The sequence below is a fragment of the Schistocerca serialis genome, chromosome 11, assembly GCF_023864345.2.
Source record: "Schistocerca serialis cubense isolate TAMUIC-IGC-003099 chromosome 11, iqSchSeri2.2, whole genome shotgun sequence".
Lineage (NCBI taxonomy): Eukaryota > Metazoa > Arthropoda > Insecta > Orthoptera > Acrididae > Schistocerca > Schistocerca serialis.
The window spans coordinates 32,005,878-32,150,056 of record NC_064648.1 but is presented as its reverse complement, the minus strand read 5'-3'; the positions used below and the strand labels follow the sequence as shown (position 1 = coordinate 32,150,056).

The window sequence follows — 144,179 nt, the reverse complement described above, 5'->3', positions numbered from 1 at the left end:
AATCTCTGTCATTGAGACTACAAACCATCAACAGTACTTTATTCTGTTAGCAGCCATCCCCTGCCATAGAACATGACCACATGTTGTTATCATACCTGGAGTGACAGGCAATGCGCCCCTAAGGAGGATATAAGATGAACATCAACAAAAGTAAAACGAGAATAATGGAATGTAGTCGAATTAAGTTGTGTGATGCTGAGGGAATTAGATTAGGAAATGAGACACTTAAAGTAGTAAAGGAGTTTTGCTATTTGGGGAGCAAAATAACTGATGATGGTCGAAGTAGAGAGGATATAAAATGTAGACTGGCAATGGGAAGGAAAGCGTTTCTGACGAAGAGAAATTTGTTAACATCGAGTATAGATTTAAATGTCAGGAAGTCGTTTCTGAAAGTATTTGTATGGAGTGTAGCCATGTATGGAAGTGAAACATGGACGATAAATAGTTTGGACAAGAAGAGAATAGAAGCTTTTGAAATGTGGTGTTACAGAAGAATGCTGAAAATTAGATGGGTAGATCACATGTAGGTATTGAATAGGATTGGGGAGAAGAGGAGTTTGTGGCACAACTTGACTAGAAGAAGGGATCGGTTGGTAGGACATGTTCTGAGGCATCAAGGGATCACCAATTTAGTATTGGAGGGCAGCGTGGAGGATAAAAATCGTAGAGGGAGACCAAGAGATGAATACACTAAACAGATTCAGAAGGATGTAGTTTGTAGTAGTTACTTGGAGATGAAGCAGCTTGCACAGGATAGAGTAGCATGGAGAGCTGCATCAAACCAGTCTCAGGACTGAAGACCACAACAACAACAACAACATCGTGAACATTGATTTGTAGCAGAAACTTACAACATATTCTGAACCCACATATAAGAGCTGTTGAAAAGAATAACCTCCTCCATGTTAATTAGAATGAATTTAGAAAACATAATCATGTGAAAATCAGCACATGCTTTTCTCATGCAACGTTCTAAAAGCCATCAAGGGTACAGTATTTCTTGATTTCCAAAAAGCATTTGATTCAATATCACACCTACATTTCTCGACAAAAGTACTATCGTGTGGTGTACCGGGCAAAATTTGTGACTGGATTGAAGATTTCTTAGTAAGAAGGATGTAGCATGTTATCTTGGATAGAGAACTATTGACAAATATAGAACTGAAGTAACTTTGGATGTACCCCAGAGAAGTGTGTTGGGTCCCTTGCTGTCCGTGTTGCATATTTATGACCTTGCAGACAATATTAATTGAAACTCAACTTTTTTCAATGATGCAGTTATCTACAATGAAATACAGTTTGAAGGAAACTGCAAAAATATTCACAGAGGCCATGATAAGATTTCAAAGTGGTGCAATGATTGACAACTTTCTTCAAATGTTCGGAAATGTAAAATTGTGCACTTCACAAAATAAAAAATAAAAAAGTAACATAGTATAAGATGAACATAATATCAGTGAATCATAGTTGAAATTGGTAAACTCACACAAATACCCGAGTGTAACACTTCATAGGACATGAAAGGGAAAATGACATAAGGTCGGTCATAGGTAAAGCAGGTAGCAAACTTCAGTTTTTTGGTAGAATAGTAGGAAAATGCAATTAGTTTACAAAGGAGATAGATTAAAAATCAATCGTGTGACCCATCTTAGAATATTGCTTGTGTGGGACCCTTACCAATTAGGACTAGTAGGGGATACTGAATGCATACAGAGAAGGGCAGTATGAACGGTCACAGGCTTGTTTTATGAATGGTCACAGGTTTGTTTGATCCATAGAAGAGAGTAATGGATTTTGAAAGAACTGAACTGGCAGCCTTAGAGTCCTGAGAAAGTCTTCTAACAAAGTTTCTAGAACTGCTATCAATTTTGACTCTTTCAAATATACTACAAACTCCTACAGATTGCTCCCATAGGTATTTTCATGACAAGATTAAATTTATTGCAGCACACACAGAGTCTTGTGAACAATCATTCTTCCTGTGCTCCATGTGGGAATGAAATAGGAAAAAGCTTATATAGTACAGTGTTCTTCACAGTGGTCCGCAGAGTGTAGCTGTAGAATATCCCACCCCAACAGTCATATGCTACCCTATCAGTGACAGGGTCATCTGTGAAAGTAGTCATATTGTATACCAACTCAGCTGTGACTTTGGTACAGATTTTTATGTAAACATGACACTTGAATAATAACCAATCTAAAACTATAACAAACAGCAAAATTGACTATCCAGTAGTAGAACATGTTGCTGAGCGCAACAGGCTTGACTTCTTGTTTATTGCACAACCTGTGGCGTCTGCTCATGGGTGGGTCTTCTGTTTCTGCATACCTATCTCTTTCCATTGTTGCCTTTTCCTCCTACTGCCTTTCACCCTCACTACTCCTCCCACCCTCTCCATCCAACAGAACTCCTCACACCATTGGGCTGCTGCCTTAGGGCTGTGTAATCAATTGGGTCAACGTAGCTGTGCATGTTTGAGTTAATGGGTCTGTGTTTTTCATCAGCTTAGAAGGAGAACATTGAAAGCTAAGAAGATCATTGTCCAAAAACACAACAACATTTCCAGTCTCATTGTATGTGCATGTTGTCTATTCAGTACCTTACCTGTATGGTTAGTGGTTATCTTTATGTAGATTCTGAGAAAGCTTTCTTTCTTTTTCTGCCAGATTTTGTGTTAGTTCATTTTAAACTCATTTAACTGACTTAGTTACCAGTTAAGAGTTTTAGTTTCACAGATTTGCTTGTTTATCATTTAATTCTTGTACATAAACATTTATATCACATTGTAAATGATATGATAATTCCACTTATTAATTATTTTATTTCTTTTTGATTGTTTTACATTCATACCTTAAGTTGACTACTTCATTATAATCACTTCAGTTTTAATCTTTTTTTTTTTCTGTCTGATAATCAGGAGAACCACAAGATTTTCAGTGGAAGGGAAATGACAATGCAGCTATTTTAGACAGCTGTTCCTCCTCCCAAAAGCCCCTGGACAATCATCACAAGAAAGTAGTTGTGAGGAATTCAGAAGCAAAACTCAAAAGAGGAATTCTGCATTTTCACCCTTACCTGCCAACAATAAGTTCACAGATACAGTTCATGGACTTGGTTCTAATAATGCTATAAATGAAAAATGTGATACTAAAAGTACTGGAAATCAGCCATGTTTAGAAGAAGAAAGAACTAATTGTGTAATCCCAAAAGAAATAAACCAGAATGTAGCAACACAGCTACAACTACAAAGAATCATTTTCTGGCAGCTGAAAGAAGTTTCGATGTTATTAGTGATAGTGAAGACTCAAGTGATGAAGATAATGGCATTGTTGACTTGGACACAAATTGACAAAAGGCAAAAATCAATGATAATCAGTATGGAAATAAGAAGCAATCAGTTGTCGTGAGAAGAACTAATACGCCTCAGACATTGGTGGTAAGTTTAATCGGTGGTGGTGGTGGTGGTGGAGGAGGAGGAGGAGGAGGAGGAGGAAGAGGAGGAGGGGGAGGAGGATTGATATTGATATTACATCTGAAAAATTTTATTTTTTAGCATATAATCTTCTTAAAATATTAACCTGGTTTTCAAAATGATTCTGCACACACATTTCAGGTTAGTCTTCTCATCTCTGGGATATCTTGAGTTTAATGTACGTCATTTAGTAGTTCACTAAAAAACCTTTGTTTTCTTCAGCAAATATTTCACAGTGCCATGTAAAAGTAACTATGCTGGATTCCAATGCAAAGAATTTTCACCAAAGGGCCTATCAGTGAAGTTTTCTATGAGGCACAATTGCAAAATATTAATGGAAATTGTATACTACTCACGAAAGGTACAAATCCTCTGCATCGGAGTTCTGTAACATATTTTTTTAAGCCTTCAATCGGAATGAGATATGTAAAACTTTTATCCTTGTTTCTCACATTTTAATAGGCCTACATTCCATATGTATAAATTTGTAAATAAATTTGACTGTGCTCCTTCAGTGTAAAACATTAAGACACTTAATCACACTAAAAAATTTAAAGAAATAACAAGGATATGTGATTAACTTCTGTTTTTGCCTTCAAATATTGCTGCATTAATACTGCATATATCGCATGACATGTTTATGGAATTATGTGAGTTAATGATGGTGATGACACTGCAGCAGAAAATTTAAGATCAGCATAGCTCCAGGCAGTAGCTAGAAATCTGTGTTGCTAAAAGACTCTTCTAAGCACTTCTTGATTTTCTCATTATGCTGTAATGTCTCTATATGCATGGTGTGACATGTTACAAAGCATTAAAATGTTTTGTCATCCATTCTTAAATAGTTGGACCAGTCATCTTTTTCCAATTTAGCTTCTTCAAAAGATTAACATATGAGTGTGACACATGGTTTAGAAGCCAGTGCTTTGTCCACTTTTTACACTGTGACCTCTGTCTTTTTCAATTTCCAAAATAATAGCTATAGACAGCAAAATTGCTTTATAAGCAGATTTACTCAATTTGGCCATAACCTCTGCACTGTTGCCCAATAAATTCAACACTGAGCACAACTGTACCGACAGTCGGAATGTGTAAATGCATTGTAAAAGGCGCAGACAGTGATTGAGAATCTAGTCTGCACAGACAAATCAGAAGGTGCAAAAGTCCTTTTAGAACTTAGAATAGCTTGATGCCTTTTGCTGAAAGCACACTAGAATTTGACGAAAAGAGCAACGAACAGACTTTACAATCCACCAATATGCATCACTTCCCATGTTTTGCAGTCGGAAAACTCATTTATTCGTACACAAGACTGGTCTAGCCTTGTTGTTGTTGTTGTGGTCTTCAGTCCTGAGACTGGTTTGATGCAGCTCTCCATGCTACTCTATCCTGTGCAAGCTTCTTCATCTCCCAGTACCTACTGCAACCTACATCCTTCTGAATCTGCTTAGTGTATTCATCTCTTGGTCTCCCCCTATGATTTTTACCCTCCACGCTGCCCTCCAATACTAAATTGGTGATCCCTTGATGCCTCAGAACATGTCCTACCAACCGATCCCTTCTTCTGGTCAAGTTGTGCCACAAATTTCTCTTCTCCCCAATCCTATTCAATACTTCCTCATTAGTTATGTGATCTACCCATCCAATCTTCAGCATTCTTCTGTAGCACCACATTTCAAAAGCTTCTATTCTCTTCTTGTCCAAACTATTTACCGTCCATGTTTCACTTCCATACATGGCTACACTCCATACAAATACTTTCAGAAATAACTTCCTGACACTTAAATCTATACTCGATGTTAACAAATTTCTCTTCTTCAGAAACGCTTTCCTTGCCATTGCCAGTCTACATTTTATATCCTCTCTACTTCGTCCATCATCAGTTATTTTGCTCCCCAAATAGCAAAACTCCTTTACTACTTTAAGTGTCTCATTTCCTAATCTAATACCCTCAGCATCACCCGACTTAACTCGACTACATTCCATTATCCTCGTTTTGCTTTTGTTGATGTTCATCTTATATCCTCCCTTCAAGACACCATCCATTCCATTCAACTGCTCTTCCAAGTCCTTTGCTGTCTCTGACAGAATTACAATGTCATCGGCGAACCTCAAAGTTTTTATTTCTTCTCCATGGATTTTAATACCTACTCCAAATTTTTCTTTTGTTTCCTTTACTGCTTGCTCAATATACAGATTGAATAACATCGGGGAGAGGCTACAACCCTGTCTTACTCCCTTCCCAACCACTGCTTCCCGTTCATGTCCCTTAACTCTTATAACTGCCATCTGGTTTCTGTGCAAGTTGTAAATAGCCTTTCGCTCCCTGTATTTTACCCCTGCCACCTTTAGAATTTGAAAGAGAGTATTCCAGTCAACATTGTCAAAAGCTTTCTCTAAGTCTACAAATGCTAGAAACGTAGGTTTGCCTTTCCTTAATCTTTCTTCTAAGATAAGTCGTAAGGTCAGTATTGCCTCACGTGTTCCAGTGTTTCTACGGAATCCAAACTGATCTTCCCCGAGGTCTGCTTCTACCAGTTTTTCCATTCGTCTGTAAAGAATTCGTGTTAGTACTTTGCAGCTGTGGCTTATTAAACTGATTGTTCGGTAATTTTCACATCTATCAACACCTGCTTTCTTTGGGATTGGAATTATTATATTCTTCTTGAAGTCTGAGGTTATTTCGCCTGTTTCATACATCTTGCTCACCAGATGGTAGAGTTTTGTCAGGACTGGTTCTCCCAAGGCCGTCAGTAGTTCCAATGGAATGTTGTCTACTCCAGGGGCCTTGTTTCGACTCAGGTCCTTCAGTGCTCTGTCAAACTCTTCACGCAGTATCGTATCTCCCATTTCATCTTCATCTACATCCTCTTCCATTTCCATAATATTGTCCTCAAGTGCGTCGCCCTTTTATAGACCCTCTATATACTCCTTCCACCTTTCTGCTTTCCCTTCTTTGCTTAGAACTGGGTTTCCATCTGAGCTCTTGATGTTCATACAAGTGGTTCTCTTATCTCCAAAGGTCTCTTTAATTTTCCTGTAGGCAGTATCTATCTTACCCCTAGTGAGATAAGCCTCTACATCCTTACATTTGTCCTCTAGCCATCCCTGCTTAGCCGTTTTGCACTTCCTGTCGATCTCATTTTTGAGACGTTTGTATTCCTTTTTGCCTGCTTCATCTACTGCATTTTTATATTTTCTCCTGTCATCAATTAAATTCAATATTTCTTCTGTTACCCAAGGATTTCTACTAACCCTCTTCTTTTTACGTACTTGATCGTCTGCTGCCTTCACTACTTCATCCCTCAGAGCTACCCATTCTTCTTCTACTGTATTTCTTTCCCCCATTCCTTTCAGTTGTTCCCTTATGCTCTCCCTGAAACTCTGTACAACCTCTGGTTCTTTCAGTTTATCCAGGTCCCATCTCCTTAAATTCCCACCTTTTTGCAGTTTCTTCAGTTTTAATCTACAGGTCATAACCAATAGATTGTGGTCCGAGTCCACATCTGCCCCTGGAAATGTCTTACAATTTAAAACCTGGTTCCTAAATCTCTGTCTTACCATTATATAATCTATCTGATACCTTTTAGTATCTCCAGGATTCTTCCATGTATACAACCTTCTATCATGATTCTTAAACCAAGTGTTAGCTATGATTAAGTTGTGCTCCGTGCAAAATTCTACAAGGCGGCTTCCTCTTTCATTTATTAGCCCCAATCCATATTCACCTACTACGTTTCCTTCTCTCCCTTTTCCTACACTCGAATTCCAGTCACCCATGACTATTAAATTTTCGTCTCCCTTCACTACCTGAATAATTTCTTTTATTTCATCATACATTTCTTCAATTTCTTCGTCATCTGCAGAGCTAGTTGGCATATAAACTTGTACTACTGTAGTAGGTGTGGGCTTCGTATCTATCTTGGCCACAATAATGCGTTCACTATGCTGTTTGTAGTAGCTTACCCGCATTCCTATTTTCCTATTCATTATTAAACCTACTCCTGCATTACCCCTATTTGACTTTGTGTTTATAACCCTGTAGTCACCTGACCAGAAGTCTTGTTCCTCCTGCCACCGAACTTCACTAATTCCCACAATATCTAACTTTAACCTATCCATTTCCCTTTTTAAATTTTCTAACCTACCTGCCCGATTAAGTGATCTGACATTCCATGCTCCGATCTGTAGAACGCCAGTTTTCTTTCTCCTGATAACGACATCCTCTTGAGTAGTCCCCGCCCGGAGATCCGAATGGGGGACTATTTTACCTCCTGAATATTTTACCCAAGTGGACGCCATCATCTTTTAATCATACAGTAAAGCTGCATGCCCTCGGGAAAAATTACGGCCGTAATTTCCCCTTGCTTTCAGCTGTTCGCAGTACCAGCATAGCAAGGCCGTTTTGGTTATTGTTACAAGGCCAGATCAGTCAATCATCCAGACTGTTGCCCTTGCAACTACTGAAAAGGCTGCTGCCCCTCTTCAGGAACCACACGTTTGTCTGGCCTCTCAACAGATACCCCTCCGTTGTGGTTGTACCTACGGTACGGCTATCTGTATCGCTGAGGCACGCAAGCCTCCCCACCAACGGCAAGGTCCATGGTTCATGGGGGGGTCTAGCCTTACTGGAAATTATTATTATTCATGTATAGGCCCAGTAGGACCACGTGAGGTACAATCCAGCAATGTCACATTTGATGGTTGGCCTTTCTTTGTTCCCAAATTTGTTTCATCCTTTCAGAATGAAGTCTCTTTCTTTCATCAGACAATGGTGTTCCAGTCCGTTTCCTAATTTCCCTCTGACCAACTTTCCAATCAAACATCTTTTGTCTGAATGTTTTCCTATCTGCAAGGTCTGCCTGAGTTTTACCGGCTGCTTTACGATCCTCCTTAATTGCAGCAGTCCATTTCATTGGCTCAGTTTTGGCCTTACTTCTGTTTCCGTAGAATTCTTCTATTTGCTTTTTCAGCCTAGTGGGTACCATTCTTTTAATGTGCCCATAAAATTGAAGTCCTCGTTTTCTCATGTCACCATGTATGTCGGTGTATTCTTCTATTTCCGTATTACTTCTCAGCCTATAAGTTTCTCCATCAGTAATTTTGAGTCCTAATATTTTCCTAATATCTTTCTTTCTTTCTTTTGAATTTCTTCAATATCCCTCTTCCTATTTAAAATAAAAGTTTCTGCTCCATAAATACATTGTTTTCATTACGGTGCTCTAATGACTAAGTTTACTGAATTTAGAAACTGATTTTTTATTATAAACGTTTTGTGTTAATCTGAATGCAGTTGCCATCTTTTGACAGTGAACTTCATTTGCAGCTTTTTCCACACCGTATTCTTGTATGATTTGCCCCAAGTATTTAAACTGAGATACCCTTTTTATTTTCCCATATTTCATGTTCAAAAACTTTGGTGCTTGTTTGTTGCATCTCATGTACGCCATTTTTTTTCGAATGATATTTTTAGTCCTACCTTTCCTGAGACTTCTTTAAGAATTTGAATTTGTTTTTGAGCTGTGGTAAAATCCCTAGTTAAAATTACCAGCTCATCTGCAAAGGTGAGGCAATTTACTCTAGTATCACTTCTACCTAACTTGACTGATTGGTTTGTGTTTTGAATCGACTTTTGCTCTCGCCATTCTGTAATCACCTGTTCCAAAACACAGTTAAACAGTAATTGTGAGAGTCCATCTCTCTGTCTAACACCAGTTTTTATTTCAAATGGTTCAGAAATCTCTCCCATGAGCTTAACATTAGATCTAGTATCAGTTATCGTTTCCTTAATCAGTGTTAGAGTTTTATTATCTATTCCATGTTCTTTTAAAATTTGGAAAAGAGATTCATATTCAACTGAGTTGTAAGCCATTTTAAAATCCACAAATGTACATACAGTATTGTTACTAGAAATCTTTGGTGTCTGAGGATTAGTTTTAAAACAAGAATTTGTTCCAGACAGGCTCTGTTTGGTCTAAAACCTGCTTGGTATTCACCAATTCTAGATTCTAGCTGTTCTTGGGCGCGATCAAGTAAACACTGTGAGATAATTTTGTATGTGACTGGAAGAAGAGAGATTTCTCACTAATTACTCATATTAACATCAGTTTTTTATGCAATGGATGAATTAGGGCAGTTTTCCAGTTCTCAGGTGGTTTCTCAGTTTGCCAGATATGTCGTATTAGTTGAGTGATCTCTTTTAAAGTGTAAGGGCCACCTGATTTTTGCAATTCTGTGATTATACCATCTTCTCCAGATGCTGTATTGTTTTTAAGTCTCTTAATTTGTTTAGTTATTTCGATTTTGTCAGGTGCTTTAGAGTTAGGGTTGATGTTATTAGTTTGCTGTGGTTGGAATTTATTCGCTTGTTCTGGACAGTTCAACAGTTTTTCAAAGTAATTAGAAGTACCTTACAATTTTCCTGGTTAATAACAGCCAAACTGACATTTTCATTTTTGAAGCAAAGACTTTGAAATTGGTAATTGGTTACTTTTTTTTTTTTAATGTTTCATGAAAATTTCTTGAATTGTTCTTTTGGAAATCTTTTCAGGTTTACAAAAGTTGCGCATTTTCATAGTTTCTTCTAGTCTGTTGGATTAATTTACATGTTTCTTTTCTCACAGGTAGAAAGGTGGTGTTTTTTTTCGGTTTTGTTACTATTAAAATTTTTGAATGCCTCATGCCTAGACTTAACTGCTGTTTCACAATCTGCATTCCACCAAGCGTGTTTTTGTTTCTTTCGAAGTGGAATTCAATTTTGTGCTGTTTTGATGAACTTTTCTTTTAGACTTTACCAATTGTTGGATCGTTTTTTGTCAAGTTCACTTGTTAGACTTGGGGTTATCTTAGCAGCTTCAAATTTTGTGATAACATTTTTCGTTTTGGAGAGTTTCTGAGGCTGCAGTTTTACTTTTATTCACGTTAAATGATGGTCAGAATCAATATTAGCCCCTTCCCTAACTTGGACATTTAATATTTCTTTGTAGTTAGGGTATGAAATTGCTACATGAGCTATTTGAAATTCCCCAATAAATGTATTGGGTGCCCACAAGGTTTTTGTTTAGAAGGGTTCTTTTTAATATGTGTTGACATGATTTTAAGGATAAAATCTTTGTATTTTTCAACAGGGCTTTGGCCATTTTAGTTTGTCCATTTATGCACAGGAAATCCACCCACCATCTTGTTATATTTTTTCTCTTCACCCAACTGAGCATTAAAATCACCCATTAAGTTTAACATGGTTTGAGGGAATTTTCGAGATGATGCTTTCTAATGTTTCCCAAGCTTCATTAACTCGATCAGTTTTTTTGCCGTTATCCTCACTGACTGGCATATGGGCATTAATTAAAGTGGTGCTTTATTTGCGCATGTAAGAGAACTTGTTGTTAGTGTATTATTAATGGGTTTTACCTCCGCTAATGAGTTTAAAATATTTTTGGAGACTGCAAAAGCAACTCCCAGTTGTGTTGCATTATTAAGTATTCTATTATCAGTTTTACTTTTAAAAAGATGATAACTGCCGAAATCAATGGTGTTATTGTACATCGTATTTCTTGAAGCGTCACAATTTGAACCATCTGTTCTTTTAATGTATCTCCCAACTTATCAAGTTTACCTGGTTATAAAAGTGTTTGTATGTTAAGTGTTTCAATAAATGTATTTGTTTTTGTTTTAAGTTGGCCAGAAGACTCAGACTTCCTCTGCTGAATCACACTGCATTTTAACCTGGCCGCCCCAGAATCCGAAAGATCATTTGCACCAGTAATACTGGCGGTGGATTGACACCTGGGCTAATACTGTGATTATCAATATGCCCCATGATGATAGTACCTGGAATCAGGTGGGGTTGATTAGACACATTGAGTGAACTAGAAGGGTTAGTTCCAGAATACGAATTTCAGCTGCACCACTGGTTAACAGACACAGAACATTTCACCGCTTGCTACAAGACAGATGCAAAGTGGATGTAGTTTTGTTTTGTTTTGCCTTGGTCTGGGACTGCTTATTTTGTATTCGCTGCTGTCCACCATATCTGATGGAACATTCACTTCCACCACCTGTGACCTGTCCAATACCCTAGGCAAGGATGGCTTCTTTGCCTTTTTGTTACAAATTCTTGAAGCCTGGAATATATATTTTGCCGATATCACACGAGACTTTGATTTCAGGTTGAGAGCAGTGGTATGGAGTGTAGAATAAATGGACATCAGTATAAAAATATGGAATCATGTAAACTTTACACAACCGCAAAAACGTTGTAAGTTTGTCATTTGTGTTTGAAGTGTAGTTTTGTTCTATTCCAATTTTGTGCTGCAAATGGTTAAAATTCCTGTGAAGCCGGAGCATCGCTTTGGTGATGACTAGTATTTATGAAGCTCTTCAAAGTGTGTAATGAAATGAAATATGTAATTTTTTCCCGTGGTTACTCAACATACCAAATACTTTTTCATGATTTATTTTCAGGTGTGAATTTTGATGGCCAAGCTGTACAGTTTCTCCTTGACTCTGAAGGTTTATCGAGCAATTTCACATGTGATGCCATTGTAACAAAAAGATGCATGCAGAGGCTGTTGCACTCATGGTTCAAAAGAGAATGCACAAATAATGACAAGCAAAGATTTGTAGAGATTCGTGTGACGGTGAAAACGTCCAGACATGAGGCAATATAACAGCTACCATCATCATACCCTAGAAAAGGATGTGTCAGAGAATCTGAGGAAATTCTGGTCATATGTAAAATCGCTAAGAAGGTATAAGGCCTCCATTTAGTCCCTTGGTGACCAGTCTGGTGTGGCTATTGAAGGTAGCAAAACAAGAGCCGAAGTTTTAAATGTCACATTCAAGAAATCATTCACACAGGAGAATCATATAAACATTCTGTCGTTTGACCAACAAACTGACTTCCGTATGGGCTAACATAATAATAAGCATCCCTGGTGTAGAGAAACAGCTGAAAGATTTGAAAGCAAATAAATCGCCAGGTCCTTATGGAATCCCAGTTCGGTTTTACAAAGACTACTCTACAGCATTGGTCCCTTACCAAGCTGGCGTTTATCATGAGTCTCTAACCCAGCACAAAGTTCCAGGCGACGGCAAAAACCACAGGTGACTCCCATGTATAAAAAGGGTAAACAAACAGACACACAAAATTACAGACCAATATCCCTAACTTTAGTTTGCTGCAGAATCCTTGAACATATTCTCAGTTTGAATATAATAAATTTTCTTGAGACTGAGAAGCTGATGTCAACATATCGGCAAGGTTTTAGAAAGCATAGCTCATGGGAAACTCATCTTCCCCTTTGCTCACATGATATACTGTGAACTATGGATGATTCCATACTTCTAGATTTCTGGAAAACATTTGACACAGTGCCCCGTTGCAGGCTGTTAATGAAGGTACAAGCAAATGGAGTAAGTTCACAAATATGTGAGGGGTTTGAAGACTTCTTAAGTAATAGAAACCAGTATGTTGTCCTTGATGGCGAGTGTTCATGGAGACAATGTTATCGTCAGGACTGCCCCAGGGAAGTGTGATAGGACTGCTGTTCCTCTCCACTCATAAATGATTTTTTGGACAGAGTGGGCAGCAATTTACAGCTGTTCTTTGCTGATGAGCTGTGGTGTACAGGAAGATGTCAAAGTTGAGTGACTGTAGGAAGATACAAGACGACCTAAACAAAATTTCTACTTGATGTAACAAATAGCAGATAGCTTTAAATGTGCAAAAATGTAAGTTAAAAAAAAATGGTTCAAATGCCTCTGAGCACTATGGGACTCAACTGCTGAGGTCATTAGTCCCCTAGAACTTAGAACTAGTTAAACCTAACTAACCTAAGGACATCACAAACATCCATGCCTGAGGCTGGATTCGAACCTGCGACTGTAGCGGTCTTGCGGTTCCAGACTGCAGTGCCTTTAACCGCACGGCCACTTCGGCCGGCAAATGTAAGTTAATGCAGATGGATAGGAAGAACAAACCTGTAATGTTCAGATAAAGTAATAATAGTGTCCTGCTTGACACAATGAAGTCATTTAAATGCCTGGGCATAATGTTGCAAAGCAATATGAAATGGAACAAACGCATGAGAACTGTGGAAGGGAAGGTGAATGGTGGAGTTCAGTTTATTGGGAGAATCTTAGGAAAGTGTGGCTTACATGTAAAGGAGACCACATACAGGACACTGATGTGGCCTGTTCTTGAGCACTGCTTGAGTATTTGGTATCAGTACCAGGTTGGATTGAGGGAGAACATCAAGGCAGTTCAGAGGCGGGCTGCTAGATTTGATACTGGTAGGTTCGAACAACACACAATTGTTACAGAGATGCTTCAGGAACTCAAATGGGAATCCCTGTAGGGAAAGTGACATTCTTTTCGAGGAACACTATTGAAAAAATTTCGAGGACCAGCATTTGAAGCTGACTGCCGAATGATTCTACTGCCACCAACATACATTGTGCCTAAGGGCTGCATAGATAAGATACGAGAAATTCGAGGTCATACAGACAGTCGGTTTTCCTCACTCTATTTGCGAGTGGAACATGGGAGGAATGACCAGTAGTGGTACATGATACTTTCCACCATACACCATATGGTGGCTTGCAGAATATCGATGTAGATGTAGAGAGAGGTGGCAGGTACGTGGGCTATGTGATGAGTGATTGGTGGAGCCTGTAGGGTGCAGCACTTACTGGAGGTGATGTGAGTTCATGTATTTGGATGGAGTGGCAAGATGGAGGAGTGGGAAACTGTTGGTTGGAGAGTGTGGGAGATTGAGGTCAGGACGATGATGGGAGCAAAGGATGTGTTACAGGGATAACTCCCACCTTCGGAGTTAAGAGATGCTGGTTGTGGAGGGAAGGATGCAAATGTCTGGATTCTGAAGTCACCATTGAAATTGAGTGTGTTGTGCTCAGACGCATGTTGCGCCACTAGCTGGTCTACTTTGCAATTGGTCAAAGTTTGGTGGACAACTGTTTGGCAATCATACCTACATAAAAAGATATGTAGCGTTATGACAGAGTCTATATATGACATGGCTGCTGTCTCCAGTGGCCTGGCCTCTGATATGGTAGGATAAGCCTCTCACAGGACGAGTAGGAAGTGATGGATGGATGGATTGGGCATGTCTTGCAGTTTGGTCTCCCACAAGGATATGATCCCTGTCACAAGTGATTGAGAGTGGGAGGGCATAGGGATGGACTAGGGTGTAGTGTACGTTGGGTGGGAAACGAACATTACTTTCAGAGGGGTGGCAAGAATCTTGAGTAGGAAATCCCTCGTTTCAGGCATGCTGGGAAACAATCAAAGCCCTGATGAATAATATGGTTCTGTCATTCCAGTACGGGGTGATACTGGGTGAGAAGCACTCCTTTGTAGCTGATTGTTGGGGGTGGTGGGAGGATTTCTTTTTTTTTGGGGGGGGGGGGTTCATTGTGGGGATACAGCACAGGAAATTAGTATGTGGACTATGTTTGGGGAGTGGTGCCTGTCTGTGAATGTGAAGGCTTCATGAGGCCTTCAGCAAATTGTGCAAGGGAGTTTGTGTCACTGCAGACATGTCATCCATGGGTGGTTAGGCTGTACAGGGGGAGTTTTTTGATGTGGAAGGGATGGTAACTATAAAAATGCAGGTACTGTTGGTGGCTGGTGATTTTATTGTGGATAGAGGTGTGGATGAAACCTTCAGAGGGGAGGAGGTCACCATCAAGGAAGGTACCACACTGGGTTGAGGTGGACCAGGTGAAGCAGATGAGAGAGAAGGTGTTGAGGTTGTGAAAGATGAGGATAGGGTGTCATAGGCTGGAGTCTAGAGCATGAATCTGGGGGAGATTAGGCATTGGGGCTTTTGGCAGGCTAGGAAGGTTTCCACTATATGGCCCATAACAGATTGGCACAGGAGGGTACCATGCAGGTGCCCATGGTTGTGCCATAGGTTTTCCCATCAAGGGACTAGTAGTAGTTGTGAGTCAGGATATAATTGGTAAGGTGTGTAAGAAATGAGGTGGTGGGTTGGGAGTCTAAAGGACAGTGGGATAAACGGGCGGTGTTCAATAGTGGCAAGGCCATGGGCATGAGATATATTGGTGTATCTGGAGGTAGCATCAACAGTGAGGAGTATGGATTCCAGAGGAAAGGGAGTGGGGATGGTGGGGAGTTGGTGAAGGAAGGTTATTATCTTTGATGTTGGAGGCTAGTTTTTATGCAGCCGGTTGGAGATGTTACTCAACAAGAGAGAAAATTCTTTCAATGGGAGCAAGATAGCCTGCTCAATGGGGTTTCCAGGAATGTTGGGCTTGTGGATTTAGGGGAGCATGTAGAAGATGGGTGTAGCTTAATTGCCAAATGTTGTTGTTGTTGTTGTTGTGGTCTTCAGTCCTGAGACTAGTTTGATGCAGCTCTCCATGCTACTCTATCCTGTGCAAGCTTCTTCATCTCCCAGTACCTACTGCAACCTATATCCTTCAGAATCTGCTTAATGTATTCATCTCTTGGTCTCCCTCTACGATTTTTACCCTCCACGCTGCCCTCCAATACTAAATTGGTGATCCCTTGATGCCTCAGAACATGTCCTACCAACCGATCCCTTCTTCTGGTCAAGTTGTGCCACAAACTTCTCTTCTCCCCAATCCTACTCAATACTTCCTCATAAGTTATGTGATCTACCCATCCAATCTTCAGCATTCTTCTGTAGCACCACATTTCGAAAGCTTCTATTCTCTTCTTGTCCAAGCTATTTATCGTCCATGTTTCACTTCCATACATGGCTACACTCCATACAAATACTTTCAGAAATGACTTCCTGACACTTAAATCTATACTCGATGTTAACAAATTTCTCTTCTTCAGAAACGCTTTCCTTCCCATTGCCAGTCTACATTTTATATCGTTTCTACTTCGACCATCATCAGTTACTTTGCTCACCAAATAGCAAAACTCCTTTACTACTTTAAGTGTTTCATTTCCTAATCTAATTCCCTCAGCATCACCCGACTTAATTCGACTACATTCCATTATCCTCGTTTTGCTTTTGTTGATGTTCATCTTGTATCCTCCTTTCAAGACGCTATCCATTCCATTCAACTGCTCTTCCAAGTCCTTTGTTGTCTCTGACAGTATTACAATGTCATCGGTGAACCTCAAAGTTTTTATTTCTTCTCCATGGATTTTAATACCTACTCCGAATTTTTCTTTTGTTTCCTTTACTGCTTGCTCAATATACAGATTGAATAACATCGGGGAGAGGCTACTCCCTTCCCAACAACTGCTTCCCTTTCATGTCCCTCTTTCTTATAACTGCCATCTGGTTTCTGTACAAATTGTAAATAGCCTTTCGCTCCCTGTATTTTACCCCTGCCACCTTCAGAATTTGAAAGAGAATATTCCATTCAACATTGTCAAAAGCTTTCTCTAAGTCTACAAATGCTAGAAACGTAGGTTTGCCTTTCCTTAATCTTTCTTCTAACATTAGTCGTAACATCAGTATTGCCTCACGTGTTCCAGTATTTCTACGGAATCCAAACTGATCTTCCCCGAGGTCGGCTTCTACTAGTTTTTCCATTCGTCTGTAAAGAATTCGTGTTAGTATTTTGCAGCTGTGGCTTATTAAACTGATTGTTTGGTAATTTTCACATCTGTCAACACCTGCTTTCTTTGGGATTGGAATTATTATATTCTTCTTGAAGTCTGAGGGTATTTCGCCTGTTTCATACATCTTGCTCACCAGATGGTAGAGTTTTGTCAGGACTGGCTCTCCCAAGGCCGTCAGTAGTTCCAATGGAATGTTGTCTACTCCGGGGGCCTTGTTTCGACTCAGGTCTTTCAGTGCTCTGTCAAATTCTTCACGCAGTATCGTATCTCCCATTTCATCTTCATCTACATCCTCTTCCATTTCCATAATATTGTCCTCAAGTACATCGCCCTCGTATAGACCCTCTATATACTCCTTCCACCTTTCTGCTTTCCCTTCTTTGCTTAGAACTGGGTTTCCATCTGAGCTCTTGATGTTCATACAAGTCGTTCTCTTATCTCCAAAGGTCTCTTTAATTTTCCTGTAGGCAGTATCTATCTTACCCCTAGTGAGATAAGCCTCTACATCCTTACATTTGTCCTCTAGCCATCCCTGCTTAGCCATTTTGCACTTCCTGTCGATCTCATTTTTGAGACGTTTGTATTCCTTTTTGCCTGCTTCATTTACTGCATTTTTATATTTTCTCCTTTCATCAATTACATTCAATATTTCTTCTGTTACCCAAGGATTTCTACTAGCCCTCGTCTTTTTACCTACTTGATCCTCTGCTGCCTTCACTACTTCATCCCTCAAAGCTAACCATTCTTCTTCCACTGTATTTCTTTCCCCCATTCCTGTCAATTGTTCCCTTAGGCTCTTCCTGAAACTCTGTCCAACCTCTGGTTCTTTCAGTTTATCCAGGTCCCATCTCCTTAAATTCCCACCTTTTTGCAGTTTCTTCAATTTTAATCTACAGTTCATAGCCAATAGATTGTGGTCCGAGTCCACATCTGCCCCTGGAAATGTCTTACAATTTAAAACCTGGTTCCTAAATCTCTGTCTTACCATTATATAATCTATCTGATACCTTTTAGTATCTCCAGGGTTCTTCCATGTATACAACCTTCTTTCATGATTCTTAAACCAAGTGTTAGCTATGATGATGTTGTGCTCTGTGCAAAATTCTACCAGGCGGCTTCCTCTTTCATTTCTTAGCCCCTATCCATATTCACCTACTACGTTTCCTTCTCTCCCTTTTCCTACTACCGAATTCCAGTCACCCATGACTATTAAATTTTCGTCTCCCTTCACTATCTGAATAATTTCTTTTATTTCATCATACATTTCTTCAATTTCTTTGTCATCTGCAGAGTTAGTTGGCATATAAACTTGTACTACTGTAGTAGGTGTGGGCTTTGTATCTATCTTGGCCACAATAATGCATTCACTATGCTGTTTGTAGTAGCTTACCCGCATTCCTATTTTCCTATTCATTATTAAACCTACTCCTGCATTACCCCTAATTGATTTTGTGTTTATAACCCTGTAGTCACCTGACCAGAAGTCTTGTTCCTCCTGCCACTGAACTTCACTAATTCCCACTATATCTAACTTTAACCTATCCATTTCCCTTTTTAAATTTTCTAACCTACCTGCCCAATTAAGTGATCTGACATTCCATGCTCCGATCCGTAGAATGCCAGTTTTCTTTCTCCTGATAACGACGTCCTCTTGAGTAGTCCCCACCCGGAGATCCAAATGGGGGACTATTTTACCTCTGGAGTATTTTACCCAAGAGGACGCCACCATCATTCAATCATACAGTAAAGCTGCATGCCCTCGGGAAAAATTACGGCCATAGTTTCCCCTTGTTTTCAGCCGTTCGCAGTACCAGCACAGCAAGGCTGTTTTGGTTATTGTTACAAGGCCAGATCAGTCAATCATCCAGACTGTTGCCCCTGCAACTATTGAAAAGGCTGCTGCCCCTCTTCAGGAACCACACGTTTGTCTGGCCTCTCAACAGACACCCCTCCGTTGTGGTTGCACCTACGGTACAGCTATCTGTATCGCTGAGGCATGCAAGCCTCGCCACCAACGGCAAGGTCCATGGTTCATGGAAACTGAATAAAATGGTAGAAATTTTGGGTGTGTAAATCAAACAGTTTTTGAGGTATGTTAATTTTAAGGTTTCAAAGTTTTAATAAAAATCACATAATTTTGGAAGTTTTAAAAATTAATAACTAAAAATAAAAGTCCAAAAAAAATTTAATCTGGGATTTTTCATGCAAATGACTATTACTATAAGTATACAAAAATTATAAAAGTCTGAGGTATCAAGAACCAGACCACTGGTTGATGTCATGTGGACTAACCCTTTCCTGATAATATGCCCTCGCATGCATTTCATGGGCAGTTATGTCAGAAAGTATCTCCAACGCAGTTTGTATTTGGTTCTTCTATTAATATGCTTTAGCATACATTCTGCAATACAGAATCTTATAAACTGTCTGATGACAATCTTTGGTGTCTTCCAGTTGTTTTCATTGTTTTCTGATGTTGGTAATTGACCATGTCAAAGAGTGGTGATACCTACCTGCATTTAAATATGAAAACTGTTCATAGATTGGAATTTTGCTTCACGACAATTACAATGATTTCTATTAGACATTTTGGCAATCGATAACTCGCTTAACTCACATATCGGCCGTTGTAGGCATTTCCCACTTGACCTTGGAGTGTAATATTTGGCAGGAGACGAGGATTAACCGCAATATTTATGACAAAATGCAAAAAGTGTTAGTTTGCAAGAGAATGATATGATAAAGTTACTCCTTTGTCATTTATATATGGACTATCGTAATGTTCGACCAGTACATAGCACATATTCTCTGAGGACTGGGTGGAGCTATTGAGTGGAAATTTGTCACATACTAAGGTGTCTGGTCCCTTTGATGTGTTCAAAATACAAGCTTCTAAGTCATTGCAATTTACAATTCCAGCGATTTCTATTAGACCTTTTGGCAACCGCTAACTCACTTAACTCATTTACTGGCCATTATAGGCGCTTCTCACTTGACCTAGGAGTGTAATTTTGGTAAGAGATGAGGATTACCAGAAATATTTGCAAGAAAGTGTTAATTTGTAGTAAAATGTTATGATACAGTTACTTCTTTGCCATTTGTAAATTGACTATTGTAATGTTCGTCTATTACATAGGGTGAATTCTCTGAGAACTGGGTAGAGCTATCAACTGGAAATTTGTGTCACATACTAAGGTGTGTGGTCCCTTCATTGTGTACAAAATAGAAGCTACTAAACCACTGCAATTGGTAATTACAGCGATTTCTATTAGATATTTTGGTATTCGATAACTCACTTATTGACCATTGGTCAATGTCATCGTCCCCTCTGTACTACAGGTGCTTGGCATGTAAAAATGTGCCACATGAAACAATTGTGTATCATGTACATGGAATGGAGCAGCACATTTAAGATGCAACAGAGGTTGCGTTTTGGAGGCTTTTTGTGGCACTACAAATATAGAAAGGTGTTTTATAATCTTGGATGAAATAAATTTTTTTTTCTTTTTTAGAGGGGGATATGGAAATCTACTCTCTTCAAAGTTAATTAGAATAGTTTGCACTGACAGATTTATATAAGAAGGGAAAACCAGGAAAGAAAATGTCAATTTGACTGTCACCACTGATGTTAGTTTTTTTCACTGAAAAGGGAATTAGAGAAATGTTGTTTTTCAAAGAAAGGACTTAGCACAATACAATTCATTCATGATGCAAAATTGATATCTGTAGCTGAAATTGTATTGGAACAGAGTTTTGTACTAAAAGTAGTGGAACATGTGTTAACTGTAGGTGAAGATATGCATATCATAGGGGGCATGCTAGATGACTAAATGTTGCATCCAGGAAAAAGAATCTTAATAGGCACACACAAGGCACAGAAGCAAAGACAAGACTGAAAGGTCTTTTGCAAGAATCACTAGCAGCTAATGCCCATGATATTTGATGACAGTGTAATACCCCTTTTTGTGCCACATCAAAGACTTTTGTCACAGATATATGACAAATATTTGATCAACTTTCTTTGTCAAAGATATTTGCTAATATAATATTGGCCTTAATGTGAACAATTATGTTGTGCCAGCTGTCTTACTGTTATGTTCAACAAATGCATTTCCTCCAACTTGGCTAATAACATTAAATTTGCAACCACGCTTCAGATCCATTCAGAAACGTCTTCCATTTTTTGTGCCGTGTTTGCCTCTTCTTACAATTTCTTAGGAATTCCTGTTCACTAGTGACCTTATAATAATATTATCTACTGTTATTTACCATGTGCTGTCACAAGCTGTATTCAATTCACTTTTGAGCTATTAGGAGTTTGAGAGTTTAATGCTTCCTCGTCTAGAGGCAGATGTGCTGTAAGTTCCTGGGCTTCCTTTCCTCTTTGCCACTACCCAAAATTCTGCTCCTATCTATTTTCTACCATCCTCCATATTACTGTCCTCCTCATTATCAACCTTATCTGTACATTCAGCCTTATTTTCTGTTTGTGTGGCTGTAGTGGTTATTGTTCTACCCTTCACATTGGATGATCTTTTGGCCTTTCCGCAACTAATTTTCCTTTTTATGGATGTTTTCATTTCTTACAAAGATAATGGGTATTTGTATTATCTGTCTGATCAAGGAGATTATGATTTACAATTTCATTCCCAAGTGGTGTTTCATCTTCAACTGTTGATCCAGTATTCATTCCAGTTATCATTATTCTCTGGTTCTGTATGAAATTTGGTAACTGATTACTCAGTGGTTTAGAATTCATGTTTTGTTCTTCGAATTTCCCCCTCCAAGAATATCTGATGTACCTTTCAGTCTTTACACTGTCAGCTGCACAGATTCTTTCTGTTTACACACAGTCTGTAGTGTCACTCACTTGCTGTTTTTGCAGTCCTCCTCCAAAAGGCCTGTTTCTCCACAGAGGGGCAAACAGCAAACTAGAATGTCTCTCTCATAAAATTTTGCATTGCACACACAGTTCTGACATTCTGTAACTGCAAATCACAGTGATTGATTGAAAACTAACATGCACCCTCTTTTTTGTAACTAACTGTTCTCTGAATTTATCATTTACACCAGCAGGTGATGCACTGTCTGTTTTCCTCTTGGACCTGTTTTAAATCTAGTTTTTCTTTCATCCAACCATTTATAATATATTGACTAATTCATTGCAATTTCTGACAGAATTAGTGTAAAGTCTTCTATTATCCCCACAGGCCTCTATTTTCTTGGGTTCTCATTGTTTTTTTTTCCCCTCCCATATGTTGTGACAGCTTGTTACTTTCCTCTCTTAATTCTGTTTCAATTAAGAACACATTGTTGGGAATCTTCATTTCCTTAGTTCATCCTTTTATTTCTTTCTATGGTTTAGCTCTGTGACATGAGTCTATTAGCCTTTGCATCCATCATATCCTTAATTAATACCTCACTATCGAGAGTTACATGTGCACTTTCAACTTTTAATTTAAGTGGTTACATTACTGGTGAATAGGTGTGCCATCTCCTTTCTGTTATCCTCCCTAACTCTTCCAAGCAGTATTACCCAGTGGATATATATGCATTTTAAGTCTAATGTTCCTGTCCTGGTAATCCTTGTGGTAACCTGCAGTTTGTCATCAAAGAATTTAATTAATGATTCAAGTTTTCTAGATGCATGATTAATTCCAAGAGCTCAGAAATTTCTTTTTATTTTTACTGAGAGGTTGCACCTCCTCTCTCTCTCTCTCTCTCTCTCTCTCTCTCTCTCTCTCTCTCTCTCTCTCTTGTCTCTGTCTCTGTCTCTGTCTCTATCTGAATAACTTGCTTTGTTAGTCATATTTCATATTGTATGAATGAAACAGAAAAGATATTAACTGGTTTTGTTTACCTGGTTGTGGAGTTACACTCAGTTTTCATACTTGCATGTATGCATATGCACCTTCACCACAACATGCTTGCTCAGAGAGGAGTTTGGTAGTTTGGTGTTTCTTTGAGTCATGGAGTTGTCTGTAATTAAGAGTCTATGGAAGGAGAAGATTAAAACAGAAAAAAAGAAGGAAATGCTGTGTGGGATAAGTAATGAGGGAGGGGCATAGTTTCTGTGACTTGGCTACACAGGAAAACTACTGTTCATATTGAAATGACAAATAAAAATTTGAAAAAACAAATGAGACCCATTATATCTTATAAAACTGCAGCCTGCCGTTGAATGGTTGCCTTTCTCATTCACATTATTCAATGCCACTGTAAAAATAAATAAATAAATAATAAATAATATGTGATATAAAGTTAATAGACACTACAGTGGATAAATAAAACAAAGGAGTAATTAGGACTTTAAATCTGTCAACATTCTGGGATGGGAATCATGGATCAATAAGACACCTACAGTTCAGTAAGAAGAGAGCATTTCATAGTTAATTTTTATTTAAAAAGTTATATTTATTATATGTAAAATACCATTATATTCCCCACAAATGGAAAAAAGCATTAGTAAAATTATTAATAATTATTATTTTATACCTTGGGGCACAGAGAGAAGAAACTAATCATACAAGCCATTACTGCATAGCACATAAAATACTATGGCCCATGTCTCTATGCTCATTAAATCATTCAAGATATTCAGCTGAACTATCATCACTACCAACATTCATTGCTTTCGATATTATATGTTTTGGGACTGGTTCTCCCTTTAGAAGTGCTGCATGTACATCATTTACAGCCTGATTTTCTGTCGAGGTATGAATAAACTTTGCATCTTTCTTTTTGACAGCTTTGTCATCTTTTGTCTTCTGTTGATGAACATATTGCAGAACTTCCCCACTGAAAAGTAAGAAAATGAGTATAACAGTAGCTATGTGCCACACAAAAACTTTTGTTACATAATAATGTATATCGCTTCATGTTTGTTTTAAGCAGTATTTCAAAGATAAAGCTTAAAAAAATTAAATAAAATTAAATTAAAGTTCCTAAAATACAATACTTTATGTGAACAATTTTTTTGTGATCCTTATTGACCATACCTCCCAAATAACAGAGAAAAGATTCAGTAGCACACAAAAATCACAAAACACATTGTAAATGTAAAGGAACCTGGAAAGCTATTTTATTAACAGTAAGTACTTGACAGGTTTGTACTTTTTCTCAATGGACTATTCTAAAATAACTATAGATTAAGAAACTCCACATTAGCTCGATTCATTTTTCAATACATCACCAGTCCTGTTCTGCTAAGTGCAGTCTTTCCTACAGTGTTAGAAATATATACAGCTGTTGATGTAAGGCTGAATCTCTACTGGAACATTGTTACTCTGCAGCATAGTAAAATATGATGAATATGACAGGTGTGAATGGAAAGTTTTAACAATGGGCTTATAATTGTACAATGGTGGTACTTACATGCTACTGTGATGCATCTCCCTCAAAGCCCCCTTTTGACTGCACAAACCGACTCCAATGGTGTTTCCACTTTTGGAAACATTCCTGTAAATTTCTTTCCTGAAGTCTGTTAAGGATGCCCTCCATATTTTCCTGGATGTCTTCAATTGAGTCAAATCCCTTCCCTTTTAGTGAAAATTTCAGTTTAGGAAACAGGTAGAAGTCCACAGTAGCCAAATCATGGTAATTTGGCAGTTTTGGAAGCACAGGAATTTTGAATTTGGTCAAAAATTCAATGATGGAGAAGGCACGATGAGCTGGAGCATTGTCATTGGTGTAGCACCCAACTCCTGGCTTTTCACAATGCAGGCCTTTTCTTCTGCACCTTCTCGTGCAAATGATCAAGGACACATTTGTAGTATTCCTGGTTAATTGTCTGTCCTCCAGGGGTGAATTCATGATGCATAATACCGGCAGAATTGGAAAACATCACCAACATTGTCTTCACCCTTGAAACTCTTTGCCTTTACATATGTCCGCTTGTGCCTGTATATGTGTGGATGGATGTGTGTGTGTGTGTGTGTGTGTGTGTGTGTGTGTGTGTGTGTGTGTGTCTGTCCCTTTTTTCCCCTAAGGTAAGTCTTTCCACTTCTGGGACTGGAATGACTCCGTACCCTCTCCCTTAAAACCCACATCCTTTCGTCTTTCCCTCTTTACTGATGAAGCAACTGTGGGTTGCGAAAGCTTAAAATTTGTGTGTGTGTTTGTGTGTTTTTTATTGTGTCTATCTACCAGTGCCTTCTCATTTGGTAAGTCACAGCATCTTTGTTTTTTACTGTAGATCTTTTTATGCATAACATAATTCAGTGAACAGTTGTGTATGTAGGAATTTGTAACACCACACTGTTTTTCTTTGCATCCATGAATGATATACACAAGTTGGACAAAAAATAGTAACAACTGTTTGATATTGTGAAGGACTACCTTTAGAATACAGTGCAGCCTGTCACCCTAAACTGCAATTTGTGTAAAACTTGTCATTGAGTTTCTTTTCATTCCCGCAAAGAAACTTTTCCAGATCACTGAGAGATGCTGAAGTATTGGAACACCATCTACTGTTTTGCAAATACAGATCACAGTGACTTTTCCAGCTGTATGAGTGAGTCAGGACATTATCAAACTGGAAGTTGCAGTCCTCTGCTGGGAACAATGGCAAGGAACATGGTCATCTAAACTGGTTTCATAGGGGGTGAATCCCAGTCACCATGCGAAACTGTGTCAAACATGGCTAATTACTGTGATATAAGGATGAGAGCTCCAGATCCAAAAGACGAATACTGTGATGTCAGTGGGGAAGATCCAGTGGCTGACTAGATGCTGTAATGTAACAGGTGAAACTGTGCACCTGAAACAGTCATCCACAAATACATGATGCTATTAGCCTCTGCTTGGGAAATTTGTACTGATATTTCTTTTTCTATGTTTATTTAATAATACATTTATGTATTAATAATTGCAGAAGTATCTGAATAACATAATGCAAAATGGGCAAGAAAGAATAAAGTAGATGTTTTGACAAGTGATTGCTGTTCCAGTTCATGGAATATATTAAAATAAAAATAACTGAACTGTAATGAGAAAAAATAATATGTGATAGAATAGGTGTGTACAGAACTGTGTAATGTATTTTGGTTAAATATTTGTATAGTGTGAGAAGTGTTTATAAACAAATTATGGTCAAGTATGTGGATGATATTGTCAAGTATGTGGATGATATTTTGACTAGAGCAGTGTACCATGTGAGAAAATGTAGGACAGGGACACAAGCCAGAGATTGAGATATTTGGTGCATTAGGAGCTGCACAGGTAATGTGGGCTACAATGGCCAGGGGCCACACACATTTTAATTCCGTAGTAGGATCATGCCTATATGATTGTTCAGAAGCTAATCTTCAGTTTATAAGTTTGTGAGCTGTCAACATAGTGCAATTTATGGTGACTGTGATGTAGTGAACTGTTCACTGCCCACAACTACTATGCTAAAACTATTTTAGACTTGACTGGACCATTGTGTGTAGGACCATCATTCATAGAAAAGAAATTTTCTTTGAATAAAGCAACAATATAATTCTAACATGTGCTAAATATGCATATCCCCAATTTCTGATTTCATTGCTCATTTTGCTCTTATATATTGGTATTTCACTGTCAAACCTCATAGGTCACATTAATAATGATTAATCACTTATGTAAGGACATAAAGCAACCATGTGCAATGAAACCCCTGTGCAGAAGAGTCATTTAACAGGTTGTACATTCACCCTCTACTGGACTCCTAGTACCAGTAGTTACTGCTAACCAAAGGAATCATTGCAATTAGGTAGGCTCATCAGGGAATGGACTGTTTCCTTTCCACTTGACAAATATTTTGGGATTGAGTGTCCCAGGAAGTGTATAGGCCTGAGAACAGATAGTGTGGGGGCCCAGACCTACACGCAGTGCACATCAGTAACAGTTTGGCACTGCAATCATTGAGCATATGTGAACATTAATACACCAGCATGCAGCACCATACGAGACTCTGCACTGTGTGCCTACTTTGTGCCACAACTTTTTATGGGACAGTCTGTTTCACCCTTTTGAGGTACTGCTGATCCATGTGAATTTCGCAGAGCTGCTGTGTTCGTGCTACCACCAGTCCACATGGCAGTTGTATCAAGACACCACTGACCATACCAGCACTGATAAGTGTTTCTGTTCTCACTTGCTGTGCCACACACAGATGTGCTTGACTGTCTCCACACCATTGCCCTGCCATCCCTACGACGCTTGCTTTCACATGTCACAGTAATAGTCAATGTTGTAGCAGCCACAATTTAAGTATAAGCATCAGTAGCATTATACATCTTGTGTTGCTAGTCGTCAGCTGTGACTGATGAGATGCAGAAACTTTCAAGTGATTGTGGATCAGAGGATATTAGGAGTGATAGTAGTAGCCTTAGTTTCCCAAAGGAGAGTGGTTGGGTTCGAGGAAAAGAACTCACTCAGTTACTGAATGCAGTGAGTGAGAAATTAGATGAAAGTTTAGATTCAGAGTTGGAAAATATAAAATCCGAACAAGATGCAAGTATAAAACCTGAAATTGGAGGTTTAAAAACTGAACTTGGAGATACCGTAAGTAATATACCAGCTGGGTAGGCAGTTATGATGATAGGGTGTCCCATGGAGGTTGGTAGTATTATAGAACTACTCAGGGGTGAAAACAGTACCACGTAATAGATTTCTTGCCTACGTGCAAAGATAGCTTTATAACAGTGATGAGTGAGGAGGTAAAAGTGAAGTTTGTAAAGGGACAGCTGGAGGGACCAGCTCAGACTTGAGCTAACCAACATGCTGAGGAATTTGTAGACTTTAAGGAATTTGAAGCAATGTTCTTGCATAAATGTTGGGGGTAGGCCAAGCAATTAAGGCTGAACAATTACTTCTTAAATGGCCCAAATCACAGAAATGGTAGAGATACTTTGAGAGAATTCTATGTGAAGGAACCAATGGTGGATACAGAAAAACCTAAGGAGGGGGTGCTTAAGGTATCTTGATCTGCCTTTACCGTAGTAAAAAAATAATCAAGTCACATGCAAAGTTTAAGAAAGTTTTATTTAAACTAATTATACACATATACAAGATGGTGCCATCTTATGCTATAAAAAAGTTACAATTGTGGTTCTCTTCCTTAAATGATGATGAAATCTATGCGCCTACTCTTCCTGGCAAACTGGTTAATTCCATTGCCAATAGGACAATCAAAGTCAGGGTGAATGTTCAACAGAGCTAAGCTATTAAGCTGATTGTCCTTCACTGTTAACTTCAGCCATGTCTTTGTACACCGCAATGTTGAAAACCTTCTTTCTACTGTAGCAACAGATGCAGGTAGCCAAGCAAATATTTTGCACAGCATGTGCAAAGTAGGATAGTCAGAGTTAGGACAGACAGACAATGCTTGTATAACAGAGGCATGACCATTAAGGGAATTTATGCACGTTTGCTTGTATTGAAGAACCTCTCTCATTATTCTCTTTTTAATCACAAAGAGTGACTCTTCTTCAAAGAATGGTAGTTCAGTTAAGCACTGATTCAGTTTACGTGCCAGATCATTACCATTATGTTTCAGTAGTAGTGAGGGCGAAGGTATACTGAATTTTAAATGATAATTATTTTCTTCAGCAAAACGTTCCCTCATATCAGACATAACATGGTTCAATGTTGGCATAAAAACAGCTCTCATAGCATCATTATGATCACAGTTTTCCCAGTGTCGTTGTCTGCCTGTAAGACGAGGAACACTCATCTCTACACCTAACTCTTCCGTAACTGCCTTCACCTCTTCAACAATTCAAGCAAAGTGGTTATTAGCATTAGCTCTCATGCTCCCCCCCCCCCCCCCCCCCTCACCCCACCCTACTCCCTCCGTGTATGTATCCATCACTGGAGGGAACTCTGCAAACTAGTAGATTTAGATAGAGTGTTAGGGGTACTAACAGAAACATCAACACTAAAAAGAAGGCTGCCAGAAAACTTGCAATGAGATCTAACACACAGCCCTACTGATTCAGTGCAATAGTTTTTGAATTTTGTGGAGAACATGGTCACGCCACTATGTTCTAAACCAAAACTGGCAGAACACAAGGAAGGTAGAAATCAGAATAAGGGTAACAATTATGGAAATAATTTCAATGGCAATGTGAACAGATGGTCAACTACTAGGAATGAGCATAGTGACAATGACAAGTAATGGAGAAACAGGCAGGAGGGAGAAGAAAGAACCTATTTGTTCTCTGGAATGTGAATGAGTTGAGGCTGTATGCTGACAGGTGATATAGTAGTGATAAATGGAGACACTAGTGTTCCAGTATATTAGTTGTATATGTGAAACTGGTTAAGTATATTGAAAATTGTGTATACTAACCTATTGTTGTGTGTATACTTGTAAGTGATTTTGTAGGATTTAAGGTCTATGTTGAGTAAGTGTAACAGTTGTTTTGGGGGTTAGTTAGTGAGCAATAATATTGGGATGTAGGATGAAAGCTCATGGGGACAATAGGTTGTGTCTGAATATGGCAAGAAAAGTTGCATCTGGAGCTTGCAGCAGGTGCATGGGGGGTGATACCAGTTGTGAGCTGGCAAAAAAAGGTCTCGGCAAGGGAAAATATCTGTAATTTGAAAAATACTAGTGATATAATTGTAATTATATTCATATGCAATGAACTGTTACTTTGTGTCTGCTGGGTGGAATAGTACATAACTTACCTGTTTAAGAAAAATGTTTATGAATTATAAAGTCTATGATTGTGATCAGGTTCTGAGATTGATCCATAAGGAATCTGCATTCATTTGATATTTGTATGTGCATCAAGTTCTTTCACTTGTGATCTGATACAGTAAAACATGGTAAACCAGGGAGGGTTTCAATAACATGAACACTGGGAAGCCATAGGGTTAAGTTACAGGCAACTTTTGATTTTGGTCATTTGTTTGATGCTTGTCAGCACAATGGCTTCACTGAAGAGGAGTACATTGCATTGGTGGCTGCACTTTGATGTGAGAGAAGTGGTCTGCTGATGCAAGATGGAGCTGGGACTCAAGGAGGAGGTCCTTGCTGTGGCAGCAACTGGAGACTGCAATGAGGGCATAACCAGTGAAGTAGTGTGTAATGACATGAAGAACTGAAGATAGACAATTCCATTTAAACTGATTTGATTGATATCCATAGAGACTAATTGAATGTGTTTCAAAAATAAAGATCACTTACAGTTTAGATGTATATTGCTTACACATCTCTTATTTCAATGCCAAATTTTTCACCACATGAAGTTCCTAGTCAGGCTTTGGATCAGTTTTATTTGTACTCACATTTGTTTCTTATTTATATACACAGTAGCAGTACAGGGTGAAAGTCTTGGTGCTACTTCATGTAGCCATCACTGAGGTAATGAATTTGTGAAGTGGGGGTATGTAACGTAACAGGTGAAACTGTGCACCTAAAGCAGTCATCCTCAAACACACAAAGTTATTAGGCTTTGCATAGGTAATTTGTACTGACATTTCATTTTCTATGTTTATTTAATACTATATTTATGTATTAATAATTGTAGAAGGATTTGAATAACATGATGCAAAATGGGCAAGAAAGAAAGAAGTAGTCATTTTGACAAATGACTGCCGTTCTGGTTAATGAAATATATTGAAATGAAAATAACTGCAATGAGAAAATATAACAGTATGTGATAGAATAAGTGTGAACAGAACTTTGTAATGTATTTCATTTAAGTATTTGCATAGTGTGAAAACTGTTTCTAAATGAATGATGGTAAAATATATGGATGTTAATTTGAATAGAGCAGTGGGCCATGTGACAAAATGCAGGACAGTTAATGTGGGCTAGAATGGCTAAAGGCCATACACATTTTAATTCCACAGTACGCATGCACAGAAGAGATATAAATCATTATTGGATCAGAGTGGTTCCTTATGGTCTCGTATCTCCAATACCTATGTGCCAACTATGCTGATAAAGCTTTAGAATTTGTGCACAGCTTTCCAGAAGAAAGTATTTTGTTGGACAAAACAGTGATGGAAAAATTCATTGTACTTTTGCAGTTCAACAAAATTAATAAAATGTAATTTTCTTTTACACAAGAATAAGGATTTTCGTCTGGCTCAGGCATCTGAAATGGAAGGCTAAATGGGAGACAATCAAGAAAAAATGCCTGTGTTTCAGTCAGTATCTACAGATTAAACATTCTGCCTTAATGTAGTTTAATGTAAGATCAATGTTATTTGTTAACCTGCATCATATACCTTATATGAAACATTAATATGGTAAAAGTGGTATTTGTGTTGACTGGCAATTACCCTGCAGATCCAAAGAAATTGGTACACCTGCCTAATATCGTTTAGGGCCCCTGTGAGCATGCAGAAGTGACACAAAATGACATGGCATGAACTCAACTATTATCTGAAGTAGTGCTGGAGGGTGCTGACACCATGAATCCTGCAGGGCTGTCCATAAATCTGTAAGAGTACGAGCAGGTGGAGATCTCTTCTGAACATCATGTTTCAAGGCATCCGAGATATGCTCAATTATATTCATATCTGGGGAGTTTGATGGCTAGCGGAAGTGTTTAAACTCAGAAGAGTGTTCCTGAATCCAATCTGTAGCAATTCTGGACATGTGGGGTGTCGTACTTTCCTGCTGAAATTGCCCAAGTCTGTTGGACTGCACAATGAACATGAATGGATGGAGATGATCAGACAGGATTCTTACATATGTGTCACCTGTCAGAGTTGTATTTAGACATATAAGTTGTCCCACATCACTCTTAACTGCACATGCCACACACCATTACAGAGCCACCAGCTTGAAGAGTCCCCTGTTGACATGCAGGGTCCATGGATTGATTCATGAGGTTATCTCCATATCTGTAAACATCCTTCCATTTGATACTATTTGAAAAGAGACTCGTGGGACCAGATAACATGTTTCCAGTCATCAACGGTCCAATGCCTGTGTTGACTGGCCCAGGTGAAGCATAAAGCTTTGTGTCGTGCAATCATCAAGGAGTACATGAGTGGGCATTTGGCTCCGAACACCCATATTGATGATGATTCATTGAAATGTTCACACGCTGACACTTACTGATGGCCCAGCATTGAAATCTGCAGCAATTTGCAGAATGGTTTCACTTCTGTCATGCTGAACAATTCTCTTCAGTCATCATTGGTCCTGTTCTTGCAGGATCTTTTTCCAGTCACAGTGATGTTGGAGATTTGATGTTTTACCAGATTCCTGACATTCACGGTACACTCATGAAATGGTCATGTGGGGAAAATCCCCATTTCATCACTACTTTGAAGATGCTGTGTCCCATCGTTTGTGTGCCAACTACAACACCATGCTCAAATTCACTTGAACCTTAATAACCTGCCATTGTAGCTGCAATAAATTATCTAACAACTGCCCCAGACACTTATATGTCTTGTATAGACATTGCCAACTGCAGTGCTGTATTCTGCCTGTTTACATCTCTCTATATTTGAATATGCATGTCTATACCAGTTTCTTTGGAGCTGCAGTGTATTTTAAATGGTAAAAATCCATAACTTATAGACAATAAAGTCAACTGTGCAACATTCTGCTAATCTGGCCTGTCTCATCCTGTCTGTAGCTCTATTGTTATACCTCACTTTTAGCTTGGCCAGTTCCAACAATGGTTGAGAGAAACACAGTATATGGCCAGAAAAAACACTATGGTTATTGCTTAGCAAACTCCAATCTATGGTACTGCTGTGACACCAGTGACATCAAGTGGCACTGACCAACAACAGCTTATTAGCCATGGCTGCTTGTTTGTTAAATGTCTAAGTATATTGGATTTCATATATCTTGTAGGCATCTTTCCATCCATGTGACAGCAGAATGTTTTGGAAAACATATGAACATTCAAATTATTACAGATGTTCTACAATGTTTCAATAATGGAAAGAAGTCTGGATTTTAAACTTCTGCGGCTTGAAATGTCAACAGGATCTACTGCAGGGAACAATGAAAATGTATACTTATGCAGCACATGTTTTCATTTCCTGGGAGCCCAGCACTGCTGAAGCTTCTTCTTTGGATTCATCTATTTTGGTAGAGCTATCGTGAAGGTACAGTTTATACAGTTGCTATCATACTGTTTTCATTCAAACTATTTTTCTAGATGACTGTTATGCTCAGGAGTCACTTTCACAGCAGTGATTGCCATATGAGAGGTGAAAAACCACTGCTTCAGTTAGGAAATTTAGTAAGTGTTCCACTACTAGGTCGCCTGCCTCGATAGCAGGGTGGTCAGCATGGTTGACTGTTGACAAACTGCCTATTGGCTTCTGTCTTGGGTTCTTCGGCCAATGTTCAACCTAATGATTTTACAGATGTTTTGTCAGCATGAGTGGCTGGCATTGTCAAAGCTTCACCCTCCATTGCTGGTGGAATTCACCACTGGCAATGGAGGGTGAAGCTTTGACAATGCCAGCCACTCATGATGGTGAGATGTCAGTAAAATCATTAGATGAACATTGGCCGAAGAGCCTGGGATAGAAGCCAATAGACAGTTTGTCAACAAGTGGCCACAAAAGGCTTAACAATTTTGTATGGCTGACTGTGATTCAGCAGAACCTCTGTTCAATTCCTTGTACTGCCAGGGATTTTCCTTGGTGGGAGGACTGGTATGGGGGTGCACTCAGCCACTTGAGACCAACTGAGGAGCTACTCAACTTATTAGTAGTGGTCCCAAGCTCAAGACACCCATCAATGACCAAGTTAGTAGTGTGCTGACCACATGTTTCTCTGTACCGCATCCAATGCCATGGCAGTTGGTTGGGCCCAGTTGTCTCATCAAGGCCAGGAGGAGGAACTTTACATTTACCACTGCCAGGTTCAGCAAGCAGAATTCTCTCATGAGCTGTGCATATAGACACAACATTTGATATAGTAGCTCTATATGTTTCTGTGATCTTTAGTCTGAAGTCCTGTTTGATGCCACTTTCCATGCTAGTCAATCCTGTGCAGGCCTTTTCTTCACTAACTTAACTGCAGCACCCTGAATCAACTTCAACCCCTAGTTTCCTTGTTCTATTGTTAACTCCACCCCCCCCCCCCCCCCCAAGAAGACCAAAATTGAAAAATTGATTATTCCTTGATTCACCAGGGTGTGTCCTATAAACCCATCCCTTCTGTTAGCCAAGTTGTAGCAAAAATGTTTCTCAGCATCCAGTTCAGAAGCTTTTCATTAGTTATCTGATCCATCTATCTAATCTTCAGCAGTCTTCTGTAGCAACTCATATCAAAAGCACTTATTTCCTTCTTACCTCAAATGTTTATTGTTAATGTTTCACTTCTGTACTAAGTTGCACTTGACACAAGTACTCCAGAAATGGCTTCTTAACACTTAAATGTAATTCAATAGTAACAAATTTGTCTTTTTTTTAAACAACTTTCATGTTACTACCAAAATGCATTTATTTTCTCTACTCTAGCTATTGTCAGTTATTTTGCTTCCCAAATTATTGTCTCACTTCCTAAACTAATACCATCACCATCATCTGATTTAATTTGTCTATGTAGCATTACCCTTGTTTTGCTTTTGATGGTATTCATCCTGGTAGTCCTTTCCAGGACACTGTTCATTCCCTTCCACAGCTCCTCAGAGCCCTTTGTTGTCTCTGGCTAAATTACAAAGTCATAAAGCGAACTTCAAAGTTTTTTTTTTCTTCTCGAGATTCTTTACTGCTTGTCACAGTACCAAATGAATAAAGTTAAGGATAGGTTACAACTCTGTCTCACTCATTCTCAACTACTGTTTGTAAGTGAACTCTGGTTTCTGTAAAGGCTATAAATAAGATTTCTCATCCCTGTATTTTGTCCCTGCTACTTGCAGAATTTCAAAGGTTTTATTCCAGTATAGACTGCCAAAAGCTGCTTTTAAATCTACAAATGCTGTAAATGTAGGTTTGCTTTTCTTTAGTGTGTCTTCAATGATAAGTTTTGGGTTCACCATTGTTCCTGCATTTCAAAACTCGAACTAATCTTTCCCGAATATGATTTCTATTACTCTTTCCATGTTTCTGTCAATAAATCATGACATATTAAACTAAATATTCACTTCTGTCAGCACCCACCTCGTTGGAAATGGTATATTCTTCTTGCATACTGATGGTTATTTCACCTGCCTCTTTATGTCTTGCATATCAGGCAAAATAGTTTTGTCATGGTATGGATTTGCCATTTTGAAGTCTCTGTCAATTTCATGTCCATATTCCAGGTTGCCTGATTCACTGGGTGTATTTCCATATTGCCACATCTTGCACATTAAATTCCATGCCCCATGTGTTTTCTAAGGGCCTTATCTTTTTGGATATTTGATACTCTGGTGCCTTCAGCATACCACCTCTCCATCACATTTGAAACTCTCAACAACTATTAGTTATTTCAATTTATCTTAGTCCTATCTCCTTGATTTCCTGTCTTTCTGTAGTTTTTTCAGTTTTAGTATACAGTTCATAGCCAATACAGTATGATCAGATTGTACATCTGTCCCCGGAAATGTTTTGCAAAATAAAATATATATATATTATATAATCAACCTGAAATCTTCCATTGTCTTTAGGTATCTCCATCAAGTGAAACCTCTTTCATCAATCTTAAACGAAGTGCTAGCAATGATTAAACTGTAGTCTGTGAAAAATTCTGCCAGGTGGCTTTCTATTTCATTCTTTTCCCCCAGTCCACATTCTCTTCCTTTCTTTCTCTGGTACCCTGGCTGCTAGATGGAAGTGCCTTAATCTATAATTGCTGCTGACACCACCACAGCACTGGCTGCAGAGACACACCCTTTCTGCCAGCCTATCAGCACCCGTGGCTGCCACTTGTGATTTCACTGCACTACTGGGCTGATCTCACTACACATCACTGTGGTGTTCTGGATTCACTACATCTTAGGCTTTCGATCTTAGTTTACTCGCTGCACTAATATTCCACTGTGCCTCCTCCATTGTTTGTCTTTTTGATGTTGTTGTCCACCACCTTACTCTCTGGTGGCTCACAGTCTCCACAGGTTCTCGAGTCATTCCAGGTCTTGTCTCATTCCAGTCACTATAATAGGCAATGAGGTCAAAGGTTAGTGGCGTCCCATGAATGCAAAGCTTATGCAGCTCGTAGAACAGCAATAGCTCTTCCCACTGCAGCAGTTACAACAGCAGTTTTAGCAACAAAAGCAAACTAATTTACTCCATCAGGGAATTTAGGATTACCTACAGATTCAGGGTTCCCACCCCATCCAGGCTGCTGTCACTTGTCAGACAGAGAGCCACCCACCTGCATTTCCACCATTCAACAAAGCCAAAGAGGACTGTGACATATACTTGCAGCAGCTGAGAGAAAACCTTTTCCACTTTTTGGGTTTTGCATGATGCTCTTCATGTCTTGGGATTCTCCAGAGACTTTTATCTTATTAAAGAATTTGGCTTCACTCTTGAAACCTGTCACACTCATGTTTGAGGAGATGTGGTTGTTGCCATTAAAGTATTATTCATAGTGATTCAACATGCTTGCATAATGTCCTGAGTTCCATCAATACCACAAACGAGCAGCTCAGTTGCACCGATCATGAGTGACGGATATGCAAGGACCGAGTTGACAATGTGATTTCAATTGTACAAACCTGGCTTGCAAAACTTCATATGAAGAGGCTTTTATTCAAGCTATAGTGGTCCTATTTGCTCTAAATCCTGAAGTATGCACTGCAGCCCTGTAACTAGACAAATCTTTCCTGGACAGTATTTTGAAAATCACACACTATTTCGAGAGCACACATGAAGAAAATGAATGCTTCATGGCTCAACCTCAGGTAGCAGTGGTCTAGTCACTGCCTCAGGGGTGGAATTCTCTTAAGTCTTTCTCCTGAAGGTGGTGTCATGATTCGTTGATATCAGACTCATCAAGGACCTCTGAACAGACTGTCATGTCTCACTGGTGTAAGCAGCAGGATTTCCCATCATGTTTGCTTCATAGAAAACCCATGAGTGGACTGTCTGGGTCTCTGGGTCATTGTAGGAAAGATGGGCATCTTCGAACTGTTTGCCCCCACATGCATCAAGGGATGGTGCCTGAACTTTGGACAGTTGTTTCTCAGGGCAATCCTCCTGCCACTAAGTTGTTTCTCAATCTCACAGCTGCAAACCAGGATGTCTGTTTCCAGGTTGACAAAGGAGTTACAATCACTTTGATTAACCTCCAAATGTATGATTCTACTGACTTTCTACCCTGTCCCCAAAGCTTACAGGAGCTACAGGCCTTTTTTGGAAGGTGTATTACAATTATTATTATTATTATTATTATTATTATTAAGTTCCTTCCACAAGTGGCCCACATTATGCATCCCTCCCTCCTAATGCAAAGGAGGGATGTCCAGTTCAGGTGAACAGCTGTTTATCGCACACTTTCACACAGCTAAAGCATATGCTGCATTCTGTGCCTTCCCTTATGTCCTATTCTCCCTCAAGTCCACTTGTTTTTGCTGTTGATGCTTCTCCCTATGTTATTAACAGATTGCTGGTGCATAGGAATGACAGTACTGAGCAACCACTTGCCTATGCAACCAATATGCTGACACCCACTCAAGAGAACTACTCCAAATCTAAAATGAAGCTTTGGCAATCATCTTTGCTATTGAGAAATGCCATGTTTACCAATTCAGAACCAAGTTTGCCCTTATCATGGATAAAAAAACTCTTTCAGCCCTGCTGTTGGCTCCTGGAAAGGACAGCACAACAGCTCCAGCATGGCACTACACACAAATGGAGGTGCTCTCTCTCATCTCCCCTTGTGGAGCTGTGAAGAAGCAAGCTGGGATATTTTAAATTCCGCTCTTGTTTTGCCATCTGCCACTTAAATTCCTTTTTTTTTCATTTTTGAACCAATTACCATTAACATACGTGAATATTATCTGCATTTCCATAGAAGAGAAAGGTTGGCCATCAGTTTTACAGTATATAACACCAGATCTAATTTTATGCTTAGTTTTATGTATGTAATTGACTTTCTAATTTATTTCAACTATTCCCAGTTAGTATCTTTCAATATAAGGCAAGATGAGTATTTGTTTCGTAACTTAAATTCTATTGTTGACATATAAACAAATATGAATTCTATACTAGTTATAAACATTTGGAAGATGAAATACTAGTAATCTTGAAGTATCTGTTTGGCTATGTTTGAAAACATGTTAGCAAAGCCAGCCCTTAATTAATTCCAAAGTAATTAACAGTTTTGTCCAAAGTATTGTTCACATAACTATATAGTATGTTAATTTCATGATTTAAACAAATAATTTGGCCTAACTCTTGCAGTAGAAGAAACTGTTAAAAAGATGGAATTTTTCAATGTATTCAGTTAATTTAATGAGTTAAGTTTTAATTATAATTTCTGTAAATGTAACTTAAAACAATGTGTAGTTTCAGCACTTATTATTGTGATGATATATAAGGGCCCAATTTTTGGTCACGAGACAGTCAGTCCACGGCTGAGTTTCAGATGAGGAATCTGTGTTGGTTAGAACAACAACAATGGCTCAACTAAAGAGTGAAATAAGTTTTACACCAATAGGGCGTGTGTTAAACCAATGACAGTTTCTGCTCTGTATGTACCTTTCTCCTCTTCAAAAACTATGAACTTTTTGGTTAGGTTTTTACTGCTCGTAGATGTTCAACAGTAAACTATTGTAGCAGTACGTGGAGGTTTTCCTGCTAACTGTTAATGAGGCTTACCAAAAGTTATAACTATAGTGCACTGGAAATATAACTGTGTGGTATTAGGGGATTGTGAAAAGTGAAATTAAAGTATTGTGAAATGAAACTGTGCACCTGTTGGCTACATTATTTACAGTAGTCAGTGTCCAGCTTACAAACCCTAGTTTTCAGCCAGTGTAGCAATGTAGTATGTTGACACCGAGGACAGCAAAGAAATAAATAAAAAACAGGTGGAACCGCTACAAAGTGTGAGGGGGCTAGGGCAGATGTGTCAGGTGTAACAGCTGTGGATGGTCTCCCCTACTGCTGAAAATTGTGGAGCTCCACTGAATCACCTACTGATGACCTCACCATCAATGCCCAGCAACTAATTGTACTTTCGTCAACAGCAGATGCTCTGTAGACTTTGCACAAGCATTTGGGAAAATTTCCCACAGTTTCTTTCTCTGCAGTGAGAAATTCAATGACGGTATGCTGCCTGTAGTGTACATTACCTACAGACTCTATTTTGAAACTGTCCTGCAGCTACACTATCTGTAAAAAGTGACGGAAACTTGGCACACTCACTTGGGAGACTCCAAATAATACATACATAATGTTTTGCATTTGTAGCATTGTTTTTGGCTGTGAAAAAAGAAAAAAAAATGTGCATTACTTTCTGGGCAACCACTGTAATTACTATGACATACACACTGACACATAGAATACCAAATTGGTTTTTTCTGGTGAAAACATCCTCCTAAGTACAGTATTTACCCCTCAGAGATCCAAATGGGAACTGCTTTATCTGTGGAGTACTTTACACTTGAAGATGCAATCATCATTAGAGCTGCCTCTCCTTAGGAAGTATAACAGTTATATTTTTACATTGTTCCAGCCATTAGCAGTACCATCATGGCAAGGTCATACACCAAAAAACTAAAAAATCCAGACTGTGGCCATTTTAATTACTGATAATGGTCTTTGTCAATGAAATGGTTTTCAGTGGATGGGAGCAAGGTTTTACATATTTTTAGGTATTTGCTAATATGGGAATACATGTTTCCTGCTGAATTTCCAGTATCATTAGGTGATGATTGTTTTAGTAAAATTATGCAATGCTTTAATGCTGTCTGGACTTATGGAAATTCTGGGATGGTACAGAGGCTGACATTTTTTTTATGATCACCATCTTTACGTCACGGAGTTGGCTTTACAACCTGTTCCAGAAATTATCCTGTCCTTGGGCACCTACATCCATGGCTGGTTCCTACCAGTTATGCATTTTTCCCCTGGCTTTGTTTCCAGTGCTGTGCAGGGACAGTTTAGTGATACCACTGCCACCTCAGTGCCTTGGAGTTCCCACGATTTTCATTCTAGGTTTACTCCCCAAGGCTCTTTCACTTTCTCCACAGTGGGGGCTATTACCTGCCACCATTCAGACCTTTTTTCATAGTATCTAATCCTTCAGGAAATTCTTCATTCCAAAAAACAAAAAACCCTTGAAACTTCAATGTCACTGATTCTGGATGTCTGAGCAATGACCACAATTTTTTTTATTATGCTAAATACTTCTGTTATAAATAAATATTGCACCTGCATGCTGCACAACTGTGATTCACATTCCCTCCTCATTTCTACTGGAAGTTATAGACCAAATACAGCCTTGCATTCATGCTCTCATGGAGGTGAACCTCCCAGTTTGTTCTACCAAAATTACAAGTCCCACTCTCACTGTAAACCACTACCCTTAACAGAATAATTAGATAGGTTTATTTTTAATCCACCTTTGCACATAATCAGCTGTACATCATACAGAAGTTGTGATCACATTATACCTGCTAGCATAACTATCAGTCTGCAGTAAAGAAATCTTACCTATTACATGGTGTTATCTGGAATATGGAGTGTGATGGGGAAGTCTCAGGTGTCTTGAAACAACTCCCAGGAAGTAACTTTGAATGTGGTGATTCTTCTCCAATGTTAAAACTTCCACCACCACTCGAATCTATAAAAACAGCTCACACCCGGAAATGAAAAAAACAATAATATTATAGTGATAGTTATACTAACTGGAAGCTAGTTATTTCATAAAATGTGTCTTTCACTCTAACAGTAAAAGGTACATGACTGAAAACAACAGATTGGAAAAATAGAGGTTTTTGACATGAACTTACATTTCTCAGACAGTAACACCTCAACAAAATTTTATTGTGTCGATCTTTTGAATAGAGGAAATCATTTTTGTAAACTGACACACTGTTTTAAATTAATTTTATGAGAATAAATTAAGCAAATATTGTAAGCAATGACATTAAAATGCACTGAAGAAGAAAAGTCTGAGAAATTTGAATGAGAATACTGTGAAAGGACTGTTGAACTGTGAGTATACCTAATGTATTTAATAAACTCTGTTTCGATTTAGAAATTGCCCAACACATTAAAACATGTGAATAAATTACTGCTGCTTTTATCTTCTGTGCTAGAATCTTCACAAATCCAATTGTTGCAATGCAATTATACAAAAGCTAAATGCGAAGCATTAATATACATAGCAAAGAGTTTGCCTTTACATATGTCTGCTTGTGTCTGTATATGTGCGGATGGATATGTGTGTGTGCATGTGTGTGTGCCAGCGTATACCTGTCTCTTTTTCCCCCTAAGGTAAGTCTTTCCGCTCCTGGGACTGGAATGACTCCTTACCCTCTTCCTTAAAATCCACATCCTTTCATCTTTCCGTCTCCTTCCCTCTTTCCTGATGAAGCAATCGTGGGTTGCGAAAGCTTGAAATTTGTGTGTGTGTGTGTGTGTTTGTGTTTGTTATTGTCTCTATCAATATACCAACACTTCCGTTCGGTAAGTTACAGCACCTTTGTTTTTAAATATATTTTTCCCATGTGGAATGTTTCCCTCTATAGTTTCCCTGTATATGTGTGGATGGATATGTGTGTGTGTGCGAGTGTATACCCGTCCTTTTTTCCCCCTAAGGCAAGTCTTTCCGCTCCCGGGACTGGAATGACTCCTTACCCTCTCCCTTAAAACCCACATCCTTTCGTCTTTCCCTCTCCTTCCCTCTTTCCTGATGAGGCAACAGTTTGTTGCGAAAGCTTGAATTTTGTGTGTATGTTTGTGTTCGTTTGTGTGTCTGTCGACCTGCCAGCACTTTCATTTGGTAAGTCACATCATCTTTGTTTTAGGTATATTTTTCCTACGTGGAATGTTTCCTTCTATTATAACTATATATATACTTACTTACTTATCGCGAATGGACCCAGAAGGATCACGCAAAACTTTCTGACGTCGTTTCTTCCATACTTCTTTCATTCGTTCTCCATGTTTTCTTTTTCTTTCTTCTGTCCATTTTGTTCCTGGTCTCTTTAGTGCTTCCTTCTCCGACAATACAATCCACTTTTCCACCTTATTTCTAAAAGTTTTTCTATCTTTGACATCTTTAAGTTCAATATTTGCTTTTTGTAAATCTAATTTTACTTGGCTAATCCATGGTGTTGTTGATTTGACTTTTTCTATGTAAGTGAGAATTCTGTTGGTGAGTCGTGTGGGGGGAAGTCTAGTGACATGTCCATAAAATTTTAATCTTCGCCTTCTTATGTCTGCTGCCAGGTTTGATATAGTTTCTGTGGTTCTTCTTGATTGTATCCAGTATCCTTCTTCTGTTAATTTTGGACCTAAAATCTTTCTCATAATTTTGCGTTCTTCTTTTAGTATTTTTTCTAAATCACATTTTGTGTGGAGTGTGAGCGTTTCACTAGCATATAGTGCTGCGGGCTTAATTACTGCGCAGTAGTGTCTGATTTTTGTGTTCAAGGAGATGCATTTTTTATTGTATATTTCATGTGTCATACCATATGCTCTCTTCATTTTCTGTTGTCTGATCTTCTGTGCAATTTTCTCTCCTCCGGTTGGCTCCAAAATTTCACCTAGGTATTTAAAATGTTTTACTCTATTTATTTTTCCATATTTTGTGTTCAAGCTGTGTATATGGAATTTCGTACAGAAAAATTCTGTCTTTTGAAACGAAATTTGTAAACCTACTTTATCCGCGCATTCCTTAAGGATCTCTATTTGTTTGGTGGCGATTTCTTCATCATCTGCAAGTATGGCCAAGTCGTCTGCGAATGCTAAACAAGATATCTCCACGTTGTCTTTGGTTCTACCAAGATGGATTGGTTTCCAGTAGGATTGATTTTTTAATTCTTTTTCCCATTCCTTAATGACTTTATCCAGGACTATATTAAACAGAAGTGGAGATAGCCCGTCACCTTGACGTACTCCAGTTTTTATGAGAAAAGGTTCAGAGATTTCTCCCCTGAATTTAACTTTAGATACAGTGTCTGTCAGTGATTCTTTGATAAGCCTTAGTGTTTTGGAGTCAAGTCCAAGTTCCTCTAAAATGTTAAACAAAGATTGCCGGTCAATTGAGTCATAGGCTTTCTTAAAATCTACAAATGTACAAATTATGGGGGCATTTCTAATTGCTTTGTGTTTTAATATTGTCTTTAAATTAAATATTTGTTCTATGCATGAGCGACCGGGGCGGAAGCCTGCTTGATAATCACCAATTTGGCGTTCCAGCTGCTCTTGTGTTCTTTTCAGCAGGCATGTTGAGAGAATTTTGTAGGTGACTTGTAAAAGTGAGATTCCCCTGTAGTTATTGACATTTGTTCTGTCTCCTTTTTTATGTAACGGGTGAATAAGGGCACATTTCCAATCCTCTGGTAATTTTTCTGTTTCCCATATTTTTGTTATTATTTTTGTGAGCTCTTGCAACGTCTTTGGTCCTAGGTTTTTTAATAGCTCTGCAACAATGCCATCTTCGCCAGATGTTCTATTATTTTTTAAGTTTTTAATGTGACATTTGATTTCTTCCTGTGTTGGTGGTAATGAATCCGGTTGAGCGTTGGCACAGATTTCTTTGGGAAACCTTAAACTAGGTTCTGGGCAATTTAGTAGGTTAGAAAAATATTGAGCCAATACTTGACAGTTTTCCTGGTTTGTTAGGGCTAATTTACCATCTGGTTTTCTGAAACATAAATTTTGAGGGATATATCCTCGTATTTTATCTGCGAAAGTTCTGTAGAAGTCTCTTGTATTATAGTTTTGGAAATTTTCTTCTATGGCATCCAGTTGTGCCTTTGTGTACTTCCTTTTTGCTTGCCTAATAGATTTTGAAACCTGTTTTCTAACCTCATCATATATATATATATACAGTCTGTATATGTGTGGATGGATATGTGTGTGTGTGCGAGTGTATACCCGTCCTCTTTTCCCCCTAAGGTAAGTCTTTCCGCTCCCGGGATTGGAATGACTCCTTACCCTCTCCCTTAAAATCCACATCCTTTCGTCTTTCCCTCTCCTTCCCTCTTTCCTGATGAGGCAACAGTTTGTTGCGAAAGCTTGAATTTTGTGTGTATGTTTGTGTTTGTTTGTGTGTCTGTCGACCTGCCAGCACTTTCATTTGGTAAGTCACATCATCTATATATATATATATAAAAACAAAGATGAGGTGACTTACCGAACAAAAGCGCTGGCAGGTCGATAGACACACAAACAAACACAAACACACACACAAAATTCAAGCTTTCGCAACAAACTGTTGCCTCATCAGGAAAGAGGGAAGGAGAGGGGAAGACGAAAGGAAGTGGGTTTTAAGGGAGAGGGTAAGGAGTCATTCCAATCCCGGGAGCGGAAAGACTTACCTTAGGGGGAAAAAAGGACAGGTATACACTCGCACACACGCACATATCCATCCACACATACAGACACAAGCAGACATATTTAAAGACAAAGAGTTTGGGCAGAGATGTCAGTCGAGGCAGAAGTGTAGAGGCAAAGAAGTTGTTGAAAGACAGGTGAGGTATGAGTGGCGGCAACTTGAAATTAGCGGAGATTGAGGCCTGGCGGATGACGAGAAGAGAGGATATACTGAAGGGCAAGTTCCCATCTCCGGAGTTCGGATAGGTTGGTGTTGGTGGGAAGTATCCAGATAACCCGGACGGTGTAACACTGTGCCAAGATGTGCTGGCTGTGCACCAAGGCATGTTTAGCCACAGGGTGATCCTCATTACCAACAAACACTGTCTGCCTGTGTCCATTCATGCGAATGGACAGTTTGTTGCTGGTCATTCCCACATAGAATGCATCACAGTGTAGGCAGGTCAGTTGGTAAATCACGTGGGTGCTTTCACACGTGGCTCTGCCTCTGATCGTGTACACATTCCGGGTTACAGGACTGGAGTAGGTGGTGGTGGGAGGGTGCATGGGACAGGTTTTGCATCGGGGGCGGTTACAAGGATAGGAGCCAGAGGGTAGGGAAGGTGGTTTGGGGATTTCATAGGGATGAACTAACAGGTTACGAAGGTTAGGTGGACGGCGGAAAGACACTCTTGGCGGAGTGGGGAGGATTTCATGAAGGATGGATCTCATTTCAGGGCAGGATTTGAGGAAGTCGTATCCCTGCTGGAGAGCCACATTCAGAGTCTGGTCCAGTCCCGAGTTCGAGTCTCGGTCGGGCACACAGTTTTAATCTGCCAGGAAGTTTCATATCAGCGCACACTCCGCTGCAGAGTGAAAATCTCATTCTGGAAACATCCCCCAGGCTGTGGCTAAGCCATGTCTCCGCTATATCCTTTCTTTCAGGAGTGCTAGTTCTGCAAGGTTCGCAGAAGAGCTTCTGTAAAGTTTGGAAGGTAGGAGACGAGATACTGGCAGAAGTAAAGCTGTGAGTACCGGGCGTGAGTCGTGCTTCGGTAGCTCAGATGGTAGAGCACTTGCCCGCGAAAGGCAAAGGTCCCGAGTTCGAGTCTCGGTCGGGCACACAGTTTTAATCTGCCAGGAAGTTTCATATCAGCGCACACTCCGCTGCAGAGTGAAAATCTCATTCTACAGCCGTATGTTTTCCTGAGGGCATGCAGCTTTACCGTATGATGGCGTCCTCTTGGGTAAAACATTCCGGAGGTAAAATAGTCCCCCATTTGGATCTCTGGGTGAGGACCACACAGGAGGACGTGGTTATCAGGAGAAAGGAAACTGGCGTTCTACGGATTGGAGCGTTGGGATGAAGTAGTGAAGGCAGCAGAGGATCAAGTAGGTAAAAAGACGAGGGCTAGTAGAAATCCTTGGGTAACAGAAGAAATATTGAATTTAATTGATGAAAGGAGAAAATATAAGAATGCAGTAAATGAAGCAGGCAAAAAGGAAAATTAAAGAGACCTTTGGAGAAAAGAGAACCACTTGTATGAATATCAAGAGCTCAGATGGAAACCCAGTTCTAAGCAAAGAAGGGAAAGCAGAATGGTGGAAGGAGTATATAGAGGGTCTATACAAGGGTGATGTACTTGAGGACAATATTATGGAAATGGAAGACAATGTAGATGAAGATGAAATGGGAGATATGATACTGTGTGAAGAGTTTGACAGAGCCCTGAAAGACCTGAGTCGAAACAAGGCCCCCGGAGTAGACAACATTTCATTAGACCTACTGAAGGCCTTGGGAGAGCAAGTCCTGACAAAACTCTACCATCTGGTGAGCAAGATGTATGAGGCACGTGAAATATCCTCAGACTTCAAGAAGAATATAATAATTCCAATCCCAAAGAAAGCAGGTGTTGACAGATGTGAAAATTACCAAACTATCAGTTTAATAAGTCATAGCTGTATATTGAGCAAGCAGTAAAGGAAACAAAAGAAAAATTTGGAGTAGGTATTAAAGTCCAAGGAGAAAAAATAAAAATGTTGAGGTTTGCCGATGACATTGTAATTCTGTCAGAGACAGCAAAGGACTTGGAAGAGCAGTTGAATGGAATTGACAGTGTCTTGAAAGGAGGATGTAAGATGAACATCAACAAAAGCAAAAGGAGGATAATGCAATGTAGTCGAATTAAGTCGGGTGATGCTGAGGGAATTAGACTAGGAGATGAGACACTTAAAGCAGTAAAGGAGTTTTGCTATTTGGGGAGCAAAGTAACTGATGATGGTCAAAGTAGAGAGAATATAAAATGTAGACTGGCAATGGCAAGGAAAGCGTTTCTGAAGAAGAGAAATTTGTTAATATCGAGTATAGATTTAAGTGTCAGGTAGTCGTTTCTGAAAGTATTTATATGGAGTGTAGCCATGTATGGTAGTGAAACATGGACGATAAATAGTTTGGACAAGAAGAGAATAGAAGTTTTTGAAATGTGGTGCTACAGAAGAATGCTGAAGATTAGATGGGTAGATCACATAACTAATGAGGAGGTATTGAATAGAATTGGGGAGAAGAGGAGTTTGTGGCACAACTTGACTAGAAGAAGGGATCGCTTAGTAGGACTTGTTCTGAGGCATCGAGGGACCACAAATTTAGCGTTGGAGGGCAGCGTGGAGGGTAAAAATCGTAGTGGGAGACCAAGAGAGTAATACACTAAGCAGATTCAGAAGGATGTAGGTTGCAGTAAGTACTGGGAGATGAAGAAGCTTGCACGGGACACAGTAGCATGGAGAGCTGCATCAAACCAGTCTCAGGACTGAAGACAACAACAACAACAACAACAACAACATAAACATACTAAGGCGCTACTATTGTGCTCTTACAGCCAAATCACAGTCCTCTCTCCTGAAGTCACACATGGTCGGCTCTGCCCTGGTCTTTGGGATACAGTTTTGGTTTCTATAAACTGTCAGCAAATCCGAGAAATGACAGAACGATTCACATTACACCATTGGTCCAAATCAGTTAGCTGCTGTCCTGTTTCTGTTCTTTCTATGGGCCATCACTGCAGAGTGTCTGGTAAACATCTTCTCTGCACCATCTGTGACTGTGTACAAAGCGATTGTGGCTGTTGGGCTACCTGGCAGAAACTACCTTTTTTCATAGGTGCCCTGACATCACCGTTGGCATGTTTGTCAGTTGATCGGAATGCCATCTTATATGCAGAACACGATCGTACGGACATCTGTTTGGCAGTTTGTATGATTATATTGAGAACTGGACACAGGTTGGGGAAATAACAGTTTGTTGCTTTAACTTTTGACACCAGTGTATGTCTTACATTCTTTAAGTTGGGATACTGAAACAATCATCTTACCTGTAAACTCATTGCTCATATCACTTGTTTTCATATTTTCAGTTTTCTTGGTGGTGCAATTACTATTTTCATCATTGGTGGATTCTTTACTAATTTTGCCTAGTACTGGGACTGCAGTATTTGGCTTTAATTTTCCATAACTTATTTTATTACTTGATTGGATACTACGAGGAACTTCATTCTTATCAACAACATCATTCTTGTTCTCATACATTATGTCATTAGAAGACAGTTATTGCCATCTGAAAAATCACTATTCACATCTTTGTCTGAGCCAGGTACAGATGGCTGTCATTCTTTTTTAGTTTTCTTTACATTTATGTCAACTAATTCTTTCTTTTGTTTTGAGTTGACTGCATTTCTTATCCTTTTTGGTGGTACTACCTCTGGATTGTTCAACATCTCACATTTTTTCTTGTGACCTGCACTTTGTAATCTGTTGCTTTTCATAGCCTGTAAAAATAATTAAATAATTAAAAAATGCAAATGAATTGAATTCAAACGTATATCAGTCGCCTACATTACATCACCACAAATAATGACACGTATAAAACATTTTAAAATAAATAAAAAATACAGATGAGAAAAGCTTTTAGTTCAATAATTTTTAATCACTATGGGTGATGACAATCTACTATCACACAGATGGGGTGTTCAGCAGCATACAGATACATAATAGCTACAGACATTACTAATGCTGGAGCAATCAAAAATGATGACCGACCATCACACACAGCCCCAATTTCTGTTAGAAAGGTTCTCTGCCTGCTTCTACCCTCTTGTTCCATTCACTTTTTGCTCATTTATCCTATCAGATCCCATTGATATTCTAGTTGGAAGATACATTCAGACCTTTTACATGTGTATAAATAGGAAATACATTTCTCCACACTGTGCATGTCCACACTCTTGCACCAAGCATGTAGCAGTCATGCATAAGATCATGTATTACCTGCCCTTTGCATGATTACAAATATTCACAGAGACCTGGAAGATCACTTTAAAAAACTGTAAGATCATTCAGTCATTTGATAAACTGATGCACTAGATAAATGAAACAAAATGTGAAGGCACAGTGATGTGGCAGGCTATTCATCCAGTAGAAATGTCATCGGTTATTTGAGAGATGAAAGAGGAATGAAGAGGTGGGAGAGTATCATGGTGAATTAATAACCACTACTCCACTACATCCAATACATCCATTTTGTCGCATTCATATCCTAACAAGTTGGTGCAGAGTGTAATTCTCATTTCAAGCTACTTTTATTATTTTAGGACTTCTTGTCATCAAACTCCATGTTATTTTGCTAATTAATGTACTATGCAACATGTATTCCATTACAAGAGTAAAAAATTTTGTGCATGTCCACATTTTGTTATGATTGTCAGCCAACGACATGCTTCTCCTTCCAGGGATCATTTTCTTGATTCAAAGCTTTATTTTATTCATAATATATAAAAACAATCTGTGAGTGTTCATGTTTCCCCCGACTGCCACATTGTTGTCGCTTCATTAGTTTACCTATAGTTTCCTGCTTCACCTGACATAATTTTAAGTTTCTTTGTGACTACATAATTTGAGTGTTTACTGGGTGGGACTGAATAATATTTTAACTGGGTGTTCTTTACGGTAGCTCCGAAATGCTGTATATTTACAATACAAGACTTCATGTCCACACTCTCTCTTTCTAGATCAAAAGTAGATAATACGTTAACAATTTGTGAAGTTTTGGGCTGACGCATGTTGCAGATACTTTCTGTTTAGTAAAACAGTAACCTTACAGTTAACATAATATGTGATTAATTAATTTGGATCAGAATAGAATTTATGTTTGTAGCATTCTTGAAACGTTCTTTTTGAACATGATAACATAGATAAACATAAGTGAGAACATAATTATCAACAGAATATTCAGCTACAACAGTCTGACAATATGGGTTATAGTTAAAGTAGTCATTTAGCCAAAGATGTTAAAGCATTTTCGTCCAGACAAAATTCTTACTACTGTTTTTTTCATAGGGAGGGAAAAATGTGTGCATCTGAGGTTCAACATCAACAGGGATGCAGGAAAATATGGAATACACATTCTTACAGGGTTAGGAATTCCCATCAGAGAGCCTCACTCCAGGCATATTCCAACTGGTAATTCCACCTGAGTGTACGAACAGTGTTTCCTCGGGAGAGAACTGGAAGGTACAGGAAAAGTTCAAAGCAGAGCCACTTGGAGCTGGTGATCAGCCAAGGCTACACATTGGAAATTATACCAAATGCAAAAACTGTCAACATACAGTGCACACCACTGGTCTGACAGATGTAACTAGCCTAATGACAGAAATGAGGAAGAGTGTCACACTCAGCATGGAGCCCTGAAGGACACTGTTCTCTTAAACCTGTGGGCTGCTGAGTGATATACGGACCCTGACAGGAACAAACCCACAAAAAGTCAATATGGAGCACCAAAACCCCCAGTTATGGACAGTAAGTAAAATGTGATGGTTTCAAGTGGTGTCATACAAATTACGTATGTAAAAAGAAGATTGCAATGAGGTGTTGGCTTTAAAAAAAAGAAAAGCCTTTCAGACTGATGTTTCCCATCTAATCAAATGGTCATTTGTGGATTGTCCTTTCCAGAAACTAAACTGACAGCCCCACAACGGAAAACCCAACTTAACCATCATGCTACAATCTTTTCAACCTATTTGCAGAGGATGTTGGTGAGGCTAACTGGCCAGTAGATGTTGATGGATGTGGGGTTTTATTTGGTTAGAATTGGGAAGTTCTCAGTCAGTGAAAGGTTGTTATATAATTCAGAGTGGTGAGGGTGAACAATAGGGATATATCTTCAACTTTCCCATTATGTAGTTAAGGTAGTTGAGTAAGAAGAGATCACAGATGCTGATACAGAATGGGTTGCAAGGTGTTCAGCAAGAACTGACACCAGTTGTTAATCATTGGAGGCCCAGAAGACTATGGCGCTTGGTCTGTACACACAATTTAGATATACATTCCCAAGGTGCAGACATGGTGCTCCCAGCATTCCTCCTTACTGTCCTTAATTAGACTGTGAGGCTTGTGTGCAGTCACTTCAAACTGATGTGTGTGTAAGCGTAGGCTTCCGCGGCCGTTGTCTTCTTCAATAAAATTCTTCAGGGTATCAGACCGCATCGTCATAATTTTAAAATGCGCCAACTACCTAGCGAAAGAACTGGCACCTAGGCTCCGACACCTAGTGCATCAAACAGAGTCCTACGTTAAGGATTCCACTCACTTCGTGTCTCTCCTAAAGGAAATGCGTGTTACGGACCAAGATCTGATGGTTAGCTTCGACGTCAAATCCCTGTTCATGAATGTCCCAGTGTCAGATACTGTGAACATCCTAGAAGAACGCGTGGCACCTGATGTATGTGAGCTTGTGCGCCACTGTCTGACGACCACCTATTTCAGGTGGAGAGGTCAATTTTATGAACAAACTGATGGTGTAGCTATGGGCTCACCACTATCGCCTATCGCAGCAGAAATTTTCATGGAGGCATTTGAGGAAACAGCTCTCCAGTCCGCACCATTACGTCCAAATTGTTGGCTTCGCTATGTCGATGATACTTTCGTCATCTGGCCCCACGGAGAAGAGGAGTTACAGAACTTCCACAAGCACCTTAACCAACAGCATAGAAAAATCCAGTTTACAATGGAAACAGAGAAGAATGGGGTGCTGCCTTTTCTCGACGTGGAAGTTTATCGAAAACCTGATGGTAAACTTGGCCACAAAGTGTACAGGAAACCAACCAATACGGACAGGTACCTTCACGCCTCCTCCCACCATCACCCCACGCAGAAGAAGTCCGCCCTGCACACGCTAACGAAGAGAGCGTACAGGATAAGCGACGAAGAACATCTGAAGACAGAACTTGAACACCTCAGGTCCATCTTCGGAACTAATGGCTATGGGAAGCAGATGATAGACAGCACCATGTCGACAAGGGAGAAGACTAATAGGGAAGAGGAGAAGGAGGCACAGAGCATTGCTGTGTTACCATATGTACAAGGGGTCACCGAACGTATTGGCAAAATACTACGAAAAGCCGACATCAGACCAATTTTCTGAAGCAGAAACAAAATATCAGACATGCTCGGTTCTACCAAGGATGCAGTTGACAAACTACACACAGCTGGCGTGTATGAAATTGGTTGTGCGTGTGGATTAGTCTACATAGGTGAGACGGGACGTCCGATCAGCACTAGGCTCTCGGAACATGAAAGATATATCCGCCTGAAACAACACACTAAGTCAGCAGTGGCGGAACACCGAGACGAGTGCGGGAAACCAATATTTTTTCAAGAAGCCCGCGTCCTGGCGAAACAGCTTCTCACTTTCAAAAGAAAGATTAGAGAGGCGATAGAAATAGCCAAAAGACCCGCCAACATGAATAGAGAGGACGGGTACAAGCTTCCGAGGTCTTGGCTGCCTGCAATAGCAGGGCTACAGAGCGGCGGCAGAGCCGAGGCGGCCCATGCGGACACGCGGAGAGCCACAGTAGTGGTCGCGAGCACACAGAGCAATGGCACGCCGCAGCCGGCTTCTGGACAGCATGGAAACAGTGTGACGTCACAGCCATCACCTGTTCGCTATTCGTCCGTCTCCTCCAATGGGGTGGATTAATATAAAGACCAATAGAAAACATCTATTTCAGCCAATAACAGATAATAAAGGAAACACCAATAAAGCATACCTTTCACCCCTCCTCCTCCTCCTAGTACAGCCAATCAAGTAACGACACGGTTTTCTCGTGCAGCTATTTAAGGAATCCAAGTGTGTTCATTTAGCAGTTAACGTAAGGCCCTGAGGAAGGCTAGCTGCAACGCTGGCCGAAACGTTGGCGCATTTTAAAATTATGATGAGTGTGGTCTCTGAATGATGTCACTTCAGACACGCAGTGCCCTTAAATGATCCTGAATTGTTGCTGCAGTGTCTTTGGTCAACCACTGCACTGCCCGTTGGCAGTAATGGCCTGTGGAAATGGGAATAACAGTTCTTGGAAAGCAGACGATTGGTTAGGACACGTCACACAGAACATCATTGATGTTATCTGACAGAGAGGGCATGAAGTGGTAGCAGAAGTATACAAGTGCCAGTTGACCGTTCGAAGAGCTCAAAATGGTACATGATCTGTTACACTGACAAAGAAGTATCAGGAACATTGGAAAGTGGTCACTACCATAAAAATCATTGTGTAGTGACCACTGCAGTGAACCCATGAGATTGGGGGAGAAGTCTGGACTAGAGCTATTCAATTAGAAGGTCCCTACCAGACAACATGGTACTTCACTATGAGGGGAGAGGTGGTGGTGGTGGTGGTGGTGGTGGTGGTGGTGGTGGTGGTGTGGAGGGGGGGGGGGGGGAGCACTTAAATCCCAACACAGGAGAAAAATGGGAGGGGGAGGGAGAGGAGTTTGCATTTGTGTTGCTGTTGCATCCAGTGTGGATGCAAACAGGTACAAGCATTATGGTTGAGTGGTGCAAAATGCACAAACAAAGGTAGGGATTGGTCAGTGGTCAGACATTGGAGAGTTGTTGTGGTAGATGCACATGTGTGAACACAAGAGAGAGCCATTCTGTGTAATGGTCTCTATAGCACTTATTTAAATGTTAGTGGTGTCAAGACTGAAGATAGCTGGGTTGGATCATAGGAAAAACTGTCTCAGTTATGTAAATAGTTGAATTTCAGGAATGTCTGACTGAACTGATGGTAAATTGGCATGCTCCTGACCAATGTTTAACAGTGTAGAAATGCACAGAGGAGTGCATTAACAATGGCTACCAGTATAGAGACATGAAGACATCATCCTGCCATCATGGCATCTCAACTTGTAACAAAAGAAAGCAAGTTATGAGACTTTAGTTAATAATTTTTATAATCTGAAAATTATTTCAAATCTATGCAGAATACCACCAGCCGATAATTTCAATTTGTGATCAATTTAGTAGAAATATGGAACTAGTTATTGGAATTCTTGTAAAGTTATTTTGCCTTAAGCAGCATTCCTCTTTCCTAAAGAAAATTGAATTTAAATATCAGTATTACTATTCAAGTTTATTTGTAGCACAGTATCAAGAAAAAACTTGTCGTCTTATCCAGTGTCACGTTATGATGTTGTATGCTCCTTTAGAGCAACAGTATTAGCGCAAAGACAATATGGTCACCTGTTTATAGGTCATTTGTTTAAAATTATCTGTCACTGAATTACAAAAGTTCTTGCAAAGAATTATTTATTTAAAGTAAAAATCAATTCAGTTCATTTCAGTCAACAATATTATTCCATTAGTAGCAAGTGTGCTAAGAATATTAAAATTTCAGTTCTGAGTTAGCAGAGAAATAAAATTTAATTCTTACAGGTAACTTTTCAGTCAGACAAGTCAGTGAAGTCATCTAAAGTTGTTAAAATTAATCCAAACAGGGAACAAAAAATCCTCTAGAGCTGGCAACCGATCTTCATTGAATTAGTTAGTCCTCCACACGGGATAACTCTTGGTAAGTGATCAATGCTCTCGTCAGAATTTGCTTTGGCGGACTGCTGTTATGGCCACCAACTGGGATTCTAAATCAATAGGAAGTGTGACTGTGTATGAAATGTAAGGCCGTGTTTTACCTAGGATTGTTTATTGTTTAGTAATTGTGTTTGATAACAGGTGAACATTGTGTGTAGTGTTTCACTAATGCTAAACTGAGTGAAGTGACAGCATAATAGTTCATAGAAAATACAGAATAGGGCAGGCAGCCAACAGTTATGTGAACAAATGCCACGTGACCAGTCATGGCACCAAAAAATTTCCAAAAACGCTGGTGCAGAAGTAGTACATGGCTGCCAATTCCAGCAAAGTTACCACAGTAAAATTTGAATTATTCACTAAATTTTGTCAATGTGAGTGATAAAGTCAAGTGGTGACATTAGGGATAAAGAGAGTCAGTTGTACTTGAGATTGAAACTGAACTAACATCTCTTACATTGTAGATGGAAGTGACATCAGAATAACAATGCACAAGCAATGTGATTTGGGTTTGTCATTCAGGTTTCAACTCCCTACACCCCAAATTTTATTATATTACCAAATAATTTTTATATTGTTGCACCTGTTGACTGCGTGACAGGATTTTTAAAATTTGTGCATTGCTGCAGTAAAATGGAAATTTATATAACCTTCAGTTTTGCAATTTTAGCATTGTAAAACAGATACCAAAATTGGTAAGTCCATGCGATAACCTGTATAATAATGGGAAACCTAACATTTAGAACAATTAAGCAGTTTGTACTTCACTGCATGAAAATTTTAGACAAGCACAAATGAGAGCAGCACAAGATGATGTCAGGTCCTAATGTACCAGACGAGGCATTGCCTTTCTATCACAAGACATCAGAAGACAGGGTAAGACAGAACAACAATTTAGAAGACAGTTCTTGCATGGTGTTACTGGCAGTGAAAACAGTTTTTTTTTGTTAGTGGATGTAATTATACATGTGGATTAGACAATCCATTAAGAAGATTTACGCTGATTATAAAAATGGAACAGTACTTTGGTCAAGTAAAAATTAAAACTGAACCGTATGTGAAGGTGGAGGGGATGCAAATGGATATCGGTGTTGATTTAGTGATTTGTTAAACCATATAGTGATTCAAATAGCGATATGGGTACATGTATTCTTTGCTTAGAATGCAAATTGATATCGGTGTTGATTTAGTGATTTGTTAAACAATATAGTGATTCAAATAGCGATATGGGTACATGTATTACCACCAATATGAACAATGTGGGTGTAGGTTTCAAAAACAATGCAAAGCAGCTGGAAACTAACATGAACACTACTATGATGCAGTTAGAGTGTAAAATAAATACTAGCCTGGATTCAAAATTGACACAAAAGGAAACAAAGATGACTAAACTGAAAGACAAAATTGATATTCAAGTGAAAACCAAGTATATCAAAACAGGGCCCGTGATATCAAAACAGGGCCCATGATATTCGATTTGGACTGAAATCTTTCAGGCAAGATTGACACAAATTTTGCAATTTTCACTGCATAAAGCCAATGCATCACTGACGTAAGCAAACTGGTAAACAATATGAAGGCTGATGTAACTAAAATTCAGACCAAAATTGCCAATATCAAAGAAAGATTTGATTTGGAAACTTAGAGAGTAGAAGGAGAGGTAGAACTTCTTATAGAAGGACAGCTGCAAGTTATTGAACCCACAGTTAGGACTCAAATTTCAGACAAAACACAAGCAAGACAGGAAGCATTATGCAACACAATGAAGAGTGTACTAGTGGACATGGGTTCTTGCATTCAACAGCAAGAATCCACAACAATTCATACTGAGATGGAATTGGTACATTTGCAGGTACAGAATCAGACACCAAGTAGTTACATACCATTTGTAACAAAGAATTCTGGGATTTTAAGTAGAGAGAGTAAATTTTGGCCCTCAGAAAAAACAGGGAGGTTGTCATCCTACCGACTTCATCAAAAACTGTACGTGTTACCCACAATTTCAGACAAAGAAAGGATAAATTTTGTAATTAATTTGTCAGCAGGAAATGCTAAGTGATGGGGACTGAATTTGGATGTGGAGAATTTGCCATTCTCTGATTTTTTGAGAGTAAGTTTCTGGTTCTGAGCACTATGGGACTCAACTGCTGAGGTCATTAGTCCCCTAGAACTTGGAACTAGTTAAACCTAACTAACCTAAAGACATCACAAACATCCATGCCCAAGGCACGATTCGAACCTGCAACCGTAGCGGTCTTGCGGTTCCAAACTGCAGCGCCTTTAACCGCACGGCCACTTCGGCCGGCAGTAAGTTTCTGGAAGAGTTTTAGTCTGTCCAGAAACAAGACCAATTGTGGTGAGAGTTTATCATCGCCAGAATGCCAAAACATGGATGTGGATCCATGAAGGAATATTGTGAATCACAGTTTAAGAGCTTGGAGTATTTAAAAAGCAGAAGGTCTGAATCTGAGATAGCTTGAGAACTCGAGAAGAAGCTGCCAGATGATTCCAAGACATACGTAGGATGTAACAAACATAATTTTGAAGACTTTCTGGAAAAGTGGAGAGTGAAAATATAGAGTGCAAAACTTGCAATCAAAGAAGATTCAGGAACCACAATGTCCCTGAACGAGCTAACAGCAATCAGTCACAAACAAATATGACGAGAGGAACAGTTAGAGAAGGCTGAGGAGGTTATCACCAGGAAGGGGAAACTTAACTGGTAACAGGGTGCAAGACGAACTAGAAAATTAAGATCTGCATAGATATTAGTTAACAAGTCGATGAATTGTGGTGAGGATAAATCGTGAAGGAAGAGGAAGGCAGTAAGGGGAAGGATGATGCTGACATGCATGCATATTAAGAGATTATCTCTTTCGCTCAATACGCTCAACAGCTGGAGAATCAGCCTGCTAAGAATCCGGCAACTCCCATAGAAGAGACTAATTCTGACCCAAACCTGCAAGTAATAGAGAGTCATGTCAATTTCAATAGGTAATAGTGATAGCAGTCACGCATAACCAAGAAAACAAGAGATGTGACAGCAAAAAAGATGAGATATTTGAAACTTTTAGAATTTATACAACTGACAGTACTATCGTAGACATCCTACATAGATTAGAAAATTTGCAAGAAAACAAGGAAGATTTGAGCAGCTGCAATGAGGAGGTCATTTTTCCTGACAAACAAGTCGATGGAATTGATTTAAACCTGTGCAAACTGTTCAGAGAACAGATGGGGCCAGAAGAACAAAAAATAGGTCAACATCAGCATCATAAGACAGCATATTTTAAGACTAGCAAGATATGTATGATTCTGATGAATTGTAAATAGAGAAAGATGAACAACTGGAAGATATATACACTCTAACAGTAAAATTTGTAGTGTCACTTTGAGCTAAAGAAAATAAAACCAAAATCTATCAGGAAAACAATGAAGATGTAGTAAGCGAGGAAGTTTCCATAACCATGGCAAATGGGCATAACCAAAATGACACTGTAGAAGAGGATGCAGTCTCAGAATTTGTAGGCGTTGAGCTATGAGAGAAAGTAGAGCAGGATGGTTGAAATGGAGAATGAAACCTCCAGACAATAGTTTCACTATAAAGATGTGTCAGATATCACGGCAAGACCTTGCAGTTGAAAGGATTTATTATGGGAAAATGAAGAAGACTGGAGGGAGGACACTAGGGTGCAAAACCATCATTCCCATTAAAGTACATGGACAGGAAATGTTTGTACTTTTGGATACAGGAGTGCAAATAACTACTGTTTCAAATGCTTTTTTTGAAATAACCAGGCACAAACTGGAAATTAAAAATATGCCAGTGGTAGGTGTTAAGGTTACAGATACCACAGGAGAGAGTGGCAAACTTATAAAGTACCTAGTATTATTAGACTTTCAGATATAGAGAGATATAGATGCGGGCTGAGCTGGCGACCCTTCACTCACAGCTTCAGGATGCGTTGGCATCTGTCACACAGCTTCAGGCTGCCAAGGGGTGTCACTGTAGTAGGGGATCAGCCGCGGGGATGTCAAGCATGTCCCACGTGTCCTCTGATCGGTCCACTGCTGTGACCCCCCCCCCCTCCCCGGGTACAGCCTGCACTGAGGTTGACCCCTCACCCGTGGTCAAGTGAGAGATCATTCCTAAGTCTGGCAGGCAGTGAAAAACTTTCCATGGGGCCGATCGTAGGGGCTCCCTGGTTCATTTGACGAACAGGTTTCGAGCGTTATCTGTGGCTGACGATGTCTCTGAGCCAGTTGCAGTCATCCACCCAATTCCAGAGGAAGCTTCTTGGCCCGCAAGGTCTGGGCATTCACAGAGGGTGGGTTTGCTGGTAGTTGGGAGCACCAATGTTAGGCGCATAATGGGGACCCTTACAAACATGGCTGCCAAGGAGGGGAAGGAAGCCAGTGTGCACTCTATGTGCATTCCGGGGGGAGTCATTCCAAATGTGGAAAGGGTGCTTCTGGATGCCATGAAGATCATAGAGTGCAGCCAACTGCAGGTGGTGGCTCATGTCGGTACCAATGATGTTTGTTGCTTTGGATCAGAGCAGATTCTGTCTGGTTTCGGGTGTTGCTGATGTTGTTGTTGTGGCCTTCAGTCCTGAGACTGGTTTGATGCAGCTCTCCATGCTACTCTATCCTGTGCAAGCTTCATCATCTCCCAGTACCTACTGCAACCTACATCCTTCTGAATCTGCTTAGTGTATTCATCTCTTGGTCTCCCTCTACGATTTTTACCCTCCACGCTGCCCTCGAATGCTAAATTTGTGATCCCTTGATGCCTCAAAACGTGTCCTACCAACCGATCCCTTCTGCTAGTCAAGCTGTGCCACAAACTTCTCTTCTCCCCAATCCTATTCAATACCTCCTCATTAGTTACGTGATCTACCCACCTTATCTTCAGCATTCTTCTGTAGCACCACATTTCGAAAGCTTCTATTCTCTTGTTGTCCAAACTAGTTATCGTCCATGTTTCACTTCCATACATGGCTACACTCCATACAAATACTTTCAGAAACGACTTCCTGACACTTAAATCTATACTCGATGTTAACAAATTTCTCTTCTTCAGAAACGATTTCCTTGCCATTGCCAGTCTACATTTTATATCCTCTCTACTTCGACCATCATCAGTTATTTTACTCCCTAAATAGCAAAACTCCTCTACTACTTTAAGTGTCTCATTTCCTAATCTAATTCCCTCAGTATCACCCGATTTAATTTGACTACATTCCATTATCCTTGTTTTGCTTTTGTTGATGTTCATTTTATATCCTCCTTTCAAGACACTGTCCATTCCGTTCAACTGCTCTTCCAAGTCCTTTGCTGTCTCTGACAGAATTACAATGTCATCGGCGAACCTCAAAGTTTTTACTTCTTCTCCATGAATTTTAATACCTACTCCGAATTTTTCTTTTGTTTCCTTTACTGCTTGCTCAATATACAGATTGAATAACATCGGGGAGAGGCTACAACCCTGTCTCACTCCTTTCCCAACCACTGCTTCCCTTTCATGCCACTCGACTCTTATAACTGCCATCTGGTTTCTGTGCAAATTGTAAATAGCCTTTCGCTCCCTGTATTTTACCCTTGCCACCTTCAGAATTTGAAAGAGAGTATTCCAGTTAACATTGTCAAAAGCTTTCTCTAAGTCTACAAATGCTAGAAACATAGGTTTGCCTTTCCTTAATCTTTCTTCTAAGATAAGTGTTCCAACATTTCTATGGAATCCACACTGATCTTCCCCGAGGTCTGCTTCTACCAGTTTTTCCATTCGTCTGTAAAGAATTCACGTTAGTATTTTGCAGCTGTGACTTATTAAACTGATAGTTCGGTAATTTTCACATCTGTCAACACCTGCTTTCTTTGGGATTGGAATTATTATATTCTTCTTGAAGTCTGAGGGTATTTCGCTTGTCTCATACATCTTGCTCACCAGATGGTAGAGTTTTGTCATGACTGGCTCTCCCAAGGCTATCAGTAGTTCTAATGGAATGTTGTCTACTCCTGGGGCCTTGTTTCGACTCAGGTCTTTCAGTGCTCTGTCAAACTCTTCACGCAGTATCTTATCTCCCATTTCGTCTTCATCTACATCCTCTTCCATTTCCATAATATTGTCCTCAAGTACATCGCCCTTGTATAAACCCTCTATATACTCCTTCCACCTTTCTGCCTTCCCTTCTTTGCTTAGAACTGGGTTGCCATCTGAGCTCTTGATATTCATACAAGTGGTTCTCTTTTCTCCAAAGATCTCTTTAATTTTTCTGTAGGCAGTATCTATCTTACCCCTAGAGAGACAAGCCTCTACATCCTTACATTTGTCCTCTAGCCATCCCTGCTTAGCCATTTTGCACTTCCTGTCAATCTCATTTTTGAGACGTTTGTATTCCTTTTTGCCTGCTTCATTTACTGCATTCTTATATTTTCTCCTTTCATCAATTAAATTCAATATTTCTTCTGTTACCCAAGGATTTCTACTAGCCCTCGTCTTTTTACCTACTTGATCCTCTGCTGCCTTCACTACTTCATCCCTGAAAGCTACCCATTCTTCTTCTACTGTATTTCTTTCCCCCATTCCTGTCAATTGTTCCCTTATGCTCTCCCTGAAACTCTCTACAACCTCTGGTTCTTTCAGTTTATCCAGGTCCCATCTCCTTAAATTCCCATCTTTTTCCAGCTTCTTCAGTTTTAATCTACAGTTCATAACCAATAGATTGTGATCAGAATCCACATCTGCCCCTGGAAATGTCCTACAATTTAAAACCTGGTTCCTAAATCTCTGTCTTACCATTATATATTCTATCTGATACCTTTTAGTATCTCCAGGATTCTTCCATGTATACAACCTTCTTTTATGATTCTTGAACCAAGTGTTAGCTATGATTAAGTTATGCTCTGTGCAAAATTCTACCAGACGGCTTCCTCTTTCATTTCTTACCCCCAATCCATATTCACCTACTATGTTTCCTTCTCTCCCTTTTCCTACTGATGAATTCCAGTCACCCATGACTATTAATTTTCGTCTCCTTTCACTACCTGAATAATTTCTTTTATCTCGTCATACATTTCATCTATTTCTTCATCATCTGCAGAGCTAGTTGGCATATAAACTTGTACTACTGTAGTAGGCATGGGTTTTGTGTCTATCTTGGCCACAATAATGCGTTCACTATGCTGTTTGTAGTGGCTAACCCGCCCTCCTATTTTTTTTTATTCATTATTAAACCTACTCCTGCATTACCCCTATTTGATTTTGTATTTATAACCCTGTTATCACCTGACCAAAAGTCTTGTTCCTCCTGCCACCGAACTTCACTAATTCCCACTATATCTAACTTTAACCTATCCATTTCCCTTTTTAAATTTTCTAACCTACCTGCCCGATTAAGTGATCTGACATTCCACGCTCCGATCCGTAGAACGCCAGTTTTTTTCTCCTGATAATGACGTCCTCTTGGTTTCGGGTGACTAGCGGAAATGGTAAAGACTGCCAGTCTTGCTTCCAAGGTTCAGGCAGAGCTCATGATCTGCAGCATCGTCGATAGAACTGAGTGTGGTACTTTGATGCAGAGCTGAGTGGAGGATCTGGATCAGAGGCTCAGGCGGTTCTGTGACCATGTAGGCTTGACTTGCGCCATTGGGTGGTGGGTTTCCAGGTTCCGCTTAATAGGTCAGGAGTCCACTACACACAGGAGGCAGCTACATGGGTAGTGGGGGCTGTGTGGAAGGGACTGGGCGGCTTTTTAGGTTAGGGGGTCTCAGGGAACCACAGAAGGGGCGTCTGTCAGAAAGTGGGCAGGTAAAACACAGTAAGGTAGTTGTAGAAATGATTGGTATTGTAGTTGTAAATTGTCGTAGCTGTGTTGGGAAAGAACCAGAGCTCCAAGCCCTAATAGAAAGCACTGAATCTCAAATAGTTGTAAGTACAGAGAGCTGCCTAAAGCCAGAAATAAGTTCAGCCAAAATTTTTTCAAATGATCTAACAGTGTTCAGAAAGGATAGATTAAATACAGTTGGTGGTGGAGTATTTATTGCTGTCAGAGGTAGTTTGCCTTGTAGCAAAATTGAAGTAGATAGTTCATGTGAAATAGTATGGGTAGAGGTTATACCTGACAATCAGACTAAACTATTAACTGGATCGTTTTACCGACCCCCTGACTCGGAAGACATAGTTGCTGAAAAGTTCAAAGAAAACGAGTCTCATTTCAAAGAAGTACCCCACTCATACAATTATAGACAGTGGTGACTTCAATCTACCCTCAATATGCTGGAAAAATTATACGTTTAAAGCCAACTGCAGGCATAAAACATCATCCGAAATTGTACTGAATGCTTTCTCAGAAAATTATTTTGAACAATTAGTTCATGAGCCCACTCCAAGCGTAAATGGTTGTGAAAACATACTTGACTTTTCAGCAATAAATAATCCTGGACAAATAGTGAGTGTTGTGATGAATGCAGGGATTAGTGACCACAAGGCAGTTGCTGCTAGGCTGAATACCGTAACACCTACAACCATAAAAAAGAAATGCAAAGTATATCTATTTAAAAAGCTGATACAAATGCTCTTAACACCTTTCTAAGAGACAGTCTTCACTCCTTCCAAGCTGATCATGTAAGAGTAGAAAAGTTGTGGAATGTTTTCAAAGAGATAGTGTCAACAGCAATTGAGAGATACATGCCATATAAATTAATAAGTGATGGTACTGATCCCCAATGGTACACAAAACGGGTCAGATCGTTGTTGCAGAAGCAACGAAAAAAGCATGCCAAATTTCAAAGAATGCAAAATCCCAAAGATTGGCAAAGTCTTACAGAAGTTCGAAATATGGCATGTACATCAATGCGAGATGCTTTTAACAATTTCCACAACAAAATTCTGTCTTGAAATTTGGCCGAAAACACAAAGAAATTCTGGTCATACGTAAAGCACACCAGTGGCAAGACACAATCAATAACTTCACTGTGTGATAACAATGGTGAAGTCACTGATGACAGAGTTATTAAAAATGGTTTTCCGAAACTCCTTCATCAAAGAAGATGAAGTAAATATTCCTGAATTCCAATCAAGAACAACTGCCAAGATGAGAAACATAGAAGTAGATATCCTAGGTGTAACAAAGCAGCTTAAATCACTTAATAAAGGCAAGGCCTCCAGTCCAGATTGTATACCAGTCAATTTCCTCTCAGAGTATGCAGATAAAATACCTCCATATTTAGCAGTTATATACAACCACTCGCTTACAGAAAGATATGTACCTAAAGACTGGAAAATTGCTCAAGTCACACCAATACCCAAAAAGGGAAGTAGAAGTAATCCACTGAATTACAGGCCTGTATCACTAATGTCGATTTGCAGTAGGGTTTTAGAACATATAATGTATTCAAACATTATGAAGTACCTCGAAGTAAATGATTTATTGACATATAGTCAGCATGGATTCAGAAAATATCGTTCTTGTGAAACACAACTAGCTCTTTATACTCATGAAGTAATAAGTGCTATCGACAGGGTATGTCAAATTTATTCCATACTTTTAGATTTCCAGGAGGCTTTTGACGCCATTCCTCACAAGCGTCTTCTAATCAAACTGCAGGCCTATGGAGTATCGCCTCAGTTGTGCGACTGGATTCATGATTTCCTGTCAGAAAGGTCACAGTTCATAGTAATAGATGGAAAGTCATTGAGTAAAACAGAAGAAATATCTGGTGTTTCCCAAGGAAGTGTTATAGACCCTCTATTGTTCCTGATCTATATTAACGACATAGGAGACAATCTGAGTAGCCGTCTTCGATTGTTTGCAGATGATGCTGTTATTTAACATCAGATGATCAAAATGACTTACAAAATGATTTAGATAAGACATCTGTATGGTGCAAAAAGTGGCAATTGACCCTGAATGAAGAAAAGTGCAAAGTTATTCACATGAATACTAAAATAAATCAGCTAAATTTCGATAATGCGATAAGTCACACACATCTGAGGGCTGTAAATTCAGATAAATACTTAGGGCTTACAATTACAAATAACCTAAATTGGAACGATCACATAGATAATATTGTGGGTAGAGCCAACTAAAGACTGTGATTCATTGGCAGAACACTTAGAAGGTGCAACAGGTCTACTAAAGAGACTGCTTCCACCACGCGTGTCCGCCGTATTTTGGAGTATTGCTGTGCGGTGTGGGATCCGCATCAGGTGGGACTGAGGGATGGCATGGAAAAAGTTCAAAGAAGGGAAGCTCATTTTGTATTATCGTGAAATAGGGGAGATAGTGTCACAGACATGATACATGACTTGGAGTGGCAATCATTAAAACAAAGGCGTTTTTTGTTGTGACGGGATCTTCTCATGAAATTTCAATCACCGGTTTTCTCCTCTGATTGCAAAAACATTCTGTTGGCACCCACCTACATAGAGAGAAATGATCATCACGATAAAATAAGAGAAATCAGGGCTTGCACGGAAAAATTTAAGTGCTTGTTTTTCCCACGTGCCGTTCGAGAGTGGAATGGTAGAGAGACAGCATGAAGGTGGTTCATTGAAACCTCTGCCAGGCACTTTATTGTGAATAGCAGAGTGATCACATAGATGTAGATGTAGTTATGTATTTCTTGTGGTAACAGAATTAAGTGCCAAAATCATCCTAGGGATTGACTGGTTGATAAACTGAGCTCAAAAAGCTATCATATATCATGCAGAACGGAGGTAGTTGGACATTCTGTTTGAATCAACCAGGGTGTTAGAAGGGAACCAGATGAATTGTTCTGCGCATACAGTTGAAGGAAATTTTGGTTTAGGATTGAGGTATGAGTGGTACCCAATACAGAAGATGTTAGACAATGAAGGGAAGAGCCCAACTTACAACAAGCAGTGAATCATGCAGACAGGTTGTCTATTACACAATGAGAGAAATTATTCCAAGTGTTACAGGACAGTAAAGAAGTGTTTTCTGACAGGCCAGAAAAGGCAGTTGGATATGATCATCATACAGAAGTTATTGAGACTGAAACTTCTTTCAAGTCACCATACAATATACCATTAGTTGAAAAGGATGCAGTACAAAAGGAAATGATTGCATGCTCGAATGGGGATAATAGAAAGAAGCAACAACCATTATAACAATCCCTTAGTAAATGTTGGGAAAAAGGATAGTACCATGCGTGTTGTAATAGATGCACGTATGTCATACAGAACTGTCAAGAAAGAGACAAAACACCCTGAGAATATAGAAGATCTCTTGCAAAGATTTAGTGGGGTAAAATTTATTTCAAGTTTTGATATGGTGAAAGGGTATTGGGAGGTGGAATTGAATGCAAAATTGTCAACGTATATAGCTTTCCTTCTTGCTTGGAAATGTTATCAGACTATGGTGGTTTCAGTCAGGCTGACTACTTCAATTTTTGTACTCATATATGCACTTGACAAGATCCTGGTCTGCAAACTCAGATCACAAATAACAATATACATAGATGACTTAATTGTGATCAGGACTTGCTAGGAACATCCCACGGGTATCCAGAGCTCTAATTAGGAGAGAAATGACCCTGAGATTACAAAAGTATGATTTTGTTAGAAACAGAGATAAAATTTCTGGGGCATATAGTTACAGCCCAAGGTATAGAAAAAGATCCAGAGAAAATAAGAGCCATTCAAAATTGTGCAGTGCTCAGGACTCGCAAGAAGCTGAAGGCAGTCATTGAATCATGCTCTTTCTATCGTAAATATGAGCTCAATCAAATATCTAACAGTCCACACCCGTATAGTCTACTGAATAAAAGTGGCGCATTCGTAAGAGCTGACAAACATGCTGCAGCATTTAAGAAGCTGAAAGTAAGTTTAGCTGAGTATATTAAGTTGTGGTATCCAGACTCCAGTGAACCATACAATTTGGCTATGGGCAGTTAGACTGTGGCTTGTGGGTGTCAGTTTTTCAGATGATAGAAGCCACAGGAGAAAATACTCTTTGGCAAACTGCTTTTGCAAGCCAAACCCTCAGCAAATATGAGTGTAACTATATGGTGTCCGAAAAAGAGTCCCTTGCCATAGTCTAGGGTTCTTGTGGGGAACAAAACCATTATCCACACTGATCATAGAGCTTGACTCTCCTGAAGTAATGTCAATTGCTGCATAGCACACTGGCTTCATGGTCTCTGTTTTTACAGTAATTCAACATGGAAATCAGATACATCAAGGGTGCAGAGCATACTGTACCTGATGACCCATCATGACTGCCAGAGTGTAGTGGAACATCTCAAAAGGTGAGGTATAACGATGTGGCCTGCGAAATAAATTATTTAAAAAATTTAGAGGGAAAGTAAAGAGGATGTGTCAGAATGCCGATGAGATGCTGAAGTATGTTAAGGTCGAATTTAATGATGTAGATGCTGGGGACATAGGCTCCTATGTAATTTATGAAGCAATATAACACAACAAGAAGATAAGTTGTCTGGGAATATTGTGAGTGGTCTCACAGCACATAGAAGTGACAATTGATTATTTTCACCTAGCATTTGGTTCCCATGGGACAAAGAAATGTAAAACAAAAAAAGTTGGAGTGTCTAATGTTCAACGACACAGGGCCATTGAATTATGCAAAGGGTAAAATCATGTGATCATTAAAAGTCAAAAGTGATAAATGCAACCAGTTGAAGGCCAATGTAGACAATAAAACCCAAGTAAGTACTAGAAATTGGGGCCTTGGACACTTTCGATCCACTCCCCAAGATAACGGAAGATTTTGTTTGTGGCAGTAGCTCTATTTTCCAAATATATTAAATCATATCAAATAAGGAAGGCTATGTCAAACAACTGAACAACATCTTTCACCAGGGTTTTAGTTATCTATCATCATTCCCTGAAATGAGGGATATCCTACCTGAGATACTGCCCACACCTCCTAAAGGGGCTTTTCATCGCTGACCCAACCTCCACAACATCCTAATCCATCCCTATGCCACTCCAACCCAAACCCCTTCCCCTTCTCTGACCCCTCCAGACTGCTGCTTGCATCCCACGTGATAGATGCATTCTGGTCCGAGATACTGAAGTTGCCAGTTGTATGTGCATGAAGCGTGCCTGCTTGTGCATGTGAATGGTGACGGCTGTGGCTGAAAGCTTTATGTAAGTGGCTTTTAACTGTGCCTGTCTGCAACTTGATGCATCCTCTTTAAGGTAAGTGGTAATATGTCTTTTCCTACATTGTTCATATTTAATTATAAAGATAAGTGGAAAGAATTATCTGAAGTTAAAAAGATTCAGAGCAGTTTCAGTCAACAGTAGTATTGCACTGCTAACAAGTGTGTTAGGAATATTAAAATTTCAGTTCACTTTTCCATCTCGCATCTGAGTTTACATAGAAACGAAATTTCATTCACACAGGTAGCTTTTCAATCAAACAAGTCAGTAAAGTCATCTAAAGTTTCCTACAATTAATCCAAGTTTGAAACATGTAAAACTGCACAATAACCCTGAAAAAGTGGTTTGGTGTGGGGCGGCAGAGGGGCGAAGTGGACTGCGGTAGTTGTCATGGGGTTGTGGACCACTGCTACTGCAGAGAGGACAGAGCCTCTCTGTTGTTTATAGGCCCCCTGTTAACATACAATACAATATAACACAATACATTACAACACAAGGTAGGAGGTAGGAGGTGCTATTGTGTACAAAAAGTAGGGCAGTATTCTCCCTAAGATTGAACCCCCAATCAAAGCTGTGCTTCAATGAAAAAGTTTGATTTGCAATTTATTTTGTGCTTTATCCAAATTAAGTATTTTCTGAAGGAGCACATGGCAAAAAAATTTATTATTTAGTAACTGTGTTAGATAAAGTGTGAATATTATGAGTAGTATTTTGCTAATGCTCAACTGAGTGAAGTGACAGCAAAATACATTGTAGAACTCGTGGAGCTGGGCCTGGTTTTTATGAACGAGTGGCGCATGACTGACCATGACAGCAAAAAATCACTGAATGTGCAGGTGTAGAAATAGTGTGTGGCTGCTAATTCTAACAAAGTTACCACAGTAAAATTTCAAATATTAACTAAATTTTGTCAATGCTAACAATAAACAAAGTCAACTGACAAGGTTAGGGGTAAAGAGAGCCAGTTGTACTTGACATTACAGGAACTGTAATTAAATAAACATCACTTATATTGTAGACGGAAGCGACACCAAAATAACAACACAGGAGCACTGTAAGTTGGGTTCATCATTCAGGGTACAACTCTACACCACAAATTTAATTATATTACCAAATAATTTTAGTACCATTGCAAGGTGACAGTAATATCTATTGCACTTCCACTGAATTATCACATTAACGGGTTTTTGGCTGGTGTTGAGTCATTGGTCTTTTCTTCAGCCAGGTGAGGGGAGTTCAGGTTCCAGCAGATGGCACACCCAGAATGATGAGAGGGGACAGCCTAACGTCCCCATGGTTTAATTTACTTGCAGAACTACCGGAATTTGACATCAAAAGTGTAAAAATGCCCGGTAATGCTGACTACCTCACCACTGTGAAACTGGATGTAAACAATACAATTTTTCCAAGTTTCAAGATACAAGAGGCAATCTTTGACATACAGCTTCTGCATTTTGTGTTCTGTAATTAGGGCAGTACACTTCAAGGATCGAGAAGAGTGATCATTTCTGCAACTGTCAGAAAAAGCAGATAGCGCACATGATGAGTTTTTGTGGAGTGGCCAACCAGTCTCATACATACACTGGGAGAACACATGCCCAAAAGAATTGGCAGTTACAGCTTTGCACTGGGGTGGGAAATACAGCTTCACATCCCAGCAGTAAAACATGATTGTGGTCTTCTCTGGAAGTGATTACTCCTCAAAAGTGAGGAAAAGTGCTCAGTGGCAACCTCGTTATCAGGCAGACCTTGACATACTCAACACATTAAATGGATCCCATGCTTCTCCAAGTGTTCACATAATTCCTTTGCAGTGTTAAGTTTTGGTGAAAAATTATACCTTGTAACATGTTTAGGCTCTTGTGGAATATTACACTAGCAGGTACATCACCAAGTATTTTTTACAAGAACTAAAGCCCATGACTGGGTAGGATTCATCATTTTAATTAAGATTTGTAATTTACTAAAGGAAGGGATTTCATCAAACAGATTTCCAATATTCACTAAAGAGAACACTGGTTTAGTATGGAGATAAGATCCTCCATCTGTTGGGGTGCAAACCAGGAATTGAGGGGAGTAAGTTTCTGTAAGCCACTCAGTTTTGTTTTGCTCTCACAATGTGTCATATCCAATGCATGTTTAATGTTCATGGTCCACTCACTCTACAGAATATCTTATCACAATATGATGTGCAACACTTCAAAGGTGGTTTATGATTTTCACATGAATTCATAATTGGGCAACAAAATTTCACTCTTGATGGTGCTCCATCTACTTTCTGCTCACACAACTTTCAACAAAATATTATGGAACTGACAATGTTTCATAGACTAAACTTTGAAATACTGTTAAAACATTCACTGAAATGGATAAGTACAGTTGATCTTCCGTACCTCCTCTAATGGTTATTACATTAATAAAATGCTGGAAAACCCATTCTGCATTTCATTACCTGTTATACGACCAATATTCGAACCATCATCAAGTGTGTGAATATCTTTATATATGAAAGTAATTAAAAAAACATTAAAAACAGAAGGTATAATCAAAACTAATAGCAATAATATTATTTTTTGTGCTCAATACAAATACGATTCCATAATTTTCATGAGGAATATCCGAGTCTGGCATAGTTTCAAGGGGAATAAAATGAAATAAGAGTGTACTTACAGGCAAAGCATTAGAGCCTTGACCATTACATAGTTTCTCTGGTACATTGCTATTTTTCTCTTTGCTATTGTCTGCTACACAGTTTATGACTGATGAAGGAGTCTCACCTACACAAAGTACATTCTGTATAAGCACATACATACAATAGTTTAACCATGAACACAAACAGGTGAAACAAGTTATATTAACATGGTCAAATGTTTTAAGTACTTTCTTTTAACATTTGAATTGTTCATTCGTGAGTCAACGAGGGACTGAAGCTTTGTAATGGAATCTACAGTTGTGAAACATGAAACATAGTATTTTGCTGCTGTGATCCAATAAATTGGTATGAGTCTCAAAATCTTCTGTGTAAGAAGTAGTACTTTAAGAAATTTCCTTCAGCATTTGGAGGTTGTGAGAGTACAGAACTGAGCAGAATCAAATGGAACTTTCATGATACTGTAATTGAAAACTACAGAAAAATGTTATTTATATGTACGAGGGTCACTCCAAAAGAAATGCACACTATTTTTTTTTTTAATCCATCTTTTATTCTACATGTTTGAAAATTTTACAGTGTGTAGATACATCTTTTAGGAACAATATTTTCATTTCTCCACATAATTTCCATCCCTCTCAACTTCCTTATGCCATTTTGGAACCAGTGCCTGTATACCTCCAGGGTAAAATTATGGACCAACCTGTTGGAGCCAATGTTTGGCAGCGTGCACAAGAGAGTCATCATCTTCAAACCTTGTTTCACGAAGAGAGTCTTTCAGTTTCCCAAAGAGATGGTAGTCACATGGAGCCAGGTCAGGACTGTAAGGCGGGTGTTTCAGTATTGTCCATCCGAGTTTCTTGATCACTTCCATGGTTTCTTGACTGACATGTGGCCATGCATTGTCGTGTAACAGCAAAACATCCTGCTTTTGCCGACGTGGTCCAACACGACTCAGTTGAGCTTGAAGTTTCTTCAGTGTTGTCACATAAGCATCAGAATTTATGGTGGTTCCACTTGGCATGATGCCCACAAGCAATAGTCCTTCGGAATCGAAAAACACCATAACCATAACTTTTCCAGCAGAAGGTGAGGTTTAGAATTTTTTTTTCTTGAGTGAATTTGCATGATGCCACTCCATTGACTGCCTCTTCACCTCTGGTGAAAAATGATGGCGCCATGTTTCATCACCTCTCACAATTCTTCCAAGAAATTCATCTCCACCATTCTCGAACTGTTCCAAAACTTTGCTGCATACCGTTTTTCTTGTTTCTCTGTGAGCCACTGTCAACATCCTGGGAACCCACCTGGCACAAACCTTTTTTAATGCCGACATTTTCAGTATTCTGCAAACACTTCCTTCCCCTATCCCAACGTAGCATGACAATTCATTCACTGTGATGCATCTGTCAGCAGTCACCAATTCGTTAACTCTCTGCTCATTGTCTGGAGTGTGTGCAGCACAAGGCCTGCTGCTGCGAGGACAATCCTCAATACTGCCATGCCCACTTTCATCACGTAACCTGCTTGCCTGTACTGCAACTGAAAGCAGCATCTCCATACACCTTTTTCAACCTCTTGTGAATGTTTCCCACTGTCTCATATTCACAGCACAGGAATCCTATGACAGCGTGTTGCTTCTGATGAACATCAAGTGTAGCAGCCATCTTGAAGACATGCTGTGACGGTGGCACTCACGGAAACAGGTTGAACTAAGTTTGAAAACTAATGGGAAGGATGTATCTACACACTGTAAAACTTTCACACATGCAGAATGAAAACTGTATTTTTACAATAATAATGTGCATTTCTTTTGGAGTGACGCCCGTAGATTATAATCTTCATACACTGCCAGAAAAATAATGCAACAGCCTCAGGAACTGGCAGAAGGGAGTAATCAGCATACACTGAAGGATTGTAGTGTTTGTGATTTATTTGACATGCACTTTGGTAGTCAGATGGTGCTCAAGATGTCTGTCTTTGTACCCTCTGTTTTGACTCTGGAGGCACCAATTGTGCTGATTAAGGTGAATTGTGTCTGGAACATTCATTCTAGTGTACAATCACACCCCAGCAATGAGTACATACTCCTGTTGAACAGCTTCATCCATTTGCACAGAGTGAAAATGCGGCCCTGGAGGAGGCTGGACAGACGTATCGGCAGGTTGCTGTATATGTTGAGCACAGTTTTTTTTTATTTTTTTTATTGGTAGTGGGTTGCTGCTTTCAACAGCGCCCTGTGTAAAATTCCCACACCTGTAGGCCGGGTTCAGGACATTCGCACAGTACAGAGTCAAAATTGACAAACTGTGCGAGCAATGATGGCCGACCAAACATCATCCAGGGGTGAAATCCAGGCGAAGGACCATTGGAAACCATCTGCTCACAGCAGGATTAAGATTGTAAGTGATGTGAATTTAAGTGGTGTTTATGAAATGAGTGGAGCCCTGAGCTATACCCAGAATGCTAAAAGAGCCACACACAAATGGAAATGCTATCAGACATTAAAATCAAAGTAAAAGATTGAGTTGCCACCAACTCTAGCCACACAATAAGCAAGAGGTTCAACTGAGTTGGAAAATTTATTAATTTTGTCATAAGAAAAAAGCTCATAAAAGAACATTCATTGTAATGTCACTCATAAAAAAGTGGGATGTAATTATTAATATGATACAGGGATTGTTCACATGGAACAAATATTAAAATAAAGTAAAAAGTGTGTGAACATTGTGAATAAGAGCAGCTTGCAGCAACATTCATGAAAGCAAGATATATTCTAAAAAAAATTGTTTCAAATTCAAAGGGAACACTTATTATTGGACCTGTGCACAATGAAATGCTATGGTGGGCTGACAAGGAAACTACAAGGTAAATGGCATAGGTAAAGGAGATGTAACATCAGTACACTGGACTTGAAACAAAATTGTTTTTTTCTTAAAACATTGATAGAAGACATCTATATAACTGCTGTTGCCTGGTAACTATGTACGATTGCTTGTGATGTGCTATATGATTCACAACAGAATCTCTTAATTTAGAATGATGGTCTTAATAAGAGGGGGACGGGAAAGGTTTAATACTCACACTCACACCCACATTCACTCAAAGAACAGCAAGGATGGCCCCAAAATCAACATGCAATGAGGCTACAAGGTTTGTTCCACTGTGTTGAGAAATGTTTAAATAAAAGAGTAAATCTAAATATCACAGTTGCATTTAAAGTTGAACCTCAATTTGGAGAAACAGCCTCAATGAGGGCCACACGTACATGCTTACACACTTAACATGAGATCACAAACCACAAATACAATTGAATAATCTGGAAAGCACATATTTAATATTCCAAAATCAGAGCAATAAGTAAACTCTAGGACAGAGGCAGGGGGCCACAGGAAAGTTAGGCTCACAGTTAACTCATGTGGACATGTGGTTTGCAGGACACAATTTCCATGTACTGTGGCCAAAGTTTAGCAACATTAAACTACACAGCCACAAACAATTAACATTTACAGAGGACACATTTGAATAGGCAAAGGGTAATGGCAGAGGGCCAACAAACTCTAGTATTAACCCACGTGGATGGTTTCCAATGGACATATAGTAATGAAACAAAGAAAATTCCAAATTCAGAAAAGATTAGAATGTATGCACACACAGTCGGAGGCACACAAGCATTCACACTGAACTGAGGGCGCGCTTCCTATGTGAGATCGCTTCAACATATGCAGCACCTTTGTGCTACATTCTTCTTATGGATCAATGTTGTCATTAGGAATCAAACTGAAAGTCTGGAAAAGCCTCGCATTCCTTGCCGCGATCTAGCAAAACAATCTTTATAAGACAAAATGCGAGGCCACAAGCTGCACAAGGTGCAACTTCAGTGAGACTGAATTACATAAAAACTCCCCTCTCACTATGAGACAAAGTGCCGCGTGGTTAAATGAACTCACCCTTCTTCGAAGAGACCTCAGCTGCAGACCTTTGGAGAGCTGCAAGCAGACTACCCATCTCACACTAAAACTTCTTCCACACAAACCTGTGGCCAGGAAATCCCAGAGATGAGGCTTCCACCACCAACACAACACCAGTAACTCTCACACAAGGGGAAAAAACCTCTTTACCTACCTGAAAACTACAAGGGTTGGCCAATCTGTACGACTACTGCTGAGTCCTTGCAGCAGACTAAACCACCGTACAGCAAAATGAAACACACCCACATTCATTCACTCACATATGCCAGAGAGTTTTGGAATAGGAGAATGAGGGATAAACATATTATGGAATCTTAGTCATGAGTTTGGTTACATATAAAAACATGGAAGTCTTGTAATGGCATTATAGACACATTTGCAAGTCTGAAAAGAACCAACATAACAGCCATATGATGCTTGCAAATCACAGGATAGGAATTGGCCAAATTGAATCATAGCTCAGTCTTCTCTGGTACGAAATTTAGCAACAAGAACACCCAAATTGTTCTGTAGGATGCAAAGTGCACTGGAAATAAAATAAAATGATAGGAAAGAGGACTATAAGATCCTTTCAAGATCACATGTGCATCTGACCAGGCTACCATTGACACCATGACACCGACAAGCACAGTTACTCTGGTGTTGTGAAACAGTTGAGTGGAGAGTGCAATGGCATTCTGTTGTCTTCAGCGTTGAGAGTTAAGTTCTGTCTATATGTGAGCAATTGACCTACATGTGTATTGCACAGGTCTGGTGAGCTGCGTGTGCCAGAGTACATTCACCTTTGGCACGCAGTTATCATCCCAGGCTTTGTGGTGTGGGGGAACCATTAGTTACAACCTGTGGTCACATTTGATGTTTCTGCTGGGTAAAGTACAGAATGCCTATACTGCAATGCAACATGCTTTTTGTAGTGTACAAAAAGAGACCTGTCCAGTAAGATTACCAAATCTGCAATGGAACGCATATAGGACCTGATGAAGTGGGAACTTACTCATTACCCAGAGCCTGCAAGAACCACTCCTGAATTGCAACAGAAGGCTGTGATCAGTTTTATTTCAAGCCTTATCATGTCAATAAGTCATAATCACCAGCCAAGTAACATATCACTTTTGTAATAAAAATTGTATGCAATATGTTACACTGTATTACCACCAGCCACAGGTGCTGCTACATTTACAAATATTTTGTGTATAATACATATTTGTTAAAATAATAGAACTGTATTTATAATTTTAAAATATCGGTCTTATTTTTAAAATATCTGAGGCTGTTATTAATACAACATGAAAATATTTTAATTTAACTTTTCAATATTTGGAATGTTTTAAAAGCATAGAAGTCGGGAACAATGAGGCAGCAATCGGTAGGCTGCTAGTATCTGCGACAGTGCCTCTGCTGCTATCAAGATATTTCGAAGTTATGAATACAGTTTTACACTTTACACAATTATGTACTGCACCACTGTTTGTTAAATTTAGAACAAGTTAAAAGTTGTTAAAACAGTTATTGTAAAATACACACATTACAAAAAGTTTTGTTTCACCTCGGTTTTGTGAGTTCTGGAACCTGTACAGAAAATTGGGATATAAGTCAACATAAACATCATTTCCACCCTTTTTATTGCTCATGAAAACTACACATTGCATGTTGTACCACCATACAGTGAGACCTTCAGCAGTGATGGTCCAGACTGCTGTACACACCGGTACCTCCAATAATCAGTAGCATGTCTTCTTGCACTGATGCATGCTTGTTTTCAATGTGGGATACTCTCCACAAGTTCATCAAGGCACTGTTCATCCAGATTGCCCCACTCCCCAATGGCGATTTGGCATAGATCCCTTAGAGTGGTTGGTGGGTCACTTTGTCCATAAACAGCCTTTTTCAATCTATCCCAGGCATGTTTGATAGGGTTCATGTCTGGAGAATATGCTGGCCACTCTAGTCAAGCGATGTCATTATCCTCAAGGAAGACAATCACATGATGTGCCCGCTGGGAGTGTGAATTGTCGTCCATCAAGACAAATGCCTCGCCAATATGCTACTGATATGGTTACACCTCTGTCAGAGGATGGCATTCACATATCACACACCTGTTACCGCGCCTTCCATGACCTCCACATTATGCCACCCCAAAACATCAGGGAACCTCCACCTTGCTGCACTTGCTGGACAGTGCGTCGAAGGCATTCAGCCTGACTGGGTTGCCTCCCAACACATTTCTGGTGATTGTTTGGTTGAAGGCATACGCGACACTCATTGGTGAAGAGAATGTGATTCCAATCCTGAGTGGTCCAGTCGACATGTTGTTGGGCACATCTGTACCATGCTGCAAGGTGTTGTGGTTGCGAAGATGGACCTCGTTATGGACGTCATGAGTGAAGCTGCGCATCATGCAGCCCATTGCGCACAGTTTGAGCCATAACAAGACGTCCTGCGCTGCACAAAATGCATTGTTTGACATGGTGGTGTTGCTGTCAGGGTTCCTCCAAGCCATAATCCATAGGTAGCGATCATCCTATGCAGTAGTAGCCCTTGGGTGGCATGAGCGAGGCATATCATTGACAGTTCCTGTCTCTCTGTATCTTCTCCATGTCTGAACAACATCACTTGGTTCACTCGGAGACACCTGGACACTTCCCTTGTTGAGAGCCCTTCCTGGCACAACAAAGTAACAATTCAGACGTGATCAAACTGTGGTGTTGACCACCTAGGCATGGTTGAACTACAGATAACACGATCTGTGTACCTCCTTCCTGGTGGAATGAGAGGAACTGATCAGCTGTCTGACCCCCCTGTCTAATAGGTGCTGCTCATGCATGGTTGTTGAGATCTTTGGGTGGGTTTAGTGAGGTCTCTGAACAGTCAAATGGGCTGTGTCTGTGATACAATATCCACAGTCAACGTCTATCTTCAGGAGTTCTCAGAACTGGGTTGATACAAAACATTTTTTGATGTGTGTATATAAATCCGTCAACACCTCAGCTGGTGGTAATGCAATGTAATGTTACATATACCATTTTTATTTTTCATTTTGGATTAAAGATGTAATGTCACAAGCACATCTGATGAAAATTGGAATAGGTTTACAAGGAAGATTTGTAAAGTTTATTGGGGTATGTAAATATGAAACTATGAGTTACTATTTGCTGTATGCGAAGGCATATCAGTAATGAGGTGTGATTACAATGTGCATGAACATATAGTAAACAAGTGAGGATGAGTGTCAAGTTCTCCTACACATATTTGTTATGTTGATGTGGTGTATGAACAAGTCTTTCAAATGTTCTACTGGAATTATGTTACAATCAAATACAAAAGATGCAAAGTTGTCATAACTGAGGTATTGCAATACTGAGATCTGTGCATAGAGAGCTTGAAAACTACTTTTATTTTAACTTTTTGTATCTTTTATATTTTTCTATTCCACAATGGGTGCTCTTATCAGACACGTTCACTCCCCTTCAACTGACCTGCCTATAGTGGTATTCATTATTACAGTATCAGCTGTTTCAGATAACTTCAAAAGCACATAATCATTGCTCAGTAACAATGATTCTTCTAAATGACTCCCTTATCCTACAGTCTATTCTTCATCATTATTAAACTGTGATCTGACTTTATATCTGCTCCTAGATAAGCCTTACAAACCATTATCTGATTTTGGAATCTGTCTAACCACACAATAATCCAACAAGAATTTTCCTATGCTCCAGGTCTTTTCCAAGTACCCCTCCTCCTCTCGTGAATTTTGAACAGTGTATTTTCTACTAATAGCTAAATTTTATAGCAGAACTGAATTAATCTTTCTCTCCTGTAACTGTTTTCTATTGCTTCCCCTACTACAGACATCAGTCACCCATGATTATGTATATTTATATAAATCTCTCTCTTTCTCTCCCTAGTTGGACCTGATTTGCTTTCAGTTCTGATGATAGAAAACATATTGCTGAACTTTTCACAGTAGCTCTCCCTGCCCCACCTTTCTATTAATGAGTTATTCACCTAACCAGAAATGCCCATCTTCTTTCCATTTCACTTCTCTGACCCACACTATATCTACACTGATCCTTTGCATTTTCTTTTTCAGATTTCCTAACTTGCCTGCCACGTTTAGACTTCAGACACTCCATACCGCAATTCATAGAATATTACCCTTTCGTTGACTCTTCAATCTTTTTCTCATGATCACTCCCCCTTGCCAGATCCGAATGGGGAGTTACTCCAGAAACTTTTATCAATGGAGGGACCACGACTGTTTTATTACAAGCCACATGTCTTGTGGATACGCAACGACAGCCAGTCAAAATAATAGCAAAAATTACCTTAATTTAAATTGACTTTATAGCATAGGAAGGAGTGAATAATTCAACTAAAAAAATCTTTCATTACCCAATGATATTAAATGCGTGACATACAACAAAGTTAAATCTGAAAGTAAGCTGAAGTTCCTTTCTCGAAATTCCTTCCATTCTTTAGAATACTTTTCGTTGACAGGGGTACAATTATTGAACTACATGAAATGAGATCATCATAACTTCTGAACAGTTTGCTTTAGGATGTTCAGACTGTATGATTGGCCAAGGAGCACAAATGGACTATAATGCACTGTATGGTGTGGTTTAAATGATGTCATCCCCAATATTCAAAGTGACAATGGTTTCCACAAGATGTGGGTCGTGCAAGACGTAGCTCGACCCCACTGAAGCAGGAGAGTGATGTCCTGGAGGACCACTCAGGGAACCACATATTCTCTGGATCTGAACATAAGCAACTCCTTTTTCTGGGGTTATATTAAAGACAAGGTGTATAACAATAACCCAAAAACCATTGCTGAGCTGAGAACAGCTGTTCAGGTCATCAACAGCCTTGTTCTGACACTTCAGTGGGGCATGCGGAATTTCGCTATTCGTCTGCACCACATCATCGCCAATGATGGCAGGCATATCGAACATGTCATAACATAAATCTGAATATATGAATTGATGTTTACATGTTCAATGATGTGTGTGCATGCCATAGTTTGTACCCCCACTTTTTTTCTTTCTTCTCCCCCATATAGTTCAATAATTGTCACTCTGTAGAAACTAGTAGCATTATATTATTGTATCCTATTATGTGAATTCCTTAGTAAATGGTCAGCATGCAATCAAAGTTAAATATCAATTAAGTCAGTATCCTGTAAACTACCTCAGTTCAATATCATTATGATATATCATCCAAAGTGACTCCTGGAGCATGTAACTCATAACATTAATTTCTTTGGTATTTCTCTCGATTACAATGGATCGAACCTATCACATTTTATTCCAGTTACATCTGTTTCCTCCCTACAGTCATATTTAATGTTTTCTTCTTCTTCTTCTTCAACATGAGCTTCAAAGGACAAACATTTTACCTTAACTTCTACTCCTAAATGTCCAACAGTTATCTGATCCAAAAACTGTACACTCTATTTTATTAATTTCGATCATGTCTGTGAAATACACAGGTATGGGTCTTAACTGTTAATTCTGCCATTTAGCTTTGTAAAATTAAACAGTACATGCCAAAATTAGCTTAAAAAATTAATTACCTTCAATGCTGTCAGCGTAGACAATCCTCATATCTAAAACTTTATGCCAAAGCCGTGGCATTCCACATTTGAACTTAGATGCAATTTGTGCAGGCAGACCTGCAAAAAAATGTAACAAAAATATACTACACCCATATCTGGATTGTAAAAAAAATTCCACTTACTAAGCTTCAGCACACATTGAGAAGAAAAGATATAAAAGGTGTCACAATGCTTTGGATGCAGGGTTCCTTCTCTTGTAATACAGCTTCCATTTATGCAAATTTCCATTTCATCATTAGATTTATGACTACGAGTTCACCTGCTCTGCAGTACGCCCCTTTCTTACAGCCTTTGTCCTTCAGTCTTGCTGTATTTATCTTTATCTCTATGTTTATTTTCCTTAGATTTTTCTTTACACCATTATTTCCCTCTTGTTATAAATCACTCCGCATTATGTTGGTTCATACCTCCATATTTTAGTTTAATTAAAATGACTCAACAGAAAACAAAAATGCCCAACCATTATAATTGAAGAGTGAGATTAAGTTATGTTGAAATTGTTCACACTAATAATGGTAATATTAAAACAGAGAGTATAAAAGATTGCATAGGGCTGAGACAGGTGGTACACAGTTACAGCACCAGACTTTACTCTGTCAGCAAGGAGTTGACATTACAGTCACACTCTGAAGGTGAGGGCTCTTCTTTGTCTCCATAAAACACTCAACCAAATCTATTCATGGCTGGCTTTCTAATGACTTTCCAACCGAAAAGTCGCATGCCAACTGAGACCGAGAGAGACAGAGTGCGGGTGGTGGGTTTGGGCGGGGGGGGGATTGTTATATTGTTATGTATACATGTGGTCTTATGCACAAATACATGAAAGATTTCAATTTATATTCATATCACACGCTAAGAAGAGAAATAACTAACAGACATCAAAATGTATATATCCATAACAGACTGATCACTCAGGAGGAAAAGGGATGGATCATAATCTCTGTCCCAAACATGCTGCTATTAGCTCAGGCTACAGATGGGCAAACATGTTCATCTTTCAGCAACATTCATTTTTACTCATTCACCATTACTTTATCTAACTGTGTATGCTATATGGATTTCACACAGCTCATTTCTATATGGACGGTAGGCCAGCCTGCGAATAGGAGAAAGGTCAGGGTAATAGAATTTCTTAGAAAGCCTCACATTAGTTGGGTGAAGTGATGAGCCAGTGACCACAGCCCAAGTATAGAGAGATCAGAGCAGGCTGAATGGAAATAGGGATTATGGAACCTTTTTATGACAGAGCGCAGACCACCGCAGCCATCCATCACTTTTGAGCAAAAATTAATGTCGTAACAAGTACAATGTTTTTTTTTCATTTACAGGAAATTACATATATTTGTTTGAGCATTACTAACATGAAATAATTGGAAGTAAGCTGTCGTCTCTCAAACCAACATTAATAGTTTCCTTTAACAATTTTTGGGTGTATCGAAGTGTCGTACTAACTGGATGGGAAGTGAAGATTTATTTGGAAAAATTGTGACTTCTGACACAGGAGCTGAGAAACTGAGTAAAAAATTACAAACTTTGTATCAACAATGGTGGCAACTACATCAATATGCTGGAAAAGAAATAAAACTTTTATTTCCAAAACCTTGAAAACAGCACAGAGAGTGAGAGAGAGAGGGAGAGAAATACAAAATTCAAAAAGTCAGTAAATTATGTGTTAATGTACTTAAAATTATAATAATGCTTGGAAAGTTCTGGTTAACAATAACGAATTATTTAGGAATAAAGGAATGATTCACCGAAAGGCAGAAGCGCTGCGTTGTTGACACACACACACACACACACACACACACACACACACACACACACACACACACACACACACAAACAAACATACATGCACATTCCTTGCTCCCTAAAATCAATGAAAACAGAACAAAAGAGGGATGACTGAGGGAGCTGGCAATGGAGTACGATCAAGGGTTCTCCAGGCCCAGCAAGCAATGGAAGATGTCCTAATGCCAACCACTTTGACCTCGCAGTAGTTTAAACTGTTCTACTTGAGAATAAAATCCACTTTCAAAGAGGAAACGAAGTACGACTTCAACAGTCTGTGAGCCATTCGTCAAGATTAGAGGCAAGAAATCTGGAAGACCACACTTAACATGGAAAGCCAAAAGGAATGGGCCTCCCACCAAGACATGAACTACTATTTGTACAGCTCAACAACCATTATGTGGGGGTGGCTCATTATGTAACATAAATCTATCAATTAATTTGACACCGTCAATGACTAGTTGACATAAGATGGAGGACTCATTGTGGGAGGAATGGAAGTAGTAGTGGTAGTGTAAAATTTATTACAGGGGGCAGTAGCGCAGCAGATGATGAGTAAGGAAAGGTCTTATTTGCACCCACAAATTCACACCCTGTTATCACCAAAGCAAATGTTGGACAATAATCACTTCTCTAGCCTTTCGTTTGATCAGTGGATTCCCTGGGATGCTCTCAAGATTTTGGACCCAGAGAAAGGCAACTGGGCAGGCATAACAACCACCATCTTTCTCTTAAGAGAAGTGAAAATTAATGTGGATGAGGAGCTCCTGAGGTTACAGCATGGTATTCAATGTGCCATTATGCTGCAGATCATGAAATAAATAATCTGGTGTGTTAGATTTTTGCCTCACAGACAGGAACGTGGCTGATGAGATGTGTTACTGCTACATGCCACAAGCTGAAGAAAAGCAGCCACCATACTGAATGGCGTTAAACATCATATTTGGTGCGTTTTATTTCTCATTGAGTACATGGTATGAATATAAGTTGCTTCGAAGCACCAGCAAATAGAAGATGCCCTCAAAACGTATTGTTTTAGGTACCATTTGTTATAATACAATGACAGGAAACTCAATATTCATAGATAATGGCTTCCTGTTGCTGATATTTTAAGTGTTATAACTTGAAATCTATAAAAATGTATCGTTTCAATGCTATGGCACAATGACTGCCTACCAAAAGCACATCTTCTTGGTACAATTTCCATATTAAATATGAATTAATGACATTTGTAGGTACAGTTCTTAATCTGTGTATGTCATTAACAGTGAGCCAGTAGCTATGATGATACTGTAGCTCATGTGCTGATATTCGTGAGAGAATATAGCACATTCCTGGTCAGCTCGACCTTCCTTCAATGACATGGTTCGATACACAGTTTGTGGTAAGTGGTAAGTATATGTAATATTCATATCAAAGGAAAAACAGTATCAAGTCATAATATCAAAAACGAGTTTATTCGTGATATGTACAGTTTGATGTTAGAAATAGTGTGTACTGTGCATTGGGTTTAAAAACGCCAGAGCAACAGTGGCAGACTTGCTGTAACAGGGTATGGTGTTGTTAAAAGCTGTTCATCATATGCACAAAGCTTATAGCCATGTCATGCTGTCAGATGTCGTTGGGATAGCGGCCTTTAATTATCATTAAAAAAGATATTGTGTTGTAGAAAGAAAAACAGATGATACACTTTGTATGATCTTAATTCATGTATTTGTTGTTGCCTAGTTGTGTTCACAGAATTAAGTAGCACACATACATGTGAGCAACCTGAGTTTCTGTTATTACATTGGCGATACAGATGTGTTATGGAAAATGAATAAAATTTAAAACCTTTATTGAGAAGTTGTTTGTCGCAAGAGTGTTTGTGCAAGATGCTCATCATGTTACATCCTACCCAGATCATGTCACTGAACAGAACCAAAATCATAAATTGAGTGAGGCTGAGATAAAGGGAAGTAGACTGTCTTCAAGATGGATGATTTTTAGTGAAATGACTTTGTATGTTGGAGGCAGTATTAGTAGCCGTGATCAATTTAGAAAGTTTAGTACTTGTTGTTTAAGTGATATACAGTTTTCAAAAGCGAAAAGGTGCCATAACATTTCACAATGGTGTAATGTTAGCTTAAAGACATGAGTTACACAGCTGCATTTATGAATGATTAGTTGCGTGTGCTTATAAAAGTGGGCATGTGGGGGATAACTAAATGGTGAGGTTGTCAGTCCCGTAATCCAAAAGTTATTTACCTAGGATACAGTGTCTGTTAAAAGTGGGTGGATACAGTGACAGGAGTGAAGCTATAAAAGGATGAATTTACAACAAATGCAGTGGAAAGCATAAAAGGGTAGGCCAAATGTAAAAACTGGATACACAGAGGTATAAAAGAGCGGTATTTGCATAGAGGAGTGGTCATGGGTCCAAGCCTAGAAAACACAAAGAGAGGCTCCAACCACAACCACCTTGCCCCTGCTCCAGGAGGAAAGCAAAACTTATAACTGAAAATTAAACCACTTTTAGATAGGAAACTGAGGAATAGTTCAACCATATGTGAATCGCCTGCTAATACTGAAAACAAAGAATCTAGAAGACTAAACTTAGTACGGCCAAAAGAAGGGGACATTCCACCAATATATAGAATACAGTCAGTCTGGCTCCACAGACACATTGTGGGGGTGGCTTGTTACACAAGAGAAAAAAGTGGATGTGCCTAGTATGACTGATGCATAGACAGCATAAGACAGTGGACTGCTTCCGAGAGGAGCAGAAGGAAGAGTGCCAAACTGCAGTAGTCTCCTTGACTGTGGCAGTGCACCGGATGTCATTTCACTTTTTGGCAAAGATAGATTTGATGAGTATCCTCTTATATGCACCTGAAACCATGAAAGGGAATGGGTGGTAAGTATCTGCCTCTCTAGCCAAGCAATCTACCAGTTCATTGCCTGGGATGCCCAACAAGACTTGGGACCCAGAGAAAGACAACGCAGCAGGTGGCAGGGCCAAGGGCAGAGAGGAGTTCATGGATAGCAGAGACCAAAGGGTGATGTAGCCTGCAAGCTGCTCACTGAGTCAGCACATATTAAAACACTGTGATAGGAAGCCTGAGTAATGAAATGGAGAGCCCTCTTAATGGCTAGTAGCTCTGCTGTGAACACACTACATGATCCCAGCAGCAAATGGTGTTCCATGCTAGTAGGAGGCGTAAAAGTTATCCCACCTTATCTTTCATTTTAGAACCATCAGTATAGAGGATGGCAGCAATCTGGAATTCTTCAAGGATGGAACATAGAAGATGCCAGAATATCATAGGGGTGACAGAGACCTTAGGGCCATGAAATAGTTCAATCCTAATTGTGTTCGAGGCATCATGAAGGAAGGGTGGAGGGGGGGGGAAGGGGGAGGGGGGAATTCACAGGGCACATTCCAATGCATGGAGATAGAGATTTTCCAATGAGTGGAGAGAAGGGAAGTGATTGGTTGGTTGGCTGGCTTAAAAGAGTGGGGAAGGGATCAAACTGCTAGGTCATCGGACCCTTGTTCTGAATAACACAGTGCCACAAGGGTGAGAATAAAACAAGTGAGACCGACAACACAAAATGGAGAGAAAAGGAAAACCACAAGAGCTACAGAAGGGCAACAAACACTTAAATGCACAAAGGGGAGAAGAAAACCACAGAAACGCAAGAAACAGGTGGAAGAGATTAAAACAACAAAACAGATTACAATGGTTGGCTGACCTTAAGGATAAAAAGGAGAAGCCAGCCACTGTGCAACACATTAAAACCTCCAGCCTAAAAGCACTAGGAAGGAGAACACAGAGGGACAAAGGACATGCGCTAAAACTTAGATCAAGTGTAAAACTAAATCAGCTGATGAGGCATTGTCAGATAAAATTAGTGGCAACGAGACCGGTAATCAAAGATTTCGTCACAGTATAGTCAAAGTGGGGCAGTCCACCAGAATTTGGGCCACTGTCAACTGGGCACCGCGTCGACACTGAGGCGGGTCTTCATGGTGCAGGATGACTGGGTGTTGTGTGCTGTCCTTAGGTTAGTTAGGTTTAAGTAGTTCTAAGTTCTAGGGGACTGATGACCATAGATGTTAAGTCCCATAGTGCTCAGAGTCATTCACGGTGCAGGAGATACCTGCCGGTCGCCCAAGCATGGCCAATGCGGACCCGGTAGAGAACCATGAGAGGCCTGCATGGAGCACTGCCACACATTAGTAGTCTCCTTACTGGCATGCCATTTGTAGTGCATACTGAGACTATGCCATTCTGTCTCCCAAAGCCAAAAAACCTGGCAGCATAAAAACGAACACAGGCCAGTTATTGGAATGCCAATCTCCATAAGCAGTTTCCGAGTAGCCAGTTTAGCCAGGCTGTCAGCAAGTTCATTGCCTGGGATTTCGACATGTCCTAGGTTCTACACGAACACCACTGAACGACTGGACCATTCCAGGGCATAGATGGCCTCCTGGATGGTCACTACCAAAGGATGATGCGGGCAGCACTGGTTGATAATAGCTTGTAGGCTGCTCGAGGAGGAGGAGGAGGAGATTACTGTTTAATGTCCCGTCGACAACGAGGTCATTAGAGATGGAGCACAAGCTTGGATTAGGGAAGGATGGGGAAGGAAACTGGCCGTGCCCTTTCTAAGGAACCATCCCGGCATTTGCCTGAAGCGATTTGGGGAAATCACGGAAAACCTAAATCAGGATGGCCGGACGCGGGATTGAACCGTCGTCCTCCCAAATGCAAGTCCAGTGTGCTAACCACTGCGCCACCTCGCTCGGTAACACTGCTCAAGGAGTCAGTACACAGAAGAAACGACTCCCCAGGGCATGAATGGATGTGCTCAAGAGCACGAGATATAGCCACCAGCTCTGCAGTGAAAACACTGCAGCCATCAGGCAAGGAATGCTGTTCAATATGTCCTCCATGGACATACGTAAAGCTGACATGACCATCAGCCATCGAGCTGTCGGTGTAAACCACTTCATGGCCTCAGTACATGTGAATAATTGAGAGGAAATGACACCAGAGCACTGTGGGGTGAACTGAGTCCTTTGGGCCATGTGAAAGGTCCACACAAAGCGACAGCCTAGGTGTACACCATGGAGGTGTACGTGAATGGACCTCGAGTATAGGGGGTAAAGGCAAGGACTCTAGTTCAGATAGAAGGAATAATGTGTGAAATGTAGCTGGCGAGCAGTTGTGCACACCTGACCTGCAATGGAGGGGCTCCAGCCTCCGCCAGTACGCTTGTCACCGAACTCGTCCTAAAAGCTCCTGTCGCTAGTCAAACGCCAGAGTGGTGCACTGGGGCAAGTAAATGCAATGCTGAGGGTACCGCTGAACCATAAACCAAACTCCCACAGCCAAGGTGGGATTGAACAAGGGCTCTGTAGAGCTGCAGCAGCGTAGCGCGATCTGCACCCCAATTGGTGTTGCTCAGGTAGCAGAGGGCATTGAGGTGCTGCCAACACTTTCACTTAAGCTGATGAAGGTGAGGAAGCCAAGTTAATAAGGCATCAAAAACCAGTCCTAAGAATTGATATGTCTCTACTACAGTGAGGGAATCATCTGTAAGGTGAAGTTCTGGTTCAGGATGAACGGTACGACACTGACAGAAGTCCATAACACATGACTTTGCAGCCGAAAACTGGAAGCCATGGGCTAGACCCCATGACTGTGCCTTGTGGATGGCTCGCTGTAGGTGCCACTCAGCAACACCAGTACTGGTCGAGCAGTACAAAATGCAGAAGTCGTTTGCATACAGAGACGGTGAGACGGATGGCCCTGCAGCTGCTGCTAGACCATTAATAGCCACTAAAAGTAGAGATAAACTCAATACACAGCCCTGCGGGACCCCATTCTCCTGGATATGAGGGGAACTATGGGAGTCACCAACTTGGATATGAAAATTGGAAGTGACAGGAAATTCTGGATAAGATCAGGAGCGGCCCTTGGAGACCCCACTCGTATAATGTGGCCAAGGATATGATGTCGCCAGGTGGCACCTGTATTGATGAGGCAGAAGTCGAGTTGTGACAGTAAATTTTCGACACCTCTGCCTTGGCAAATAAGCACAGTGCCACCCCACAAGGGTTTATGAGTGTCAAAATCTCCCAAAAGTTGGAAAGGTTTAGGGAGTTGATCAATCAGTGCAGCCAGTGCATTCAGGGGTACTGCACCATATGGAGGACAATATACACTGCAGACAGTTATTTCTTGCGTCGTACTTATTCTGACAACCACAGCTTCAACAGGGGTTTGAAGGGGCACAGTTTCACAACTGACTGAGTTCAGGACATAGACACAAACTCCACCTGACACTCTATTATAGTCACTAAAGTTCTTGCAATATCCCTATAGCTGTGGAGGGCAGGGATCCGCATTTCCGGGAACCAGGTTTCCTTAAGGGCAATGCAGAAAATAGGTGTAAAGCTTAAGAGTTGCCGTAGCTAAGTCAGATGGTGGAAAAAACCACCACAATTCCTCCGGACAATGACGTTAACATGAGGCTGGGAAGGCATGAAGCGCGCAAGGAGGCAGGTTATGCCTCAGGGTCATCTGCTGCCACTGACTGAGTATTTGTAGCCATTTCTATGCTGGATGAGGCATCGGTGAGATCCAGGTCTGCAGGTGATGCTAAGATCTCCACTGCATCCTCAGATGCAGAATTGATAGGGAGTGGTGGTGTTGAGGCCACCAGAGAGTCCTGTTTCTTATCTGACTACTTCTTAGTTTGATTGCTCTCTTGCTTCTCTTTGGGGACCTGCTGGGAAGATTTCTCCAAAGCAGCTTCAGGCATGGAGGAAGACCGTGAACCTCTTTGTCCAGCAGCTTTTGGCTCCTTGAGACACTGGCGAGTGTCTACCATGGCATTAGTGGAGACCTTGGGAGAGAGGGCCCCAAGGGACCCCTTCCGCATGAGAGGAGCCAGAGGAAGCTGTTGCTTCTCCGACAGGGGGGAGGGGACCAATGTTCCCTGCATTTGGGGATGCCTTGCTCCCAAAGTAGGTGCTTTGGGAGCAATGGAGGAAGATTTGCCCCCTACCACCAAGGTGGCAGATGTATTCTGGTGGCCCAGAGGGCTCACTGTTCGTGGCACAGAGTGAGGAACCATTGGCACTTGGGACGGTGATTGTGACATAGCTGCAGGATATGTTAACGTCAACCGAATGGGGTGTAATCTTTCAAATTTACATTTAGTCTCTGTGTAAGTAAATTGGTCCAGGGTCTTGTACTCCATGAATCTCTGCTCCTTTTGGAGTACTGGGTAGTCTGGTGAGCAGCAGGAGTGGTGCTATCCACAGTTGATGCAAGTGGGAGGTGGCGCACATGGAGTATCTGGTTGCAGTGGATGTCCGCAGTCTCAACATGTGGCAATGGAATTGCAGCGGGAAGACATGTGCCTGAACTCCCAGCTCTTAAAGCACCACATAGGGAGAGGGACATACAGTTTAACATCAGAGCAGTAAACCATCAACTTGACCTTTGCAGGTAATGAATCACCATCAAAGTCCAAGATGAAGGAACACATAGCAACTCTGTCTTTGGGTGCTATGTAAATACGCCGGATGAAATGAACACCCCGCTGTTACAGAGCTCGTCATCAGACTGCAAGAGGATACTGAGATGGAAACTGATCCCCTGGACCATGTTGAGGCTTTTATAGGGAGTGGCGGAAACAGGAATATCACTCACAAACGAGTAACACCCGGGATTGGGCTGGGGATGCTGTCTGAAACAAGACTGCACTGTTTTGCATCTTGGACAACACTGTCACTTCTCCAAACTTATCCTCAACGTGTTCAATGAAAAACTGAGGTTTTGTAGGTAGAAAGGAGTCCCCATCAGTTCTGCTACAGACTAAAAACCAAAGCTAATATGGCTCTCTCTGTTCTGTAGCCCTACATTCCTTCCATGGTGTAGTATTGTGTTCGATCTTATCCTTCTTAGAGAATGCTGGTGTCATATGGTCACCAGGAAGAGATGACTTAGTCCGCTCCATTGCAGGTCATTCGCCCTGATGCCACCCACTCCGATCAGGGGTTCTCCCCGCGAGTGTCATCCAGCCACAGCAAAGGCCAACTGGCATGATGGCCGTTGCTGGAAGTCCTGATGCCCCAGGAAGACAGCTATCTACTCTTTGGCATACATGGGGAGTTTCCAGCTCAGTCATCAGCAGTGTGATCCCTGCGTTGTCAGGGGGCTACCACCAAATGGGTACATGATGACCCAACCACAATGGACTAGCTACCATGCTGGATATTGAGCGCAGAGAAATCCAATATTGTCATGGGAGCAAAAGAGGACAGGAGACAATGGAAGAAGATGACATACCCCAGAAAGTGTCCTTGCCCAAATAGCTGAATTGCAGGTGGAGACGCAAAGCCATGACGAGAGATTCAGGAGATTGAATCTACGGGCATTATGGATAAGTTGTGCACCACATAAGGTGTTGTGCCCCATACGGCCCACATTTCAGTAGAATTTTGAAAGTGACAGGTCAAACCATAGAATGGGACCTGAACTCATAGGACTAAAAAGTGTGAGACTTCTTTTAGTTGCCTCTTATGCCAGGCAGGAATACCTTGGGCCTATTCTAACCCCCAGACCGCAGGTGGAGAGGGAAGTGAGACACATTCCAACCAGCAGTCCCACATGAGTTTGGGTGTCTTGGGAGACATCCCTCATTTGCAAAGATGATGGGGTATATAGGATGGTCAGGGAACCGTCAAAATGGTGATAAGAGACTGTCGGTGAGACTACTGTGAAAGGCACTGATAGCCAGACACACCATATAATGATGAACAACAGGATCATGTAGTTTCAAAGTGGAAGGAGCTGCTGAGCCATAAACCACACAAGCATAATCTAGTCTGGACAAAACCAGAGCACGGTAAAGATGGAAAAGAGTAGCACAAACTGCAACCCACAATGTGTCAACCACAAGACAGCGCATTATACTTCTGCACGCAAGTAATCTTCAGGTGGTGAATATAGGGCAGCCATGTCAGCTTTTTATCAAAAGTAAGGCCCAAGAAATGACTGTGCTCCGACATCTAGGTGCTGGTTCCCTAAATAAAGTTCTGGATCAGGGTGCACTGTGGGTCAACAGCAAAAATGCATAAACCGCATTTTGGCAAGAGGAAACTGGAAGCCATGGGAGAGGGCCTATGCAGATGCCCATCAGATGGTGCCTTGAAGCAGGCATTCAGCAGATGCTACCAAGTGGGAGCTGCAAAAATTGTCGATGTATAATGCCAGGGAAACCTGATGGCCAACAAAGTTTACAAGCATGTTGCTGGCAATGAGGAAGAGTGTGACACTTAAAACACAACCCTGTGAGATATCATTCTTCTGGATCCAAGGTGTGAATGCCGACTCAAACACTGAAGAGCCAGTGAGATAAAAACTTGCAAATAAAAACTGGAATGGGCCATGAAAGCCCCCATTATGGAGGGTAACTAAAATGTTATGGCACAAAGCTGTGTTGTATGCCTTATGTAGGTACCATGACAGTGAGTTGGCTGTTAGTACAAGCCTGTTGGATTGCTGCTCCCAATCTGAGTGAATGGTCAGTTGTTGAGCATCCTTCCCAGAACTCACACTGATACAGTGATAAAAGGCCCTGAGATTCAAGTATCCAACATAATTTGAAGCTAACCAACATCTCAAGCAGATTAAAAAGTACATTGGCCCGCATAATCGAGCAGTAGTTGTCAAGAGACGTTTGGTTCTTCCCGGGTTTAAGGATGTGGATAACTATGCTGTCTTACCATTTCAAGGGGAAGGCACCAGTGAACCAAATGCGATTAAGACCCTGAGTAAATGTTGTCTCTGTGTAACATCCAAGTGTTGCATCATCTGGTTGTGGATGGCATCTGGGCCTGGGGCTGTGTCATGTGTAGCGGTAAGAGCCTGCAAGAACCCATTCAGTGAAGGCTTCATTGTAGAATTCAGCTTGGTGAGGGTTGAAACCGAGGGGGGTTTCTTCAGCTTGGCATTTCTCCCAGAGAAACATAGCAAGATAGGAACAGGATGCTGATGGCATTTCAAAGTGTGTTGCGAAATGTCCTGCAAGGACTGAGGGAGAAAACATAATGCTCCAAGCATTTTTCTTCTTACTTTGCTTAAAAAGGTAGCAAGCCTTAGCATGGAGACGTTTCAAAGCAATAAGGTTGGTCTGTGAACAGTGACATTTAAATCGTTGCAGGGCCTATTGGCCATCCTTGATAGAGACTGCTACCTCCTTGATCCATGATGGTATCAGTCAATGACAAGGACCTGTAGATAGGGGGATAGAAGTGCCAGTGGCATGAAGAATAGTTGCAGAAATGTCTCACACAACCACCCGCATCAATGCAATCCTACAGAGAGGTGTCAAAGTGCATTGCAGACATATATATAAAGGCCAATTGGATCTGCGGAATGCCCAACATGGGGGCCTGTCTGCTGGGCAGCAGCAGGGGAATTATACAATCACCAGAAAGCGATCACTGTCACAAAGACCATCATGGGTGACCAGTGTAGGGAAGCAATCAGAGCAGGGAAGGAGATCGTGGGATCGACAGCAGAAGACGTGCCACAAGTGACACTGAAGTGGGTAGGGGAACTGTCAATGAGGACAAAAGTCAAAGTTTGTAACATGTTATTCAATCAGAAGATCCCTACCCATTGAATTGCCACTTCCTCAAAGGGTGTGGCATGTACTGAAATCCCCGAGGAGGAGATAAGGAGGTGGGAGTTGCTGTATCAAGGGAGGCAGTCAACAAAAGGAAGCGGTGTACCTGGAGGGTTGTAGACACTGCAAATGGTGATTGCTGGGGTCATTTGCACTCATGCCACTATTGCTTCTTCGTTAGTATAAATGGGGATCCAGTCACTAATGACATCGGTGTGAACCAAAGTGCAGACCTCTCCAGACGCTATCCCATGGTCAGCATGATTTTGACAGAATGCCCGATACCCATGAAAAGTTGGAGAATGGTCATCAAGAAAGTGCATTTCTTGACACGAAAAGATACAATGCAAAGCAAGAGGAAATAAGCTGTATTTCTGGTAGGTGACAGTAATATACTTAGCAGTTACACTTGTTTATTGTGTGGTTAGAGACCAGTTTAGACATAAAGAAGCCGAGAGGATGTCATGTCACCGGGTCAGTGGTCATCACCTACGAGAGCGGGGTGACACCCATAAATATCAGACTCAAGATGCAAAGGGGGAGGTGGCACCTCATGGGGCACCAGGAAGGGGAGGCGTAGTCTTCTTCTTCTTCTTCTTCTCCTCCTCCTCCTCCTCCTCCTCCTCCTCCTCCTCCTCCACCTCCTCCTCCTCTTGGAGGTTGATGAGGGCAGGCCACAGATGGATAGCAGGCGCCCCCAAGGTCTGGAACCGAAAGAGAGTTGTGGTAGCAGGCCTATGGCTGGATAGACACAGGGGTGGGTCCCAAGGGAGGGGGTGAGGGGGGCATCACTGGCAGGTGCCAAAGAACAGGGCACTTATTCATCCAGGGAGGGTGAACGGCAACCAGAGGAGAGGGCATGGGAACTGCAGGGGAGGTGGAGATGAGAGGGGGATGAAGCTGGGTAAGGAAGTGGCAGGAGGGGGAAAGGATGTATCAGAGGCAAAAATTGAAGAAATCAACACTGGCTGGAGTTGGCCATATTTTTGGCAAGCCTCAGAATAAGATAGACAATCCAGGGACTTACCCTCTTGGATTTTCTTTCTTTCTTGTAAATTGGGCAACCTGACGAGCATGGAGAGTGGCAGTCATGACAATTTACAACGCAGGTGGCAGAACACAGGGTCTTCCCTCATGAAGTGGGTGGCTACAGTCACCACACAGAGGGTCTGCTGTACAGTGGGAAGACATATGCCCAAAACTCAAGCACTGAAAGCGCCTCATGGGTGGCAGGATGTACAGTTCCACATCACAGTGGTAAAATACAATCTTAATTTTCTCTGGGAGTGTATCTCCCTAGAAAGCTTAACAAAAGTGCCAATATTGGTGTGGTTGTCTTTACGACACTTCTCCACATGTCAAACAAAGTGAACACCAAACTGCTCCAGATTAGCCCAGAGCTACTCATAAGTTTGCAGAATGAGATCCCTATAGTCACATCCTGGATCATATGCAGAGACTGGTGACGAATAATAGACACTGGGAAATGACTTAGGCAACCACAAGCACAAAGAGCTGCAGATTGGGCAGCAGAAGAAGCTCTGGTCAACAGGGAGCCCGACTGCTTCTTACTGTGAGACTCCACACTGCCACACTACTCCTCTATATTCTCCAGAGAAAACAACAGGTTTATGGTGGTGAATGTGAATCCTAATACAGACCAGGTAGTGGGGAAAGTGTTTCATCCAAAGACTGTGAGCCTGGCCCTCCTCCCAAAGTGCAGCCAAGGAAGGGAAAGCTGCAGGATCATATGAAGCAGCATTCAAGGATCCACTACCACTAAATGTGATGGTCTTTGAAGAACGGCCAGATTTCTGCTTCTTGATATGCTTCGTACACCGAGCATCCACCTGACACCACCCACTCCAATCAGGGGCTCTCCCCGTGGGCACCACCCAGACACAGCAACGGCCGCCTGGCAGGACAGTTGTCGCTGAGAGTTGCAATGCTCCAGGATGACAAGCAACCACTTCTTGGCATACATGGGGAGGTAACAACTCATGCATCAGTAGTGTGATTCTTGTATTGTCAGGGGGCTAGGCCAGATGAGCACATAACAGCCCCACCACATGGACTGGCTACACATGCTGATGACCTAGTGGGGCAGTGGGGGTTATGGTGGGGAAGGAGAGTGGAAGGCAGGGACGGAGAAGCATCCACATCACATACACTACAGAGGGAGATGTTCCCCAAATGGCTCACACTAAAGACAGAAAATTTAGAAGTGGAGGTCAAACACCAAGAGTGGACCAAAAACACCAAAAAGGACGAAAGAGAACAGGCAGGAGGAACAAAATCACAAGGAATGCAGGGAAACAGGTGAATAGTCAGGTCAACATATATAAATACGCCAAGAGAGGGGAATGAGGGAGCAGAGAGGAGGAGCATGGTGAACGAAATGCAACACAGGAAGGAAGAATGGGCCCTAGGGGCAACATGCATGAAATCACAAGAGAACTGTGAGCCCCTCGGGAGAGGTGGGGGGGGGGGCACAGAATAATGTTATTAGTTAGGGTGAAGACTACTAAGCTCCTAAGAGCATTGAAAGAACTGAATCGATCAACACATAACATCAGACTTGTTAATATCATTGCAAACATATTGTTATTAACAAATTACAAAGTCAGGCCAACTGACAGACACAGTGCAGAAATATTACATGCACATCGACCCACTGCATACAGCTGAAAGCACCGTGGGCTATGAGCTGTGAAAAGAAAGGTAGCAGGTTCACATCCACTTGCTGCTATTCCTTTCTTTCCTAAATGATTAAAGTAGAAATACTATCTCAAAAGTTGATGTTATTTATTATAAGCAATGTATCTGAGGCAATTCTTGTTGCAAAGGCCAACAACTAGACTGTTTCCCCAGTGGCCAGAAACCTTGGCCAGCCAGCCAGAGTATGCCAGAAAGTAAAAACAAGTTACACACTAGAAGTTTTTACTGTTATGAAACATCTTGTAAAATATGGGTTTATGGACTGGCTTATGTTTTTATCTTGTTGGTAAATATCTTTTTCAATGATGGTGTGCAACTTTGATAAAATCTCGTCTTCCATTCACATGAAATTACAAAACAAGTCTTGAACTTGAAATCTGTGCAATAATGTATGTTTTTTCAGAGTGCTGGTAGTCAATGCAACATTGAGAATACTAACATTAGACACTATACCATAAGTGTATTAAATTTAAAACTGAAAATGGTATGGAAATCCTATTAAGTTAACAAATAACAATATCTCAGATTGTTGGACAGCATTACGTATTGTTCCAATGCCAGCAATTCAATGTTCAAGCCACTGATGAGTACAGAACCTTCATTATGATTTTCTCTACTCTTCTTTGACAATCACTAACACAGTTGACACAGCTATTTTATGTGCCTCTATTCTTTTCAGATAACGATGTGCATTGCAAATCAAATAAAGGTAATAATGGGTGCACGACAGTGCTGAGAGCGCAAATCATGTTAACCAGCTCATCCCGTGTGCTGAGGTCACATGTCCTGTCCACATCCACGTCAATGTTAGCTGCCTTGTCCCATGGGAGGATGGATTAAGGTATAATAGAGAATGTTGTGAATAGCACACATCATAGTGTGACAAAAGTATCATCAATCAACAAACAGCCTGGAGACTGCTCACTGAGTTACTACAAACTAAACTGCAGTTGAGGATGGTCCATTTGACACAATGTAGGGCTCTATTAATGGCTGTCACAACTGCCATAAAAAGATTAGATCATAGCAAGCAGAAGAGAAAGTATGCTGACACCCGGTGTGTTAACACATGTAGTGTAGGGCAGATGGCAAGCCCGTAAACTATGAGCAGAGCTGTCACTTCAGTTGACATGATTCTGCCATATTGGAAGGTGTGTGTTGGTAGAGTCTATGCTTATTTTGCGAGTTTGTTTGAAATGTTGCGAGTGGACATCACAGAGTTGAAGGCTTCAGTGGTAAAGTGCTGTTAAGAGTCTTAGTTATTCATTTTTGAAGAAGAAGAATGAAAAATGCCTATGTACATTGTTCCAGTGCGCAGATCAGGCAACAGAGAAAGTAAGGGTAAGAATTTTTTTAGACCTCCAAAAAATGTAGCAGAGTTTTCCAAATGAGCAACAGCAATAATTCAGAAAGATAGAGATCTGACTCACAGTTGTTTTGTGTGTGATTCACATTTCAGTGAGGAACTTCTCACAAAAGCAGACTTGTTTGTCATCAATGGTAAACAAGTTAAAATTCCAAGACAAAAGTGGTCTCTAAAATGAGGAGCCATTCTTTATTTATTTCCCAATTTACCAAAATATCTATCGGAAGTATTGCACAACAGAAAATCACCAGTAAAACACTCGCAAGAAAGAAGCTGTGGCAAAGGAAAAATGTTTAATAAGAAGTTATGATCTCAGTGTTTCTTCTGTCAAGGGAAGTTTGCAGAACCAAACGGTACCAGACACAGCAGTAATTTCATTAAAAAGAACATTAAAGTATAAGAAGCTGGAAGTTGTGCAATTATATATTAAATTATGAATAGCGAATGCTGAAATAAATCTTCTGCTGAAGCACCCATCAGACAAAAAGCATATGACAATTCAGTCACATCTCTTAGATCATTCTAAACTAAGCAAGAAACAGAAAATCATAGTAGACACAAAATAAAGAAAAGCCTGTTAGAAAACAGTAAGGGAATGTGGATGATAACAGAGTTTCTTCTGGACAGTGTACTCTTAAAAATTAAGTCACCCAAAGGATATAAACATTGTTTGAAGCAAGGATTGTTGCCACTTCCTTCCAATACACCATCTGCGAAATTTAGTAACAGGTCTCAGATGTTCATACGGAATCAATATGTCTGATACTGAAACAATTAAGAATTATTCTCAGGAAGGATGAGATGAAAACAAACACATAGGTGTGCTGATTTTTTATGAAGTTAAGCTCCAAGAAGAAGCGCATTTTAATAGCACTTTGTTCAGTGTTGATGGTTTCATCAATATAGGGGAATATACTCCAGAAGACTCCTATGAATAAACTTGTAAATCATGTTCTCCTGTTTACGTTTGTAGCTCTACTGCATAACTGGATCCAACCTGTTGCTGTGTATGCTACTTGCAATGCAACTACTGATGACTTCATCTCACAGAAATTGATTCAAGAGCAAGACAGAACAAGAATTACTGCATTCACTTCTGATGGCAGTCAGCCAAATAAATAGGTCTGGCAGTGTCTAGGAATTAGTGACATAAAAAATAGTTACCTGCTCTGTATCAAATCCTGTTGAAGAAACAAGAAGAATTTGGGCAGTTTCAGATGATGGGATAAGATGAATAAGGACCCATGAAAGTTCATCTCATGGAAGGTAAGTAAAATGTGATGGTGCCAAGCAGTGTCATATGCCTCATGCAATAAGTGGTTGAATTTTAGAAAAATGCCTGCCAGATGGCTGTTTTGAAACCAACCAGATGATCAGTTGTGTATCCTGTCCAGAAAACCACACCGACAGGCAACAAAAGGCTCTGTGATTTGAGATCCCATCGTATTTGCCAGGTTACCATTCTCTCAAACAGTTTCTGAGCATGTTGGTGAGGTTAATCAGACACTAGCTGTCAATAGACTTGGGGTTTCGTCTGGTTTAGGGATTGGGATGATGATAGTGTCTTCCCACTGTGAAGGGACTTGCACTGTGAAGGGAGAACACCTTCTAGCCAAATACAGTTGAAGGCCATGAGCAGACAGCATTTTTGAGGTCATCCACATGGTGAATTGTCTGATGATGTTGCTTTAGCAGTCCAAGGAGCATCTTTTGAACATATTGAAGAGAAGCTCTCCCATGCTCTAGAAATTCTAAGTGACTATTACCAAGACAACCAGCTGAAGCCAAATCCAGCAAAAACACAGATTTGTGCGATCCATCTTAGAAATAGATATGCAGCAAGGAAATTGCATTTGTTCTGGGAAGGTAAGTAATTAGAACACTGCTTCACCTCCAAATATCTTGGAGTAACTCTTAATCGAGCACTTACCTACAGAATACATTGCCTGAACACCAAACGGAAGGTATATGTTAGAGGCACCATGTCACTAATAGTGCAGTCCCTCCTGCCAGAGGTTTGAGTTCTCCCTCAGGTATGGGTGTGAGTGTCGTCCTTAGCGTTAATTTAGTGTAAGTAGTGTGCAAATATAGGGACTGATGACCTCAGCAGTTTGGTCCCTTAGGAGTTCACATGCATTTGAACTTTTGTATCTGCAAGGAACAACTTTCTCTGGAAATTATTGGGTACAACCTGGGGGATGCATCCTTGCATCTTAAGAACTTCTGCTGTAGCTCTTTGCTATTCAGCTGCAGGATATGCTTGCCCTGTCTGGTGCAGATCTAGTCATGCTAAACAAGTATATATCACCTTGAATGAAACCTGCAGACTCGGTACGGGATGATTGAGATCTACACCACATGATAAAGTTTATGGTCTAGCAGGCACCCCACCTCCTGGTATCCATCATGAATGTGCATACAGACTGGAAACATCTAAGGCACTGAATGCGAAGACCCACACACTACACAGGTATCACCCAGCAGTACCAAGACTCAAGTCAAGGAAAAGCTTTCTCCATTCAACTGAAAGCCTCACTGAACTACCTTTGAACTTCAGAATCAACTCATGGTGTTCCAGAACCAGCCACCTTGCAGGGTGGATGATCCCAACTGAAAGACTCCCATCAGGTCACGAAGAAAGCTGGTCAATATGGAAGACCCTAAACAGGCTGCATTCTGGAGTTGGAAGAACAGAGACCAAATTGAAAAAGTGAGGATTTGCATGCAACTCCACAGCATGTGAATGCGGTGAAGAACAGACAATGAGTCATCATCTTGTCTGCAGCCTATTCCCAACGTCATGCATGCCACAGAATTTCATCTATGTCACCAAGGACGCATGGGAGGTTGCTACATACTGATCACAAAACAGTAAATTGTAATTTTAATGCTTATAGCACCATGGTTTGGAACATTTTATATAACTTGTAAGCTATAGAGTGAGTTTCTGACATGATTAAATAAAAACATATAGTCTGATTATGAATCAGATCAGTGCCTGGGGCTGTATGATGAGTCAAGAGCCTGAAGCACTTCCCAGACAATATAAGGTTCATTAGATAACCAGCATGACAGATAGTGTAAGACAGAAAGATATCCCATGTAAGCATTCACAAGGTAGCCACATAAAAAGAGGTCACAGATGATGTTGGAAAGTAAGTCACACGGTTTTCAACAAGGACCGAAGCATTGGAACAAGTAACACCATAAAGAAAGAGACTGGGAACACGTGTTGATATTTGACAGGCCTGGAGACTATGAAGCTTGACTCACACCTAGGATTAAGAGGCATATGTTCCCAATGAGAAAATGTAGGGCTCCAGCATTCTTTCTCACTGTGTTTACTTGGACAGTGAGCCACAGATGAAGAGCCGTTTGCAAGTAAAGAAGGTGGTCAGTGAAGAATGTCGCTTTAGACATGTAAAGGCCCTTCAATGATCCTGAAAAGCTGTTGCAACATCTTTGGTCTACAATGACACTATTCAGTAGCAGAGAGGGGGGGGGGGGGGGGCTGTATAACGTGGAACAGCAGTTCCTGTGGTGTAGGTGATCACACTCACACCAGGGACGTTCGACACCACGTCATCAATGCAAACTGACAGAGAGAAGGTGAAGGTAACAGAAGAGGTACACAAATACCATTTGACCCTCTGAAGAGCTCAACAGGTTAATCAGTCCATCACGTGGTGACAAGGGAGTGAGAGGACCTTCATAAAGTGCTTACTGTCACAAAGATTGTCACATATCAACTACTGCAGTGATGCCACAAGACGGGGAAGAGATCCTAAGGTTGACAGCCGAAAGGAGCCACAGGTAGTTCTGAAATAAGCAGAAGTACCATCACTGAAAGTCCTTACCAGATTAAGCAGTACTTCTCCATACAGGGGTGGTGCACACTGAAATCCCCAAAAGAAAGTTGGGGGCAGGGGTGTAGGGGGGGGGGGGGGGGAGGGGGGAGGAATGTCAGATGAATTTGGTCATTTCAAGGTAAGTCCCCTGCCTAGAGGCTAATATACATTACAAATTTTGAATGCTGGTGTCATTTGCATAGCTTCCAACAAGGTGAAGAGGGCTATCCACTCACCGATGACAACTGTGTGAGCCAATGTGCAACACCTCCAGATCTCCTGGCATCAGTATGGTTCTGAATGGTTCTGACAGAACGCATGGTAACCTCAAAGAGTTTGGTGAGGTAATATGTGACTTGTTGTTCTAGAAGAGTAATACAGATTGCAGAACAAGAGGAGATTACGTGTTGCCATTCTGGCAAGTGACTGTAATATCCTTTGCAGTTCAATTAGATCATCATGATGACAGTGTCCTGGTTATGGGTGAACTGGCCAGGAGATGAGGACATCACCCAGGATCACTGTCTGTCACCAGCGGGGGTTGAACATCACTGGGCATTGATTCTGTATCCAATAGCAAGGAGGTACCCAATGCCTCTGGGATCACCGAAGTATGTTTCTCCTGATATTTCTTTTTTGTCTCTTACACAACTTTTGGCCACTGAGATCCTTGTGAGGGTTTATTTGCTCTGGGTGTAGGATTGGAAAAGAGTGGACAGCCCTGGGACCCAAATGGTGTGGCCCTCCAATCCACTGGCCGGTGTTGGGACACTGATTTGTGGTGAGAGCATTTCCTAAACAGAGTATTTTCACTGGTGATGGCAGAGGAGAAAGTTACTTCTTTTGCTGAGTATAGCTCCATAAAACTACTTGCAGTGTCTACTGCAACTCATTTGCAACAACTTTACAGTACCGTAAATAATTAGCATTGTCTCGCAGATTATTATTTCCTTACTGTATATCATCATAGATTGCTAGTCATTTCATTTACTGATTAATTCATCAGATATTATTGTGAACCATTGTTATGATCTATCTCATGGTATCTGAGTAGTTTTACCTTATTACTTTTTGTGATAAATTCAGAAAAAATGTACTATATAATTATTCTTGTTTATGACCTTTGCACTAGTATTTAGTTTTAGTGATCCAGTGTGTCCTCTTACTTTTATTTTTGCATAGTTGATTCTCCAAAACTTCATTTGTAACATTACCTTACTGTATCTTTCTCTTCATCATAAATTGTTTTCTCCACAGTCTGATCACTTGAACAACTTGATAGTAAGAATTTTCCTTCTTATCTCTTACAAAGAGATTTTTATTGTTTATTGAAAACATATTCTTCAAGGAAGTGATTTTGTGGTATTGTGGATGCATCAGCTACACGTCAAAAAAAAAGTACAGCACTTCAGACATTAAGTATACTAATTAATAGAATGGAATAAGTAGTTTTGGTTGCAGATGAGACACTGTCATTTTGTGCTGCTCTGTAGTTAGGGTATTAATTGGAGTTTAACCATTAATTTCATCCACATTATGAAGTGAACAAGTGTATGAATGACACTTCATGTTCATATCACAAAAGTATCACTTTTGATATAGTATTATTCATTAAAACTGGAAAGTTCATAAGGTGGGAAAACACAGACTCTGATATAAATTAATTTACAATAAATGTGGGATGAAGTTTGTCTGGGTATATCTTTGGCACTCCCATTTCATTTAAAAGACTGTGTTGTAGTACTTCCTATTTACCTATAGAAATTAAAGCAGGCTTGATTACATTGTGACAAGTAGGCCACACTTCTCTTTGTGTGTCAGCAGTTGTCAACACAGCTGTACCAGACCCATTATGTAAACACATATCTGTGTAATTTAATTTAGTTAATAGTTTGCTATTGGTGAGTGGGTGGTGACCGTGAATTGCCTTGTACTGACACAACTGCAGTGGGATAGGAGAAGGGATTTCTAGTCATACTCTTCACACGGATATGTAGGTTTTTTGTACAAGACATGAGGTTCAAGAACAATAGGCAAAGACTTGTGGCCTTCAAGCTGAGATAGTATCAGAAGTGACTGGGATAAGCTAGGTGTCACAACTCTCACACAAATGTGTGCCAATCTTGGATGAACAGAGCAGTCAGGGGAGCACTGAATTTCTACTGACATTGGTTGTTGCTCACATTGAAGCTGTGCACATTGCTGCTATTGGGAGACACAAATAAACAAGACAAAACTGTAACAGGAGGGGAAAAGATACAGCAGCTGAACTGACAACTGAAAATGTAAGGGAGAGCATGGTCAAAAATGGTATAATTCCTTTGATTACAGGTGTGAGAGGCTAAATACCTCATTCAGACAGACTGCTTTAAAATAATTCATTATAAATGAGCCCTACCACACAGAAGAGTCTTGCACCCAGGTATCTCACAATTCTTTTATGTGTATATGTGTGATGAGCATTGACCCACAAACCATTGCAGGACCTTTTCATTACCTGTGGTGAAGTTTTACTCTGACTATATATTTTCTCTGACTTATACTCTAACACAGAAACTCTTCTGCTAACCTGGCCATGGTGTCATGCGGGATAGGTTGCCCACCATCCAGCAACGTAGCTAGTCCGGATGGGAAGGGGGTGGGGGTGTGGGGGAGGGGATGGGGGGGGGGTGGAGTGTCATCAAGTATCCGTATGGTGGTAGCCCTCCTGACCACACATGGATCACACTACTGATACCCCAGCCTTCACCTCCCACTTACACAAAGTAGAAGATGCCTGCCATTTTGGGGTATTGAGACTCTGGGCACTGACCATTGTGCCAGGTGGCCTTTGCTCTGACAGGGTGCCATGCATTGTGAGAGCCTTCGTTCAGAGTAGGTGGAATTGTGGTGAACGTCTGGAGTCATGTAATGACCAAAGTTGTCAGCTGGTGGCCATGAATCCTCTGCAGACTTTTTGGACAGATTGCAATTCAATGCTTATTATTGTGACCCTAGAAACTTTTCCTCCTGGGCTTCACCATGGGAGGAAAACATAACTTAGCGACTTGTCAACAGTTATTCCCCTATGTTTCTGGTTTGCATCAGAATAGATGGATTATACTTTTTCTCTATTAAATCAGTGTTTTTGTGGAGATTATTGAAAAAGTTACTGCCGAACTCTCTTCCCTTTGCAAACTGCTGTGTGATTAAATCTTAATTAAGATGGTAAATGCTACCCATTCCTGGGCATTCTTTTCTTGTAAACAAGTTGGTTATGTATATGTTACCATCACACTACATAAGAACATCAAAATGGTACAAGAATTAATTTTTCACTGGGAACTAATCCTTCATACAGATGAAGGACTGCATGAACAATTGGCGAGATGAGGGATTCACTTTGTTTATCGTGCCCGTTGAGGCCCACAAAAACAAAGCAAACACCAGCACATTTTCCTGACTTTTGTGAGGGATTCACCTTCAGGAAAGGTAAAAAAAATTGGTGTTACTGATGCAAAGTGAAGCCGGATTCCCATCCTACATTCAACATTTTTAAAGGGTGGCACTTGGGGCCGATGTCTTCCCAGTGTACATGTCATCCTATTTGGGCAGATTGTGGTCATCCACATTATGAAAATTTATTGCGAGATCACTACCCCGTCTGTGTCAGTTTTGGGGACGACTACCCCCCTCAGTTGCAGAAGTGTGGTAACTTAGTCAACAAACACAAAAGTGAAGAACTAAAGCTCACAGATGCTCTCATATTTAGAAGCCCTGGAAACGTATGATGGCCTCAGTTCAATCTAAGTGATGATATTGACCCTTGTCACTACTGTGAGCAAGTTGTCGGTAGTTACAGGAGTATTTATTTCATAGACATCAAGACATCTGGTAGCACACAGATAAACTTGACCATAGGGGAGATAGGCCCTTCCTTCTCATGGTTCTTGCAGCACCGTTAATTTTGAGAAACACTCCTCCCACCCAGCAAAAGAAGTAACTTTCTCCTCTGTCATTCACCAGTGAAAATACTCCCTTTAGGAAACCCTCTCACCAGAAATCCACAAATCAGTGTCCCAACACTAACCAGTGGATTGGAGAGCCACACCATGTGAGTCCCAGGACTGTCCATTCTTTTCCCAATCCTACAACCAGAGCGAATGCCCTTAGAATCCTATCCTCAGTGTGTAACATGCAGTTCTTTTAGTTACATATTATTTATATGTACACTCATTTGTTAGCTTTGGCATTCTTTTCTGGGGAACAAATGCACAAAATATGAACACAAATTTCAAACTCCAGAAAAGAGCCATAAGAATATTAACCAAAAATACTAGTTGAGGTCATTGTAAAGATCTGTTCAAAACACTGGGGATTTTAACTGCTCCATGTGAACACATTTACTAGTCAGTTATACATATCAAAAATAACATTGGTAATTACTGCACAAACAGCTCTGTCCATGACCATGCAACAAGAGATAGACTCAACTTACATTTACCAAGAAAAAATATACATATAACTCAAAACAGCATTTTCTACCAAGAAATAAAACTGTACAATAAATCACCAAAAGAGATTAAGGAAATCACAGAAATACACTTATTTAAAAAAGGCAGCTAAAAGTGCCTGTTATGCAATACATTTTATACATTGAAGGATTACTTAGATCAAACAGAGTAGGGGTTTCATAAAAAAAAATATTGTAGAAATAAATAATAGTAATAGTAATAATAATAATAATAATAATAATAATAATAATGATTAAAAAACATCCAAAATTCCACATAACACCTTCAATTTACGTTTTTTTCCTTCTTTTTCCTTTCTAGAAATACTTAACCCCAAGCTATGCATAGCACAATACTAACACCTCTTCCTCTTTCTGAGCTCAACATCTCACTCATCATGGAGGGATGCTGACTCAGTTTCTCAGGGTAGCAAAAGGGGAAGTTGTGGTACAGAAAATGGTCCAGATATCACCAGTGTGTGTTGGTGTGTGTGTGTATGTGTGTGTGTGTGTGTGTGTGTGTGTGTGTGTGTGTGTGTGTGTGGTGAGGGAAGTGTTATGAAACAATGTGTGTATACAGTGTGCAGTGAGTGATAGTGAAATACGAGTGAACAGTGTGGTATTACATTATTTAATATGTTATTTGTAAAAAAAAAGTATTGTATACCAGGTGTAAATCTAATGATTATGTCTAACTAGGAGTATGTAAATAAATTTTTAGTAAAACACCCTTTCTACATATTAGAAGAGTACCATACTTATATGAAGAACAACAAATGCTTTGTGAAATTATGTGAATAGAAATAAGTAAACACCTTATTGTAATTTTGTTGTAAATTAATGACGTATTCAGAAGAATGTGTCTTGTGTATTGTACAAATAACTTTAATCATTACTGTTTCTTTGTACATGTGCAGTGTACCATTCGATGTTGAATAAAGCTATTATTATTATTAAATATACATGTATATGAATTCGCTTATTTTAAATTGGTCTAAATTTGTAAATGCTTTGACATGTCCTATATACTTGTGAAAAGAGATCTACGGATGAATAATGCTTCTACTACTACTACTACTACTACCACCACCACCACCACCACCACCACCACTACCACCCAGGGTGTGAATCTCTTTGTCCGAAGCAAAACAAATGCCATGGATGTCTTTCTTTGAGGCTCCAAAAATATGGAAATCACAAGGGGAGAGATCAGGAGTGAATGGCAGATGTGCAAGAGCTACCCAGCAAAATTTCTGCAGCATACTCAAGACAACCTTGGTGATATGTGGAGGGGCTAATACGTTGCAAGGCTGTTTCTACGTTAGTTTTGCTGGGAAGCCTTTGCGCGTCCTTCATAGAGTCACAATCTTACCAACATGATTTCCATATTTTTGAAGCCTTGAAGAAAGACATTTTTTGCTGTCAATTTGCTCCGGCCATCTATCTCATTTTAATTTGACTAGCTCTTACATAGCACCTTAAAACTGAGATACAAAACTGTAGACATCCTTACAATTATGTACATCATCAAACTGTCCTATGAGCTTGCAGGTATTGCCATCAACAAGTGTCACAGTATCACTTTTAAGTCTTGATTTTACTGAAGCTGTTGTGTGATCAATGTACGTGCTTCCCATAGACCTAATGAACATAAAAAAGAAATAAACAGAAGTCTGCACTCACATTACATTACATTACATTACATTACATCTACCAAAAGAACAAAATCAAACTAAATTTAAGAGTAAAATATAGGATGACACAAAAGTCTGTTAACATTTGAAAATGCACTAATACACAGAATAAAGAAGGTAGAGAGGTAAAACTTGATACACGTCTGAAATGACATGGAGTTTTATTGAAGTCCATAATGAGTGCAAAAACCAGCCAACAAGTCAATGACACTGGGAACTCAATGGCATGAGGAGGAAGTCACAATGTGGTGTGGATTTACCACATCACTCATGACTGGGCTTTTTTTCTTTGAGGAAATGCATAGTACTGCTTTTCAAATTCTCAGCATGGCGGGTGTGAAGTATCGCATCATCCTTAGCCTGGCTGATAAACACCTGCAGGAAGGTATGACTTTTATGCAGGATGGCGCTGCAGCCCACATTGCTACATGTGTGAAAGATCTCTTACACATATCATTAGGTGAGGACTGTTTGCTGAGTTGATACTTCCATCATGTTTGGCCGCAATCCATGTGATTATTGGTTGTAGGTTTACCTGAAGTCAGAAGTCTACAGTGATCATCTGACATTATGGATGCTAAAAAGATGATATCTGATGGCAATTTCTCATCATATTTATTGATATGCTGTACCATGCTGTTCACAACATTGTCCCTTGACTGCAGGTGTTATTGATGAACGACATCTGACATGCTGAGCATTTCTTACGCAAAGAACATCATCTTCCTAAAAATCAATTTTTATGTTAATTTTTGTTTTTGTATCCTATGAAGCACCATCTGTTGGTCTTTCGAGAACTTGTTTCTGGTTTCATAAACCCCATGTCATTTAAAGCATGTGTGTCAATTTTTACCTCACTACCTTCATTAATTGGTAAAATATTGAATTTTCAAATGTTATCAGGCTTTTGGGTCACCCTCTACACTTTAGGGCAAGAAAAACGATACACAACATAATAGTTATGTAAACTGTTCACAAACTGATATTTATGCAGGTATTGACAGATGGTTGGTTGGTTGACTGGGAGAGGGGACTAAACAGTGATGTAATCGGTCCCACGATCTAAGGTGGTAGGAAAAAAACCAAGGCAGAAACAACACAAACAGTACAGTCCAGTCAAGGGGAAGGAGAAACAGGCTAACAAAGGTAGAAGGAACATTGGGGCAGCAGGGAGAGGAAAAAACAGGGGAGAGTAGGGTGCCCCAGAAATGCTATGCCCATTGGGGCATCAGCACCTCCATCAATCCATCCCGAACTGCATATTATGTACCACGATCACATCATTATGGGGACAACACCGGAGGAAGAAGACACATGAAAATGGGAAAAAATTGCACAAAAGTAGCGGAAATGGTGGAAAGAATCTAGCTGGTGTGGAGGCAAGGCCATGGCCTCCATAACCAACGCCAACACCAAGGGACTCCAATTCCAGACAAAAATTCAAGAACTTAAACCTGAAGGACGAAGCACTTTCATAAAGAAAACTGAGGACAGACTTAATCATCCAAGGATTGGCTGCTGGCACCTGGCAGTGGCATATTTAGTGCACAGGACCAAAAGGCATGGGCAGTCCAGCAAAATATGTATCACCGTGAGGGGAGCCCCACTACAGGGATGGGGGTGGGGGATCATTGTGTAGTAAAAAACCATGTGTCAACTTAGCATGACCCACACAAAGATGGCAGAATATGGAAGATCCTACCGGGAAAGACAGAGGTAAGAATGCCATGTAGTGGGAGTTTCATCAATTGAGCAAAGTTTATTACACACAAAAAAAAAAAAAAAAAAAAAAAAAAAAACTGTAAACTTTGGTGGTTGACAGGTGGATGTATGATGCTGCAATGAAATTTCGCCACACAGTTGGCAAGGTTAGTAAACTGGGGATATGTTGATACCAAGACATACAGTCATTGCACATTCCATTCAGTGTACTCAGTTTGACAGTAGCTATGCCTTACAGAGTGCCATGTCAACAATATACAGATGGCAGCACATAGTTGGATTCAAAAAAGACAGTTGGAGTAGCCAGCGAATCACTCACAATGAATTGCGAGTGATGCCAATATTCGACTATGTTGGCAGGAATGGGTTAACCGTGGCTGAACACAGCATTGGGATGGAAACAGTTGACCTAGAGAGACAACAGAATGTGAGGACTCAGCAATCACCACACAGGCACTCAGAGCCCCTGACTCATCATCACTACAGGGCTATTGCAAATGATTGAAGCGATTTCATAAATTCACTGTAGCTCCATTCATTGACATATGGTCACGACACACTACAGATACGTAGAAAAACTCATAAAGTTTTGTTCGGCTGAAGCCGCACTTCAGGTTTCTGCCACCAGAGCGCTCGAGAGCGCAGTGAGACAAAATGGCGACAGGAGCCGAGAAAGCGTATGTCGTGCTTGAAATGCACTCACATCAGTCAGTCATAACAGTGCAATGACACTTCAGGACGAAGTTCAACAAAGATCCACCAACTGCTAACTCCATTCGGCAATGGTATGTGCAGTTTAAAGCTTCTGCATGCCTGTGTAAGGGGAAATCAACGGGTCGGCCTGCAGTGAGCGAAGAAACGGTTGAAGGCGTGCGGGCAAGTTTCACGCGTAGCCCGTGGAAATCGACGAATAAAGCAAGCAGGGAGCTAAACGTACCACAGCCTTACCATTACCATTGCTACAAGCCCTGACACCCGATGACAAAGTCAAACGCTTTGAATGTTCGGCGCGGTTGCAACAGTTAATGGAAGAGGATGCGTTCAGTGCGAAACTTGTTTTCAGTGATGAAGCAACATTTTTTCTTAATGGTGAAGTGAACAGACACAATGTGCAAATCTGGGCAGTATAGAATCCTCACGCATTCGTGCAGCAAATTCGCAATTCACTAAAAGTTAACGTGTTTTGTGCAATCTCACGGTTTAAAGTTTACGGCCCCTTTTTCTTCTGCGAAAAAAACGTTACAGGACACGTGTATCTGGACATGCTGGAAAATTGGCTCATGCCACAACTGGAGACCGACAGCGCCGACTTTATCTTTCAACAGGATGGTGCTCCACCGCACTTCCATCATGATGTTCGGCATTTCTTAAACAGGAGATTGGAAAACCGATGGATCGGTCGTGCTGGAGATCATGATCAGCAATTCATGTCATGGCCTCCACGCTCTCCCAACTTAACCTCATGCGATTTCTTTCTGTGGGGTTATGTGAAAGTTTCAGTGTTTAAACCTCCTCCACCAAGAAACGTGCCAGAACTGCGAGCTCGCGTCAACGATGCTTTCAAACTCATTGATGGGGACATGCTGCGCCGAGAGTGGGAGGAACTTGATTATCGGCTTGATGTCTGCCGAATCACTAAAGGGGCACATATCGAACATTTGTGAATGCCTAAAAAAACTTTTTGAGTTTTTGTATGTGTGTGCAAAGCATTGTGAAAATATCTCAAATAATAAAGTTATTGTAGAGCTGTGAAATCGCTTCAATCATTTGTAATAACCCTGTATTGATCTGATGAGCAACTGAGGCTTCAGTGACCACAAGGATGATTAATAGGTGGATCTCAGAAAGGGGTCTGAGCTCTCAGTGTCACTTGTGCTGACCACCACTGATCTCTGTACAACAACAAACCTGTCTGCAGTGGTGTTGAGCATATGCAGCCTGGAATCTCACTGACTGGAGTAGAATTGTGTTCAATGATGAATCCAACTTTGAATTGAACCCCAATGACTGGCAAAGATGTATCTGGAGATGCCCTGGACAGTGGTGGGTTACCAACCCAAATGTCACCTGTCATGTGGCTAGACAACCAAGAGTGATTGTCTGATGTGCCATTTCATTTCTCAACAGGACCTGTTAGGTTGTCATCTGGGGATTTTTTTGCCCTTGATGGGACACCTTCCTGGCCTTACATTTCAACAAGATAATCCCTTCTCACAGGAAGAGTCTCTATTGCTTGTCTTTGTAATTACCAAACCGTACTTTGGCTAGCACGGTCACCGGATCTCCCACCAACTGAGAACCTTTGGAGCATTACGGGCAGAGCCCCCAACTAGCTTTGGATTTTGGTGAACCAATGCAGCAGCTGGACAGAATTTGGCACTATACCCCTCTGGAGCCTCCCCGCACGAACCATGGACCTTGCCGTTGATGGGGAGGCTTGTGTGCCTCAGCAATACAGATAGCCGTACCATAGGTGCAACCACAACGGAGGGGTATCTGTTGAGAGGCCAGACAAACGTGTGGTTCCTGAAGAGGGGCAGCAGCCTTTTCAGTAGTTGCAGGAGCAACAGTCTGGATGATTGACTGATCTGGCCTTGTAACACTGACGAAAACAGCCTTGCTGTGCTGGTACTCCGAACGGCTGAAAGCAAGGGGAAACTACAGCTGTAATTTTTCACGAAAGCATGCAGCTTTACTGTATGGTTAAATGATGATGGCGTCCTGTTGGGTATAATATTCCAGAGGTAAAATAGTCCCCCATTTGGATCTCCGGGCGGGGAATGCTCAGGTGGATGTTGTTATCAGGAGAAAGAAAACTGGCATTCTACGGGTCGGAGTGTGGAATGTCCGATCTCTTAATCGGGCAGGCAGGTTAGAAAATTTAAAAAGGGAAATGGATAGGTTAAAGTTAGATATAGTGGGAATTAGTGAAGTTTGGTGGCAGGAGCAACAAGACTTCTGGTCAGGTGAATACAGGGTTTTAATACAAAATCAAATAGGTGTAATGCAGGAGTAGGTTTAATAATGAATAAAAAAATAGGAATGTGAGTAAGCTATTACAAACAGCACAGTGAACGCATTATTGTGGCCAAGATAGATACAAAGCCCATGCCTGCCACAGTAGTACAAGTTTCTATGTCAACTAGCTCCGCAGATGATGAAGAGATTGATGAAATGTATGATGAGATAAAAGAAATTATTCAGATAGTAAAGGGAGATGAAAATTTAATAGTCATTGGTGACTGGAATTCGACAGTAGGGAAAGGAGAAGGAAACATAGTAGGTGAATATGGAATGGGGGTAAGGAATGAATGAGGAAGCCGCCTCATAGCATTGTCCACAAAGCATAACTTAATCATAGCTAACACTTGGTTCAAGAATCATAAAAGAAGGTTGTATACATGGAAGAATCCTGGAGATACTAGAAGGCATCAGATAGATTATATAATGGTAAGACAGAGATTTAGGAACCAGATTTTAAATTGTAAGAAATTTCCAGGGGCGGATGTAGACTCTGACCACAATCTATTGGTTATGAACTGTAGATTAAAACTGAAGAAACTGCAAAAAGCTGGGAACTTAAGAAGATGGGACCTGGATAAACTGACAGAAGCAGAGGTTGCAGAGAGTTTCAGTGAGAGCATTAGAGAACGATTGACAAGAATGGAGGAAAGAAATATAGTAGAAGAAGAATGGGTAGCTTTGAGAGATGAAATAGTGAAGGCAGCAGAGGATCAAGTAGGTAAAAAGGCGAGGGCTAATAGAAATCCTTCGGTAACAGAAGAGATATTGAATTTAATTGACAAAAGGAGAAAATACAAAAATGCAGTAAATGAAGCAGGCAAAAACGAATACAAATGTCTCAAAAATGAGATCGACAGGTAGTCCAAAATGGCTAAGAAGGGATGGCTAGAGGACAAATGTAAGGATGTAGAGCATATAAGAATAGAAGTAAGATAGATACTGCCTACAGGAAAATTAAAGAGACCTTTGGAGAAAAGAGAACCACTTGCATGAATATCAAAAGTTCAGATGGAAACCCAGTTCTAAGAAAAGAAGAGAAAGCAGAAAGGTGGAAGGAGTATACGGAGGGTCTATACAAGGGTGATGTTCTTGAGGACAATATTATGGAAATGGAAGAGGATGTAGATGAAGACGAAATGGGAGATATGATATTGTGTGAAGAGTTTGACAGAGCACTAAAAGACCTAAGCCGAAACAAGGCCCCGGAGTAGACAACATTCCATTAGAACTACTGACAGCCTTGGGAAAACCAGCCCTGACAAAACTCTTCCATCTGGTGAGCAAGATGTAAGAGACAGCTGAAATTCCATCAGACTTCAAGAAGAATATAATAATTCCAATCCCAAAGAAAGCAAGTGTTGACCGATGTGAAAATTACCAAATTATCAGTTTAATAATCCACAGCTGCAAAATACTAACACAAATTCTTTACAGACGAATGGAAAAACTGGTAGAGGCCGACCTTGGGGAAGATCAGTTTGGATTCCATAGAAATGTTGGAACACGTGAGGCAATACTGGCCCTACGGCTTACCTTAGAAAATAGATTAAGGAAAGGCAAACCTACATTTCTAGCATTTGTAGACTTACAGAAAGCTTTTGACAATGTTGACTGGAATACTCTCTTTCAAATTTTGAAGGTGGCATGGATAAAATACAGGGAGTGAAAGGCTATTTACAATTTGTACAGAAACCAGACAGCAGTTATAAGAGTCAAGGGGCATGAAAGAGAAGCAGGGATTGGGAAGGGAGTGAGACAGGGTTGTAGCCTATCCCTGATGTTATTCAATCTGTGTATTGAGCAAGCAGTAAAGGAAACAAAAGAAAATTTTGGAGTAGAAATAAAAACTTTGAGGTTTGCCGATGACATTGTAATTCTGTCAGAGACAGCAAAGGGCCTGGAAGAGCAGCTGAACGGAATTGACAGTGTCTTGAATGGAGGATATAAGATGAGCACCAACAAAAGCAAAACAAGGATAATGGAATGTGGTCGAATTAAATCAGGTGATGCTGCGGGAATTAAATTAGGAAATGAGGAGCTTAAAGTGGTAAATGAGTTTTGCTATTTGGGGAGCAAAATAACTGATGGTAGAGTAGAGAGGTCGAAATAGAGAGGATATAAAATGTAGACTGGCAATGCCAAGGAAAGCGTTTATGAAGAAAAAAAATTTGTTAAATATCGAGTATAGATTTAAGCGTCAGGAAATCGTTTCTGAAAGTATTTGTATAGAGTGTATCCATGTATGGAAGTGAAACGTGGATGATAAATAGTTGAGACGAGAAGAGAATAGATGTATTCGAAATGTGGTGCTACAGAAGAATGCTGAAGATAAGGTGGGTAGATCACATAACTAATGAGGAAGTATTGAATAGGATTGGGGAGAGGAGAAGTTTGTGGCACAACTTGACTAGAAGAAGGAATTGGTTGGTAGGACATATTCTGAGGCATCAAGCGATCACCAATTTAGTATTGGAGGGCAGTGTGGAGGGTAAAAATCATAGAGGGAGACCAAGAGATGAATACACTAAACAGATTCAGAAGGATGTAGGTTGCAGTAGGTACTGGGAGATGAAGAAGCTTGCAAAGGATAGAGTAGCATGGAGAGCTGCATCAAACCAGTCTCTGGGGTGAAGACCACAACAACAATGTCAACAACAACAACAACAACAACATCAACACCATGTCTGGAGGACATCCAACAACTCTATCAATCAGTGCCAACCCAAATAACTGCTTGCATAAGGGCCACAGGTGGAACACCTTATTACTGACTTGCTCAGTCTGTGAAGCTCTTTCTCTTGAATAAATCATCCAATTTTTCTCTGAAATTGTACTCATTTGTTCATCTGTACATGTATATCACATCTATCAATTTCCATCCAGTTGGGACAATTCTTTCATAGTGCATTGTTTCTTTCTGTCTTAGAGTGTACTTCATAGATACTTAATAGTTACAAAACTACGTTTGATAATCTGATCACTTTCAAATTCCCCACTTCACAATATGCAGATAGTGGAAACAATGAGCTCTGACCTATTTGCCAAACATTTCAACTCTTTAACATATATTTAACTGGTAAAAAGCTGATCATTAAAGTAACACCATGCTCAGCATAAACCACCACACAAGAAAACACTTGTTAACAGTGCCAGTGCGGATTAAACTGTTAAGCTCACTGAGAAATCTACCTGTGATATAAATCTACCTGTGATACAAACTACATTAAAAAAACACACACAGTCATAGTTAGTGTCACTGCTTCTACTCAGTCCATAAATATATGCACTTTTATTGCACAGTGTTCAATTTTCTATTCCTGTATGGTTCATTTAAATGTACAAGCTGAGCAGGAATTGTAAAGTTAGATGAAAAATACATGTTTCATTCATGAAGCATTTTAAGAAATTAATTCTGCAAAAAGTAGTGTACAAGTTCAGTGAATCTGGCAAGATATATCTGCAGCAGTTACTGCTGTTATAGATGCAATGGACAAATGCACATACTAAATAGAGCTAATGTTCTATAACTGCCAGCTATGCTACATTCACTGAACGCCTCTGGAGTTACTGCTTCAAGTAATATATTCAGTTACTCAGTAAAAGTTAACTACATTTTCCTTTACTGATAATACATGCAATTTCAACTCTCTCTTCTTCCTACATTTAATAGCTTATCTCAAAACTATGCTCAATTTTTTATTTAAAATTCACTAAAATCTTTTTCTTCATTTCAGGGCAGCACCAACAGCATTAACAAACTTAACTTTGTCAATAGAAAGCACTGTTACAAACTGCTGTACATGAGAATAAAAAGTTAACTAAAAATACTTACAACACTGTTCGGAATGTTACACCGGCTTTCGCGTGGTGAAATGAAGTCTTTCAGGAAATGTAAAACATCAAACTACCAGACTCTCGGCCTGTATACGGCACCGGATGAGCCAATGCTCTCGCTCTGGCCTATTTTCTTCAGTTCAGCGCCATAGTGAGACCACAAAGTTGAGAATTTGGCCTTGCAGTCATCAGCGGTAATGCCTTGCAAGACTTCGGCCACTTTTGTTGCTACATGTTCCAAACACTCTTTCCTTGCATTCTAGAAAAAATACAAGATTTGTCAATAATACTTCTCTACACATTTATGTATCTACTTGCACCTATAAGTAGTATATAGATACAAGGACCACAAAGAATGTTACAGAAGTTACAAGTTTACCTTGTTGTGGTACAGCAAATGTTCTGCAACTATTAGAACGTTTTTGCCCTGATATGCAGAAATCAGGGCAGTGATGAAATTCTTTGTCCATTCCATTTCTAAAAAATAACACGAAATTATAAAATACAAATAATTTATATACATATATACTGTGACAATACCAAAAAATGGGCAACATTTATTAACAATTGATGATGGATACTCACTATGAGAATTGTGCTCAAAAATGTTCTGTCTGTCTTTTGCTGTAAATCCACAACTGTAAACAAATATGGCACGCCTATGCCTTCTGTGCATGCGCAGTATTCCGCATTCTCCGAATTTTAGAACTCCGCACTCGGCATAGAAAATATTAGATACAGGCTCCCAGGTAGGCGTTTGATACAGTTCCGCACTGTCGCCTGATAAACAGAGTAAGAGTCTACAGAATATGAGAACAGCTGTGTGGCTGTAATGAAGAGATTTAGCAAACAGAACACAGCATGTTGTTCTCAATGGAGAGACGTCTACAGACGTCTAAGTAATCTCTGGCATGCCACAGGGGAGTGTTACGGGCTCATTGCTTTTCACAATATATATAAATGACCTAGTAGATAGTGTCAGAAGTTCCATGTGGCTTTTCGCAGATGATGCTGTAGTATACAGAGAAGTTGCAGCATTAGAAAATTGCAGCGGAATACAGGAAGATCTGCAGCAGAAAGGCACTTGGTGCAGGGAGTGGAAACTGACCCTTAACATAGAGAAATGTAATCTATTGTGAATACATAGAAAGAAGGATCCTTTATTGTATGATTATAAGATAGCAGAACAAACACTGGTAGCAGTTACTTCTGTAAAATATCTGGGAGTATGCGTACAGAACAATTTGAAGTGGAATGATCATATTATTTGGTAAGCGTGATAGCGTTACGGAGATGTTTAGCAAACTCGAGTGGCAGACTCTGCAAGAGAGGTGTTCTGCATCACAGTGTAGCTTGCTGTCCAGGTTTCGAGAGGGTGCATTTCTGGATGAGGTATTGAATATATTGCTTCCCCCTACTTATACCTCCCGAGGAGATCACGAATGTAAAATTAGAGAGATTCGAGTGCACACAGAGGTTTTCTGGCAGTCGTTCTTCCTGCGAACCATACACAACTGAAACAGGAAAGGGAGGTAATGACAGTGGCACATAAAGTGCCCTCCACCACACACCGTTTGGTGGTTTGTGAATTATAAACGTAGATGCAGATGTAAGTGATCATTGACGTCACTGATCCGTTCAAGTCGTGGTTGGCTCCTGATTTACACGCAGACACTCGAATCGAGTAGTCAGTTTTCAGCGGAAAGTCGTCCGTGTAAAACAGGTTTTATTAACTGTGAAGCTGCTGGCATCATGCATTAGCTCAGCACAATAATGTTAACTGTGGAATCTCTTCCAGTTGTGAATTATTCTAGGCATACTTTGGCCAAACTATACTGGTCCTTCAAAGTTCTGTTGAAGCCTCTTAATAAATCAACATTGTTCTCTGATCCAGCAGAATTGTATTGGCTCTCTCATCCATAAAGTGTTACTGCCCTCGGTCTCCATGTTGGAGGCATACTTACTGCCACCCTGTGTCACTTGCAGCTAATTGGCATCTACAGGCTGTTCAGAAATTCCTGTGACAAACTTCAAGGACCTGTAGAGGGAGTGGATAAACAATATTTTGAATATCAACCTGTCAGGAAACATATTGTTTCTGTTCTAAGACAGCTTGAGTGAAAGGAAGTGCAACTCATGACAATTGGAAATGGTCCTGCAACCTCAATCTTCCTAAAAACTTGTCAGACCAGTACTTGAAAGCTGTATCACTGAATGTCTGTCACGAAATGTGGTTTCAGCATGAGGGGCACCACTTCATCTCAGACATGCAGCTCACACACACATCAACAGACAATATGGTATAGTGAAAAATGGATAGGCTAAGTTGGTCCAACCGCTTAGCTGACACAATTGACAGATTTAATTCCTGTGGACTATTTTGCATGGGGTCATATGTAAAGTTTTTGACTCCCGTACAGACAGGAGGAGGATCTACTGGCATGAGTTCTGGCTGTTGCACCAGAAACTGAAGAGACATTAGTGGGATGGAGCGTACAACATGCTTCAGAAGTACAATGTCAGTAACATTAGTGGTCACAACATTGAGTTGCTGTCATAATCCATCGGTACTGTCTTTTAAGTACATTATGCTGGGTTCTTTCCTGTTTCGGAATAATGTAAACACATAATGTAAAAAGTGTTAATACAAATGTACTAAGGTGATAAATGGATGTTTTGTTAAGTTTCCTTTTGAATTTTTATCTAATAATTATACTGCATCACACTTCATTAAATTCCTCTACCAGAAACAGAAGAGCTAGACATCTGAAATGAAACTATTGCACAACAGAAACAGTATGTTTCCAGACATGAACTCCTATTCAAAATATTACATACTCAATCCCCTCGAAAAGTTCTCAAAGTTTGTAATGGGAATTTTGAGCACCTACTCTTTCACAGTTTACTGTTCTGCAGACTCTGTATTCCATGCTCTTATGTCAAAGATCTCTCCCTTCAGTCCAGACTAGAGTATAGACTTGATATAAAGAAACATCTCTGACACAGCCAATGTGTCTACTTCACAGCAATTACAAAAATTGTTGCTTACAAGAAATCATAATACTGAAATTAATTTCTGACAAATGAAGACATTTACATTTGTGGAAGAGTACTGAATACAAGACAATACTGTATCAGTGTCACTGTTCTGTTGTTAACTTTAGAGGAAACTGTTTCTCCTACAGTACATGCCTAGTGTATAAGGAAGAACACTTTGATTCCAATTTTTGTGTATAGTTTCGAAAAGAAAAATTAAGTTTTGGTGAAATATATGAGAAGGGCTCTGTGGCTTTGATTTTCACTGGATGTAGGCCCAGAGCCAAAGGTTTGGGTTGTCAATCCCCAGTCATTTTAAAAAATTTTCATTTGTTGCCCCTTTCACCTTTACCAGAGATTTATTAGTGGGGAAAATGTCCTTTTGCTCTGTGACGTGGTGTTCATATTTGGGTCACAGACAGTTCTCTGTTAATGGGTTCAATGAGGATTATGGAGTTAGCACAGCTGGCACAGAGAAGTGTAAATTGACATGGTTCAAAATTTATAGGTTTGAGTCTACCAGAAGACCTGGCATTGGACCTCATAATGGGCAACATCTACTTCACCAATGGTGAGGAGAGCTACATTGGAGTCTGCACAAAAACTGGGACAGAATGCACTGTGCTCGTGAACGAGGATGTCCAGAAGCCCAGAGGAATGTCTCTTGTGACACGGAATAGGTAAGGGTGGAAGTGCTGCTCTTGCTATGTCACGTTACAGCTAGGGTGATATGTAGGTATCTCTTCAATGGATGTGAGGATACTATGAGATGTTTAGCACCTAACCTTCCTAATAAGGTACATGACACACTCTTTTAACTGCCTGTCATGATGGGCAAAAAATGCCTCCAGATCACACTATGCAAGCATCTTCATCTCTCTATATGCTACGTCCATTTGAACATACTAAACTGTATTCAAGCCTTGGTCTCTCTTTTATTATTATGCTCTTACATTTCCTTCCAGTGCCAAATTACTCTGATGCCTCATTATGATCCTTCCATGTAATCACTTTACAAATGCTAGAAACGTAGGTTTGAAACAAATACTAACAAAGAGATAGAGGGGCTGGCCAGTACTTACCTCAGCTCAGTACAGACAATAGATACACAAAACAGAACAGAACATTTTTATCCTAGCTTTTGGAACTTTGTTCCTTCGTCAGGGAGGAGAGAGAGGGGAAGAAGGGAAAGTGGATTCAGTTACTCACAACCCAGGTTATGAAGCAACAGGAGAAAGGTAAACAGGGAGGGTAGCAAAGATGGAGGCATGGGTGTCAGAGGGAAGCCATAGATATTCTACTGTAAGTACTGTGCCAGCTTCAAACCAAAGAGGATGCATATACAAGTAAAGAGGTATATAGTAAAAGATAAACACAACTATGTAGGATGAAAAGATGTGTGAATGGCTAAAGAGGAAAGGGAAAGAGGAGAAGACTGAAGAGTAAATGGGAGTGAGGTTGGATAACGTAGGTTCAGTCCAGGGGTTTGGTGGGATGAAAGAATGTGTTGCAGTGCAAGTTCCCATCTCCGCATTTCCAAGGGACTGGTGTTGGGTGGGAGAAGCCAAATGGCATGTACAGTGTAGCAGGTTCCTAGGTCCCTAGAATTATGGTGGAGGGCATGCTCCGCTACTGGGTATTGGACACCTCCTAGGCGGACAGTTCGTCTGCACCCGTTCATGCGCTCAGCCAGTTTAGTTGTCGTCATACCTATGTAAAAGGCTTGGCAGTGCAGGCATGTCAGCTGATAAATGACATGTGTTGTTTCACATGTGGCCCTGCCTTTAATTGTGTATGTTTTACCAGTAGCGGGGCTGGAGTAGTTGGTTGTGGGGGGATGCATGGGGCAGGTTTTGCAGCGGGGTCGGTTACAGGGGTAGGAACCGCTGGGTAGAGAAGGTGGTGTGGAAATATTGTAGGGTTTGACAAGGATGTTATGGAGATTAGGGGGGTGATGAAAGGCAACTCTGGGTTGTGTGAGGAGAATATTGTCAAGGGATGATCTCATTTCAGGGCTTGACTTGAGAAAGTCATATTCCTGGCGGAGTAATTTGTTGATGTATTCGAGGCCAGGATAATATTGGGTGACAAGGGGGTGCTTCTGTGTGGTCTTGGGATAGGAACATTCTTGTGGGATAGGGAGGAATGTATTGCTCGGGAGATATGTTTGTGGACAAGGTCTGCAGGATAGTTGCGGGAGAGGAAAGCACTGGTCAGGTTTTTGGTGTAATTGTTGAGGGATTCGTCACTGGAGCAGATACGTTTGCCACGAATACCTAGGCTGTAGGAAAGGGAGCGTTTGATGTGGAATGGATGGAAGCTATCAAAGTGAAGGCACTGTTGTTTGTTTGTGGGTTTGATGTGGACAGAGGTGTGGATGTGAGCTTCAACAAGATGAAGGTCAACATCTAGCAAGGTGGCTTGGGTTTTGGAGAATGACCAGGTGAAATTCAGATTCGAAGAGGAGTTGAGGTTATGGAGGAAATTAAGGAGTGTTTCTTCACCATGAGTCCAGACCACAAAGATGTCATCTATAAACCTATACCAGGCCAGGGAAAGCAGCTGTTGGGTCTTGAGGAAAGCCTCTTCCATGCGGCCCATCAAGAGGTTGGCATAGGATGGAGCCATCCTGATTCCCATGGCCGTTCCCCTGATTTGTTTGTAGGTCTGGACTTCAAAAGTGAAGTAATTATGGGTGAGGATGAAGTTGGTAAGTGTTATAAGGAACGAGGTTTTTCGAAGATCTTTGGGTGGGCATTGGGAGAGGTAGTGTTCAAGGGCAGAGAGACCATGGGTATGTGGGATGTTTGTGTAAAGGGATGTAACATCTATGGTGACAAGAAAGGTTTCAGGTGGGAGGGGAGTGGGAATTGATTTGAGGCATTCGTGGAAGTGGTTTGTGTCTTTGATATAGGATGGGAGTCTGCGGGTGATAGGTTGGAGGTGTTGGTCTACCAGAGCTGAGATACGTTCTGTTGGGCCTTTGAAGCCTGTCACAATGGGACGGTCAGGATGGTTCTCTTTGTCGATTTTGGGTAATAGGTATAAGGTAGGGGTATGTGACTCAGGTGGAGTGAGTAGGTCTATGGAGGCCGATGTGAGGCCTTGTAAGGGACCCTCGATTTTTAGGATTTTCTGCAGCTCAGTCTGGATGGGAGAAATGGGATCCTGGGTAACAGCTTTGTAGGTTCAGGTGTTGGAGAGTTGACGCAGTCCTTCTGCCACCTACTCCACATGGTCAAGTACCACAGCTGTGGAGCCTTTATCTGCCGGGAGGATGACAATAGAGTGGTCTGTTTTCAGCTCCTTAATGGCACGGGATTCAGCTGGGGTGATGTTAGGGGGTTGTCGGAATGTTCTTCAAAAAGGACTGGGAGGAAACACTGGATGTGAGGAATTCCTGAAATGTCTGCAATGGATGGTTTTGGGGGAAGGGAGGAGGATCCCTTTGAGAAGACAGTCGGAGCTGTTCTAGACAGGGTTCAACACTGGGTCTACTATTTGGGGGCTGTGTTTGGGTGGTCAAGTTGAGGTTCTGGGTGAATGAGAGAAGATCTTTAACCAGGGCAGTGTGGTTGAATTTAGATGTGGGGCTAAAGGTTAAGCCTTTTGATAGAACAGATATCTCTGGAGGAGAGAGGGATCTGGATGAGAGGTTTAGAACTGAATTGGGACTGGTGATATGAGGCATTTGACTGTGGTTATAGTTGAGATTTGGCCTGTGTGGGGTATGTGTTGGGATGGGGAGATTGAGTAGGGTGGCTAGGCTAGGTTTGTTGGCTATGAGGGGGGTTTGTTGCAGGTTCTGTTGTGGTTGGTGTTTGTGAGGGATAGGGAGAGGGACCCCACTTCTTAAGTGTTGCACTAGCACTGTGGATAGTTTTTTCAGGTAGTGTGTGGTATGGAATTCAAGTTTACAGCTTGCTTCTAGGATGATGTTCCTGAGTGTGTTCTCCAAGCAGGGGTCTGAGAGGTGGAGGACTTTGATGAGAGATAGGAGCCATTGGGAGTGGTGGTTAGACGAAATAGTGCAGAGATTCAGGACAAGTTGGGTAAGGGCTAAGGACTGAAGCTTCTGGAAGTCTGGGAGAGACTGGTGGAAGGAGGGATTGCACCAAGGGATGGGAACTTTTAAGGTAAGTCCTTTAGGGGTAATTCCAATGTTTAAGCAGGACCGGAGGAAAAGTATGTGGGGTTGCAGTTTGGCTACAGTGAATGCATGATTCCGGAATGAATGTAAATAATGTGATACAGGATTAGGGTACACAGTGGGTAACTGGTGGATAGGGAAATTAAATAAATAAAGTTAAAATAGTAATAATAAGAAGGAATAAAACAAGGAGGGAAGGACGAGAAAGAAAATGTGTTGGTAATGTTCAAACGTAGGTTTGGCTTTCCTTAATCTACTTTCCAAGATAAGATAATGTGTTGATAAAGAAATTTAACTCCAAGGAAAGCTTTTCTCGCTGTACACAAACTACATTTTATATCTTCTGTATTTCTGACATTGCCAGTAACTTTACTACACCTTTCTCATATCTGAAGCTAACCTCTCATCTCTCTAGTGTTGTACTTTTAGTCTTAAAGCCTCTTTCCAAGGAAGTATCAATCACTGTTTTTAAATACTTGCCATCTGGTGGAATTTAAGTATCATTTACATGTTTTATTTTTCTTTTCCATATTTTTGTTTTTCTTGCATGTACAAACTAAAATGTGTGGGCTACAACACTTTCCTCCTTTAAAATCGCTTCCTATCAGCTTCACTTTATGTATTTTACCTCTTAAGGATGCAGTAAGTTTCCTGTAAGTTATAAGATAACTGAAGAATTTGAATAACTTTATAGCATCAGTAGCCACAAAATAATCTTTAACTAAGAATTGGCACTACCAGTCTGCATGTAACTTTCCTATTAATGACAAATAAAAGTTGTGGGCAATGTCATCATCATAACTGAGACAAATATTTTTCATAAAGTACTATGAGACAAGCAAAAAGTCTTGAATATAAAGGAACACTGAAGTGTTGAAACATCAGATGATCAATCTGAAGCAAGTGACAATTGTGTTGGTTTCTCTGCAGATGGTAAAGACTTAATTTTGTTCTTGGGGAATGGAAAATGCAGTGGAACTTTAAATGTTGGTATACAGTCCATAAAGAATAAAAAATGTAAATTTCACTTAGGATTGCCTTTGTAAAAGTGGGTTAAAGAAAGCCAATGAAACTTTAATGTTTAAGTATTAGCTAGATACAAAGACCACATTAAGTTCTTCTGTGCAATACAGCAGCTATATATGAAGGTGGAATAATTATACTGTCTATTAAATAAGACCCACAAGATACTACAGTTTAACTTAGACATCACATGTGAACCTTCCTCCGCATTCAAATTTTTTCCTGCCAGAAGGATTATTATGAGAAAATTTCAAGATTTTAAACATGGCTGCAGCAGCAACTGTTAAAATTATTCACAATAAAGGATGGCAGCCAAAAACAGTTGCAGGATAGAATTTTTTTTTTATTAAAATTCTTGACCAAGGTTTCGGTACATATAAATATACCTTCATCAGAAGTACATTTCCTGAATAGAAAGACACATTCATTAGAAAAGCCATATCAACGAAAGTGAGAAACAGAAGCTTAAATAACGGTGAAATTGCTAAAGTAATAAAGGCACACAATCTTTAGTACTTACTAAAATTGTTTCATTATTCTCCAGTGCATGATGTAATTTTAGTAAGTACTAAAGATTGTGTGCCTTTATTACTTTAGCAATTTCACCGTTATTTAAGCTTCTGTTTCTCACTTTCGTTGATATGGCTTTTCTAATGAATGTGTCTTTCTATTCAGGAAATGTACTTCTGATGAAGGTATATTTATAAGTACCGAAACCTTGGTCAAGAATTTTAATAAAAAAAAATTCTATCCTGCAACTGTTTTTGGCTGCCATCCTTTATTGTTATAAGAAAATGAAATCTTAGATGGTGGTGAAAGAATGCATAAGAGCATTCAAAATGCCAAAACTACATAAGTTCTTGACGTTTCTCATTTTCATTGGCAACTCATATAGTTGGCTATTAAAAGGTCCCCTTGGGGTGGTCTGTGTGGTGTTAGCTTTGCAAAATTTCCTGTGACATAAAGATGTCTCCTGATGAACTAAAACAACTGCTTGCTGCTGAAGTACCTCTACAATACAAATTTTTGCACTAATAGATAATAAAAAAATCATTCAAATGGCTCTGAGCACTATAGGACTTAACTTCTGAGGTGATCAGTCCCCTAGAACTTATAACTACTTAAACCTAACTAACCTAAGGACATCACACACATCTATGCCTGAGGCAGGATTCAAACCTGCAACCGTAGCGGTCGCGCAATTCCAGACTGAAGCACCTAGAACCACTCGGCCACTCCGGCCAGCAATAGAGAATATCCTATATATAAAATATAAATAAAGTATAATCTTAAACATTAAATTATTGGTGCATATCTCCATTTACAGATAAGGATACAGAAAGCTTGGCACTTCTAATGCTTATGGTGAAAAGGTCCCAAATTTAGTTGAACAAAATTGTGTACTCTCACACATTTTCTGAAAGCACACATTTACCATTTGCTGAACAGATAAATGTTCCATCTTTCTTACATGTATTTAGTTCCTGTTATAAGTGAATTTGAAATAAACTATTGATACATAAGATATTTTCACCACCTGCCAATATTGTTTGGACTGTGAACAATTTTCAGTACTTTCAAAACTGCTACAATAAAACAGCATCAAACCAAATAACTTTAGTCCTAATTTTTGTAGTTCAAATATACTCAATTTTCCAGAATTTTGAAATTCCTTGTCAACATCTTTATCTTCCAGCACATTTATTTATTTTATATATCCAAAAACAAAGATGATGCGACTCACCGAACGAAAGCGCCGGCAGATCGATAGACACACAAACAAACACAAACATACACACGAAATTCCAGCCCTCGCAACCAACGGCTGCCCCACCAAGAAAGTGGGAAAGACGAAAGGATGTGGGTTCCAAGGGAGAGGGCAAGGAGTCACCCCAATCCCGGGAGCGGAGAGACCCACCCTAGGGGGAAAAAAGGACAGGCACACACTCGCACACACACACACACACACACACACACACACACACACACACATCCATCCGCACATACACAAACACAAGCAGACATTTATTTATTTTATTATCCATCTTTAGGCATTAAAATGCAATTGATGTCATCATTTGTGTACATATACAGTTTACATAAGTAACAGAAATGGTCTAATATATTGTAGATCATTATTGTCTAATAAGGTACAAAAATTTGTTCTTGATGCTGCACAAGGTATTTGCATTATATTTACATGTATAAGTTTAATCTAAGTGAAACTCTATTAGTACCAGTACTTAAGATCATCTTTAGTGCACATTATAAACTCTTCTATTCAATAAAAAGCTTTTTCTCTAAGCCATTTCTTTGTGACACTTTTAAACTCATTCAGTGACCCATTATGTGCCTCTATTGGCAACATGTTAAATAGTTTTACTCCCATGTACCTGTAACTATCTTGAGTTTTCTTTAGTCTAGCAACTGGGATGTCAATTTGCTGTTTAAACATGTGTCATGGTGATGGATAGATTGTCGTAGTTTGTGACTGTGTTGGTTTTCTTTTGTGTGTATCAGACAACTTAGTATAAAGAGGGCTGCAACTGTTAGTATTTTTAGATTTTTGAAATATGGTCTACAAGACTCCATGGATGCATCTGACTGCCTTCTTTTGCCAAATGAAAACTTGTTTTGCTCCAGCTGAGTTTCCCCACAACATAGTGGCGTATGTTAAATGGGTGTGGAAAAAGGCATAGTATGCATTGAGTAATAACTTATCACTAACACATGACCTTAGTTTACCTAACAAATATGTCACATGTGCTAACTTAGTACAAATATAATCGGTATGACTCTTCCACGTTAATTTTGAGTCAAGATGGATCCCAAGTAGTTTAGTTGAGACACAATCAATCTTATCACTCTTAACACACAAGCTAAAGAGAATATTTACAGTTTTATCATGATTTATATGCAAGTCATTGAGCTGGAACCACTTGATGGCTGCTCTGAGATGAGCTTCACTTTCCTCATATAATTTTCCTAAATCTTTCCCTGCTCTAACAAAAGTTTTATCATTTGCATAGAGTGTGGATTTACATAACATGGTTCTGGGCAAGTCATTTACATATATTATAAAAAGTAAAGGACCAAATACAGAGGCTTGTGGTACACCCTGCATGATATCCAAGACATTTGACCTCATATTGTTAAAATGCACAATTTGTTTTCTGTTGCTCATATAGGATCTGATCAGAGATAGTTCTGAGCCTCTAATAACATAGCAGTGCAGTTTTCTAATAGTATCCTGTGACTGATAGAATCAAATGCCTTGCTGAGGTCCACAAAAGTGGTATTAACTGATAATTCTGATTCGAATGATGTCAATATATATGAAACAACATCTTCAACTGCTTTTGCCATAGACCTGAAGCCATACTGAGAGTCACTAAGAATATTATTCACAGACAGATGTTGACTGATTTGGAGCTGTATGCAATATTCCACTACTTTTGATATGATGGGTACAAGGGAGATTGGACAGTAATTATTAGGACAAGACTTGTCACCTTTCTTGTGCAGTGGAGTAACGACTGCCATATTTAAGGATGAAGGGAAACAGCCACTGACAAACATCCGGTTCATAAGAGAACAGAGTGGATGTGCTATTACATCTGCTATTTTTTTTATTACAAAATTGGAGAGACCATAAATGTCTTCTGATTTTGAGTAACTTAATTTTGCTATTGCAGTCTTAATACCTGTTACTTTTATTTCTTTCCATTTAAACACAGGAACCATACCCTCAAAATTTTGTAGAAATGAATTTCTATTATTTGAGATATGGTTGTTGTCACATTTATGGATATGTTCATCTGGTGTGATACAAGCATAACATGAATTACTTTTGTTAGCATCTTTATTTCTACCCAGATGAGTATTGATAACAGTCCAGGCTGCTTTGCATTTATTTTGGGACTTACTAATATAATCATCATTTGCCTTGCAATTGCTTAACCTATTTTCTGCCTTGTATTTGTTCCTCAAACTTATGTAGTTTGCTTTTTTGGCTTCACTATTTTTTGATTTGTCATAGGAAATCATTAACAGAGTTCTGAGCCTTTGTAGGTCAGGTGTGAGCCAGTTATGCACTGATGTGAGACCATGTTTCCTCATAGTTCCCTTATTTTTTCTCATTACTTTAGTGCAGCAAGTTTTAAATGTATCTGACAATGCACTAATGAATAATGTAAATGCCTTCTCGATATGATTACTTTCTAGCAGAATGTAATTCCAATTTGTCATCTTTATTTGTGTTCTGTAGTTATCAATGTTCTCTTCATTCAAAAGCCTAATGTATTTAATTTTATTGGAGATAGATTCTGGCTCTTTTGTTATCAATTTTAACCAAATACCTTTATGGTCTGATAAATAATGAGTATTGAATAGCCCTAGTTCATACCGATTTGTCTCAACATTTGTGATTACATACTCAAGGCAGGCAGACAGTCTTCTTGGGTTTCCATTAATGCAGTGCAAGTCATGTGATCTTAGCATATTCAGAAGATTAAGTTGTTTAGGAGTGTTCTGCCTTATATCAATATTTATGTCACCAAAAATTAAAATCCTATATTTAGGCCACTTATCAAGGTGTAGTATCAGTTTCTGTAAGGCCTGTGCAAATACTTCAACATCATTATTTAATTCGCAATCGATTATGGCATTGTACTTTGCTCCCCTTTGTCCAGGAGTGTGGCTAGTGGTGGTTTTTTGCTCCTAGTCTTATACTGTTTTATGAAAATTATTGTCAAATGTCGCACAATTCTCTCCAACAAACTTGGTAAAAACATAAGACATAACAGCCTCATGCTTTTAGACAGTTGTCTTCTTGAAGTAAGGATACACAGGATGTTGTCTTTCTGTGCAAGGAGTAGTTTGTCTGGAATTGTCACAGAAAATTAGTCCATTTAACATAGAATGGACGTAGACAAAGTACATTAAATTTCTGATTCTGAATTTAAGGAGCATTTGGAAAGATCTGGTTGTGACTTCCTGCTAATTGTGGAAAATGCACATTCAGAAATGTGGACATTTGGGAATAGTGAGGTCTTAAATGTTGAGTTCCCTTCCTGTGCTCAATTGTTGATATTCTTGCCTTGCACAGTCTTTCTAAGTAAAACTCCATTTATTAAGGATGAAGACCTTAACTAATTACTTGTACTGCTGCTGCAGCACTCTTGTTGTGCTATTGCAGCTCTGTTGTATGCTATGCTGATCACATAAGAATCATAAGTGAGCCTAATTTATCTTTTTGGTATGAGATAGGTGATTTGCTTGAGAAGAAAGAGTGTGTCCTGTTAAATGCCATTAGAATATTCACCAGAGCTGTGTGAGCTGTCTACCACATTTTGCTTATCTTGAACATTTTCCAGCCCCAGGCTGGGTCTGTTTGGAACATAAGCCTCACCATATAGTCCTGTTTCCTCACTGTCTGCGTTCACTCTGGTCCAGTCCTTGTCTCTCATTTTCAGCACTGCTTCACATTTTTCAGCCATCTGTCCCTTGCCTTTCCTCTTTGTTGTTTCTTTCACATCTCCATTTCATGTCTCTTCTTGGAAACCTCTTGTTTTCCATTCAATTTAAGTGCCCATACCATCATAGCCTTGGTGCCATTGTAGCCTTGTTGTTTCTATCCTGCTCTGTAAGCATTCCTTTTTACTATTTTTCTCACATTTCCATTCCATATCATCTCTTCTTCTTACTGCTGTCCTGCTTCTGAGAAACTTCATTTCACACACCTGTAATCTGCTCACATATTTCCTTCATTACCCATGTTTCAGATGGTAGTGACTTCTGTACATCACTTCTTTGGTTTTGTGGGGCATCCTTGCTCCAAACCAGGTTTTTAACACTTAGCAAGAATTCCTCAGCCTGTCTGCCACATTCACTGAAGGCTCACTTCTTCCATTTTCCTCTGCCACACTTCCCAAGTACTTCACACACTCCACTTTCAATTGTTCCTCCTATCCTTATTCTGCTAGTTGGTCTATCTTTCTACTTGGAAGCAGAATCTCACATTTGTTTACAATAAATTTCATCCCCTACTGCTTATTCCCAAGCATGCAGATGTTCATGAATATCCTGTTTACCCAGATCATAACCAATACAAACAGTATTGCTTTTGCCTAAACAGTATTCCTTATGTCTTGTCTTCTCCAGTTTCTTCTGCCACCTTGGTCACTGTTGTCAAAAATCACAAAGAATAGGAGAGGTGACGGTGCACTACACTGTTCCACAAAACTTCTTGCTGGGACCAGCCTGTCCTTTTATTTCCCACTCCCAAACAAGTCAGACTTCCACAGTATCTCTCTTCATGCTTCTGATCAGTTAAACGTTAAGTGAACCATTTGGTAACTATGCTTTGAAAGTCACAAGCTTAAAGCTTCTTCAAAAGATGATGATTTTGTTAATTGTCATGGACACATTACACAAATCATGATGAATGAAATATTTTCATTCATAGTCTAAAATGCTGTCAATGGAATTTTAACATAATCCAAAATGCTGTCAATTTTAAATCCTACATTCAATGGAGAGTACAACCTGTGACTGGCTTAGAATCTAGTTGCATATGCTCATTTTCAATACTTTAAATTTTCTTTTCCAAAGCATTAGTTCATAGGTCAGTTATCTGTCCTACATTTGAGGTGTTCCAGCGTGATGTACTTAAGACTGGAGAGACACCCTGTGATAGTGATGAATTAAATATTTGTAGCTGTAACAGCACAACATGCTTTTAATATTTAGTGTAGTTTTAATCATCTTGTGGGAATTTTTGCTTTTAGGACAGTTGACTACAGTAATCTCACTTGAATAGGCTATAGTGATACTGAATTGATTCAATGTATATGGTATTAAGTGTAGGATATACTGTAATGCTTTATGTTTTGAACTGTGCTGAGCTTCTTGGTTTCCACTAGGAGCTGATTAGAAGTTGCTAACTGTATGATGATGTAAGCCATGGCGTCTCTATCAGAACAAGATATTTTATTTTTGTGTTTTCTAATTATACCCTCCTCTGTTTAAATTTTATTTTCAGAATTGTTAATCTGACAAGACATGCAAGCCAATGATCATTTGTTCTGCAGGTCAATGTTCTGGTGTGACTGGGGCAACAAACTGAAGATTGCGACAGTTGGCGTGCGCTGGCCCAACGAAATAACTGTAAACACTGGCAACAAGTGTTTGTACTGGGTGGATGTCAAGCTGCAGTCAATAGAATCCATCAACTTGGATGGCAGTGATTGCAGGGCATGTAGGTACATTCATTTGAAAGCAACTGCCGTGAAAAACTTTGTAACTCTTGATCAAGGATTGATCAGACAACAGATAAATAAGCAAATATAGGTCATGCACTGGGACAAAGAAGCCCCAAATTCATATCTCGGCTACTGTGGTTTAATCCAATCATTACTAAGCTAGGATGTACAGACCACACAAATTCAAAAGCACAGAACTACCTTAACAGAAGTAGAGGATTAAATTTAGACATTTGGTGCGCCTTAGTGCTGAGTAAAACAAATACCAACTATTTCTCACTATAAGATCCAAAACACACACTGACAGGATTCTGTGATCATGAGTAGTGGCCTGATGTCATTAAGACTGTTGCTTGGATACACACACAAATAACCCCTTAACATTTTTTTTTTTTTTTTTTCAAATTGTTCCAAAGAATACTTTCCATTAATGAAAATCATGACTGACATATAAAGACAGCTTTTAAAGTTCAAAATAAGTTATAAAATTTTGAATATTACAAACAATAAACTCTAGGTCTGTTCAAAAAATTTCTAAACTCTCCTAATTTTGCAGCAGTGGTGTGTTGGAGTAAAATGCAGTTGACATCCATGCACACACTTGTTTCTAATGTGTAACTGCCAGAACTTGCATTGTTGTACGTCTGTGAGTTGTTGTTCAATGCCATAATGCTTTGTTGAGTAGAATGTTGCATTCCACAGTTAGCGAATTTCAAAAAGGCAGTTAGAGGAGCAACACGTGTGTATTAAATTTTGCGTGAAACTCAAGAAAACTTTTATAGAGACGTCAGGTGATGCAGGAAGCCTATGGTGATGAGTACTTAAGCTGTACTCTGTGTTACAAATGGTTCACACAGTTTGAAAATGGCCGGACAGAAGTTAAAGATGATCTTCATTCAGGACTCCCTCTGATGTCCACAGACGATGCTCATATCAGGAATGTCAATGAAACTGTGTCTGCCAATCAAAGACTGACTGTCTGAGAGACTGCAGAAGAATGTAACGTATCAGTTGGAGCATGTCATGAAATCCTGACACAGTTTCTTGGAATGCGTCATGTAGCCACCAAGTTCATCCCATGGTTCATGAGACAAGAAAGAGCTTCTCCTTGCAATCTGTGAAGAGCTTTTGGGTCACACAAATGAGAGAGAGAGAGAGCTGTTCATTAAGAGAATCATAACTCATGATGAGATGTGGATCTATGGTTATGACGCTGAGGCTGAGGTTCAACATTCACATTGAATTGGGAAAGGTTCTCAGAGACCAACAAAAGCTCATCAGGCCAGGTCAGGTGTCAAAGCCATGCTGATAGTTTCCTTTGAAGGATTAGTCCAGGGACAAACTGTCAATCAATTGTACTATCAAGATATGTTGTGATGCCTGTGAGAAAATGTGAGAAGGAAATGGCCTCAAATGTGGAGAGAGAATTCATGGCTCTTGCGTCACAATAATGCAACCACACATTCATCCCTGTTGGTGCGTGACTATTCCACAAAACAAAATCAGTGTGCTGCCTTATCCTCCATACTCCCCAGACGTGGAAGCCGTGGACTTCTTTTATTTCCAAAGTTGAAAACCCTGTCAAAAGGATGAAGATATTGCAGTGATAGATGAGTTAAAAATTTGTAGACAGTACTCTGCACAGTCTAGCAAGTGGTGTGCCAAGACTGCTTCCAGAAGTGGAAATGGTGTTGGAAGCAGTCTACCAATTGTGGAAGAGTATTTCATAGTAGACCATACACAATAAGTAAAAGACAAGTGTAGAAAAATTTTGTGGAGTAATTTGCAAAATTTTTTTGAACAGACCTCATATATTCATGCACTGGACTTTGACTAATATATCCTGAAACCTGAAGTTATTTTTGGATGTGTGTAGCTATGAAGTCCAACCATGTATTCCACAAAAATTTCTTGTGTACATAAGTGGTGGAGCTGGCTGGAGCACAGCGAATGTATTTATCTTGAAACACTGGTGAGCACCTGTAACTCAACTGACAAACTATCATTGCTTTCAGTAACCAATGAAACAACAATATTCTTCACTTTCTTGGCCACTAAATTCAGTGTCAAGCTCATTAAAGTGGATAGATAAACAATGTACTCACCAAGCGGTGGCAGAACACACACATTAGACAGTTGTGGTTGGCAAGCTTTCGGAGACAGTGGTTCCCTCTTCAGGCAGAAGAGTTGAAGGGAAGGAAGAAGGGTGAAGGAAAAGGACTGGAGAGGTCTAGGAAAAGGGGTAGATTTTGGGAAAGTCATCCAGAACTGCAAGTCAGAGGAGACTTAAAGTACAGAATGAGAAGGCAAGATTGATTGTTGAGGACTGCATCGGACTAGGTTGAAAAATTAGTGCTTAAAGGCGGAAGAAAGGGTAATACACAAGACAGAGATTACTACTAAAACGTTGTGTACAAGTTAATAAGAGTGAGAAGCTAAGTGCATTGTATGTAAAGGGGGTGGGAGTGGGCGATGAAAAATAGATGGGAAAGATAATGAAAGATGTAGAAAAATAAAACGGACTGAAGGAGAGAGTAGTTACAGCAAAGAAAAGCTGAGAAATTAACGTAAATTAAAGCCATGTTGGTGGTGAGACCCAAGGACATGTTGTAGAGCTAGTTGACACCTGTGGAGTTCTGAGAAAGTGGTGTCTGAGAGAAGAATCCAGACATATGGAGAAATAGGCACCGATGTCGTGAATGTCATGTTGTAGAGCGTGGTCTGCAACATGATATTGCAAGTTGCCAGTATATACTCTCTGCCTGTGCCCATTCATCCTGATTGATAATTTGGTGGGAGTCATGCCAATGTAGAAGGATGAACAGTGTTTACGTATTAGCTGGTATATGTCAGATGTTTTGCAGGTGGCTTTCCCTTTGATAGTACATGTTTTGCCAGTTACAGGGCTGTTACAGGTGGTGGCAGGAGGGTGCGTAGGGGATCATGACAGGGGTAGGAGCCATAGGGTAGGGACATGGGTGCAGAAGGAGCATAGGGTCTGACAAGAATATTACGGAGATGGAGAGAGCGATGGAAAGCTATTATAGATGCAGTGGGAAAAGTGTCTGACAGACTGGATCTCATTTCAGGACACGATTTTAGGAAGTCATGATCCTGTCAAAGTAGCTGATTAACACATTCCAGACCGGGAGTCACCAATAGTGTGCTCTGAAGCTGTTTTGTGGAGGGATCAGCAGTACCAGGATTGAATGTAATGGCCTGAGAAATTGACTTTTCAACTAGACTGGTGCTGTAATTATGTGCAGTGAAGGCTGAGGTGAAAATGGTGGTGTATTGCTGTAAAGTGTCTGCATCTGAACAAATACATTTGCCTCGGATGCCAAGGCTGTATGGGAGGGAATGTTCAACATGGAATGGATGGCAGCTGTCAAAATGTAAGTACTGTTGTTTGCTGGTAGGTTTAATGTGGACAGAAGTGTGTAGCTGGCCTTCGGTGAGGACGAGATCAACATCAATGAAAGTGGCACATGATTTGGAATAAGACTATGTGAAATTTAACTGGGAGAAGGTATTATGAGACTCCAGGAATTTAAGCAGTTCAGCATCACCATGAGTCCATATGGTAAATATGTCATCAAGTATTCAAACCAAACCAGAAGCCTCAAGACTTACGGATCCCCAGGAAAGCCCCATCCAGCTATTATGTAAACACTGTTCAGTCTTCTACATTGGTATGACTACCACCAAATAATCAATTAGGATAAATGGGCATAGGCAGAGGGTATATACCGACAACTCACAACACCCTCTTCAGACATCAGTTTCTCAGAATTCCGCAGGTGGGAAGTAGCACTACAACATGTCCCTGGCTCTTTCCACCCACCTGACCTTAATTGACATTAATTTCTTCCATCTCAGCTTTTCTTCACTGAAACTACTCTTTGCTTCACTCTGTTCTACATCATTTACTGTCTTTCCCATCTTTTTTCACTGATCCCTCCCACCTCTGTTACACACAATGCACTTAGCTTCTCACTCTTACTAACTCATGCACAATGATTTAGTAGTAATCTCTGCTTGCATATTACCCTGTCTTCCACCTGTAAGCTCTGAGGTTTTCAGATCCAATGCATTCCCCAGCAATCAGTCTTTCCTTCTCATTCTGTATGGAAAGTCTCCCCAACCCACAGTTCTCGGTGACTTTCCTAAAATCTACCCCTTTCCTAGACCCCTCCAGTCCTTTTCCTTCTCCCTTCTTCCTTCCCCTTCAACCCTTCTGCCTGAAGAAGGACCCACTGGCTCTGAAAGCTTGCCATTGACAACAGTCTTTTATGAGTGTGTTCTGCCGCTAGTTGATGAGTAGATTTTTTATGTGTCCAATTAAATAATTTTATCAATAATTTAATGTTTCTGTGTAAAACACAGGTTCACTGATGCCATCCTTTTTTGAAAGCATTGTTTAAACAATACAGGAGAGTCTGAAAGTGTGTGTTTTGAGTATCCAAAACTGCACACAGTAAAGGTATCTATTGGCAACCACCTCAACTGAAACACGCTACAAATGTAGAACCTGACTACCAGTCTTGAAACAGACAAATGCAGGGTTTAATGTTTTAAAGGTCTGTTCTTGAGTTGACTGAGTGTACTCAGGATTTTACATTTCTGTCAGACAATAAAACCCAGAACTCAGGGTTTTATGTTCAGGGGTTAAACTTCCTGAGTTTGTTTGAGTTTGTAATGGTTTTTTCATTGAAGCCTCTGGTGTAGAGATGTTATGCTTTCATCTGGCAGTTCAAGTATAAATAATTCGATGACTTCTGCCACTTTAAAGTAAGATATGTAAAATTCTGTGTACAGTCCTGACCTGACTCAAAGTTATGAACTTAGGTTAATGGTACACTGTTGAAGCCCAACACACTAGCACTGCTTATTCACGAATGTCCTTACTTCAGAAGAGTGTGTGTCCAAGTGGCATGTCAACCGGTATCTACTACTTTGGTTTCTACCATGAATCACTCCACATCATGTGATTTAAGAGGGCTGATTAACAGACAGACTAATTTTGTTCACAGATGTTTATTACTCCATTCAAATGGTAGCAACTTTTCCAAAGTACTTCCCTCCTACTGAAATGCACCTTCTATAGCATCTCTGCTAGTGCTCAAACACACACTGCAGACAATTTTTTATCAGGTCCTTGAGAATCCTCACTTCTTAAGCACTGCTCACTTCTTCAGCAATGCTTACAGTCCTCAAATAAAAGGCCTCAAAGTTTTGCCTTTAGTGAAAGGAATTAAAAAGAAAATCACAGAGTGCAAGACTGGGGCTAAGATGTGGATACAGCACACAGGTAATGTTGAACTGAACCAGAAACTGGAAAACTTGATTTGTGATGTGAGGCTGCACATTGTTATGAAGTTGGCATCCAGTCTGAGGAACTTCTTGTCTTTGCTTGCAGTGTGCTTCACCAATTCAGCCAATACTGACATGCAGTATGCTGCTGTAACAGTAGTGTGAAGGATCTGCATGCCAGTAAATCATTCCAGGACTTCCCTGCAGATGGAAAAACTTTCAGTTATCTTTTGGAGTTGGAAAACTGAGTGGTTTCCTCACTGTGCTGGCTCATTCTCCTTAAAGATCGTAATGATGCATCTGAACTGTGACTAGTCACCAGTGAGATTAGATTCCAAACACAGATTCCCTCCATCAGCAAAGAGGTGCAGCACATCATGGCTTGTTGCTACTGACACAGCATTTTGTTTGAACAGGTACAAGCAGGTACAAGCATGGGTTATAAGGATATGATCCTGCATAATTTTGAGGACACCGACATATGAAATTTTTAATACTGCTTTGAGGTTACATAATGTTACCTGCTGATCCTTATGGACAGTTGCAGCATGCTGGTGATGTTGACTTCAGTCATAGTAGAAGCCAAAACACAAAGCTCACCTTGTTTAACACAGACAAGGTGGCCTTCTTTAAGTGGTTGAATTATTTAAAAATTGTTGCTCAAAGTAGTGCATCTTCACCATAATCTTACTGCAGGTTTGTGTATGTGTTGGTGACTGTAGAGTTTTAAAAAACACAGAATTTTATTGCCCCATACTCCTCCTCTTCCAATACCTCCATGGTTTGAGGTGTGAAATGCATAGTGTCCACAAAATAGAGCATTACTACCAACTTACTGTTGAGTGTGTGCTGCCACCTATACATAAAAATCTGCTCTTTCCAATTCATGGTAGAGACAGCAAAGTGTCACAGAAGCAACAGGAAAGAAGGTCTTTGTTGAACAGACCTTGTAGAAAAGTCATAGCGGTTGTATTCCAATTAGAATAACTGATGTAGCACTCTGCATTAAAGGAAAATATAAAGTGCTGGAAGTCTGTAAGGATGTAGCATAAGGAATTATCTTTGCATTTTGATTGGGTTAGGCAGTAAATGTTGCAAGTAACTACCTATTTTGTGAACATGGGGTTGCAGAAGTGCTCTTGCACAGACTGAACATGATACTGAACCACATCAACCCATTACCTGATTTGGCTTTTTCATCCACACAAAGACAAATTGGACAGATTCCTGATGATATAATTTGCCTCCTCTATTTTGTGGAATGGAGATGGTGGTGACAAAACTGTATTATATGCCGAGGTCTCCTTCATATTAATAGATGACAAATTGGTTAGAAATTTATGAAGCAAACTGTTAGGTCATGAGCATAATTAAAATTCTTGTGGTGCCTATTTTATGCATATTGGAATTCTGTGAGAAGTTAATGTCCGTCATTTTGCAGTGGATCAAAGAAGACACAGTATTGGTTGGTTCAGTGTTTCCTTTCCCAGCATTTTTGTTTGTACTAACGTAGCACAGTCCAATAAGATGTAAGCCATGTTATTACTCGGTACTTGTTATTGTATTGTTATTCAGCTGTCTGTTTAGGTATATTTTGAAATACTGTAGAAGCCAAATGATTTGGCAGGTAATGATTGAAAAATGGGAAGCAGACTGCCTTAAATGATTTGTAGGTTATAATGTTCTGTAAAGCTCACTAGATTTGGTGAAAATGCTGTACTTACTATAAAATAAGAAATTGACTTTAATAACATGGACTGTCTGGTATTCTGCTACAGGTACGTGTTTGTGGCATTTGGCTCATCTTCACATGTGGACATGGTCAAGATCCTGGTGGACAGTTCTGGACAGCAGGTCCACGTGCTGAGGGATGTGTTGGGGCCCTACATGTCTCTGTGGTAAGACAGCAGCCTGGACCGAGTCTTTGTGGCAGATATGGGGATGAGCACCATAGGAAGTCTTACCTCTGATGGTAATAATAGCTAAACTGTTATTTTAGATGCATATATTACTGACAAAACTATTCTCCACATGCGAAACGTTTTCCACTTGCTATGGCATTCAGATATAGCAACCAGTGTATAGAATGTGAAAAGTCTTAGATGCAATGTTGAAATTACTGCTTATTCATTCATCAGTGATTTGTGTTTTGCCTAATTCAAAGTATCTTCAGATTTTCTGATATGTGTTAAGTTATGGATATCAATAAAACATCCCCATGAAGAAAATTTATTTTTGTTGTTTTCGTATCACAGATATCTTCAACTTGCTTATCAACATCAGCCACTCTGAAAATGCCTGGAATTATGCAAGCCATGAGTCATTGATGAATAAAGAAACACTAATTTCAGCATCACAGCCAAGACTGCTATCTCCTCTTGTTCTACTATGTAAAACTGAGCATATCTTCACTGTAAATTTTGTGCAGTGAGGCTACATGGTTTTAATAATTTTTAGGAGCTTTTGTGACTGAACTTCAGTCACATTTACGTCCATGGTCTGAAAACCGCTGTTAATAAATGCAGGGTAGAAAGAATGTCATATTGTACAACTTTGACTATTTCCTGTAGCATTTTGATGCAGTGTTCAGATGGATGATTACTTAAGCACCGCTGCACATATTGTAATAAATAATCCAGTTATTGTGGCCATCATTGGAGAGATACACAGAGGACTGTGAAGCATTCTTCAATTTGTCAGCACTCATCTTTAAAGTTCTTAAGCAGAGTTTTTGGGATAGCTGGTTTCTCAAGGTTCTGATAGTTTTTCAGCATCTTTGAGATGCTCTTGGGTTATAAAAGTTAACCAGTAACTGTTCCTGCTGCCCTTCTTTGTGTTATGTTAATATCCTGTTAGTGCTCTTTAGTAACGGCCCCACAAATTTGAACAATATCGTAGAATGTTTCTCAAGTATTCATAAGCAGTCGTTTAAGGGACAGGGCCAGTTGCAAGATACAGGGAAAGCAGTGTGTGTTAACACTATTCATGTCCCAAAAAAAAGTATACTGTGTACTACAATGGTTAGATAAAAAAGCTGTATATCCAGTGGATCTGCATGGGCACAATTATGCTTTAGATACCTGTGTCTCTCATGTCATGCTTGACAAGGCTGGAGAAAATCTGATACCCTGAAAGTTGTACACTTTGACGCCATTCTTAGTCTTGCATTAATGTTGGACTGAGTAGAACTTAATTGTTCCTCATAATGAGATGTTTGATATGGCAAGGTCTGAGCTTATGGTGCCCATTTTATTGCAGCTGGAGAGTCAATCCATTGGCCTCAAAATTGTTGCATGCAGAAACTCTTGTACCTGAACAGTGAGGTGTGCTGCTGTAATGGTGACCCATGGCTCCCTTGTCTTTGACCTGAGGTGTCAACAATGTTTCCACTATATCTGAAAAAATGTTTCCTTAATGTAGACTTAAAAAGGCAAAGTATGGTGGCATCCTGGTCCATATTAATATGAGGTGAGTTCCTTTCTGACCCTTTCACATAATGAAGGTCGTCCTCGGGTACAAAAACATCAATCATTCTGTGTGAACTGCAGTAGGTCACACATTTGTCAGAAAATAACACTATGGAGCAATGCACAGATTTTGTACATTATGCCAGCAAAGCACTGCAGGCTGCAACTTGCTGCTCTCAGGTAATTAAAACACATTTCAGTATCCTTAAATTTTCAAATATTTAATGTCACTTACATTGTAACCTCAGTACTGGTTCAGCTGACATACTACAAATACATTTCATCGACATCTGCTATCACTGCTCAAGCAGCTGAGCAGTTGTTCGCTTCCCATGTCTGCCACGTGAGTTGTCTGACACTGCCTGAAACAAAAGCAGGTTTATCCAAATGGAGTACGGGTTTTTTCATGAGGTCCTGCTAAAGCAGTATCTATAAGCATCTCTCAGTTGCCCTTTCTGTAGGAACTCAAGCACTCACACTCACAGCATTCCTAAAGAATGTTACTGTATCGGCCCAGTATAAATGTGTTGGGTTCATAACTGAAACAGTGAAATAACCCACATTGCAATAGAGTCAAAAATGCTTCTCCTAGACTTCAGTGTAGGTATACCTGTGAAAGAACTATTTATTTGCACATTTGTTAAATGTCAGGAGGGGACAGGGACTTAACATATGCTTAAATTGATGTTACATAAGTCATGTGTGTTGCAGTAGCTGGGAAGGTTTGAGTGCACTTTCCATGTGACAACAGGTGGACGGCTGCAGTAAAGAACCAGTAGTATCAGGCTCTGGGACTGTGGTTCATCTGTCTTAAGATTTCTCAAGGGCCTACATTCAGTGAGCACAAGCATGCTGTTACCAGGGAACTTGGACCCTTCATACACAGAAAGCTGTGCTCAGACCTGCACCATTTACTAATTTTAACTTAGTACCTTAACTGCAGTGCTGTGTTCCTAAGAAAAATAGGACATGCCTAAAGATCCTGTTACTTGAAGTATCACTCACTGCTACACATGTAGATTCACCTTTTAGTATTGCCTATCCTTGGCATGCCTGTTTTCATCCTTACTTTGATGTAATTTTTGTAATTCCATATATGTAGCAGCGGTCCCACAACTGAAATAAACATCAGAGTAGATCGCAAAAAAAGTTAATTACGCAGTGCTGTCAAAACTGAATGGAAGACTTTCTCTGATGTACTACAGGGAGAACATCACCACAACTTTGGTTACATTTGAAAATTCTCAAAGTTTCCTAACGTTCTTTCCCTTCTAGCAGTGGGCTTGCAATGTCACAGGGCCATTTCTTAATGTACAAAATATTCATATCTTTCATGTAGGGTTTGAATTTTTTCGTTTGAAATTAGCCTTTGCTTTATTGTCTCTAATGCTCTGACAAAATTGTTTCCTGTTAATTTAGGAAGTCATTTTGCTTGATAATCTTCTAGAAACCAGTGAAATGTTTTTGAAATGCTCTTCTGAAATAACTTTCTCTGCTTCCCTTGTTCAAGCACATGGCTTTCTTTAAATTGTTCAATGGCTTCTACTGACCTCATAATTGCCCTGTATGATGGAATGTACACCTATGTCCTCTCAGAGGTACTGAGAAAATACTAATCTCCAAAAAAACACGAGAAAGCAGGGCATTGTTGCACAGAAACTTGAGGCTTCATAGTGTTTTCTGCACGCTGTTGAACTCTTCTCTCATGCTTCATTTTTACTCATCTCATTTGAACATCTGTTAAAATTTATTCACAGTGACGTTTTCAAACTTCTGATAATGCTACATTTGAATCTAAATTATTTTTAATTTACTATATATGCAAAAGATAAAAAATTTTCCATGTTGCTAGATTTCTTGTTTTCAGATTCTTATAGTGTATTGAAAAGCAATCATTTTCCTATGGTCAATAAACACTTTTCCCAAAAACTATATAGTCATAATTTTTATCTACAGTGTTCAAATACTAAAATCAAGTTATTTTCACAATCCATTAAAATAGGTTTGGAGGCTTCGTTTTTCTGTTTATTAAATGCATACTTCTATTTAACTATCCAAGTTTAAAGCATACTTTCTCTAAACTTTCTGGTCTATTTTCAGAATCAGTATCTTTGGACAACCCATGACCATGGACCTTGCCGCTGGTGGGGAGGCTTGTGTGCCTCAGCGATACAGATAGCCGTACCGTAGGTGCAATCACAACGGAGGGGTATCTGCTGAGAGGCCAGACAAACGTGTGGTTCCTGAAGAGGGGCAGCAGCCTTTTCAGTAGTTGCAAGGGCAACAGTCTGGATGATTGACTGATCTGGCCTTGTAACAATAACCAAAACGGCCTTGCTGTGCTGGTACTGCGAACGGCTGAAAGCAAGGGGAACCTACAGCCGTAATATTTCCCGAGGGCATGCAGCTTTACTGTATGATTAAATGATGATGGCGTCCTCTTGGGTAAAATATTCCGGAGATAAAATAGTCCCCCATTCGGATCTCCGGGCGGGGACTACTCAAGAGGATGTCGTTATCAGGAGAAAGAAAACTGGCGTTCCACGGATCGGAGCGTGGAATGTCAGGTCCCTTAATAGGGCAGGTAGGTTAGAAAATTTAAAAAGGGAAATGGATAGGTTAAAGTTAGATATAGTGGGAATTAGTGAAGTTCGGTGGCAGGAGGAACAAGACTTCTGGTCAGGTGACTACAGGGTTATAAACACAAAGTCAAATAGGGGTACTGCAGGAGTAAGTTTAATAATGAATAGGAAAATAGGAACACGGGTAAGCTACTACAAACAGCATAGTGAACGCACTATTGTGGCCAAGATGGATACGAAGCCCACACCTACTACAATAGTACAAGTTTATATGCCAACTAGCTCTGCAGATGACAAAGAAATTGAAGAAATGTATGATGAAATAAAAGAAATTATTCAGATAGTGAAGGGAGACAAAAATTTAATAGTAATGGGTGACTGGAATACGAGTGTAGGAAAGGGGAGATAAGGAAACGTAGTAGGTGAATATGGATTGGGGCTAAGAAATGAAAGAGGAAGCCGCCTGGTAGAATTTTGCACAGAGCACAACTTAATCATAGCTAACACTTGGTTTAAGAATCATGATAGAAGGTTGTATACATGGAAGAACCCTGGAGATACTAAAAGGCATCAGATAGATTATATAATGGTAAGACAGAGATTTAGGAACCAGGTTTTAAATTGTAAGACATTTCCAGGGGCAGATGCGGACTCTGACCACAATCTATTGGTTATGAACTGTAGATTAAAACTGAAGAAACTGCAAAAAGGTGGGAACTTAAGGAGATGGGACCTGGATAAAATGAAAGAACCAGAGGTTGTACAGAGTTTCAGGGAGAGCATAAGGGAACAATTGACAGGAATGGGGGAAATAAATACAGTAGAAGAAGAATGGGTAGCTTTGAGGGATGAAGTAGTGAAGGCAGCAGAGGACCAAGTAGGTAAAAAGACGAGGGCTAGTAGAAATCCTTGGGTAACAGAAGAAATATTGAATTTAATTGATGAAAGAAGAAAATATAAAAATGCAGTAAATGAAGCAGGCAAAAAGGAATACAAATGTCTCAAAAATGAGATCGACAGGAAGTGCAAAATGGCTAAGCAGGGATGGCTAGAGGACAAATGTAAGGATGTAGAGGCTTATCTCACTAGGGGTAAGATAGATACTGCCTACAGGAAAATTAAAGAGACCTTTGGAGATAAGAGAACCACTTGTACGAACATCAAGAGCTCAGATGGAAACCCAGTTCTAAGCAAAGAAGGGAAAGCAGAAAGGTGGAAGCAGTATATAGAGGGTCTATACAAGGGTGATGTACTTGAGGACAATATTATGGAAATGGAAGAGGATGTAGATGAAGATGAAATGGGAGACACGATACTGCGTGAAGAGTTTGACAGAGCACTGAAAGACCTGAGTCGAAACAAGGCCCCTGGAGTAGACAACATTCCATTGGAACTACTGACGGCCTTGGGAGAGCCAGTCCTGACAAAACTCTACCATCTGGTGAGCAAGATGTATGAAACAGGCGAAATACCCTCAGACTTCAAGAAGAATATAATAATTCCAATCCCAAAGAAAACAGGTGTTGACAGATGTGAGAATTACCGAACAATCAGTTTAATAAGCCACAGCTGCAAAATACTAACACGAATTCTCTACAGACGAATGGAAAAACTAGTAGAAGCCGACCTCGGGGAAGATCAGTTTGGATTCCACAGAAATACTGGAACACGTGAGGCAATACTGACCTTACGACTTATCTTAGAAGAAAGATTAAGGAAAGGCAAACCTACGTTTCTAGCATTTGTAGACTTAGAGAAAGCTTTTGACAATGTTGACTGGAATACTCTCTTTCAAATTCTAAAGGTGGCAGGGGTAAAATACAGGGAGCGAAAGGCTATTTACAATTTGTACAGAAACCAGATGGCAGTTATAACAGTCGAGGGACATGAAAGGGAAGCAGTGGTTGGGAAGGGAGTAAGACAGGGTTGTAGCCTCTCCCCGATGTCATTCAATCTGTATATTGAGCAAGCAGTAAAGGAAACAAAAGAAAAATTCAGAGTAGGTATTAAAATCCATGGAGAAGAAGTAAAAACTTTGAGGTTCGCCGATGACATTGTAATTCTGTCAGAGACAGCAAAGGACTGGGAAGAGCAGTTGAACGGAATGGACGGTGTCTTGAAGGGAGGATATAAGATGAACATCAACAAAAGCAAAAGGAGGATAATGGAATGTAGTCGAATTACGTCAGGTGATGTTGAGGGAATTAGATTAGGAAATGAGACACTTAAAGTAGTAGAGGAGTTTTGCTATTTGGGGAGCAAAATAACTGATGATGGTCGAAGTAGAGAGGATATAAAATGTAGACTGGCAGTGGCAAGGAAAGCGTTTCTGAAGAAGAGAAATTTGTTAACATCGAGTATAGATTTCAGTGTCAGGAAGTCATTTCTGAAAGTATTTGTATGGAGTGTAGCC

The 144,179-nt window shown here is 40.1% G+C and overlaps 2 protein-coding genes across 2 annotated transcripts; both read right to left on the bottom strand.

Annotated features, from left to right (window-relative positions):
• Positions 1-23,512: 23,512 nt before the first annotated feature.
• LOC126427151 (uncharacterized) lies at positions 23,513-48,030 on the bottom strand. Its single transcript, XM_050089377.1, has 3 exons — positions 47,817-48,030; positions 40,615-40,756; positions 23,513-23,862 (listed from the first exon to the last, which is right to left on the bottom strand). Exons 1-3 carry the CDS (start codon positions 48,028-48,030, stop codon positions 23,649-23,651), a joined length of 570 nt encoding a protein of 189 aa, XP_049945334.1. The 3' UTR covers positions 23,513-23,648.
• Positions 48,031-48,219: 189 nt separating this feature from the next.
• Positions 48,220-118,374, bottom strand: LOC126427150 (uncharacterized). Its single transcript, XM_050089376.1, has 4 exons — positions 118,322-118,374; positions 106,173-106,300; positions 79,711-79,809; positions 48,220-48,269 (listed from the first exon to the last, which is right to left on the bottom strand). The coding sequence occupies exons 1-4, from the start codon at positions 118,372-118,374 to the stop codon at positions 48,220-48,222; spliced, it is 330 nt and encodes a 109-aa protein (XP_049945333.1).
• Between the last annotated feature and the right edge of the window lie 25,805 nt (positions 118,375-144,179).

Bases quoted from the DNA above. Each gene is read 5' to 3' on its own strand.
- LOC126427151 (XM_050089377.1), bottom strand. From the start codon at position 48,030: ATGTATGAGAACAAGAATGATGTTGTTGATAAGAATGAAGTTCCTCGT. The intron at 40,757-47,816 runs GTAAGATGATTG...TCCGGGTGTGAG, and splicing joins TATGAGCAATGAGTTTACAG to CTGTTTTTATAGATTCGAGT. The intron at 23,863-40,614 runs GTAAGATTTCTT...CTTACTTTTCAG, and splicing joins CAGATAACACCATGTAATAG to TGGGGAAGTTCTGCAATATG.
- LOC126427150 (XM_050089376.1), bottom strand. From the start codon at position 118,374: ATGAACACCACGTCACAGAGCAAAAGGACATTTTCCCCACTAATAAAT. The intron at 106,301-118,321 runs GTAAAGGTGAAA...TATGTTCATTAG, and splicing joins TCCCCACTAATAAATCTCTG to GTCTATGGGAAGCACGTACA. The intron at 79,810-106,172 runs GTAAGGATGTCT...ATTTTTTTGCAG, and splicing joins GTTTGATGATGTACATAATT to GTCTGCCTGCACAAATTGCA.